This window comes from Jaculus jaculus, chromosome 7 (genome assembly GCF_020740685.1).
Source record: "Jaculus jaculus isolate mJacJac1 chromosome 7, mJacJac1.mat.Y.cur, whole genome shotgun sequence".
Taxonomy (NCBI): Eukaryota; Metazoa; Chordata; class Mammalia; order Rodentia; family Dipodidae; genus Jaculus; species Jaculus jaculus.
In genome coordinates this window covers 23,621,559-23,765,737 of record NC_059108.1, presented here as the reverse complement: position 1 = coordinate 23,765,737, position 144,179 = coordinate 23,621,559, and the positions used below count along the sequence as shown (strand labels likewise).

General features: G+C 42.4%; 1 protein-coding gene and 1 non-coding gene across 5 annotated transcripts; both read left to right on the top strand.

Annotated features, from left to right (window-relative positions):
• The first annotated feature begins 59,816 nt into the window (after positions 1 to 59,816).
• Rnaseh2b (ribonuclease H2 subunit B) lies at positions 59,817 to 139,659 on the top strand. 4 transcript variants are annotated; one of them, XM_045155294.1, is made up of 12 exons: positions 83,741 to 83,885; positions 84,009 to 84,062; positions 85,832 to 85,903; positions 87,912 to 88,019; positions 91,835 to 91,911; positions 96,098 to 96,212; positions 110,561 to 110,625; positions 112,535 to 112,640; positions 115,762 to 115,843; positions 117,470 to 117,512; positions 123,766 to 123,846; positions 126,159 to 127,490. In XM_045155294.1, exons 3-12 carry the CDS (start codon positions 85,858 to 85,860, stop codon positions 126,279 to 126,281), a joined length of 846 nt encoding a protein of 281 aa, XP_045011229.1. In that variant the 5' UTR covers positions 83,741 to 83,885; positions 84,009 to 84,062; positions 85,832 to 85,857; the 3' UTR covers positions 126,282 to 127,490. The 4 variants fall into 4 exon arrangements, with proteins under 4 accessions (XP_045011228.1, XP_045011231.1, XP_045011229.1 ...); XM_045155293.1 differs by lacking the exons at positions 83,741 to 83,885; positions 84,009 to 84,062 and adding an exon at positions 59,817 to 59,883; XM_045155296.1 differs by lacking the exons at positions 83,741 to 83,885; positions 84,009 to 84,062; positions 123,766 to 123,846; positions 126,159 to 127,490 and adding exons at positions 59,817 to 59,883; positions 139,067 to 139,659.
• LOC123462487 lies at positions 94,208 to 94,314 on the top strand. The gene has a single exon (XR_006638306.1). It is a non-coding gene; the product is annotated as a U6 spliceosomal RNA (small nuclear RNA).
• Positions 139,660 to 144,179: the final 4,520 nt, after the last annotated feature.

Below are 144,179 nucleotides of genomic sequence, written 5' to 3'. Positions count from 1 at the left end.
CTGCACATCAAGCAACCTTAAATTTCACAAATGATCCATATTTTGATTGCACATAGACAAAAACATCTAGATGAAATAAGGTTCAACAAACACATGAAAAGACACTTAATCTCACTTGTAATCAGGAAAATGCAAATGAAATCAACATGTAACATGACCCTCCTCCAACCCAAATCCTCCCTGGCAGAATTGAAAGTTGGTTAAAAGACAGTTTGCCAACAATGTGGGATGGAGGCTGGGGTCATATGTCATTGGGGATTCACAGATTTGGTCTTTGGGGAAGATAATTTTGGTCCTACAGAAATACCACCCCATGAGCACAGCTGTTTGCACAATATTGTAAATTTTAAAGCCGGCATGGTAGGGGAGTGCAGACAACTGAAATCGCTGCCTGCAAAGTGAAGGGGTGGATGGATAGAACTGTGGATCCCCAGAAACACGTGCTCCTCAAACAGCAAAGGCTTTTACCAAGAACAGGTAAGACAATACCTGCCACTATGGAAGGAAGCAAGTCACAAAACACACGACTCCGTGACAAGTGTTAATACAAACTTGGCCTTTTCCCTGGCCAGGCAAGGTGCCAGGGGACAAAGTCACAGAAATAAGTGAAACCACTAATGTTCCCTCATGAAGCTTACATTCTCCTATAGGGGCCATGACAAACATAGCAAATAAATGTAACCCTTGGTGTGTGATAAATGCCACTAAGGAATGTGAAGCTTAGGGTTGGAGAGATGGCTCAGCGGTTAAGGTGCTTGCCTGCAAAACCTAAAGACCCAGGTTCAATTCCCCAGTACCCATGGAAAGCCAGATGCACAGTGGCACCTGCATGCATCTGGAGTTTGCAGTGGTGGAGACCCTCATGTGCCCATTCTCTCCCTCTCCCTCTCCTCATTCTCTCCCTCTCCCTACCTCTCTCTCTCTCTCTTTCTCTCTCTCTCTCTCTCTCTCTCTGTGTGTGTGTGTGTGTGTGTGTGTCTTCACTCCTATCTCTATGGGTTTGCAAATAAATAAATAAAAATATTTTAGGGGGCTGGAGAGATTGCTTAGTGGTTAAGGCACATTCCTGTGAAGCGTAAGGACCCAGGTTCAATTTTCCAGGTCCCATGTGAGCCAGAGTCACATGTGGCGCATGCATCTGGAGTTTGTTTGCAGTGGCTAGAGGCCCCCGTGTGCCCATTCTTTCTCTCTCTCTCTCTCTAATAAATCAATAAATAAAAATAAAAAAATTTAAAACTATTTTTTTAAAAAAGAAACGTAGGGTCTGGAGAGATGGTTTAGAAGTTAAGGCACTTTTCTGTGAAGCCTAAGGATCCAGGTTCAATTTCCCAGTACCTACATAAGCCAGATGCATATAGTGTTACATAAGTCTGGAGTTTATTTTCAGTGGCTAGATACTCTTGCATGCCCATATCCACCACCCACTCTCCCTTTCTCATAATAAAAAAATAAGTAATAAAAATGTAAAATTTTAAAAGGAAATATAAAACTTAGAGTGTCATTTTTACTTATTTATATTTATTTATTTGACAAAGAGAAAGAAGCAGGGGAGGGGGGATGGGAGAGAATGGGCATGCCAAGGTCTCCAGCCACTGAAAATGAACTCCATCCACCTTCTACATCTGGCTTACAAGGGTCCTGGGGGGGTTGAATCTCGGTCCTTTGGCTTTGCAGGCAAGGTCTTAACTGCTAAGCCATCCCTTCAGCCCTACTTATTTATTTTAAAACTGCATTCACTATAGGCACCAGCAATGAGACAGTAACTTTTAAATAAGGGGATATTTTACATTGAAACCACGTTCTTCCCCTATCCTCATTAAGCTCCATAGCCATCTCATGGCGCAAAATGTATTCAGTCCAACCTCAGAAGTCCCCATAGTCTTTAATAGTGCCAACATCCTTCAAAAGTCCAAAGTGTATTCTGGGACTGAAGCCAATCTCTTAACTGGGACCCTCTATAAAATGAAAACACAAATTACATACTTCCAACATATAATGGCACAATGTAAATATTCCTATTCCAAAACAGAGAAAGAGAAAAACAGCAAGAAAAAAAAAAAAAAAAAAAAAAAACTGGGCCAAAGCAAGAGCAAGGCCTGTCAAGACAAATACCAAATTCTAAAGCTCTATTTCTGGTATCTGGTACTCCTGATGAAATCATCTGGCCTCTAAGGGGCTTGGGTAGTGGGCCCCTCCAGCTACGCTGCCTGTAGTACATACAGCCTCTCTCATTGGCTGACTCCACTCTGAGCCTTCTCTCATTGGTTGGCTCCACTCCGAGCCTGCTCTCATTGGCTGAGTCCACTCTAAGCCTTCTCTCATTGGTTGGCTCCACTCAGCCTTCACGTTCCCTTCCAAGAACGCCACATTGTCTTAGCTTCTCCCAACATCCTGGGGGCTATGGTGCAACTTAGGGTTCACCTTCAAGCTTCACACAGTGACCTCTCAGGGTTTCCTTGCATACATTGCTTGGTCTCAGTGGCTCTCTGAAACAATGATGAAATACTGCAGCTGGGCATTTTTCATGTCTGTAAAACCAGTGTCATATGGACAATACTGCCAAGTTTTAGTACCAGTTTGGGATGGAGTCTGGCGGCCTTTTTGGGCCTCAGCTGTTAGTGGCCTTTATAGGCCTTGGTTGATGAATTTGTGAAAATACTTTTCTAGGGAGCTGTTTTTGAGGAAAATAGAATGTGTTCAACATTTTTCTCCATATCTTTTCTTTCAAAAGAATTTGCATTTTCACTAGCTAAAGCCTTTAATGAGTGGGGTCTTATCCTCACGACATCTTTCCTATAGTCCTAGAGCAGAGAAGTTGGCTTGTTTTTAATGGTGGTAATCTCCTACACTATTGGAGCCCTTGTATCTAGAAATTTAAATTTGCTCACATTTCTTTCCTTACCAAACTTCACATTTTTCACATCATTCTGCTCTGCATTTTGCTCGCCTTCACTGTAGACCTGAGTAAAAGCAATCAATAGAAAACAAAGCTCAGACTCATCATTTAGCCTTGAAACTTCATCTACCAAACACATCAATCCATTACTTTAAAATCATTCTTTAGTCGCTTCTCAGGACATGGACAAAATGCAGCCCAATTGTTTGCCAAATATCATAAGAATTGCCACCAGCCCAGCTCGTGATAGAGTCCCTGTTTCCTCTGAAATCCCATGAGCCATGTCTCCACAGCCCACATTTCTTTCATCCTTCTGGTCTCCTACCAGAATGGCTCTTTAAACTTTACTTACCGCATTATAAAGCTTCTCGCCACCAAAGTTCCAAACTCTTCCACATTCCTCCCACAAACCAATTCCAAAGCCTGTGAAACATACAGTCACATTTTATTGCAGCAACAGCCCCACTTCTGGTGTCAATTTTCTGTTTTAATTACTTTCTCGTTACTTGTGAGAATACCCGTCACCAGAAGTAACTTAATGAAGGAAAGGATTTATTTTGGGGTTACAGTTTTAAGGGGAAGTTTGATAGCAGGGAAGGCGTAGCAAGCCAATCGATCACATTTCAGTCGGGATCAGAGAAAGTAAAGGAAGTGAGCCTAGGCTATAAAACCGTAAGTCTGCTCCTAGAAGCTCACTTCTCCCTCCTAAAGGTCCCACCATCTTCCCAAACGATGCCACCAATTGGGGACCAAGTTCTAACACATAAGCCTGTGGGGACATTTTATCTATTTGATAGAAAGATAAAGATATCATGACCCTTGGCCCCTAAAGGATTTTTACAGTTCCCTCAAAGACTTCTGAGTTAAACACTTCATCCCAAGGTAATGGTGTAATGGAGAGGTAGTGATACCTTTGGGAGAAAGAGCCTTAGAAGGAGGTAGTTAGGTTTCTAGAAGTGAGCTCTCAAAGAACCTCAAAGAAACACTCTCTCTCTCTCTCTCTCTCTCTCTCTCTCTCTCTCTCTCTCTTTCTCTCTGCCACAATGAGATCAACAGCTTTATTCTATCACACACTTTCCACCATGACATTCTACCCCACTCCAGGCCCAGAAATTATAAAACCAACTAACCAGAAACTAAAATCTCTTGAAGCCATGACTCAAAGTAAGTCTCTATTGTTTTTTCTAATTATTTTGTTTGTTTATTTTTATTTATTTATTTGAGAGCAACAGAGAGAGAGGCAGATAGACAGAGAAAGAATGGGTGTGCCAGGGCCTCCAGCCACGGCAAACAAACTCCAGATGTTTGAGCCCCCTTGTGCATCTGGCTTATGTGGAGCCTGGGGAATCAAGCCTCAAACTGGGGTCTCTAGGCTTCACAGACAAGTGCTTAACCTCTAAGCCACCTATCTCTCCAGCCCCTAAGTCTCTATTTTTTTTTTTTTTTTTTCGTTTTCTGAGGTAGGGTCTCACTCTAGCCCAGGCTGACCTGTAATTCACTAAGGAATCTCAGGGTGGCCTTGAACTCATGGCAATCCTCCTACCTCTGCCTCCCGAGTGCTAGGATTAAATGCATGTGCCACCATGCCCGGTTTAAGTCTCTATTCTTTTAAATTGTTTTTCTTAGGTATTTTGTCACAGCAACAGAAAGCTGACTAGCACAGTCATGTTTACAATTTTATAATGTTGTATTTATCACACTCATTAAACAGAACATTGACAAAATATTATCAAACCTATTCAATTTTCAATCCAATTCAGTATCACCCCAATAATCTTATTCAGAGATTCTTCTCCCACTTCTCTCCCCATTTTTTTTCTGAACCAAGATGTAAGCCTGCATTGAACATTACAGTTAACTGTCACATGTCCTTGGTCTTCTTTTCTTTTATAGCCAATGTTTACATTCCAAAGAATGCATTTTGTTTCAAGCTTTAAAAAATATTTTATTTATTTATTTTAGAAAGAGGTAGAAAGAGAGAGGAAGGGGAAGATAGATAGAGAGAGAATGGGTGCATCAGGGTCTCTCCCCTCTGCAAATGAACTCCAGACACATGTGCCGGCTTTTGCATCTGGTTTTATGTGGGTTCTGGAGAATAGAACCCAGGTCCTCAGGCTTTGCAGGCAAGCACCTTAACCACTGAGCAATCTCTCCAACCCTCCTTAATCTTCTCTAAGGTAGGGCTGTTCCTCAGCCGTTTTCATTTTTCATAGTAATAGTTTTTAAGAGTGTAGTGTGTTGCTGGTTGCTGGTTTGTTTGCTTGTTTTGTACTGGTTAGCTTTTCCTCTGTATGAGTTCACATAAAATTTCCCTAAGGTTAAATTCAGTGCATTGGTGGTAATAATATGACACAGATCATGAGGCCTCAGGATAACAGAGGCCAGTGTGTCTCATGGTTGGTAGTGTCAGCTTTTGATCACTCATTTGAGATCCCCTATGTACAGTGTCTTTTCGTCTTTGTAATCAGAAAATCATTTACAGAAAGAGATTTTGAGAATGTGTCATATTTCTCCCCCCAAAACTGCGATTCAGTGATTCCAAGGACCTTGGCTTTTCAATGATGAGATGCCTGTGGAAGGTACCAGTGTAATTCTAATATTTAAAAAACAATAATTCCACATCTGGGAGGATTGAACCAAATGACTAACAGTGGACTTCCACACTGCTGAGATATTTTACAAGAAAAGCATGACCTTGAATTTCCCTTGTAACTTCTGAAAACCATTTTTAAAACACACAAACAAGGTCTGAGTCAGACTAGTCCCACAGCCTCTATTACTAGCAATGAAAATTGAACAGTTGTTCAGTCTATTAGAAGTTCAAGTTTCTTTTCTGTAAATTGGGGATAAAAATCAGTATTTTATAAAATAAACAAGAAAATACTCATTAAGAATTCAGCACACAAAGCAATCACTTAATCTTTTTTAATTTCAAGTTTTTTCTTCTCTTAAGTTTCTAGCTGCACTCTTTATACTGGCTTCTTTCCATCAAAAATGTTTGTTATTTTTCGCAGCTAAAAAGTTCTATTTAAGCCAGGTGTGGTGGTGGGTGCCTTTAATCCCAGCACTTGGGAGGCAGAGGTAAGAGGATTGCCATGAGTTCAAGGCTACCCTGAGACTATATAGTGAATTCCAGGTCAGCCTGGAATCAAGCAAAACCCTATCTCAAAAAAACAAAACAAAACAAAACAAAAAAATTTTCCATTAAAAAACACTTTAATTAATTCTACTTTTCCTCAATCCAGCTTTCATCTTTTTTCCTCTGCTCAAGTCGAATGCTCAAAAGACTTGCCTCACTTCTAATTTCACTCTTGCCTCAATCTCTCTTCTACTCCAGGAGTGGATCTTCTCAGTATCCAGTCAACCACTTGTGAAGCCAGTGGCCACTTGCCAGCCTTATCCACTCCTTCTCGTGGCTTCTGCCACCTTTGTTTATGGTCTGGCTCTTCCTCGGTGGGGTCCTTTTTCTCTCTGAATGTCCTACATCAACCTTCTTCAGATTCCAAGACAGCACTAAAAAGAAGATTGCATTTAACATTTATGTGTCAGTGGAATTTTAGATAAATGGGTATTAAGAACTAAGAGGCACTATTAAGAACAGCAGACATCTAGATAATCTTGGAATCTGGAAAATGGACATCCTGAAGATTCATTGTACTACCCTCACTTGTTTTTGAATACATTTTAAAAAGTGAAAATTTTAAAAATTAAAAATGAATTGTTAACTATGTGGTATATCTGGAAGGAAAAAAACATTAAGTATTACATATAAAGTGAAGTTTGAGGTTCAGTAGAACTGAAGTTGACTTTATCAGCTGCCCAGATGCGTGTCTCCTATTCTCATGAGGGAAACAGTGTACGAAGGACTATTGGAGGAGGGTCTGCAAAAATCCGAAGGACATTCATGAAGGGTTATTGTAAACAATGAATGAGATAAGGTAGGAATCTGAAAACAATTCTTATCTCATAAGCAATTCTCATTAAGTGATAGGAATCATTATGACTTCAAAATTATCATTAGATTAACTAGTTTTATTTTTACACTCTTGTTTTTACATCAACTCCAAGATTAGCATTGTAGAACCAAATGCACAACCTGAGAGACGGAAGAAAGTATTTGCAATTTATATCTTATAAGAAGTTCATATAAAAAAATATACATTTTAAACACAGCAACTTAACAACAAAAAATAAAATACCCTTACTACCAAATAGGTAAAAGATTTGAAAAGACATCATTTTTCCATGAATTATAAACAAGTTTGAAGCCAAGCTGGGTTACATAATGAGATGAGACAAACAGAAACACAGAAGGAAGGAAAGAAGGAAAGAAGGAAGGAAGGAAAGGCAGGACAGAGGGAGGAGGGAAAAGGGAGAGAGGGAAGTAAGGAGGGAAAGAGGAAGGCAGGAAGGAAAGAAAGAAGGAAGAAAAAGAGATAGAGAAACTGAACCTTCTGCACTATGGGTAGGATTATAATAAAATGGCACACTGCTATCGAAATCAGGAAAACAGTTCCTAAAAATATTAAAAATAGAATTATGTAATCCAACAGCCACAACGGATGTTTTATGAGTGTCATAGTTCTCTAGACAGACAGAACTAACAGAATGAATTGTATTAAAAAGGGTATTTCTTAGCTTAGCTTATGGCTGACCAACAATGGCTATCTAAAGGCTGAGAGTCAAGGAACCTGGTAGCTTCTCAGTCCAAGAGGCGGGGTGCCTCAGCGGTCCCAACCTGGCAGTGAAGGACTGGAGGCTCCCCGGAGAGCCGTGGTCTTCAGTCCATGCTGGAAGGCTGAGAAAGCTTGGCTCCAATGCCAGTGACGAAACCGTGCCGAAGCACCCACGGGTGAATAGTGGACAAAGCCCTGTAAAGACACCAGCGAGCAGCACAGGCAGCCAATCAAAAAGGCTCTGTAGGGCTGGAGAGATGGCTTAGCGGTTAAATGCTCGCCTGTGAAGCCTAAGGACCCCGGTTCGAAGCTCGGTTCCCCAGGTCCCACGTTAGCCAGATGCACAAGGGGGCGCACGCGTCTGGAGTTCGTTTGCAGAGGCTGGAAGCCCTGGCGCGCCCATTCTCTCTCTCTCCCTCTATCTGTCCTTCTCTCTGTGTCTGTCACTCTCAAATAAATAAATAAATAAAATAATTTAAAAAAAAATGTTAAAAAAAAAAAAGGCTCTGTATTCTCGCAGATTCTTTTTTTGGTTTCTCGAGGTAGGGTCTCACTCTGGCCCAGGCTGACCTGGAATTAACTATGTAGTCTCTGGGTGGCCTCGAACTCACGGCAATCCTCCTACCTCTGCCTCCCGAGTGCTGGGATTAAAGGCGTGCGCCACCACGCCCGGCACAGATTCTTTATATAGCCTACCACAGGAGGCCTTACCCTCTCCCTCACTCCAAAGACTCCCTCTGAAGAAAGGACTTCCTCTTTCAGTTAATCCTTTCTGGAAGCAACCTTAATAGACCCAGGCAAGAGGAATGTCTCTTGATTCCTATTCTAATCAAGTTGACAACAGTACTTAACCATCATAGATATATATCTAAAAGATTTGAAATCAGTTTGTCAAAGAGATTTGTACTTCTATGTTCCCAGCAGCCAAAGTTTCTACAGCCAAAAGACAGAACCAACTCGAATGTTTATCAGCAGATGAATGGACAAACAAATGTAGAGAAAGTATTTAGCTTACAAAGGAAAGAAATTGTGCCACAAACTACCATGTGGATGAATCTTGAGGTAAATTAAGCCAAGAGCAAGCATTATATATTGCATAACTCCATGTACATGAGGTATTTAAGGTAGATTCATAGAGACAGGAAGTAGAATGTTGGTTTTCAGGGAGGATGGACAAGGAAAAAATAAGAGAGCTTAACCTACTCAATAAGCATGGAGTTTAACTTTTACCAGAAAAAAAAATTCTGAGAATATGTTTCACAGAAATGTAAATATATTTGGCACCAACTAAACTGCACACCTAAAATGGTTAAGATGATAGATTTCTTGTTTGTGTTTTTATTTTGTACAATCAAAAAATACCCTTGAGGTGGTTTGAATGTAAAATGGCCCCCTTTGTCTCATGTATTTGTGATCAAGTCTTATACTGATTCCTAGTTGGTGGGGCCTGTGGGAAGTGGGGCCTTATTGGAGGAGGTGTGGGGGGGTGGGTCTTGGGGTGTTGTCGCCCCTCCTGCCTCACCCAGCTCACTCTCTCTGACACCCACTGTCTGCTCCTGCCATACTTTCCCCTAGCAACTGTTAGCCAGAAATAAAGCCTTGCCTTCCATAGCTGCTTCTGCTGGGTGTTTTGTCCTAGCAACGAGAAGGTAACTGTGCTAACACCCAAAAGAAAATAGCATGAAAAGAAACAATTTATTTGAATCAAATTATATACCATACATGACATCTAAAAAGACAGTCAGTTGATGGGCTGGAAAGATGTCTCAGTGGTTAATGGCACTTGCTTGCAAAACCTGATGGCTCAGGCTCATTTCCTCACTATCCAGGTAAAGCCAGACCCACAAAGGGGTGCACGCATCTGGAGTTCATACTTGGCAGCAGCAAGAGGCCCTGGAATGCCCATTCTCTCCCTCTCCCTCTCTCCCTCTCTCTGTCTCTCTGTTTCATAAATAAATTAAAAATAAACATTTTGAACCAGGCAGGGTGGCGCACGCCTTTAATCCCAGCACTTGGGAGGCAGAAGTAGGAGGATCACCATGAGTTGGAGGCCACCCTGAGATTACATAATGAATTCCAGGTCAGCCTGGGCTACAGTGAGACCCTACCTCGAAAAACCAAAAATAAAAATAAAAAATAAACATTTTGTTAAAAGACAATAAGTTAAATATAAACTCATTTCCTTTGTGGAAATGGAGAAGGCTAACAAAGGGAGTGCCAGAGTAGGCAGTTTCCTGAACTAGGCAGACAGGACAGCCCTTAGGATGGTCCTACATCATCATCATGCCTCTCCAGGGGACCTTGTCTACCTCAGCGGGCTCCTGTCTGCCTCAGTCGGGGATTTAGCTCTGGCCCATCTCACCCAATCAGATCTCTTTTGAGCATGCGCCCTGCCCAGGTGTGGGTGGATTTCTCCTCTAAGCCCAGGCCGATTGGCTGGGACACCTGGTATAGGTGTGTCCTGTTGTGGTGGCGCAAATTCTCCCCGACCCACGGAGAGAGAGCCCCCACATTTCTCTCTCTCCCAAACTGTGGCAGCAACGTTCTTGGTACCTCTCATGGGTTAGATCTCTCTCCTACCCTGGTAACCATGTCAGGTGGGAATACACTTTTTACTTTTTATTACTGTCTTCATTTTTAATCCTTTTGGAAGTGCACATTTTTTAATTAAAAAAAAAAAACCTTTCAGGTTTTTAATTTTTTTTAAATTTTATTCATGTGAGAGAAAGGCAGATAGAGAATGGGCATGCCAGGGCCTTTAGGCACTGCAAATGAATGTATGTGCCCCCTTGCGCATCTGGCTTATGTAGGTCCTGGGGAATCGAACCTGGGTCCTTTGGCTTTGCAGGCAAGCAACTTAACAGCTAAGCTATCTTGCAAGCCCTGTTTTATGTTATCTAAGGTCCACAGGCTCCTGGGCTCCACAGTATCTCTTCTCCCCATTTTATCGTCCCTTCTGCACCCAGTTTTCTCCCTTCTCCACATCTTTGTAAGATCTTTGTAAGATCAGAATAAAATATGGTATCTTAAAAATCATTTTCTTGAATCTGAAATTGCCAACTCTTCAGTTATTTTGCAGATATGAACTCAGGGCTTGGGAGTTCCAGGGGGCACCCTAGAAAACCAAACCCCACCCCACTCCCACCTCATTACAGAACGTTTGCCCTTGGAGTTGTGTTAATGCTGGAGGTGACAATTTACAAATATCCTAGAGACCTACCATGAACTTCAGAAACTACCAGCTACAGGACTTTTAGCACCCTCAGATCATGCAAATGCTGTGACAGCCCAGCACAAATGTGAATGCCAAGGGCATTGCTCCTGTGTGCAGGTTATGGAGAGATAGGAGGTGCTTTAAGCTATAAAATTTTAGCTACAGCTTGAAATTTTCATAGTTTTTTTTTTTTTTTTTGATGGTTCTGAAATGAGGGTAGGCATTTTGCTTAAGACAGGATGTTGGTCATTCTAAAGCTTAAAAAGGTGTCAATCACCTCTTTAAGCGATAACATCCAGTGGAAAGACAGGAATGTGGGGAGGGTTCATCAGAAATGAGGAACAAAGAAATGGCCAGCGCCCACCTCTCGCTTAGGAACAGCCCTAGGCAAAGCAAGAAGTCCTGAAGAAGCAGTCAGTTCAAGCACAAAGAAGCCTATCTTCCTGATGGCAAGTATACTTTTCACATATAAATGCCAGATATGGCTACCTTCATGGATATTATATGTGTTTCATTGGTATATATTTGTGAAAATGCCCCAACATTGTATAAGGCTTCGGTAAGCTTTGTTTGGTTGGTTTGTCTCCATTTGTATATGTGGTGGGCATGTGGCGGGTGTGTGCATATGGGAATACATGCAAAGACTACAGATTGAAATTTGGCGTCTTTCTTCACCACTGTTCACTTTATCTGTTGAGACAAGTAAGCCACCATGCCTGACTGGTATTTACAGGAGTATTAGTATTGTTCCTTGTGCTTGTCAGGTAAGCACTTTTTACAAACTGAGCATTCTCAACAGCCCATTTTTTGGTTTTTGAAAAGGGAACCAAGGAAGGTCTTGAATTCATGATCCTTCTGCCTCTACCCTCCAAGACCACCATCATGTTCAGCTGATAATTTGAGTTAAGGCTATTTTCCTCCTCAGCCTCATCTATATAATTAGCACAATGGATTAAAAATAAGAAATTGTTCTGAAATCATTAAAACAAAGAACGCGAGTACTAACTCAGAAATATAGCCAAGGCATATTGTATTTCTTTTCCAAATCAGAGAACTTGTATACAATGATGCCAACTAGGTATTTTAAACTGCATGAGAAGATAGGTATCAATTGCTACTTCTAGTAGTGGCAGAGGAGTGAACTGGCCATATAAACCCTCCCTTGAAACAGCATTAATAAAGCTGGAAATGCGAATAAAATAGTTTAAGACAGAGCGTCTGTCTGAAGCTGAAGAAACTTTAGCTCAAAAAGCTGCAAATATGAATAAGAATCATGAGTTTGCGGCTTTCTGGCCCAAGGGCACTGCCCAGTCCCTGTGGCTGTGAGGATGGAAAGTCGCAGAAGAAACCACATGTTTATTAGTTCAAAGTGCCAGAGATAAGAGTTGAACGATGGAAAAGCAGCCGGAAATTTAAAGTGAAAATCTTGTCAGCGACAGAATATGAGCAAAAGGAAAACACAGATTCTGCCCAAACCTCTGATTAACAGCTAAAACTCCAAAGATACTGAGAAAACACAAGGGCTCAAACAAATAATCATGCCGAGGGAAACCTGCTCTTGAAGATAGAGTCTCGTGAAACCAGATATATGAGTTTTGGAGTCATCTTTTAAAAGACACAAGGGCTGGAGACATGGTTTGGTGACTTTATTAAAGGTGCTTGCTTACAAAACCTGGTAGCTTGGGTTCAGTTCTCCAGTTCCCACGTAAAAGTAGATCCACAAAGTGGTGCCTGCCTCTGGAGTTCCTTTACAGTGACAGGGTGTGCCCATTCTCTCTCTCTCCCTCTCTCTCTCTCCTTACAAGTAAATAAATAAAACTGAAAAAAATAACACAAACAAGCCTCTGGGCATGTTAGTACACACATGAGAGCCCAGCCCTTGGGAGGCAGAGGCAGGAAGAACAGAAGGGGAGGGGGGAACATAACAAGTCCAAGGCCAGTCTCCGCTATATGAGACAGTCTTAAAAAAATAAATAAATAAACCACCAAAGTATGTTCCCAATCATGCGACAAAGTTGGCCACAGAGATATGAAGATTTATAGGCCTGATATATGAAGAAAATAACCTATGATAAACCGGATAGTTGGGGGGTGTGCTCCCCAGAAACAAACCACTGAGGTGATGAACCCCCTCTGTGCCCATAGACTGACTCTGGACACAAAAGAGACCAAGTTACCAGGTTAGGAGATAGTTGTGGGGAAATATCAGAATGGAGCAAGACCTCCATTGCTGATTCCCTAAGGGGAAAGTTTGCAGTCACCCTCAGAAACCCTGCTGAACCCAGAATCTGGAAGGTCCACAAAGTATTGACAGAAACAGAAATGCATGATTATGTTGAAGAGATTTAAGTCATCCGTACGATGTGACTGCAAGTGGGTTCAGATAGTCAATTTGGCCAAGACTATAAACAGCTCTTATAAATGAATTAGAATTTTAAAGAACAAAATGATATCAGTGGATAATAGAATAGGGTATTCTTACAAAGAATTTTTTTTAAAAAAAACACTAAAATTCCTACAAATGAAAAGCACAAAATTGCAATCTATGTTTTTCACGTTTTATTAACAACTCCACGCACATACACAATATACCATGATCATAATCCCCTCCCATCACCTGCTCCCTCCCATATGTATCCTCCACTGAATCCCTCTTCTTTTCAACCAGTCCATGTTTTCTTTTGATATCTCTTTTTTTCCAGCACTGTATTTATTTATTTATTTATTTATTTTTCTCAATTTTTATTAACATTTTCCATGATTATAAAAAGTATCCCATGGTAATACACTCCCTCCCCCCAACTTTCCCCTTTGAAACTCCATTCTTCATCTTATCCCCTCCCCCTCTCAATCAGCCTCTCTTTTATTTTGATGTCATGATATTTACCTCCTTTTATGATGGTCTTGTGTAGGTAGTGTCAGGCACTATGAGGTCATGGATATCCAGGCCATTTTGTGTCTGGGGGGAGCACGTTGTAAGGAGTCCCACCCTTCCTTTGACTCTTACATTCTTTCTGCCACCTCTTCCGCATTAGGCCCTGAACCTTGGAAAGTGTGATTGATCGAAATGTAACTCAGCACTCCAGTCACTTCTTTCCAGCACTATGATACCTTCTGAGTCATCCCAAGGTCACTGCCATCTGAAAAGAGAAGATTCTCTACCCAAAGTAACAGTAGCGTTAATATAAGAGTGTAAATATTAAGAGAAGTGCTTACTGGGCAGTTTGATAAGCATAGTATATAGATTTTTCCAGACATCATCAGATGTTACACCCCTAGGGCTCATGACTACCACTGTTTTAAGTTTTCAGTATCAGGGATGTGTTTCCCCCCATGGAGCGGGCCTCCAGTCCAATTAGAGGGTAGTTGGTTTCCACCATGACAGACGTGCCACTATTGCAACTGTTGGCTCATTTGGCCTGGCTGGCCAATTATAAGGCTTGCAGGGTGCACTGTTGAGTATCTTCACTGGTGGTATCTCTTTCTCCCATTGAACTACATGTAGAATGGCTTCTTCCAGCTTTCTGTCCGCCGATATCTCTATCTTCCTTCTATTATGCAAGTCTTCTGTAGGTCAGCCCCTGTGAGGTCATGAATGTCACAGCCACTTCCTTGTGTCTGGAAGACAATACTATAAAGCGCTCCCCTCCCCCTCCTCCCTTTGGCTCTTACATTCTTCTGCCACCTCTTCCTCAGTGGTTTCTGAGTCTCGGGGGGTGTGGTAGAGATGTCTCCCTTAGTGCTGAACACCCCACAGTTACTTCTTAGCACTGTGATGCATGCAAAACAGATTAAAATCACTATATGAGCTCAAAAGCAGGCTGGAAGTTTTAGGAAAGAGCTAGATAAATAGAAATTACCCAAGTCAAAATACTGACGAAATGTGAGCAGAACTGTAGAGACATGTATGACAATATCAAGCAGCGTAACATATGCACACTGAATCTTAGGAGACAGATAAAGAGGCAGCAAAAGCTACTTCCGGAAATAATGTCTGAAAAGTTCCCAAGTTTGGTGGAAAATATGAATTCACAGATCTAAGAAGCTGAATTATTCCTAAAGAGAATAAATTTAAGAAAATCACTCCCACATACATAAGAATCAAATAACTAAAACATGAAAAGCGAGAAGTTGTGAAAACCAAATGCTTAAAAAGGCAGATGAAAGACTGTCTGACTTTGCCAGTGGAAGCTGGAAGATTATGACGGGCCAAAGGGAAAAATGTCAATTAATAATTCCATGTCTTGGAAAAGTATTCTTCAAGAAAGAAGAAGCAATAGTTTTAGAGAAGTAAACACAGAAAATCTGTCACATGTAGCCTGCATTATAGTAAAAACAATGAAAGAGAGAGATCTTTATGCTTAAAGAAAGCAGCAACCAAAATATACTAGAAAGATGTTAAAATATCAAAATGGAAATATGTCAACAACTAAAAATTACTGTACATAGTTCAATTTCTTTAAAGACATAATTCCATTTAAAGCAAAAATAGGAATGTATTGGTAGTTAAAACATATAAAGATGTCATCCATATCAGTAAATTAGTCCAAATATTAGAGGAATGGGATATGAAACGATTGTAAGATTCCTGTATTATACCTGGAATAAGTAAATACAAACAGTAAGTAAACAGAGCTGTGTTAAATATTGCAATACATTCAGGTAAAATGATAATAATAAGACAAAGAGATAGTTATAAAACCAAGAAGAATAAAAACTGAACTAACAATCCGTCTTAATTTGCAAATGAAAGAGAACAGAGGAATAAGGAAACAAAAGCATAGATGAGAAATAACACAGGAAGCAAAATGACAGGCCTAAATACACCCATTTCAGCGGTATCTGAAGATTCTACAAGAATCTTCATTGAGTGGATAATAAAACATTATTACAAATAACTTCACACTTATAATTCCAGTAATTTAAGCAATTAATCAATTCCTTGAAAGGTACAATCTGCCAAAGCTTGCCAAAGAACAAATTGATAACTGAATTAGACAAAATATTATAGACATTAATCTGTATGTATTGGAGAAAATTAATGTGACAGAATGACTGGTATAATCCACTGAACAATTAAGGAAGAGGCAACATCACTGCCATACAAATTCTTCCAGAAATCAAAAGCGACAGCACAATTTCCCAATGTCGGAAGCAAACAACATTCAAATCCTAAAACCTGTAAAAAGATAATACAACTAGATTTATGCCCCCCATAGCCCAAAACCTTACAATAAAAAGTTAGCAATTATAACTAGCAATAAATACAAAGCATTCTGCATCATGACCAATTGAGGTTTATCTAATATCTAATATTATATTTGAAAGGTTTAATATTTGAAAATTCTCCAATAAAAAACTAGCAACATTTCTGTTAATATTCTTTTGTTGTTGTTGTTGTTTTCGAAGTAGGGTCTCATTCTAGCTCAGGTTGACCTAGAATTCACTATGTAGTCTCAGGGTGGCCTCAAACACACAGAGATCCTCCTACCTCTGCCTCTGAGTGCTGGGATTAAAGGCATGCACCACCACACCTGTCCTCTGTTAATATTCTTTCAAGAAATTCTAGACAATGTAATAAGTAAAGAAAAATAAATGAAAGATAACCATGTTGGAAAGGAAGAAGTAAAACTATCTTTATATGCATAAAACATGATTATCCACATGGAAAGTTCAGTAATAACATAACAGAAATTCACTAGGACTAGCTAATAAAGAACTATATAATATTTGCAAAATAAAGGTAGATGTTCAAAAATCAATTTTATCCCACTACATTAACAGCAAAAATTGAAAACAGATTTTATTTATTTATTTATTTTTGAGGCAAACCCAAAAGACTGGCCCTATTTTATGTGAGAGAGCAAGAGAGAGAGAGGGAGAGTTGGCACATGAGGGCCTCAAGTCACTGTAATTAAACTCCAGATGAACATGCCACCTGTGCGCATGTGCAACCTTGCACACCTGTATCACCTTATGCATCTGGCTTACATGGGATCTAAAGAGTCAAACATGGGTCCTTTGGCTTCACAGGCAGGTGCTTTAACCTCTAAGCCATCTATCCAGCCCCAAAACAGATATTTAAAAAGAAGTACCATTTATGATACATCAAAAAGTAAGCAATAATTAGAGTAGGCAAAATATATCCAAACTTGTACCTTGTCCATGACACAATATACTATGATCAAAGGAAAATTTTGTTAAGATGTCAGCTCTTTCTAACTGGTTATATGCATTCAAGAAATCACATTCACAGCATCGCCAAGTCCTTTGTATATATTATATACAAAGTAACAAAATTGACGTGGAAATGTAAGGAACCTAAAAGATGTGGTGGCTTTGTAGAAGAGGGTTGTTGATTTCAAGACTTTATAAGCCACAGTAATCAACACAAGTTAAAGTTGAATGAGCTAGACAGTCAACAAAACAAAACAGAGTCCAGAAACTGCCACACATAATGTCATATGCAATTAAATGGAAAAGAAAATCTTTTCAAACGTAGCCCTATAAAAGATTGGGTAGTAAGGCTAGGGAGATGGCTCAGTGGTTAAATGTGCTTCCTCTGCAAGGTCACCTACCAGCATTTCCATCCTCCACGTTCATGTAAAGCCAGATACAAAGGTGGCACATATTCCTGTAATCCCAACATCTCTACAGCAGTGGAGGTGGAGGCAAGAAAGTCCCAAAGTTCCCTCGGGCCAGGCATTCTGGCTTTCCCAGAAACAAAGATATGAACGATCCTGTCTCAAACAAGGGGGAAGGAGAGCACCAACATACTGAGGTTGTCCTCTGACCCATGCATACACGCATGTACACATGTGCACACCTAGCTACACACTGAGCTTGTCCTCTGACCCGTACATACATGCACGTACACACGTGCACACATAACTACACACTGAGGTTGTCCTCTGACCTGTTCATACATGCATGTACACACGTACATACATAACTACACACTTTTTTTTCTTTTTTGGTTTTTAGAGACAGGGTTTTACTCTAGCCCAGGCTGGAATTCATGTGTAGCCTCAGGGTGGCCTCAAACTCATGGTGATCCTCCTAAGTCTGCCTCTAAAGTGCTAGGATTAAAGGTGTGTGCCACCACACCTGGCACAAATAAATTTTTAAAAAGATTTAATTCTAGTCAGGACTATTCTGTATAAGTGCCACATGGTAACCAATTGTGCCACGGGAGCTCTGTTCTGGAACTATTCTGAGAACAAGAAGGAAGCTACAGCATATATGTTACATATTATATATTCAATTCTTGAAAAATGGACCAAACCAATTCAAAGTGGAAAAAAATTCTCTTTAATAAATGATGCTAGAAATTCTTCAACTCTTTCAGGATTTCTCTATCAGAAATGTAAAATAATAATAAATGGTCCTAGTAAAACTAGATGTTCCTATTAAAAATAAACTTTAAGCCCTATAACGTTCTATAGCGAGAAATTGCTTTCAGATGTATCAAAGATTTAAATGTAAGCTATACAGTCTCCCTACTAACATAAGTTAAATCATCTTAGCTATAACCCCAAAAAACACAATCTATAATAGTAAAAGAAATGACATATTATGCTCCATGAAAAGTAAGTTTGCTATTCAAGAGCCATCATTGCAAAATAGGTAGGTAACTCACAGCTAGGGGAAATTTCATAAGATATGTTTGATAAGGGCATTGTATCCTGAGATGTACAAATTAATCATTTAAAATTCCAGTTTTCCAAATGAGCAAAAAATGAACATAAAAGAACATCTTCAATCATGTGTAAAAAATAATAATTTGACGTAATTTCACAACCCCTGGAATGGTAAGGAAGAAAAAGAAGAGGAATGGGGAGGAAGAGGTGGAGAAGAAAGAAGAGGAGGAAGAAGGAAACAAAGAGGAAGAATCACAAACTGGGGAGGACACAGAGCAGGTGAACCTCACATTATTACTGGTAGGAGTGCAAAAAATGGAGTAAGCAATTTGGAGAAACATTTGGAAGTTTCTTATACAATTAAACATGTCTTCCCTTTGACAGAATAGTTACATTCCTATGTATTTACTAAGAGAAATGCAAACACTTGTTACCAAAAGACTTGTAAAAAAGCATTCATACAATTCTTATTCACAATAGACCAAACTATAAAAACGCACGCCAGTCAGTCCACAAGAAAGTGTATAAACAAATCTATGTTCACAGAATAAATATTTCCCAAGGGGAAAAAAAAAAGTTTAAAACTACTGATAATTGCAAACATTTACTTGAATCTGATAGTAGCCAATGAACAAAACAGAGCCCTGACTGTAGGTTTCCAATCTGGTCCCCTGTGATTGTTGCTCCGTTGTAATGAATGTGAATGCTTCAAAGGGACTTTGTGAATCTGACAAAGGTTATCTACCCATCTACCGTAAAACGGGAGATTCTTCAGAATTATCTTGTAGACCCAATTAATCTCAGGACTTCTTAAAGTCAGGCTGGAGGGGAAATCTCACGGACTCAAAGGTTAGGAATGATTGAGGCTAGTGTGAGGATGGAGATGTCCAAGTGCAAAGCGCAAGACAAAGTGTTCTGTCAACAACTAGCCTTGAAAGAAAACTCTAACCCTTAGTGAGCACCTCATCTTGGCCAGCACCTTGATTTTGGCCTTGTGAGACCCCGAGCAGAGAATTCACCTCTACTTGGTCAGGTTTCTGTCACACAGAAAATATGAGATAGGGGCTGTTGTTATAAGCCATGACGTTTGTGCAAGTGGCTAGGCAGAAATAGGTAAGTAACACACTGTATGATTCCATCTGGTTGAATTACTGGAGAACAGGCAAAATTCCATGGTGATCTAAGTCAGAAAGTAGTTGCCTCTCAAAGGAGAGAGCTAACTACCAGAGGCTTAGGGGAAATTTCTGAGGTAATAGAAAAGCTCTATATGTTGTTTTGCATGGTGACCATCTGTTTTTATAAAATCCTTACAACCCCTTAAATGTTATATCTCTGTTACAGTGCGTACCACATTGACACAAAGCAATACCATACCATGGCCCCTAAGGTGCCTGAAAATTTTTAAATGAGAAAGCAAGTATCTTAAGAAAGTAACAAGAGTATTTACTCAGTCATCATTTACAGTCACTGATACAGTCAATTGCCATGGGCTTAACTCTTGCTTGGGTCTTAAACAGAAAGACCATATGGGTTTGGAAGTTTCTGCCCTGTTATTCTAGCAAATGTGTTTCAAACCAATCATGTTGGTCTCTTTCTTTATGATAAATTTCATCATCTCCAATAACGCATTATTATGCTGATAGTGGAAAATTACAACTTAAAAATACACCTGAAATATTTGCATTTCCAACAACTATGTTAGGAAACTAAGTTATTTTTACAGAAACTGGAAAATTGTGTGCCTAAGAAATGGTTTCACTTAGAATACATTGTCCACCTAACTTTCTGGGTTTGAAAGATCTGAGTCGAACTGAAGAAAGATATTGGATCCATTTACTTTGTATCTTTCACTTACTGTACTTTAATGTTTTCTGTCCTTTGTTTCCTTTTGTGTATGGAAACAATTTCACTCTGTAGCTCAGGCTGGCTACAATGCTGGGCTTAACCTCATGGTGATCTTTCTGTCTCTGTCTCCTGAGTAATGGGATTCAGGAGTGAGCCTCCAATCTCACCTTGCTTATTTCTATTCTGGCAACATTTTTCTACTGTGGACCCTCGCTAATATCATCCAATATTTGTTCTAAAAATTATATTGTGCTTATTCTAAAGATTTGAAAGTTTTATGGGAAGCAGAGGGATTGTTAAAGAGATATGAAGCTTATTTTACAATTCCCTTTGCCTGTGCTAAACATTTGCTTCAGAACTTACATCAGTTCACAAAGAGAGAAATACCAATGACCAATAAGCATATGATAGAAGTTTAGTCATTCTAATAATAAAAGGAAAGTCAATTAAAAATTGTGGTAATGTGAATGAGATGTCCCCCATGGCCTCATGTGTCTTGAATACTTGGTTCACAGCTAGTGGCAAGTTGGGAGGTGGAGCCGGGGTCAGGTTATTGAGTGTCGTTCAGGCCCTCTTTGCTAGAATGCAGGTCACTTTTTTTTTTTTTTGAACTTTTGTTGATTGACAACTTTCATAATGATAATTCCCTTCCCCACTACCTTCCCTTTCACAAATCCATTCTCCATCATATTCCTTCCCTCTCTCGATTAATCTCTTTTATTTTGATGGGTACATTTTGCATCATGAGATGGCCAAATACCTATGGGGGCCAGGGGAGGAGCATGATGCTCTGGTTGTAGAATACCCGTATGGTACTATGCATTTGAATGCTGGAGCCCCAGTGAGTGCACTGTTTGGGAACTTTGTAGAACCTTTCAGAGGTGGGCCCCTGCTGCAAGAGGCATTTCACTAAAGTGAGGTGGGCATCAAGGTCTTAGAGTTTAGCCCTGCTTGGGGCTTGTGGGTACTTTCTACTTCCTCTGTGCTGAGGTGATGATGGGAACCAACTTCCAGCTTCGGACATGCTTTCCTGACTAAGACAAACCTTCTTAGACCTGTAAACAAAATAAACCCCGCTAAACCCTTAAGGTGCTTCTAGCTGGGTATCTTGTCCCATTAATGAGAAAATAGCTGGTAGACTTGGTGTGTACCGGAGGATATTTCTCAAGCCTCTTATTCTATACTGAGTGGTTGTATATTCCTACCGTGCATTCAGTTGAGGCTGGGTGAGTACAAGCTAGCTCTGTCATTGCAGCCCTTGTGATTGCCATCTGTTAGCCTAGCTCACATACAGTCATTTGAAATTTGTCCAAATGTAACCTGATTTCTTCTGCCCTTTCCCTAGTGACCCACCTACATGTCACTAGGGATAAAAGTGATTGTGGGATTCTTCTCTTCCAGGAAGAGTTTGATCCTCTGTGAACTGTAACATATAGGGCTTCCCCAACAATTTGGACTCCAGGTTTGTCTCATGGATGTGAAAGAAGAAACAAAGCACAGTGACAAGTAAAGCAATTATTGTTCAGTGTCTGTGACCTGTTCTATTATCAGAGAAAGGGTGGTAGACTTTTGCAACTTCCTGCCTCTTCTACTGAAGTGATGTCTTGTCCCTTCAGGTTTTGTGCACTGTCCTCAAATTATAGGTTGTGTTACCTTAGTAATAAGGACACAAACACACACCTTTTCAAAAATGGCTAAATAAGGCTTCAAAGACTCTTTATAAAATTATTTGCTTAGTTGCAAGCAGAGAGAAATACAGAGAAGAGAGATGGACAGAGAGAATGGGCATGCCAGGGCCTCTAGCTACTGCAAACAAACTCCAGAAGCATGTGCCCCCTTGTGCATCTGGCTTATGTGGGTACTGGGGAATCTAAACCAAGCCCTTGGGCTTTGCAGGCAAGCACTTTAACCACTGAGCAATCTCTCCAGCCCCAAAGACTCTTTTTTTTAAAAAAAAATTTATTTATTTGAGAGTGACAGACACAGAGAGAAAGACAGATAGAGGGAGAGAGAGAGAATGGGTGCGCCAGGGCTTCCAGCCTCTGCAAACGAACTCCAGACGAGTGCGCCCCCTTGTGCATCTGGCTAACGTGGGACCTGGGGAACCGAGCCTCGAACCGTGGTCCTTAGGCTTCACAGGCAAGCGCTTAACCGCTAAGCCATCTCTCCAGCCCGCAAAGACTCTTTTAATAGCCGTACTAAATGTGAAGGAACTTAAACTTTCTCTGGTGTTCAGTCCCCACCTCCCCAAAGATTCTTCATATTTGTGATGGAATTCACATGCTGTTTTGGGGGTTTTCTTTTTCTGAGGTAGGGTCTTTCTCTAGCCCAGGCTAACCTGGAATTCACTGTGTAGTGTCAGGCTGGCCTTGAACTCACGGCAATCCTCTTGCCTCAGCCTCCCAAGTGCTGGGATGAAAATCATGCACCACCACGCCCGACCCACATAAGTTTATTCAACAAGTATGAGGAGCTACTATAGCAGTTACCTTCTCATGGCTGGGACAAAACATCTGACCAGAAGCAGCATATGGAAAGAAAGGTTTTATTTCAGCTCTCAGTTTCAGGGGGGACTTCATCATGGCGGGTAAATGAGCAGGACGTCTGAGGCACATTTCCCTATCAGTGAGAAGAACTTAGTCTGACTGAGCTAGCTCTGAACACCTGGTGGGCTGGACTAATAAACCTCAAATTCGGGCCACAGTGGCACACCTCCTCTAGCAAGGCTCCATTTCCCAAAGGCCCTACAACCTTTCCAAACAGTCACCACCCAGGGACCAAGTATGCAGCTTAGTTGCAAGCACTTGAAGCTATGGGGTACACTCCATATTTAAGTTACCACACTTACTGTGTGTAAGGAAGGGCTTACCTCACATACAAGGCTACATAGTCTGGCATTTTTTTTTAAATTTTTATTTATTTATTTATTTATTTATTTGAGAGAGACAGACACAGAGAGAAAGACAGATAGAGGGGGAGAGAGAGAATGGGCATGCCAGGGCCTCCAGCCTCTGCAAACGAACTCCAGACGTGTGCGCCCCCTTGTGCATCTGGCCAATGTGGGACCTGGGGAACTGAGCCTCGAACCGGAGTCCTTAGGCTTCACAGGCAAGCGCTTAACCACTAAGCCATCTCTCCAGCCCTAGTCTAACATTTGAAACAGTCATTTCAGGAGCCAAAGTTTAAGGACAATTTATTCCAGATCTCTGTTGAAACAAATGATGCATCTGAGCTCTGTACACATGCACAGCCATCAGGGAGTTGCCCAACTCCATTGGTTTCTAGGTGTCTTTCAGCAAAATGAGAGGTCTTCACGGGAAAACCAAGAATTGAAGTCTCCTGTGCATATTTAGGCATGCCCTAGGGCCTTAGCTAATAAGGGGATTGCGCTCTTCTGTGCATGTAAGTTTCTAATTCTCCCTTAGGAAACAATCCAATAGAATTTAACAGAAACTACTAACTTAAATTAAAATGAGTCTTCATCTGAAATTTTAAGAGGGTCATGCGTATGCCAGAGGAAAACAGTGGGCCAAGAGCTGTCTTAAAGGCAGTGCATGCTAAAGGATAATAGAACACACTTCCTTCACTAAACCTACTGAACCTATGAAAAAGTGGTAAAATGTTTTCCTTCAGAATAATATTAAGAGTTAAAACTAAAGGATGATACTGCTTACCTAACATAAGACGTAAAATCATGTTTACTTACATAGTTTTAGCTTATCAACTACAGCAGAAGCCAGAAATTTTTCCCCTGGTGGGTGGGTGTCCAGGTTATAGTTTAGGCTTCTCTTTCTGTGATAATTACTTGGCTTTGCTGTGGTAGAATGAAAGAAGCTACAGAAATAGGTAAATACAAGAATAGAACTATGGTTCAATAAAACTTTATTTGTAAAAAATGTCAGCATACTACATTGAGCCTGTGAGCCAATTTGTTAACCCTCATAAGAGAGTTAGAAGCAGGATGGAGAGATAGATTAGCAGTCAAGCCCTTGCCTGTGAAGCCTAAGGACCCTGGTTTGAAGCTCGATTCCCCAGAACCCATGTTAGGCCAGATGTACAAGGGGGCACACACATCTGGAGTTTGTTTGCAGTGGCTGGAGACCCTGGCATGTCCATTCTCTCTCTCTATCTGCCTCTTTCTCTCTCTGTTGCTCTCAAATAAGTAAGTAAAAGTAAATAAGAAAAATTTTTTAGAAAGAGAAGCATTAGAATTGGAATTAGACGCTCAGAAAAAAATAGAGATCATGCACATAGGAAGTCTCTTTAGGGATGTTTACAGATGGGATTATTGTCTGCCTATTTGTTGTGTGCAAAATATGACCCTACTGCGAAAATCTTTTTTAGAAGTAGATGATGGAATTTATGAATAGGCATCACATCAATGCTTTACAACCCTGTACCTATGTGTGGTTTAGGAGATAAAGTGTCAATAAACTGCTATAGCAGCAAAGTCTTGACTGGGTGGGGAAGAACTGATTATACTAAGATCACTATACCTATCGATACTTTCTTTTGAAAAAAAAAAGGTATATATTGGGTTGGAGAGATGGCTCAGTGGTTAATTGTCTTGCCCATAAAGTGTAACAACCCAAGTTCAATTTATCAGTACCCATGTAAAGCCAGACGCACAGTGGCACATGTGTCTAGAGTTCATTTGCAGTGGCTGAAGGCCCTGGTATGCCCATTCTGTCTCTCTTTGCCAGACATTGGTGGTGCACACCTTTAATCCCAGCACTTGGGAGTCTGAGGTGGGAGGATCACTATAAATGTAAAGCCAGCCTGAGTCTAATTCCAGGTCAGCCTTGGCTACAGCAAGACCCTACCTCATAAAACAACAAAAAAATTACTTATTTATTTACATGTATGTTGGGTGGGAGAGGGTACCAGGGCATCTTGCCACTGCAAACAAACAATAGACGCTTACACTACTTCTTGTATCCAGCTTACATGGGTGGCTCAGAAATTGAACCCAGGCCAGGGTATTACAAGCAAGTGTCTTTAACCACTAATCCCAAAATCTATAGGTACTTTCAATACTATCTTCCCAGCCTCAAAATGTATATATACCTTTAATGCTATTCATGAATTCAGCCAGGATTAATGTTGTGCATTTTACACTGGAGCTTGGGATACAAAGATGAAGAGAAAATAATACCTACTTTAGTAACAGGAACAGATCAGAAATAAATATTAGAGGTATTCAATAAATTCCATAAACAATACACCCTGGTATAGGAACAAGGAAGCTCTCAACTTTGCTGACATTATTAAGAAAGACGTTGTGACGTTTTCATTGAGTTGGTCTTAAAAGACTGCTTGCCAGCCTCCACCCCCATTTATACAAAGGACTGGGGGAATAATTTTAGGAAAACAGGCTTCATTGATTTGATTTCCTTCACAGTGTTTACCTTATTACAAATTTTACACTAACCATTAACTGTTTTTCAGGCTGCCAACACAGAATGCTGGTGACATTGTGGGAAAAAGAAAAACATTTAAGGACTGATGAGATGGCTTAGGGGTTAAGGTGCCTGTCTGTGAAGCCTAAGGACCCATGTTCAATTCCCCAGTACCCACATAAGCTAGATGCATATGGTAGTGCAAATGTCTGGCTTATAGTGGCTAGAGTCCCTGGCGTACCCATTTTCTCTCTCTCTCATCAATAAAAATATTTTTTTAGAAAGAAAAGCACTTAAAAGTCATTGGTTAAAGAGCATGTTGATATATCCACCTTGGAAAACAATTTAGTACTAAACAGTGGTGCCCGTAACCTGAAGTGGGGGCTGTTCCACTTCTCAGTGTGGATCCAAGAGATGCTCTCCGCTACACCAAAGATCCATCATGTGTCAGATGGATATAGTCACGGGCACTCACCATCACATTTTTGTCACTCCATCCTGAAGGGACTGGCCATTTCACTTGATCTGTAAAGAGCCAGGCAAAGTATAATATACAATAGCTAGAAGACAATGTGGCAGTTAGCATAAATGGTGGAACAGGCCTCCCATGCTAGCATTCAGGAGGCCGAGGATGGAGGGTTGTGAGTTCAAAGCTAGCCCAGGTTATTGTGAGAGCCTATCTCATAAATTAAAAAAATAGAATAAAATGGATGCATGTAACCAATGTGAATAACATTTTAGAATGTGGCACATGTTAAAAGCAAATGATATGGCTGGGAAGAGGACTCGGTGGGTAAGACACTTCCCATACAAGTAGAAGCATCTGAGTTTGGATCCCTAGAAACCACATAATACCAGACACTACTCTGCTCTCCGTAAACCCAATATGCCATGGCAGGATGGGAGGCAGAGACAGGCGAATCCCCGTGGAAGCTCTGGACAAGGTGTTGGGTAAATTCAGTGGTGGCAATAAGAAACCCTGTTTCAAATACATTAAATTATGGTCAGCACCTGACCTCCACACATGTGCTATGGCACACATGTGATCACATATGACTCAGATTCCCGGGGAAAGAGACCCTGGCATTCTGATGCACACAGAATACAGAACGCTTGTTAGGGAGTGCCACCAGGATGGATGCCTATAAGGAATGAGGGCATGAGATTGAGAGTAGAAGAAGCAGAATCCTAAGGTAGTTCATGCTGGGACCCCGGCTGGTCTTGAGCAGCTCCACGGCACGGAGGTGAGCTGTCCTGAGCTGTGGCAGGAAGGCCAGGTCTTCGTGCTGGCTCCCTGACTCAGCCAGCGGCCAGCGGGTGCTGCCAATGAAGAGAGGAACAAATTGTTAGACCTGCAGGTTCAATGAGGATGCAATCATTAGTGTAAAAAAAGATCAGAAAGTGTTTTTTTTTTTAAATTATTTATTTTATTTGAGAGTGACAGACACAGAGAGAAAGACAGATAGAGGGAGAGAGAGAGAATGGGCGCGCCAGGGCTTCCAGCCTCTGCAAACGAACTCCAGACGCGTGCGCCCCCTTGTGCATCTGGCTAACGTGGGACCTGGGGAACCGAGCCTCGAACCGGGGTCCTTAGGCTTCACAGGCAAGCGCTTAACCGCTAAGCCATCTCTCCAGTCCCAGAAAGTGTTTTTTAAGACACATTTCAACCAAGTGCAGTATGTACACAGGATTCTATGGATCCATAAAAAATGTAAAATATATTTTGGAACGTCAGAGAAAGTTGAACAGTGAATGAATAATATGTAAAATTACAGAGTTAATATTAATTTTAGCTATGATAATAGGATCCTGGATGTATGCTTTTAAAAGAACTCTATCTGCTTTATTTACATATATACAAACATATAAATACACACACATACACACACACACACACACACACACACACACACACACATATGCCAAAGTAATTTTTGGTAAAACTATAATATGACAAAGAGAGGTAATACTGAAACAAGATTTACAAGTGGGGGATTGTTCTTGGTGGGTCCTGAGTGCCCCTTATTAATTTCCCAAAAATTCCTTTTACACATGTACAAATGCTTATAGTCAGTTATTTTTCTATTTTTCTGTTTTTTAAGTATTTTATGTATTTATTTGAAAGAGAGAGAGAGGAAATGAGGCAGATAGCGGAGAGAAAAATGGGTGCTCCAAGGCCTCTAGCCACCATAAACAAACTCCAGACAGATGCACCACCTAGTGCATCTGACTTTACGTGGGTGCTAGGGAATTGAGAGAGGGAGAGAATGAGAATGAGAATGGGTGAGCCAGGGCATCTTACTGCTGCAAATGCACTACAGACCCATGTACCACATTGTACTTCTGCCTTCATGTGAGTACCCAGGCCAGCGGGCTTTGCAAACAAGCACCTTTAACTGCTGAGCCATCTCCTCAGCCCTGAGAAAAGCAATTCTTGTCCATCACAAAGTTCAGGGATGAAATGCGTACAGCAAAGGGCAGATTAACAGTAGACAAACAAAGCAAGAGGATTGCCATGAGTTTCAAGGGCAGCCTGGGATACATAGCGAGTTCCAGACCAGCCTAGACTGTAGAGTGAGACTCTGTCTCAAAATAAAAACAAACAACAACAATTAAAAAAAAAATAGAGAAAGCTAACAAAGTTATTTAATATAAGTTCTATTTAATATAAGTTCTACATGATACATGAGGCTTCGGAAGTAAAGATCCAAGGAAGTGTGTGCTTCTGTGCAGAAGACTGATGGGATGGCAACGGGCTCATCTGAGGGGAACCTGGCAAGGCCAGAGGGTCAGATTCTGCGCTGGGTCCTTGTATCCCCTAAGATGGGAACATTGCTTTCCTAGCATGCAGGAAGACTACCTCTCCAACGACTGTCTCACGGCCTACGTTAGAAGGTCAGAAATTCTTTCATGCCTGCTTCAGAGAAGGCCAAGAGAAGGTTCCAAAGTGACTTTCTTCTGCTGTTTGTTCTCTTACATGTCCAGGGGCCACATTCTGGAGCGGCATCTCCTGAGTCCCATCGCACCTCAGGGCAGAACACCCAACACCCTGGTGGCAGCTGAGACAAAGCCGTTAGGACTCAGCGGAGTCTATACAGCTTCTGGTCATCCCTTATGGTAAGCTTCCTTATTTATAAAGTGAGGGGAATAAAATTGAGACCTACTCTAGTCTGCTTTGCCTGAATATTCTAGAGAAGATCCAAGTACTGAGTGAAAGGAAATAGCAAACAGCCTGTAACAGCACAGCGCCTCTTACTAGGGGCTGTGGCTGGACAGCTGGGACTAGAGAGAGGTTTGAAGATTACCATATGAAAGAAGCCAGTTGGCCGAGGTTTGGAAACCCTTCCTTACCTGGGTTACATATAACAATACAGCATTCATGAGAAAGAAATGTAAGACTGCAGGAGAAGGTGGATAGTATATCAGTGTCCAGAATAAGGATCAGAACTCACCTGGCATGTGGCGCATTTTTAGTCTTGGGGCCTATCCCAGCTTGCTAGCCCCAGTTTCATTTTCAGGAGTGCCTTTCTCTTTCTAGACACACACACACACACACAATGTCTCTATTTCCTGGGACACAAAAAAAAAACCTGGAAATCTCAGTAGATGCATTTTTCCACACTCCCACCTCAACCTGCAACAGGGCCATGGGACCGTCTCAATGACAAAGTCTCTTCTACATTTTCCAACCATATGCCAGGCCTAGCTGAACCTTCCTGTCTCCTCTGGCCTGGCATGCCTGTTTCACTGCCATCTGTGTGGTGAACCCTAAGCGCCCGAAGTTTCCCTCCTCTGCTAGTCTCCTCTGCAGAGTTCGTGGATCACTGTCGCACAACGCTTTGGGTCTCTCTCTCTCAAGCCAGGAGCACTTGTCACAAAAGCAATGCGCCCACAGCAGGTAAATGCTTGTGAGGAGGCCTAGTAATTCCTGAACTGGCTAGCAGCATGTGACTTCTCAACTTGGGGTTCAGCCATGTCATGTTGACAGGTTGAAATTGGCAACGCTTGGAGTATTTGGAGCACAGAAATGGTCAGAAGTCCCAGCCTTGCCCCCGCTCCAGGACAGCGATTAGTATTCACCAGCATACGATGTACCAAGAGAAGTAAACACCGTTCTCACAGTGAGCGTCCCAGCTGGTACGGCTCCTTGCAGGAGAGTGCACGAGACTGTCTATTTCCAAATCCGGTCTCCACAGTCTAATTGAATAGGAAAAGGTGGGCAGACCTGTTTTATTCTAATCTCAGTGAACTCATATTTTCAACAACAGTATTCAAGCATCATAGAAACCAGGTGTGGCAGGTTCACCTTTAATGGCAACATTTGAGAGGCCAAAGCTCAAAAACATCTTGAGTTCAAGGCCATCCTGGGCTATGTAACAGGCTTTGAGGATAAAGACAAAAAAGAAGGTAAACATGGGAGAGAAAGGAGACAGAAATTGGCGAGAGAGCCCAGGTAACAGAATCCCAAAATGAATGTGTGTGTGTGTGTGTGTGTGTGTGTGTGTGTGTGTGTGTTTTCCTTGATTAAAAGCAGGAAGTATCATTAAACCTGGATTTTTTTCCCCCTTATCTCTTTCTTCCCTGGAAAGTTATACCCTTCAGGAAAGATTTCCAGAATAAGCTTGTATCCTTCCTAGATGACAGAAACTCTGATACCTAGCTAACTATGAAATCTGGCTTTTGTCACGTAGTAACTTGTAAATTTGGTCCTTGGCACATAGCAATCTATACCACTCGCCGTAAAAATCGACAACTTGAGCCTCGAGGTGGGCTTCTCAAACCTCCTCTTGCCTTGCTGGGCAAGAGCTCCACCTTACTTCCTTCTCTTATGTTCTGGGCTTAAGCCCCCTTCTTATTGGCCCTTGGAAAGCTTTAAGCTATAACAAAATCTGTCTGACCCTTATGCTCTAGTCTGTAGGTTTTGTTCTTTGAATTTTTTTTTTTAATATTTTTATTTGAGAGTGACAGACAGATAGGCAGGCAGAGAGAGAGAGAGAGAGAATGGGCGCGCCAGGGCCTCCAGCCACTGCAAACGAACTCCAGACGCGTGCGCCGCCTTGTGCATCTGGCTAACGTGGGTCCTGGGGAACCGAGCCTCGAACCGGGGTCCTTAGGCTTCACAGGCAAACGCTTAACCGCTAAGCCATCTCTCCAGGCCCTGTTCTTTGAATTTTAAAACAAGGATCTGAGTGCTGGGCATGGTGGCGCACACCTTTAATCCCAGCACTTGGGAGGCAGAGGTAGGAGGATCACCGTGAGGCAACCCTGAGACTCTATAGTGAATCCAAGGTCAGCCTGGACCAGAGTGAGACCCTACACCCTACCTCGAAAAACCAAAAAAAAAAAAAAAAAAAAAAATGAAAGAAAAAAAAAAAACCAAGGATCTGAAACCCACCAAAATATGAGTGTGTTGGCATACAAGGAACCCCAAAATTCCTGTATCAGCAGAAGTGCACGAAGCCTGTGTGTGTCATCGTTGCCAGGAGCGTAGTTCAAAACTCACCTGAAATAAATAAGTAAATAAACTAAGGTTAGGGGGTGGCAGTTGTAAAGACCACACCACACAAGCATGAGGACCTGAGTTTGCATCCCCAGCATCCATGTAAAAGCTCAGGGTGGCAGCCTGCCCCTTTAATCCCAGAGCCTAGAGTTGGGAAGGTGGGTGGTGGGGGAATCTCTGTGACTTGGGGGTTTGCTAGTCTAGCTGAATCCATGAGCTTCAGGTTCAGTGAGAGGCTGTCTCAAAGAATACAATGGAACGAGGCTGGAGAGAAGGTTCGGTGGCTGAAGTTACTTGCTTGCAAAGCCTGACAGCCTGGTTTTGATTCCCTAGTACCCACATAAAAGCCAGATGCACAAAGTGGAAAGTGATTGAGGAAGACGCTCAATGCCATCCTCTGGCATCCACGTGCTCATACACTGCTGTTGTTACCTTCTCGTTGCTGGGACGAAGCACCCGACCAAAAGTAGCTGATGGGAGGAAAGTTTTTATTTTGGCTTATGGTCTCAAGGGAAAGCTTCATGATGGTAGGGGAAAGCATGGCATGAGCAGAGGCTGGACATCACCTCTGCCACAGCAAGCAGAAAATAGCAGCAAGAAAGTGAGCCAATCTCTGGCAAAGGGGGAGCTGGCTATAACACGCCAAAGCCTGCCCCCAACAGCATACCTCCTCCATCAAGTCTCCACCTCTCAAAGTGATACCAGTTGGGGACCAAGCATTTAGAACACATGAGTTTATGGGGGATCTCTGATTCAAACCACCACACATACACACAAGTGTGCTATGTGTGTGGTAGTTGGAAAGCCCCCCCCCCCATTGCCTTATGTGTTTGTGATTAATGCTTAGTACCTGGCTGGTGAAGTCTTGCTGTGTTAGAGGAGGTCTGTTACTGGGGAAAGGCTTTGAGGTTTATGAATCCAGTCCCAGTGGGTGTTCAGGCATTAATTCTTGCTGCTCTCTCTTGTTTGATACCCAGCTATCTGTTCTTGACATGTTTTTCTGCCATAATGAAACTTCCCCTTGAGACCTTAAGCCAAAATAAAACATTTGCTTCCATTATCTGCATCTGGTCAGATGTTTGGTCCCAGCAACAAGAAGGTAACTGCTATAGTGCCCATGTACCTCCACATACAAGGACATGCTCCTATTATCATATGAAATGCATGCAATTAAAAAAACAAAGTACATTTGAGGGAAATATAAAGACTTAGTAGAACTTTCAGATTACATCATTAGTTATGGAAGAGAGGTTATTTGGGGATCTTCATGGGTGAGTGTCAGTATCATGTCATTGAATATTTTCCTGAGCATTAGTATAAAAGAGATCTGGTTTTGATAGAGGAAAGCTGATATAGTACCATAGTACAAATGGCAGAGTAGAGGAAAGTGGGTTGGGAGGTGTAATCTACTACTTTTCCATTTCCTTCATATCAATTATTCATCACACAAAGGACTATGAAATTAGTTCTTCTGAATTAATTATACTTTCTAAATTAATAATAATTTTCTAAATTAAAGATTACTCTTATGTCCCACTTATATGACTAAAATACACTTTAATGATTTTCAAAATCCTTGCCTATGATCTCTTAGCATGTTTGCCGTGAGCACCCATGAGCCACCATGAAGTCGTCACTATTGCCCGGCTCAGAAGCATGAAGAGAGGACAATACTGTTCCTCTGTGTTCTCAATCTTCCCTCTGTGGTTGGATACTTAGCTGGAGTCTTATCAGAGAAACCAGTAACTGTGTAAACAAAATGAGAGCAAGGAGAAGGACAAGAAATCAAGAAAGGTAGAGGAGACATGAAAGAGAAGGGCAAGAAGAGGAAGAGAACCTAGGTGTGGTGGTTTGATTCAGGTGTCCCCCATAAACTTAGGTGTTCTGAATGCTAGGTTCCCAGCTGATGGAGATTTGAGAATTAATGCCCCCCCCCCCCGGAGGCAGTGTATTGTTGGGGGTGGACTTATGAGTATTATCGCCAGTGTCCCCTTGCCAGTGTTTGGAACATTCTCGTGTTGCTGTTGTCCACCTGATGTTGTCCACAAGGTGATGTTCACCCTCTGCTTGTGGCATTATTTTTCCCTGCCATCATGGAGCTTTCCCTTGAGCCTGTAAGCCAAAATAAATCCTTTTACCCACGAGCTCCTCTTGGTTGGGTGATTTTTGCCAGCAATGTAAACCTGACTGCAACACTGAGCATTAGGAAAACAAAACAAAACAAAAAGCGAAAAACAGAATGAAGGAGTAGCAGCTTTAACAGCCATGAAATGAGCTGTGCATGGTGCACACACTTACGGTCACTCTCAGGAGCTGAGGCAGGAGGTTTGCAAGTTCTAGGCCAGGCTGGGCAACTATCTCAAAATAAAATAAAAAAAAAATTATGAAATACTGAAGTACTGACACCGGTAAAATCTTAGGTCTGAAAAAAAGTGGGGTTTCTAATAAATGACTGAAGAGCAAATGAAGAAGTCTTGATTATACCAAAAGGACCTGGCCTGAGTGGCCACACAAACACAGTCATTGGCATCTGTGAGATAAGTGTGGCAGCTGTCAGTTTTGAGTCAGTGAACAATAACTTGGCAGGAGGAATGGAAGTGTGAGCTTGATCTAACACTGGCCAGGATAAATTCAGTTCATCCGCTTCATTAGTATGCTCCACAAGCTGCTTCAATTCTAAGAGTCCATCCGAATTTCCAGCCCTGCTCTGGAGTCTCTCTCACTTGCTAGTATTGGCACTCTGTGTGGAGAAATCAGTGATGGCAAGAAAGCAATCAATGCAAGAAAAGTTCCAAAGAGAGCAGTAACAAAATGAGGAGCATACTGAAGATATGAAAAGTAAAGACGATTATAACAAGATGCAAGAACTTGGAGTGTTTGCTTTGATGTGACAGATGTTTTGAAGCAAAGCTCAACATTGGCAGTTAGGGTGCACTTCTGACTTGAATTGGGTTCTAGCCCCTTTTCATGTTGATGTCTACTCATAACATCTGCCACAGCTCTGTAACCTGAATTTGACAAGGGAAAGTGAACAGCCCACTTTTGGAGGGCTTCCATGTAGACCACGTAACAGACTGTTAACAAAACTCTTAAATAGCTGTCCAAATCATCAACAGCAATCTTACACAAATTAAACGAGACTCAAAGGGCCCGATTAACTTTAAAATGCCTTACAGGCGTGTAATATAAATTCAACTCCCCCCCCCACCCCACCATTTGGAGTAGAAATGAGTTGTTCAGTGTGAGTCATATGCACAGTTAAAAAACAAAAGGTTAACATGCACATTAGACTCCTAATGGCCCATGGTGACAGGGTTTCATTTCTTTATCAGGAAACCACACTTATATGCATTGAAATTCAGTTAAGTTCCCTGTTAGCATGCGAAGTGGATGCTCTGAGGGAGGCTGGGATTTCACCAATGGTCCAGTCCTAACCTGCTCAAACAGGTTACATTACTAAAGAAAGGAGCTGCATGGAAACTTGCATTAACGTTAAAATAGCATCACAGGGAGGGAAAAGTTGACCTAGAATTTCTGCAATTCAAAGCCACCTAATAAGTAATAGCTTAGATGCATGATTTATTTATATTTTTATTTTAGAGAGAGCAAGAAAGAGAGTTGGTTCTCCAGGGCTCAGCTGTTCCACTCGCCCTCCAGATGTTGGTACCACTTAGTGTACATATGTGACCTTGCACTTCCCTCATCTGTGAGCATCTGGCTTACATGGGATCTGGGGAGTTGAATATGGGTCCTTAGACTTTGCAAGCAAGCACCTTAACCACTAAGCAACCTCTCCAGCCAAAATAGATTCAAATTAAGTTATAAACTAAAGGTGACAGAAAGGCACTATTTAAAATGTTAGCCATTCTTTATTTTAGGCTGGTATCTAAAGGGCTATCTGAGGGCTGGAGAGATGGCTTAGCGGTTAAGCACTGGCCTGTGAAGCCTAAGGACCCCGGTTCGAGGCTCAGTTCCCCAGGTCCCACGTTAGCCAGATGCACAAGGGGGCGCACACATCTGGAGTTCGTTTGCAGAGGCTGGAAGCCCTGGCGCGCCCATTCTCGCTCTCTCCCTCTTATCTGTCTTTCTCTCTGTGTCTGTCGCTCTCAAATAAATAAATAAATAATGAACAAAAAAATTAAAAATAAAATAAAATAAAGGGCTATCTGAAAATATTTCTTGAACTTTTATTCATCTCAAATCCTAGCTAGCAGGTTCACCATTTGTATCCTGTTACATGGCTTTAAGTGTTTATCAGCTCTAACGGTTTGCTGGTAGAGTCTTTAGGGTCCTTTATGTATAGAATCATATCATCTGCAAATAATGATAACTAGCTCTCTTGCTTTCCAATTTGTTCCTTTTATGTGTGTCTCTTGCCTTATTGCTATGGCTAAGATTTCCAGTACTATATTAAATAAAAGTGGGGACAGTGAATACCCTTGTCTTGTTCCTGATTTTAGTGAAAAAGCTTCAAATTTTTCTCTATTTAGTATTAAGTTCATAGTAGGTTTGTCATAAGTAGCCTTTATTATGTCGGGATATGTTCCTTCTATTCCCAGTTTCTGTAGTACTTTTATCATGAAGGGATGTTGGATTTCTTTTTCAAATTCTTTTTTCTGCATCTAATGAGATGATTATGTGATTTTTGTCCTTCAGTCCATTTATATAATGTATTATATTTATGGTCTTGTATATGTTGAACCATCCCCGAGTCTCTGGGATAAGCCTATTTGGTCAGGGTGAATGATCTTTCTGATATATTCTTGTATTCTGTTTGCCAATATTTTGTTGAGAATTTTTGCACCTATGTTCATGAGGGAAATTGGTCTGTAATTTTCTTTTTTTGTTCTATCTTTGTCTGGTTTTGGTATCAGGGTGATGCTGACTTCATAGAAGGAGTTTGGTAGGGATTCCTTTATTTTCTATTTTATGGAAAAGTTTAAGAAGCATTGGTGTTATTCTTCCATGAAGGTCTGGTAAAATTCACCAGTGAATCCATCTGGGCCTGGAGTTTTTTTAGTTGGGAAATTTTTTTATAACTTTTTGGATCTCCATACTTGTTCTACATCTACTTAAGTGGTTGATCTCATCTTGATTTAATTTAGATAGGTCATATAAATCAAGGAAATCATCCATTTCTTTCAGATTTTCAAACTTAGTGGAATATATGTTCTTATAGTATGTCCCTATGATTTTATTTTAATTTCTCTAGCATCTGTTGTGATGATGACTTTTTAATCTCTAATTTCATTCTTGATTTCTACATTGACCCATTCATCATTTAGTAGTGTATTGTTTAGTTTCCATGATTTTGTGTATGCTCTATAGCTTTTCTTGCTATTGATTTATAGTTTGATTCCATTGTAGTCAGATAGAATGCAAGGAATTATTTCAATTTTCCTGTATTTGTTAAGATTTGCTTTGCATCCTAATATATAGGTGATTTTAGAGAATGTTCCATATGCATCTGAAAACAATGTGTGTTCTGGAACATTTGGATGAAATATCCTGGCCCTGTTAGGTCCATTTGTTCTATGACTTCATTTAATCCAGTTGCATCTCTGTTTATTTTTTGCCAAAATGACCTGTCAACTGATGACAGTGGGGTGTTGAAGTCACCCACTACAACTGTGTTTGGTGTTATATGTGACTTCAGTTCTAATAGTGTTTGTTTGATGAAATTGGGAGCCCCCATGTTAGATGTATATATGTTTAGGATTATAATGTTCTCCTGATGGAGTGTGCCCTTAATCAATATAAAGTGACCTTCCTAATCTTTCCTAACTAATGTTGGACTGAAGTCTATCCTGTCAGATATTAGGATAGCAACTCCTGCTTGTTTCCTAGGCTCATTTGCTTGAAACACTGTTTTCCAACTTTTCACCCTAAGATAGTGTCCATCCTTTGTAGAAAGATGAGTTTCTTGGAGGCAACAAATTGAAGGATCCTTCTTTTTAACCCAATCTGCAAACCTGTGTCTTGGATAGGGCATTGATGCCATTGCTATTGAGTTATTATTGAAAGGTGTATATTTATTTTTGCCATTTTTCTTGTTTTGTAGTTCTTCGGGTTTTACCTTTGCTCTCTTGTATTAACTAGTATTTGAGTATGGTTTGCTTTTCAAGGTTCTTGATATGTGTGCCTATCTTTCTTTTCAGCATATAGGATCCTTTCAGGGGTTTTCTGTAGAGCTGGTTTTGTCTTTGAATATTCCTTTAGGTGGCTTTTATTGTGGAATGTTCTTATTATGGAATGCTTTGGAGGATAAAGTAACCTTGGTTAACAGTTGTTATCTTTCAGAACTTGGAGTATTTCATTCCAAGACAATCTGGCTTTTAAAGTTTGTGTTGAGTAATCTGCTGTGATCCTGATGGGCTTGCCTTTGTATGTGACTTGATTTTTCTCACTAACTGCTTTCAACAAATTTTCTTTGGTTTGTGCATTTGGTAGTTTAATTATAATATGGTGAGGAGAAGCTTTTTCCAGGTTTTGTCTAGTTGGTGCTCTAAAGACTTCCAAGTATCTGCACTGGCATCTCTTTCCCAATTTGGGGGAGATTTCTTCTATGATTTTGCTGAAAATATGTACTATGACTTTGGAGTGAAATTCTTCTCATTGTACTATACCCTGAATTCTTACGTTTGATCTTTTCATAGTGTCCCAAATATCCTGAAATTCCCATTCATACCTTCCTATTAGTTTGTCTTTCTTTTTGTTGGGCTGTATTAGGTCTGCCACCTGGTCTTCTAGTTTAGATATTCTGTTCTCTCCTTTATCCATTCTATTAGTGAGATTTTTCTATAGAGTTTTTTTTTTTAATGTGACTTCTATGTCTTTCATTGCTAGTATTTCTAACTGTTTTTTCTTTATTATTTTTATTTCCTTATTCATATCTTGTACTGGCCTCCTTATTTCATAAAATTGGACCTGATGCCGCTGCTGCTGGAGCCACTTCTGACTGCTTCTGTGGTCTCTAGGCACTCTGGATCTCTCCTACTTCTCTGCTGTGGTTAATAATTTATTATACACCTTCAGTTTTTAGTAGAAGAGTGTATTTTGCTGAGTTTTTTTTTTCTCCCCTAGGCTACTTTGGCATGGTTCCTACGCCACCATCTTAGCCAGAAGCCCAGATTATTATCTCATGAGTTCAATGAAGAAATCCATGAAAAGCCGGGCGTGGTGGCGCACGCCTTTAATCCCAGCACTTGGGAGGCAGAGGTAGGAGGATTGCCATGAGTTCAAGGCCACCCTGAGATGACAGAGTTAATTTCAGGTCAGCCTGGACCAGAGTGAGACCCTACCTCGAAAAACCAAAAAAAAAAAAAAAAAAAAAAAAGAAATCCATGAACCAGGGCTGGAGGGATGGCTTAGCAGTTAAGGTATTTGCCTTCAAAGCCAAAAGACTCAGGTTCTATTCCCCAGGACCCATGTTAGCCAGATGCACAAGGTGGCGCATGCATCTGGAGTTCATTTGTAGTGGCTGGAGGCCCTGGTGTGCCCATTTCCCCCTGCTCTCTCTCTCTCTCTCAAATAAATTAAAATAAAAAGAAAGAAATCCATGAACCATAGAGGGTGAGGTTTAATAAAGATTTTATAATAGCCCTTAAGACAAGACTAGAAGTCAGATCTCCTATATATGGTGGGGGGGGAATGTCTGTAGAAGTGGGATACCATTGAACATTACTGCCTTGGACCCTATAAGGCTTTACTGGATGAAGGATGAGCTGATCAGACCAGTTCCAATGCCAGATGTCCAGGTGCCTTGTGGTTTTAGTCACATCCTTGTGTCTGGTTTCTAGGAAAGCAGAATGTCTTATAAGAAAAAACTCAACCCTTCTTTTGGCATTTCTAGCCTCCACCTTGCTAGAGTCTGCTGGGGACTCCTTAATAATAAAAGAGATAAGGATTACAATGATTGTAATGGGGAGGTAATATGATGGAGAATGGAATTTCAAATGGGAAAGTGTGGGGGTGGGAAGGGAGGGAATTACCATGGGATATATTTTATAATCATGGAAAATGTTAATAAAAATTAAAAAAAAAAAAGAAAGCAACTACTGGGCTGGAAGGATGGCTTAGCAGTTAAGGTGTTTGCCTGCAAAGCCAAAGGACTTAGGTTCAATTCCCCAGGACCCACGTTGGCCAGATGCACAAGGGGGTGCATTCATCTGGAGTTCGTTTGCAGTGGCTGAAGGCCCTGACGTGCCCATTCTCTCTGCCTCTTTCTCTCTCAAATAAATAAAGAAATAAATAAAATATTAAAAAAAAAGAGATAAGGAGAAACCAGATCCCCTTTCAAGGCTCAAGGACATTTCCTCCTTTTAGCAGGCAAAAGTTGTTCACTTTAGGGACCCTGCTACCCTAAACTGCTGAACAATTTCTGCTTTTTAAATTTTTTTTGTTTACTTTTATTTATTTATTTGAGAGTGACAGACACACACACACAGAGAGAGAAGGGGGGGGGGAGGGAGGGAGAGAATGGGCATGCCAGGGTCTCCAGCCACTGCAAACAAACTCCAGATGTGTGTACCCCCTTGTGCATCTGGCCAACGTGGGTCCTGGGGAATCGAGCCTTGAACTGTGGTCCTTGGGCTTCACAGGCAACTGCTTAACCACTAAGCCATCTCTCAAGCCCCTGCATAACAATTTCTATCCCCTGTTCTTTATCAGTGTGGTTGAATGATGGAAAAATTATAAAGTTGCTGGGAAAGTAGGCTTAAGGCTTCTATGGCAACCCCTTTTCCTGCCCAAGGACATGAGACAGGCCAATCCTGCCTGCTAAAGATAAGAGCTGCACATACTTGGTTTTGTAATTTCTACCTTATACACATCTTCCCCATCTCTTTGGGTGAATCCCACATCTCTTTGGGTGAATTGCAGCCACTCACTGCCAGGTATGTCTTCCTGAAACACCCTCTCGCTTGCTAGCTTACCTTTGCTTATCACTGAAACTATAACTTGGAAGAACATACAGTGCTAAGGGGCCAGGGATTTTCAGGAGCTATACTGACTCCAGAGTGTGTGAATAAATCTCCTCTTTTCAACGCAGTTTGGTGTCAAGGTTGATTTCTGGAGGGGCTATATCTCCATATCATTTTAGAGGACCTAGTGAGACCCCTTTGACAAAATATCCATTGGTCCAGGGCCGTTGCTCCCAACCTCCACAGCCTGCAGGATGGAAGTCCTTGGAACCAGAAGTGTGCACCTCTGAGAGTATTCCAGGGTCTCTTTCCAGGCAGCCCAGGCGGGCTGTAACACCCTGGATCAGAGCCTCCCCTGGAGTGGAAGAAGATGGGATCAGGGCAGACATTCAGACAAGCTAAACCCCTCCTAGCTCCTCCCTGCCACCAACTAGAAATTGGGAGCTGGTGAAGGCTTGACCATCCTGCTAGAGTCTGCATCCAAAGCCTTGAAACTGTACTGAGGTGGCACTGATCTCCATAAAGGGATTAGGTTGAAAGTTTTGAAGCTGTGCCAAGGTCAGGTTAGAACAGGAATTTAAAATGGAAATGTGTAACTTCTGAGTGAATGGTGGATGAATATGTGAATGGTTGTGATGGTTCCATGGCCCTGCAGCCACTGAATCTAACTGGGCTCTGACCTATGGTTCTGCTGGACACTGCTTTACTTCAGTGGGCACTCACTCCTCCATAACAGAGGGTTTGACCAGACATGGGGTTTATATGCATAGTCCTATGATAAGGCATCCTTGAGTCCACTCAGGGGTGCTGGGCAGGTGGGCATTTGCTCAAGGGAGGGACATGTCTTCTCCACCCCACTCTATGCACCACGTGGGGCTAGGCACATGTAAAGTCCCCATTAGGAAATCCTTGTTTCATCTCACCATGTGATCGACACACTCCCAGTGTCAATACCTCCCCCCATCAGGTTGGTTCTATCAAGACCATGCTTGATAATTTCAAGTGAGGTTTTCTGGCAACTATCGGATCAAGACAAAACCTTATAAATTGAGCAACTTTGGACTTTGCCCTCATCAGCAGGGTCTGCGAAATTTGTAGGGGAAAGCCAGGTCATCCAGACCATTGCCCATACATTGACTCACGGTATATGTTGACCAGGAACGCTCCCCCCCCCCAACTCCAGGCTCCTTGCCTCAAGCTATCTTGGCTGCAATAAGTGCCAAACCTGAATCTATGGCATCAAAGTCAGCACCCCTCCAGGCTGCGACAGAGGAGAACACAGCTCCACCTCCCCACCAGCTCCCAGAGGCGTGTGTGGAACAGCTGCCTCTGACAATGAGCCGACCGAGGACCTCCTTCTGCCACTAGCACTGGTAGCTACATGGAGCTGCTCCCTGGCCTCTGGCCAACCAAGATCCAGGGAAGAACCTGTGCCTCTCTGCCAACTGTGCGGTATGTCAGGCCCTCCCCTTCTGGGAGATGACTGCACATCTATCACCAGGCCAGTGACCCTTGTCTATCAGCCCTTCACCACTACTAACCTCCTGAACTGGAGGCAGCACAACCTACCCTACCGCAAACAGCCCCCGGCCATATTTGACTAACGACTTCCATTATGGAATCCATTAGGCCAGCCTGGGAGGACTGGTGCAAGCTACTCACCGCATGTTTTAACTCTGAAGAGAGGCGGAGAGTCCTCCAGGCAGTGAGCACGTGACTAGCTATTCAGGCTCCAGCTGGGACAATGAATCCCGAGGGCTTTGCAAATGATGCCCTGCCTAAAGTCTGGCCAAATCGGGATCCCAATACAGATACGGGACCCAGTCTCTCAACCAGATGAGACACGCTGTTTTTGGAGGGGCCAAAGAAGGAGCACAGAGCTCTGCCAACCTGGGGCAAGTGAGTGGAGTGATCCAGGGAGAATGAGAGCTCCCTAGCCAGCTTGATGAGGGACTTTGTGATGATGCCACAGGTAACGACACCCTGTTTGATCCAGAGGCTCCTGAAAACTGGTCCATGGTGAACACAACCTTCGTAACTCCATCAGCCTATGAGGGGAGATGCAAGTTGCAGAGCCTGGAAGGGTTTGTGGGAAAGAACCTAAGTGAATTGCTTGAAATCACTTCCAAGGTAGTCGTCAATGAAGACAGCAGCTGCTAGGAAGGAAAAGGACAGGTGTGATGAAGGAGAGCTCAAATGCTCACAGTTGCCATGACATCTGAGACCGAAACAAGGAGGGGAAGGGGATACACACCCTTAGGCAAATATCAATGCACCCACTGTACGAAGAGAGGCCATTCATTGGAAGAACAAATGCCCAGAATAGGAAGAAGGAGTGAGCATGCCCAGGAAAAGACCCCAGGAGAAGGATGCATTCAAACCTGCAGGAGTCGGAGCTTCCAAGCAGGCACGGGCCCCTAACACTGAAAGCCCTAGTTGGGACTCTACATCAGACTGAGGACAACCAGTGTCACTTGCAATTGGCCCCACAGGAGCCCATGGTCAGAATTGACCTAGGGGGCTAAACTAGGGACTTCATTTGGGACAGTGGCACAGCCAACTTCACTGTGACCACTTCCACTGGAAGACTCACCAAAGATTCCATCATCATCATAGAAGCTATGGGGACCACCAAGAAATAGCAGTTCTGTGAACCATGAGAGTACTCAGTAGGAGGCCACCAGGTCCATCATCGATTCCTGTATGTGCCTGAGGCCCTTGGACTTCTACTAGGGAGACACTTACTATCTAAACTAGGCACTACAGTGACCATGGACTTGGGTCCAGTGACCAGCCCTAGCCCCCTGCCTGTACTGATGTTGGATATCCCTTCAGAAAAGGAATGGAGGCTTTGCGAAGAGAGAAAGAAAAAGAGTCAGGATACTACAAATATTAACTAGTACCTGAAGCAGTTTCCCCAGGTCTGGGACATATGAGGATGGATTGGCCTTGCCAAAGTGCCACCCACCAGTGATAGTGGCACAAAAACCAGGTACCTCCCCAGTGAGGCAGAAACAATATCCGATTTCCCTGGAAGCCCACCTTGGAATAGACCCGGTGGTGGTTTGTTTCAGGTGTCCCCCATAAACTTAAGTGTTCTGAATGCTAGGTTCTCAGCTGATGAAGATTTAGAAATTAACGCCTGCTGGAGAAAGTGTATTGTTGGGGGCGGGCTTATGGGTGTTATGGCCAGTTTTCCCCTGCCGGCAATTGGCACACTCTCCTGTTGCTATTGTCCACCTTATGTTGGCCAGGGGGTGATGTCCATCCTCTGCTCATGCCATTGTTTTCCCCGGCCATCATGGAACTTCCCTCTCGAGCCTGTAAACCAAAATAAACCTCTTTTTTCCCACATGGTGCTCTTGGTTGGGTGATTTCTACCAGCAATGCTAACCTGACTGCAACAGGCCCTCACATCAAAAGACTCAAGGATGAGAGAGTTCTACAAGAAATCTAGTCTCCGGTGAAATACCCCTTGCTCCTGGTGAAGAACCCAGGGACCAAAGATTATCAGCCAATCCAAGACCTCCACAGAGTCAATGATGGCACTGAGACCCGGCACCCTGTGGTCTCCAGCCCTTATACCGTGATGAGTCTGATATCGACATGTGCCTGGACTTAAAGGATGGTTTCTTCTACCTGAAGTTAGCAAAACTTAGCCAGCGCCTATTCACCTTTGAGTGAGAAGACCCAGAGACAGGTTCAAAGGGGTAACTGATATGAACTCACCTGCCACAGGTTTCCAAAACTCCCCTATCCTTTTTGGGGAGGCACTGGCAAAGGACTTAGAAAACTGCAGACCCCATGGTGTGCAGCATCTTGCAGTGCACTGATCATTTGCTGCTGGCAGCTGCCGCAAGAAAAATCTGTGGGAAGGGCACTGAAGAGTTGCTGTGTGATAGGGAAGGGCTCCTGCCCTTGTTGTTAGGATTTGCCCTGGTAGGAACTGTAGCCACCAGTGCCGCTTTGATAGGCCTCCCATAACTACAGCATAGTCAACTTCCTAGCTGGATTCAAGAGAATCTGACCATTGTCAAACAGAGCAGAGTCACCCTCCAGAACCAAGTACACACGCTGGCAGTGGTGGTTCTGCAGAACTGGAGAGGACTAGATTTGATTACTGCAGAGAAAGGGGAAATATGTGTGTTCCTGGGTGAAACATGTCACCTTTATGCCACTCAACTGGGGTCAGTAAGAGAAAATTCTAGGCAATTATTAGAAAGAATTAAAGCTAGGAGCAAAAAGGAAGGTACACAATGGGAAGCTGTTTGGATAACATGGGGACCTTGACTTGTGCCCCCAGCAGGCCCCCAGCCATGATTCTAGTGGGCCTGCTGCTTGGGCCCTGCATTACTAACTTTCTATCTAGGTTTGTCAAGAATTGGATAAAAACAGTAAAATTGCAGATGTTATGTCAGGAATACCAACAAAGTCCCATAAGATAAGGTAAAAGACATAAGGTGAATGTGGTAGAATGATGGGTAATTACAAACTTGCTGGGAAAGAAGGCCTAAGGCTGCTATGGCAACCCCTTTCCCATCCAAGGACTTGAGATGGTCCAATCCTGATTGCTAAAGACAAGAACTGCACATACTTGGTTTTGGGATTTCTCCCTTGTACACCCCTCCCTATCTCTTTGTGTGAACTGTAGCCACTAACTCCAACATATCTGCTCCTGAAATGCCCACTTCCTTGCTAGCTTGCCTCTGCTTATCACTGAAACTATCAGTAGGAGGGCCTGAGACTTTCAGGAGCTATTCTGACTCTGGACAACATGTGACTGAATCTCCTCTTTACCACCCAATTTGGCGTCGGGTCAATTTCTGGAGGGGCATCTCCCACATCATCAGTCCTACAGGTAACTTCCATGTCAATGATTGGCCTAATGCTCTGGGGCACTCACATAAGTTTCTTCATCAGTTTGCAGATGCCTGCTGGCTTCTCTTACCAGCCCAGATGCTACAGAGGAGTCACGGAAAGTGCCCATTGCCTAAAACGCATTCATCGGTATCTCAAGGAACCGAAATGCTTTGCAGAATACTATTCTGTTTCCCATATCTTGGGAAGAGTTTGCTCCACTGAACACAGAACCTTGAGCTCTGTTCAATCTCTATCTCTAGTCTCTTGTTTCCTTGGCCAAGTCACTGCCCTTCTCTAGGTTTCTCCTAGAAAGAGAAGGGTTAAGTTGTAAAAGCTTAAAAACAAACTTCATACGAAAGTATATTTTCTTTGTATATAAACTATTCTGGCATTCTATGGCATAATTCTTGTCCTATGTGGCAAGTGTGTAAGTGGTGTTTGCCTGAGGCTGAAGGTTCACTTTCAATTCCCCAGGACTCACATTTGACAGAGACAGAGTAGGGGAGAGAGAGAGAGATGGAGAGAGACAGACATATGCACCACCTTCTGCAGCTGGCTTAAGCGGGTACTGGGGAATTGAACCTGGGTCCTTAGGCTTTACAGGTTAGCACCTTAACCACTAAGCAATCTCTTCAGCCCTCCTTATCTATTTTATCCTAAAAGAGTTCACAATCCAATCTTTGGAGCATGAGTTTTTTTCCTTGCTGAACCTCAGGGAATACACTGGTTCCTTTCCCCTCCTCCCTCAAGTCTAGACCTCTGTGACTGATTTCAAAGCCTTCTGTGACCACACACCACCAGTCATTCAACTGTTTCACTCCATCACTTTCCTTCCTTCTCGGACATCTGCACTAAAGTCTCAGATATTCATGGATATCCCTCCCTCAGTGCTTCCACCACACCTGGTCTACATCTGCAAGACCTCTCATGTCCATCCTTGATGTTCATCCTACAAGCTCCTTATATGCCCTTCCACTTTCACTGTGTGCCCAGCCCTTCATTACCATCAGCAGAGTTCTCACTGCTGTGTTCTGTTCTGTTTGTTTTTTCTAATGATTTCATCTGTGTGGATCTTTCCACATATGATTTTACAACAATAAGCAATAATGTCATTTTTATATTCACTCCACAGACCTTCCTGCACACCATAGAATTTGAAAGCTTGCCTGCAAATGCTAATAAATTGACAAAGAGAAATCAATAGAGGGCAGGGCCTCTCCTGCATCCCTGACTTTCTGAGCCTTTGTGATGGACCTGTTGGGTACCAGCTGCTTCTCATAGTAGGACAAACTCTTGGAGACCAAGCTCCAGGCTTTCTTGTTCTAGTCCATGCTAACTTTTCTGCCTTGAAATAGTTTTTGAGTAGAACAGCTAAGCCCTTCATATCTCTAGAGTGTGCAGACAGAATCTGAAACTTCAAAGGACATCTAAGACATCCATAATCTCTTATACTTCTGAGTTGGAGATGAGCTAAGCTGTTTTCAAACAGTTTTTGTTCTCTAAATCCCCTGGCAGTCTAGGGTCTTGCAGACACATGAAGTTATTTCTAATGTCTGATCTAAATGTCTCTGGCTGCCACTCAAGTCTATTTGCCTTATCTCATCTCTTGGTGAAAACAAGAACTAGGGCATCTGCTAAAAACTGTGTCCACATCATATAACCACTATTATTTTTTAATATTTATATGTTTATGAGAGAGAGAGAGAGAGAGAGAGAGAGAGCTCACCAGAGCCTCTTGCCATTACAAACAAACTCCAAATGCATGTACCACTCTGTGCATCTGGCCTTACATGATGTGGTGGTTTGATTCAGGTGCCCACCACAAACTTAGTTGTTCTGAATGCTAGGTTCCCAGCTGATTGAGATTTGGGAATTAACACCTTCTGGAGGCAGTGCATTATTGGGGGTGGGCTTATGGGTGTTATAGCCAGTTTCCCCTTACCAGTGTTTGGCACACTCTCTTGTTGCTATTGTCTACCTTATGTTGGCCAGGGGGTGATGTCCACCCTCTGCTCATGCCATTGTTTTCCCCTGCCATCGTGGAGCTTCCTCTCGAGCCTGTAAGCCAAAATAAACCTCTTTTTCCCAGAAGCTGCTCTTAGTCGGGTGATTTCTACCAGCAATGCGAACCTGACTGCAAGAGTAAAGTGGTACCGAGGAGTGGGGTTTCTGCTAGATACCTGACTGTGTGGCTTTGGCCCCTGAGAGCTGATTTTCAAGAGGAACTTAGAAGGATTTGAAACCTTGGCCTAAGAGATGCCTTGCAGTGCTGTAAGTGTAGCTTGATGGACTATTCTGGTCAGAGTTGAAAGACCTGAATGCAGTAAGAACTATGGACTGTGAGGTTTTACTAATGAGGGTGAGAAAGAGCTTTGCTTGGACTGGGCTAGCAGTTTGTGTGAGAAGCTTGCTGTTATGCCTGTGTCCTGAGAAGTTGTGCAGGGTTGCTTTGCGTAGAAGTGAACTGGTGTGTGCAGAGGAATATGCCACGGACAAAGTGAAATCTTTGGACCTAAAAGGCTGCCCATTCACCTGCAAATTATTTAAGAGATTACAACCTTTGAGACTGGGCTAGCTGACCTGCACTGGGGCAACAGGAAGAAAGTAGACTCTTTTGAAGGGGCCTGAGTGTTCAAGGAGTGTCCTGTTCTTCAAAGTCTGCTTTATTACACCCTGGATTAACAAATTGGCACCCTACCTGGTATTGTGGAGTATGAAAAATGCAGGAAAGAAAAGGTCATTGAGTTTGCAACACGGTTTTGTGTTTTGGAATTGGCCATGGGCAGTGTGAAGCAGGTTTGCTGGATACCTGCATGGAGACCCATGGGGTCACGAAGATGAACTGTGGATAGCAGTGGAGACCCAGTGGAGATGCCGGGACCATGAGATGGCTGCCGAGGAGCTGCCAGCCCCGATGAAGTTTCCCAGGACTGTGAGTAGCCTAGCTGGAGAGGCGGAATTGGAACGCCAGAGGCTTGTTGCTGGTTAGAATTATCAGACTTGGAGATTTGTCACTGGCTAGAATTGTTGGACTTAAAGCTACAGTTTGATGTTTTACCTGGTTGTTTCAAATCTTGTATTGGTTGAATATTTCTTTGCTATGCCCAATGCCATCTTTTGCAGTGTGAATGTTTATTCTGTGCCATTATGGGGTTTTTGGGAATATCTTTTGGTATCATGGCTCAATTAAAAGATCTTGGACTATGGGGATGTATGAACATTGGAATTGATAAAAACTATGGAGACTCTTAAAGTCATGCTGAATACATTGTATTTTATATCATGTATGGATATCAGTTTATGGAGGTCAGGGGCGGAATGTGGTGGTTTGATTCAGGTGTCACCCATAAACATAGGTGTTCTGAATGCTGGGTTCCCAGCTGATGGAGATTTGGGAATTAACACCTCCTGGAGGCAGTGTATTGTTGGGGGTGGGCTTATGGGTGTTATAGGCAGTTTCTCCTTGCCAATGGTTGGCACACTCTCCTGTTGCTATTGTCCACCTTATGTGGGCCAGGGGGTGATGTCCCTCCTCTGCTCATGCCATTGTTTTCCCCTGCCATTGTGGAGCTTCCCCCCAAGCCTGTAAGCCAAAATAAACCTCTTTTTTTTCCCAGAATCTGCTCTTGGTTAGATGATTTCTACCAGCAGTGCTGAACCTGACTGCAACACATGAATACTAAGGAATCAAACCCAGGTTAGCAGGCTTTGCAAGTAAATGCATTTAACCACTGGGATATCTCTCCAATCCACTCTATAACTGTTTTTGTTTTGTTTTGTTTTGTTTTTTTGCTTTAAATGCTTTAACCAGCCTGTCTTCTTTACAAGTTAAGGGTGGGCTGAAGGGATGGCTTATCAGTTAAGGCTTTTGCCTACAAAGCCAAAGGACCCAGGTTCGATTTCCCAGGACCCACATTAGCCAGCTGCACAAGGGGGCGCATGTGTCTGGAGTTCATTTGCAGTGGCTGGAGGCTCTGGTGTGCCCATTCTCTCCCTCTCTCTCTCTCTCTCTCCCTCTCCCTCTCCCTCTTCCTCTTTCTTAGCTAAATAAATAAATATTAAAAGTTAAGGATATGGTGTTGTGTTTTATATCTGGTTGGAAAAATAAATGACCATCTGCAGTACTATATCTAAAAAGGCAAGCCTGTTAAATCTTTAAACATACAGAGAGTACAGAGAAATTTTGCGACATGTTTTTAATTTATTTTTAAAAATTAAGATATCATAAATATGGATATCTTCTTTATAATGTTGATTGTTTCCCTACTGAAGAATAATGACTTCTCAGAATCTAAGTATATATTCACATATTCTTGCTGGCCAGTTTGAAAGTCTATGCATACATATGGAAACATATGAAATGTACATGTAATATACATGTCTATTATGGAATATATATATTTGATATAGAATACATACTTTTTAAAAACTGTTTTATTAACAATTTTCATTCATGTGCATAGTGTTTATTATCCACCTGTGTGTATGTGTGTGTGTGTGTGTGTGTGTGTGTGTGTGTGTCTTGAGGTAGTCTCACTCCAACCCAGGTTGACCTGGAACTCACTCTGTAGTCCCAAGCTGGCCTCAAACTCATAGTGATCCTCCTACCTCTGCCTCCTGAGTTCTGGGAATAAAGGTGTGTGTCACCTGTCTAGTCTATAATCTATTTTTTTTTTTTTTTTTTTTAGCTCTTTGTCTGGAGTTTCCTCTGGGTAGGTAGCTCTCATGGGAGTCCTCTGTTATGGGATTGGAATTTCTTTGGAGGAGACATACTGACTTGATTTTTTGTGTTATAGTGAGACTTGCACGTCTGGAGATAGTGGCCAGGGCTTTTCTGGAATAGAAATTTCTGGACCTGTGTAAAGTCAGTACTTGGAAACACGCTTTATATTTCTTTGTGTTCACTGGTCTCTTCTCTGCTTTGTGGTGCTTGGAATTCTGTCTTGGAGGTACTTGTTGCTGCTTCATGGGTTGGCCAGGTAAGGTGGTTTCAATTCAATTTCAGCTGTATTTCAACTTGTTTGGTTCCACACCCAAGTGGGAGATCATTTCCAACCTCCAGCCCCGACCTAGGTGTTTGCCAAGATGATTGCTGGAAGAAATCTGGGTGGGTGCTGAAACTCAGTACACACGTGGGATGAAGGGAAAAGGATTCAAGCAGATCCTGATCCTGTCCCCAGTCACACTGGTGGGTATTAAGTGTGTGGATTGAGGGCAGAGTATTCATGCCAGTCAATCCCGATCCCTGCCCAATCACAATGGCAGGTGACATGGGCAGGGACCGGGTATCAAGGTAGAGGGAAAAGGTGTCATGCTGTCCCCAAACTTGTCTGTGGATTACAATGGCAGGTGGTTTGGGTACCCACAGGATGGAGGGGTGCAGGGGAGACAGATGAGTACATAATGTATTGTGATCATAAATCTCCATCATTCCCTTCTTTTATCCTCCCTCCTTATCCCCCTTTCTCTGAATCCCTTCTTTCCAACTAGTCCATCTACTATTTTGATATTTAGTGTTTTTTTTTTCCAATGGTTGTCATTTTGTTGTTGTTTCTCTGTCATCCATGATGACATGCTGATGGGCCCAGTATTGTGCAGGTAACAGCAGCAGCTGTGAGGTCATGAATTCAGCAGTCACTTTTGCTTCTAGAAGACAATGTTGCAGAGCACTCCTCCTCATCCTTTGGCTCTTACATTCTTTCTGCAATTTCTTCTGCAATGTTCCCTGAGCCCAGGGAGGTGTGATAGAGATGTTTCATTAAGTGCTAAGTATTCACCTATCATTCTTTTCAGTAATTTGATGAGTCTCAGGTCTCCCCTGTGGTAACTGCAATCTGAAAAAAGAAGCTTCTCTGACCAAAAATGAGAGCAACACTAATATATGGACACAAACATAAATATTTAGAGGGTGATTTGATGGGCACCACATGTTCACGCAGTCAAATAACAGCAATAGCTCCCCACTCGGGCCTCTGCCATTCCCAGCCAAAGCATTTTGACTAGGCTTTCAAAACAGGCATGAATTCCCTCCCAAGGACCGGTCTTCAAATCCAAGCAGAGAGCAGCTGGTTCCCCCCATAACTGACATATCACTGTCTCACTAGTGGGCACACCTTGCTTGGCTAGCCAGTTGCGTAGCTCACAGGGTCCACTGCTGGTTAAGGCTGCTGATGACTTTTCTTAGCAGCTGGACAGCATCTCTCAGTCCTGTCACAGCTAGCGAGCAGGGAGGAGACTTCCAGCTTGATTTCTCAGTATCCTATATGTGGTGCCTTCAGCAGTAGATCTTACCATTTGGTACTGGTGGACACCCAAGAATATTGGCAATAGCTTGTATTGTTTTGGGGTTCTCTGGGTCTCCTTGACCAACAGTTCCTTGGCAATGGGATTTTCCTATGACAACCTATGGCTTCAGGGCCCAGCATTACACATAACAGCAAGGAACTTCTGCTCTCTTTAAAACAATTATATATTGTTAATAAACTAAAGAAGTAGGTTTCCGTATGGTTTATTCATAACAGCTTCAGTTTTGGTTAACCTTCCTCCTGCTCCTCCTCTCCTCCATTGCCCATTTCTGACCCCGCTGAACTTTCCACCCCCTGTATTCTGCCCCCTCTACTTACATATGGTCTAGCTCCTCCCCTCAAGCCCTTCCGGCTCCTCCCCCTTCATGGCCCCTTTCTAGCTTCCCCGCCCCTGCTGAGTCTCACTAGAACTTACAGAGAAATCTAAAATTTGGAAGCTAGGATCTGCATATGAGAGAGATCATGCACTATGTGTTTTTCGGAGTCCAAGTCACCTCATTTAATATTTTCCAGCTCCATCTAGTTTCCTGTCCACTTCATAATTTCATTTTTCTTTCCCTTTCTCTTTCTTTATTTCTCTCTCCTTCCCTTCCTTCTTTCCTTCCTCTCTCCCTCCCTCTCTTTCTTTCTTTTTTTTTTTTTTGGTTTTTCAAGGTAGGGTCCAGGTAGCACAGGCTGGCCTCCAACTCACGGTGATCCTTCTATCTCCTGAGTGCTGGGATTAAAGTTGTGTGCCTCCATGCCCAGCTCCATGCCCATTTCAACTTTTCCAAAGTCACATGAGGCTAGTGGCTACCTCCAGAGACCACACACATACGTGGCATTTCACTCGCTGCAGAAGGACTCAGTAGATAACCGTCTTGGAAACAGTGGGAACTGCTATGTGGAAAGCGGGCTGGAGGAGGTAGTGCTGGTGTATTATAACACCTGAACCCATCCAGTGGTAAATCTAAGAATTTGTTTGCAATAGAAAAAGGAAAGACATTTAAAACTGGAGTCTATTTGAAAATGTATGTTGAGTTCTGAAAAGTCAAGTTAATAGTTTAGAAAAGTATTAGTATTTGGATACTTGTAAAACCATGTTGCTCTGAAACATTTTAAAAATTCTCAAAAACATTTGGAAATACAGTTCCAAATTTTGCACTGCTTTCTAAAAACAAATATATCTAAAGATCAGTCTGAGATAATGAAGAAAAATCTATTAGCAAATTTACCAATTTGGGACATGTCTATGCTTTCATGGAAACATTCAATGTGTTTATTTGAAGTAAAATCTCTTAAGCCAACTACCATAAATACTGGCTGCCTGTCAGAAATGATGTACCCAAATTTCACATGTTTTACATTTCCTAGTGGCAGCCCAGCACACACAATATTTTTATATAATGACAGCTGTCAAGAAAGGAGAAGATCTTGTATATACATTGGACGTTGATTAGCAAGGTAATGGGGGTTACTTGTTTAAAGTCATTAGTCCCAATATGGTTTTCAGCCAAAGCCTGCTCTGAGTTGACAATGATGATGATGTTATCCATGTGTCAGGGTGTAACCAAGTGATCCTGGCGCCTATGACAATACTTTTGCAGTGAAGGTCACAACCCATTACTAAGTTGTGAAATCAATTTGGTGCATTTTATTAGTGTGAAATAAAGAAGAGAAATCTAAGTGATTGGAATAACTTCAAAAACAGCTCCCTGACGACAATGTATAGGTGCTGGTAAGATCTTTATTTTAATTGTTCATGTGTGTGTATCTTGTATTACTTTTTAGCCTTGTTGTAAGATATATTTCTGATTGTGGATTACAGTGAAAAATATTTCAAGGAGCACTTCTTCTTTCAAGATTTTAGTTGAAACTAAAATTGTTTGATTATTCTTGTCCACATAGTTATCAAAGTAGCTTTCAGAGGCATTGTGGCCCCCCACCCCCACAATGACTGACTGCTGCCGTCACAACTCATAACCCACAACCCACGGTGAACATGAGCAATCCCACTGAGGAAGGTCCTCAGTGGAAGGGGGGAAGTGGGAAATGGTACCAATACGCGATATATTCATACAAAGGATGTGTCCATACAAATTTCCACTTAATGAAAAGTGCACTGGGGCTGGAGAGATGGCTTTGTGGTTAAGGTGCTTGCCTGTGAAGCCTAAGGACCCATGTTTGACTTTCCCGATCCCATATTAGCCACTCGCACAAAGGTGGTACAAGCATCTAGAGTTCGACTGCAGGAACTTAGGCCCTAGCACGCCAATTCTCTCTCTTGCTCTAATTCAAATTTATGTAAGAAGCTGATATTCACTGTAGATGATTCCCTATCATTCATGAAAACCTCCCCTGCGTTAAAGCAGCTATTCTAGCTTACAGTATCTTCTTCTAGGGCCCATCCATCAGCTGGGTCTACCACACTGGAGCACGTGTTGCTGCTAACTCCCACGAGTCCATCCTGGAGGAATATACCAAAGTTGAAAAATCAGCCTCTCGTTACAGTTTATAGATACATGCTAGCCAACCCAGGCAAAATCAGTAGAGCATGTGCTTCTGCCAAACTTACTCATTCAACATGGAAAAGAAAATAGCAAAGGAAGTCCAAAGATCGATCTTGGGCTGGGCTGGTTTATAACATAAAATCAAGGGAAGGAAGTATTGGGCCTGATCTCGTTTTCCCCAGAGCTACCCAGGTTGGGACATAGTAAACTATGGAGCTGGCTGTGCTGTCTGAGGCAGGAGGCTGTGTGATTCGGGCATCCCATTTGTTTTCTGCCTGAAACATGCCAGTATGGATAGAAAGAAGCTGGATTTTATGCTTCATGAGGTCTACAAAAGCCTCTGTGTGCCTACAAAAGATAGCTTGAGCAAGTATTATATATGAAGCAGTTACTGCTTTTTTGGAGAATTAATTATCAGCATATAAGTTATTTCTGGAGAAAATATTATAACTCATTTTTACTCACTTTCATATTGTTACATATGGTTACTATAAGGATGCCATTTGTATGATGGGCAATAGAATACACATCTGATGTTGAAAATAGTAAAAAAAAAAATGCAACTTTAAATAGATTGATACCATACAAATAAATAAAAAATTCACAAAACTTCAAGAAACTCATGTATTGCTGGGCGTGGTGGCACATGCCTTTAATACCAGCACTCAGGAGGCAGAGGTAGGAGGATTGCTGTGAGTTTGCGGCCACCCTGAGACTATATAGTGAGAATTCCAGGTCAGCCTGAGCTAGACTGAGACCCTACCTCAAAAACAAAAAAACAAAAAACAAAAAAAAAGAAAGAAAGAAAAATAGAAATCCAAGTAGTAAAGTAGTCAAGTACTGATATACTAAAAAAAATTCTTCTTTTTTAATTAAAATTTTATTTAGTTATTAGTGTGTATACATGGAGGATGGCGTGGTATCAAGGTCTCTTGCCACTGCAAACAAATACCATATGCATGTGTCACTTTTGTGTCTGTCTTTACAGGGAATTGAACCTGGACTGGCAGGCTTTGAAAGCAAGCACCTTTAACCATTAAATTCTCTCTCTAGCCCCAAGATTTGACTTCTTTTACTGTTGCTTAACCTGTTTTTATTTATTTACTTTGCTAGAATTATATGAAAAACTGAACTATTGTTTCTTTGATTTCAATTTCATACCTCCTTTTTCTAGTCTGTACTTACTGGCTAAATAATTGTTCATAAATTCAACTATAAAGCTCCTTTTAGCTCAGTGTTTAACTCTGGACCCAGAAACATTGAACCATAGTTTTCTTATACTTTTTTAAAATTTTGTTTTGTTTTGTTTTTATTTTTATTTATTTATTTGCAAGTGACAGAGAGAGAAAGAGACAGAGAGAGAGAGAGAGAGAATGGGCACACCAGGGCCTCCAGCCACTGCAAATGAACTCCAGATGCGTGTGCCCCCCCTTGTGCATCTGGCTAACGTGGGTCCTGGGGAATTGAGCCTCGAACCGGGATCCTTACGCTTCATAGGCAAGCACTTAACTGCTAAGCCATCTCTCCAGCCCTACTTTTTTTTTAATTGAGACTTAAAAAAAAAATTTTATTTGCAGTGAGAGAGAATTGGCACATCAGGGTCTCTTGCCACTGCAAATGAGCTATGTGCCACTTTGTTCCTCAGGCTTTATGTGGGGACTGGGGAATCGAACGTCAGGCGTAGCAGGCAAGTGCCTTAACTGCTAGCCGTCTCTCTAGTCCCTATTGAAACACTTATTTTTTTAAATTTTATTCATTTATTTATTTGAGATGGGGGGAGATACAGACAGAGAATGGATGCACTAGAGGCTCCAGTCACTGAAAACAACTTCAGATGCATGTGCCACCTTATGTATCTGACTTACATGGGTACTGGGGAATCGAACCTGAGTCATTTGGCTTTGCCGGCAAGGCCTTAACCATTAAACCATTTCTCTAGCCCTATTGAGACACTGTTAAAGTAGACAGAAACATAACTGTGGAGTTCCACAAACAAGGTAAGAAGGGGCACAGTGACCTTGCTTTTGTTTGTTCAACAACATTATGAAACAACCCTACTTGGTATTATTTCTTCATTCAGGGTAGTCTCGTGGAAGGTAAGTATTCTGAAATGGTTCATGTCTGAGGGGAGACTCTGGGTTTGTCTTGAGATCGAGGCAAGCTTTTGACGTTATGGGCTGTTCATTGTCCTTTCTCAAAAGCTTGTTCAGTCATCCCACTATTATTTATAAGTGTCAGACTTCCCAAGTTTATATGTGTCTCTGTGGCACACTGCTCGCTTTGGCAACAAATGCAGTTCAACTCTGGATCGGGTTGGATGAGAGAAAATAAACGAGCAAATTCTCCTCAGGAAGAACAATTCAGTACTGGCTAGTCCCCTTGCTCATCAGCCCGTGGCGAGCTAACTCTTCATCTCATGCTTGAGGAACCGTGATTCCTTTCCTGTGGTCACAAGAGCACCAGGGAACAAAAACAACATGATGACCAATGTTATGATATGGATGCAAAATGTCCCCCACGGGCTCATGTGTTTGAACACTTGGTCCCCAGCTGTTTTGGAACTGCTGGGAGGTAGGTCCTAGCTGGATGAAATGGGTCACTGGGGCAACCTATTATTTATTTGAAAGAGGGGGGGGTGGAGGGAGAGGATTGGCACACCAGGGCCTCTGAGTGATGCAAGTGAACTCCAGATGCATGCACCACTTTGTGCATCTGGCTTTATGTGGGTCCTGGGGAACTGAACTCAGGTCGTTAGGCTCTGCAGGCAAGTGGCTTAACTGCTAAACCATCTCCCCAGGCCCCCCCCTTTTTTTTTTAGCTTTTCATTGAATACTACCGTACATGCAGAAGATATACCATGATCAGAATCCTCTCTCACAATGTCCACTTCCACCTCCCCAACCTGCCTCCGCTGAACCACATTTTTTCTAATTACACTCTTTTTTTCCCCCCTCCTTATGCTGGTCTTGTGCAGGTCATGTTAACCACTGCGAGGTCATGAGTATTGAGGCCGCTTTGTGATTGGAAGACAGTATTGTGAGCAGCCAACCCCTTCCTTTGGCTACTACATTCTTTCCACTATGCTGCCACTTCTGCAGTGGACCCTGAGCCTTGGAGGGTATGATAGACATGTCTCACTGAGTGCTGAACACCCCACTATCATTTATTTTTTTTAGCACTTTGGTGAGTTTTGAGTCTCCCTAGTGGTCACCATCATCTGAAAAAAGAAGCTTCTCTAACCAAAAATGAGTGTATCATAGGCACACGGGCATAAACCTAAGTGTTTAGAGTTTGGTGAGCATAAAATATGCATTTAGCCAGACAACAGTAGCAGCTTCATCCCCAGGGCTTATGACCTCTGCCAGAGGCTTTTTAAAAATTATTATTTATTTGAGAGCAACAGAGAGACAGAAGGGGGGAGAGAGAGAGAGAGAGAGAGAGAGAGAGAGAGAGAGAGAGAGATATGGAGGGAGAGAATGGGTGTGCCAGGGCTTCCAGCCACTGCAAACGAACTCCAGATGTGTGCACCCCTTATGCATCTGGCTAACATGGATCCTGGGGAATCAAGCCTCGAACCGGGGTCCTTAGGCTTCACAGGCAAGCGCTTAACTGCTAAGCCACCTCTCCAGCCCTGCCACAGGCTTTTGACTAGGTTTTTAGTACCAGGCATGAATCCTCTCCCTCTATGGAGCCAGCCTCCAGTAAAACCCAATACAAGAGCTATTGGATTTCCCCATCACCATTGCCACCAGTTGGCACATTTGGCCTGGTTGGTCAGCTATAAGGCTTGCAGGGTTCAGTGCTGGTTAATACTGTTGATGGCTTCTCTCCCCCAAACTGCTGCATTCTGCGTAGCTCTTTCTAGCATCTTGACAACGAGTCAACAGGGATGAGGCTTCCAGCTCAGTTCCAATTTGATTGTGAGTTGCAGCCCAAGCATGTGGTGTCTTCAGCAATAGGGTCTTACCATCCAGTTCTGGAGGGCAACCAAGGACCTTGTCAATAGCCCGTAAAGCTCTGAGGGCATCATAGGTCTCCCTGGCCAACAACCACTGGAAGCTATCCCACTCTTGGCACTGAAATTTTTCTCATATATGGCTTCCATGAACAGCAGTATCTGCCCACAGCGTACCTCTGTCCTCACTCTCTCTTATTTTAACCAAAACTGTTTTTACAGTAAGAACAACTGCATAAAAATACATGTCTTATATACATTTACCCTAATGTATGACAAAGCAAGGGAACTGTGGCTAACATTTCTCCTGTAGCTGTCAGTAACCACCACTGTGTGTCTGTGGAGCTGGGCTGCACACTGTAGCTTTTCTTACAGCATAGCACTGCAGGAGGGGAATGCCAGAGCAATACCAATCTACTACCAGCCCCAGTTGGCAACAAGGAGCCTCTCCCCATGAAAAAGGCCTCTTTCCCATCCCAGTGAGCTGTAGTCAATTTCTGTGAGACTTCTCACACCATGGGAAGCAGGCTTGAAATCAATCTATTCACAAAGCTGAGACAGAGCTGCTGAATTCAACCGTCTTTAGGATTGAACAACAACAACAACAAAAAAAAAACACGTGTGGTGGTGTAGACCTTTATTCACAGCACTCAGGAAGCACAGGTAGGAGGATCACAAGTTCAAGGCCATCCTGAGACTACATAGTGAATTCCAGCTCAGCCTGGGCTACAGCAAGACCCTACCTCAAACAAACAAACAAACAAACAAACACCAACCAAACAAACAAAAAAGATTACACAATAACAAAATCAAACTGCTTAAGAGTTATGTATATTATTCCCCCCCCCAATACATTTTTCCTGAAAAAGATAAGACATATCAACTTGTATTTGCAAGTGAAACTTCTGGAAATGCAGGTAAGAAATGTTATCAGTAACTGCCCTTGGGGACTAGGGATCTAAGTTAGAGAGAGAACATACTATTCTTTAAAAGAAGTATCTTAAACTGGGTGTGGCTCATTCCTTTAATCCTAACACAAGGGAGGCTGAGGTCGGAGGTCTGAAGTAAATCAGAAACCAACCTGGACTACAGATTGAGTTTCAGGTCCTGCTTGGCTAGAGTGAGCCCTTGACTCAGGGGAAGAAGAAGAAGAAGAGGGAAAAAAAAAGTATCTTTTGTTTCAAAAACCATGTACCGAGCATTAATTTTTCAATTCAATTTTAGCTTTAAATTAAAAAAAATATTTTATTTATGAGAGAGAGGGACAGAGCGCCTCTTCTCACTGCAAATGAATTCCGGGTACACGTGCCACTCTGTGTAGCTGGCACCCCAACTAGTGGGGCTTTATAAGCCAACGGGTGGCTTTTAACCGCTAAGCCATCTCTTCAACCCTGGTTCTAAAAATCTGAAACCCCCAAGTTCCATTATCTCAACGTATAAGACATCACCGTCCAGCGTCATCTTAAGCCCAGCGTGGTGGCTGGCGGACCCCTAAGACTCTCCACCCCGTGACAAGTTCCCATCCAGAGTGGCAGTGTCATGTTGGGCTACGTAGTGAGATCCTGTGCAAAAACAAAACAAAACAAAACAAACAAACACGTCTTGTAAACTCACTGCAAAAAGTGAGTGGAAATAACAAGTTCATGCGCTTGAGGCCCGCTGAACCGGCATTGGGAGCCACCCACGGGAATTCCGGGGCAGAAGATGGCAACAACTGCTCGCCAACTTGCAGGGAGCAGGCCTCAGACTGGGAGAGGGATGTGAACGCTGTTCGCTAACAAGCCCTCCTTCCCTGCCGGGGGGTCCTCGGGGTGCAAAAGCGGGCATCCTCCTCCATCCGCGGGGCGCCCCGCCCGCCGCCCCGCGCGCGCGCGCACACCTCCCCGGGCCCGGGAGCGCGGGCGCGCGCCGACCCTGCCCCCGCCGCGGACGCCCGCGCGCCCGCAGACCCGACCCCGGCAGCCCGGCGCTAAATTTAAAACCGTCCCCCCACCGTCGACTAGCAGCCGGGTCCCGGAAACCGAGCCGAGCGAGCTCGAGCCTCCGCGCCGCCGCCGGAACAGCCTCCATTTCCGGCGGCCCGGGCCTGCAGGCTCCCCGCGCTTCTGACCCGGAGGCGGCGCGCGACATGGCCGCGGCCGTGGACGCCGCCGGCGCCCCGCAGCACGTGTTCCTGCTCCCAGGTAACTTGTCCGCGCCGGCGCCCGGCGGCCCCCCGGCCCGCCCGCGCCCCGCCGGCTCGCGCTCCCCGCCCCGGGGCTGCTCGCGCCGCAAACGTCCGGCTGCGCCTCTCGCTGGCACGCCGCAGCCTGCAGCAGCAGCAGCAGCAGCAGCAGCAGCAGCAGCAGCAGCAGCGGCTGCGACCTCAAGGCCAAAAGGGTCCCAACCGGATCCCACGGGGATCCATGTAGCCGGCTGAGCCCACCGGCCTGCGGCGGGGTCCCCTTGGTGTTTCTCTCCAGTGCGCTCTAGTGCACTGCTCTTGGGGGTCACTTGGTCTCTCTCTCGACTAGGCAGCTGTCCCGACATCTGGAATCATACTAGGAACCAGAGGTGGCTGTGGTGCCTGGCCTTGAACAAGGCTCCCGACCGGGATTAGGCCCTGCATGGCCAGGCTTCAGTGAGGAAGCTGGAGGGGTGGTGCTTGGCATTTGGGGCAGATACTGACCGACAGGAAGGTGACCTCTGTTCAGGGCACTAGGAGGGATCTATTAAGTGGCACATTAGAATAAACCCGGATTAGGGAGTGCAATAAAAAAAATTGGCTGTTTTTTATGTATTTGAGAGAGATAAAAGAAGCAGAGGGAGAAAGAGCTACGTCCCAGGGCCTCCAGCCACTGCTAACAGAAGTCCAGAAACATGCACCATCTTGTGCATCTGGCTGGCTAACGTGGGTCCTGGGGAACTGAATCTGGGTCCTTAGGTTTCACAGCAAGTGCCTTAGCCGCTAAGCCATTTCTCCAGTCCTTGACTGATTTTTAGATGATATATTTGACGGTATAACGTTGGAGAAGAAGAAGTACTCTGTGCACCTTAATTTTGAGTTTTAGTTCAGCAAGCCTTTTATTTTTTTTTACAATAAATATACTCTGATAGGATATAGTTGCCCAGTAATCTGGATTTTTATATAAATATTGAAAGTCTCCTTGCAGAACAGTCAGTGAAGTACATGTTGGCACTTATAACTTCCCTCTCGTAATTAGTTATACATCTTATACATGCAGCAAGTACACAGAATTTAAGCATACAACTCTTCCAACTCTTTATATGTCATGTGCCAGGTCCAGTAGAAATTCCTCAGCAGCTCCTCATAGATATTTCTAGGTTATCTCTGCTTCCCTCTGTTACCAGATTTCATTTTGGTTCTTTGGACTGCTCTAACCCTTTTCTGTCTGGCTTCTTTCTCTCAGCATAAGCATGCCTGTCAGATTTGTCCATGCTATATGTAGCATCGTTTGGTTGGTTGGTTTGTTCATTGTTGCTGTTTCCTTTCCTGAGGATGGCATGTTCCCAGTTTGCAGCTCTCAAATTACACATGGGACAACATTCTTGGGACCTTTTCTTTAAAGTTGTCAATTTGATTTATTTATTTAAGAGAGAGAAAGAAAGAGGCAGATAGAGGCAGAGATAGAATGAGCACACCAGGGCCTCTAGCCAATTGCCAACAGATGTCAGATGCGTGCACTGCCTTCGCATTTGACTTATTTGGGGACTGGGGAATTGAACCTTGGGTCCTTAGGCTTTGCAGGCAAGCGCCTTAACCACTAAGCTATCTCTCCAGCCCATTCTTGGGGCTTTTGATGGGCATTGATCTTTATTGTTGTAGGGTGTCTGTACTCTAGAGTAGAGTAACTGGTCCCAAATGCTTGTGTATTTAGCTGCAAAATGGTTTTCCAAAGTGGTTGCACCAGTTTGCCCTCCAACCAGCAGTGTATGAGTGTTCCTGTTGTTCTACAGCCAAACGATAAAGGTGCTTGAATGTAAAGCAGATAATGCAAAATTCGGGGTTTTGATAGTCTATCCAAGGGCCAGCTGTAGAAAAAAAAATCCACTTCTCTCATATCACTACAATTGGATTTCCAGAGTAAGAACTCTAATCACTATTTAGGTATATAACAGGGGATGATAATTTGAGTTTCTCATTGAGAAAGGTTCAACCACGTCTTCGTTTCTCTTTCTTTTTTCTAAATCTTTCTGTGTGTTCCTGTGTGTGAGTGGGTATGTGCCTGTGGAGGTAGGGGACAACCTCAGGAGTCTGTCCTCCCCTACCGTGTTTGAAACAGCATCTTGTCTTTCACTGCTGTGTACGTCAAGCTCCCTGGACTGTGAGCTTCAGGGCTTCTCCTGCCTCTGCCTCCCACGTCAGCGTCACCGTCAGCGTGCTGGGATTACAGAGGCATACAACCACGTCCAGCGTTTTTGTGGGAACTGGGGAGCTGAATTCAGGTTGTCATGCTTGTGCACCAAGTGTTTTTACACACGGAGAACACTTCTCAACTCCCAAGTTCTCCAAAGTGTGTCATAATTGCATGAAATATAGAGCCTCTAGTATTGAGTGCATCCCTGAAAATGAGAGGTTTGTTGTATCTGCAGGGTGATGAGAAGAACTTCAGCCTAGTTCCTATTCAAAACAGAGTTGCATGATCACATTTTAACTCCCCCGGGGAGGCTGAATGGCTGTTAAGAACTGATCGAACTGTGTGGTCAGTGTTCTGTGACAGTTAAAACTTGAGCTTCCTGCCTTCTTCTGTTTTTCCAGCTGGCCTTTAGTGCCACCTGCAGGCTCTAAGGGTGCAAGGCTGGTTTGATAGCTGCTAGGTGTGTCTCTGCTCAAACAGTAACCCAGGACATGGGAACAGGATTCCAACCATAGAGGTTGTAATTCGGTAGGTCCTGGGCCGGGGTCCAAGAAGGTATAAGAAAGTACATTTCTGACAAGTTCCTATTCAATGCTGCTGCTAATGGCTGGAATGAGGACCAGGCCTTAGGGACTAGGTCAGGGTGTGAGAACTCCGGCCTCAGTTTTGACGCTCTGTGATAAGCTAGCGTTGACATAGTCAGATGAGTATGAGGCCTGTTTCCACAGTATCTGTTGTTTCTTCTAGCAGGTGGGAAGTCTTCCCAGTTAGTTATGCACAGTGAGCACTTCATAGCAAGGTTGAGCCCTTCATAAAGAAAATGAGGATTATAAAAAAAACATTGCCAAGAGTATGTGGTGAGGTGGTTTTTTACTAAGGTTTAGAAAACTGAGAGCGCCGAGCTGAAAAGGGAGCGAATTATCTGGCAGGTCAAAGAACTCACGAGAAAGGAGGGATCTTGTGAAGTGTGCAGCCACCTACCCTGTGATGGCGCGTTTCCCCAGCATTTGTGTTACGTATCGGGTTGTTTGTAGCAGTGCCGAGTTACATCATGGAGGATGGATCTAAGCTGATTGCAGGTCACTTTTCCTTCAGTTACACTTTTGAGAATCTGAGCATCCCAGATAAAAAGAACTTGGAATTTAGAGGACATGCTGTGAGGAACTCAGACTCCGACCCAGACTCGGTTTTCATATAGGCAGGCGAAGACAGAACTGCTTCCTTGTGCAGTATCATAGACCTTGTTTTCATTTGTGATGAGCTTGACTGTTTCTCTGAAAAGGCCTGGAAACGCTAGTGTTTGTTGTTGTAGTTACACTAAGTGGCCACTAACATCTCTACTTTTTAGAACATGCTAGGAGAATCCACCCCTCTTTGCTGCCAAAAAAAAAAAAAAAAAAAAAAAAGTAAATGTTGAGCCATATTTTTCATAGTTTTCCGTGGTCGAGTGTGTGTTCTTTTGTCAGTTCTACTAAGCCTTGGGTGGGTGTGAGATCAGCTAGGAACACGTGAGCCAGGTGTGGAGTAGGGTGTGGCCATTGCTGATAAGGACATCACTCACGTCCTGGGAATGGCTCAAACGTCGGGAAACCCTAGTGCTATATGAAGGGAAGAATGGAGATATTCCAAAATAAAACGGATGAACAGAAAAATAAAAAAAATAACAACACCCAAATAATGACCCCAAACCAACCAAGCACCCCAAGCTCCTTTGGATCCACTTAGCTCAACAAAATATCCCTAATTAGCTTCCCGAGTGAAAAAGTCCCCAGACCACACTGGGGACATTCAGATCAAATCAGATCTTCAGTTATAGACAAGTTTTGTAATAATGTTATTCCCGTTTTTTGAAAGTACATGCTAAGAGATATTAAAATGCATGCTAAAGGACAGATGATATTTGTTACTTATTTCCCCACAGGTAGCACAAGTGCTGATCAGTATTTTAGGGGTATGTTTTGGGAGATAAGAAACCCAGGCCTGCCACATTAGATATTTCAAGTATAACAACAGCTTTCTGGCTGGGGTGTCATGATAATCTAACATCAGAATTGCCCGTCCAAACGCAAAGCAAAAATAAAAGTGAAAGCATTGTAGAACAGGGTTCTCATTAAAAGATTAAAAAGAAATCATATTTAAAAGAAAGTTAATTTTCCTATTTAGTTAATATTTACATGGTTTTTATTTTATTTTATTTCTCCCTCCCTGCATAGGCTAGGAAGGGGTGCTTCCTTTCTTTCTTTTTTTTCCAATTTTTACTTATTTATTAGAGATAGAACGCGTGAGAGAAAGAGAGTGAGAATGGGTGTGCCAGGCCCTCTAGCCACTGCAAATGAACTCCAGACACATGCGCCAACCAACATGTTCATCTGGCTTATGTGGGATATGGAGAACCAAACCGGGGTCCTTAAGCTTCGCAAGCCTGTGCCTTAACCACTAAGCCGTCTCTCCAGCCCTACATGGTTATTTTTGATTATAGCCTTATAACTTTTTTTTTTGTTTGTTTGTTTGTTTTTTTGTTTTTTTTTTTAATTTTTATTAACATTTTCCATGATTATAAAATATATCCCATGGTAATTCCCTCCCTCCCCACCCCCACACTTTCCCATTTGAAATTCCATTCTCCATCATATTACCTCCCCATTACAATCATTGTAATTACATCTTATAACTTTTTATAAGCCCAGAATAAACACATCTTTGGGATGGCGGGACAAGAAAGAAAGTAAAAGTATAAAGTATATGACAAAGGAAAAACTACTATAAACCTCACTGACTTTTCAGTGTTCCTAAAAGAAAAAAGAAAATCCACTTTTCCTCTTTAACCTAAGAGTGAGCATATGGTTAATCTTAGAAGGAAAATGGAAGCAGGTTTTTTTGTTTTGCCCTTTGTCAAAACACTTTGCATATGTGTAGTGTGTGTGTGTGTGTGTGTGTGTGTGTGTGTGTGTGTGTTTTATGCCTTGAGGGGTGAAAGCCACCCTTCCCTTGGCAGGTGATAGCACCTGGCCCGTCCAACTGTGGACCTGAGATGGCCTCTGAATAACTCCGCTTGACTTCTTGGAAGACACCCCACCCCGTTTGCTTGGTAGGCTCCTGCAGGCAGTTTCTGTGTTGTCCAGCGCGGAGCGTGTTTAACATTTTCCACACGAATCTGGCTTTGTTTTTACACAACATTTTTTGGTGGGGCCCAGCTGACCTTTCTCAGATGGCCACTGGATCTGATCCCCTGGCTATTGAGCACGTTCTGAATTGATGGGCTGCGTCAGTTGCCAGTTGGTAATCTGGCTGTGGGTGTAATCTTGTCCTCTTAGTAATTGTTCCAAAAGACCTGGAACAAGTAAGAACTCATGGCTCCCACAGATTTATCCCCCAGGGCAGAAAAAATATCATAAAGGAAAGTAAGCAGTGGTCATAATTTTTTATTTGCATAGCAGGCTAGAGACTTCAAGGGTTGCCACATCTTCTAGCCTTAACTATGATGTTAGAAAACAAACAGCTCTACCAACGCTGCTTAAAGCCCAGCTGTAATAAAAGACACCTGGAAAGTAGGGCTTACCATTTATTAATTCTGTGTCTTCAGACAAATTGCTTCTGTATTGCAAAGCCTCTATTCTTCGTTTCTTTTTTTCATTTAAAAAAATTTATTAGAGAGAGAGAGAGAGAGAGAGAGAGAGAGAGATTATATGGGTATGCCAAGACCTCCTGACACTGTAAACAAACCCTGGATGCTTAACTCACTTTGTGTGTCTGACATTACACAGTTACTGGCAAATCGAACCCCAGCAGTCAGGTTTTGAAAGCAAGTGCCTTTAACCACTGAGCGATCCCTCCATCCCCCGTGTTCTGCATTCCTACAAGTAGGGAGAGCAAGACCAGTCTCTCAGTCTTGTTGGTGGGTTGGTGTTAACACCTACGCTCGCTTGCACCCCAAACTCTGAGCAGGCCTAGGACAGAGTAAGGTTTTTGATAAATATTTACTGTATTATCTTCCATTTCCTCCTCTGGTGACTTTGCTCATATTGTCCTTTATCTTTCCCTTGCCCTGTTTTCGGTTCTACTCATCCTTCAAGGGTAAAACTTTATTTTCCCCAAAGCCAAGCCGTATGCTCCTGTCCAACTTCTCTGTGAACCCCCGTGACTCTGTATATGCCTGGAGTCCTGGATCCACCTTCTCTGCCTGGAAAATTCCTGCCTCAATTCACCTCCATGAGGAAGCCTTCCCCACTGGGCCTCTTTGCCTGCTGGTGTTGAGGTTGATGGTCCCTGTGACGCTGCCTGCACATGTCACTGTCTCTTCTATAAACAGATGTGTGCCGAACACTTCATACATTCCAGGAGCTGGGGGGAATGTAGGCATGTCCTCCCTCGGTAGCTGTTAGCCTGTCAGAGATGGCCATGAGCTTTGGAGCCCAGCCTTTCCGGGCCCTTCTGAGAAGTGGACCATGCCACTTAAGACTTCCTTCAGCTCTTCCCTTGTGGCTCCTCGGGGAGGGGGAGGCTGTTTGCTAAAGTGGAATGGCAGCTTGGTGAAAGGGCATGTAGGGAGTCAGGTCTGCATGCTTAATGCTTGTTTCATTATGTGCTCTGAAACCAGTTAAGTGAGTAGCTTGGCCGTGGTCCCTCTTGCCAGAGCAGACTCTTACGAGCGTGCTGCGGGATCAGGCCACTTAACTTCGTTGCTGCGGATGCATTTATTTATTCACGTCCATTGGTGGGGTGCGGGCAGCGAGACAGACTCTCATATTGTAGCCCAGACTGGCCTGGAACTCACTGCGTAGCTCAAGCTGGCCTCTTAATGCATGATAGTCCTCCTACCTCATCTTCGCCAGTGAACTTTGTTGTTCTGTTAATCTCAGGTTTTGGCCCAGTAACTCTTTATTCATACAACTTTTATCCTAGTGTTTTTAAAAATAACTTAGAAAAATCAGAATAATAGTGCATACCCAGTATAGACATTTTAGTACTGTAAAGAAAAACCAAAATGCCTTGTCTATCACCTTGTTATCCAGGAATAAGTTTGGAGACATTTCCTTCCAGTCCCTTTGTGCTGTATGTATCACAAAGTGAATTCCAATGTTCTGAATCTTTCCTGTTTTTCTATTTCTGCCTTTATTTCCTACTTTAATCCTTTGCAGTGTATTAAAACATACATGGATACTGAGGAATTCATTTCCACACCAGATTAGAGAAAGGCAGTTCAAATGATTTCACAGAGTTGGGGGCTGGTATAATTTTTTTAAATTTATTTTTATATTTTATTTATTTGTTTGTTTATTTCTGGGATGGGGGAGAGAATGGATATGCCAGGACTTGTAGCCACTTCCAACAAACTCCAGGTGCATGCGCCACCTTGTGCATCTGGCTTACGTGGGTACTGAGGAATCAAACCTGAGTCCTTAGGCCTTTCAGGCAAGCACTTTAACCACTAAGCCATCCCTCTTAATTTTGATAAAAACCCAGTGATATCAACAAAGAAAGCAAGCATATTTATTTTTTGTTGTTGTTATTTGTTTGTTTTTGAGGTAGGGTCTCACTCTAGCTCAGGCTGACCTGGAATTCACTATGTAGTCTCAGGCTAGCCTCTAACTCACGGTGATCCTCCCACCTCTGCCTCCTGAGTGCTGGGATTAAAGGCATGTGCCACCACACCCGGCTGGCAAACACATTTTGAATACATACTTTGAATGATGAAGAGGAGGCATGAGTTTATGCCACAACAAACAAGTTTTGCTTCACGTGGAAAATACTGTACATTTGGGATGGGTTATCTTTAGAATGGATAGATTGAACAAACAGATGGCCACAGGAAGGTGAAGGTCAATTGACAGAGCTGTAGTGGATATGATTGCAAGCAAGGATGTTTTGAAAGCCAGCAAAACATGTTGATTTTTTGAGGACAAACCCCTGCACACTTCTCTTGTGCTCTCGGCATAAACAGGATCTAGACTGAATGTTTCCTGAGTGTGCTTCGGTATGGAAACGGGTTTTCCTCTGTGGTGGCAAAGGCTCTGGGGGTGGTGTGCTGCAAAGCCTGAACTTCTGTATTCAGAAGTAGCTTCACGTGTTCCTAGCAAGGGCCTGTTGTGCGTTGGAGCAGGGCGGTGGAGTGAGTCCGCCTTAAGGACATGGAAACGTGGTGGAGTGTAACACTGGATGCCCACAGTTTCTGCTGAGTGTTCACTTCCTCTTCTCAGACCAACTTCCTTCCCCTGGCGAGAAAGGGCCGTACCCTGAACCTATACTTCAGATCCACTGGGGGAGGCCCAGGGTTCCACTCCGAGTTTCTAAAGCAGCCTTCCTACTGGGGCCACCTGTGGACTCCCCACATATGTGGGCACAAGGTAGGAGAGGTGGAGACCAAAGGGAGATTTTTAAGGGTGAGGAGTTCTTTCTTGGAAGAAAGGAAGGGTACAGTGCAGACAGGAAGCACCTGCCGCTGTCACTAACCTGTAGGACTCTGAGCTAGAGCAAGAAGCCTTGCCTCTCCGTCCTCCATCCTCCATGCCCCAGCCTGCGACGTGTGTCTGTTATGGGCGGTCTCTGCTTTGTGCATAGAAGCCAGGATTCCTTTGTGTGGAGAATCAGGTTGTGACAGTGACTCAGTCATCCCTCAAAATTCATGAAGGATTGTTGTTTCCAGAAACGCCATGGATACCAAAGTCCATGGATACGCAAGCCCTGTGTATCAAATGGTATTTATTTAGCGCATACAGTCCTCTCACATGCTTTTCATAATACCTTGATTAATTATAATACGCAACACAATATGGACGCTCCATACAGGTGCAGGCTTTTCTACCTGAATCTCTTTGATTTGAGATGAGTTGAATCTACATGTGCAGAATGTGGGGCTATAGAGATGTGAAGATTATGTAATTTTTAGAAAACCCATCTCCGGTCTTTGGATCTAGTAGCTTCTGTGACTCTACAGAAGACTGTCGTGTGTATTATCGTATCCGACCCTCCCAGTGAGTGTTGTGCAGCATTCAGGCAAATGTTAGCATTGTTTCACACACCAGGAGACCAAGGCTCAGAAGTCAGTCCATCTGCCCAACAGGGACCAGGATTTCAGCAGTACAGATTTCTCACCTCTCCCAGGCTCTTCTGTAGGATCTTTGGTCTTCCCCAAAGTCCTTCCTGCTGCCTGCATGGAGGCCTTGAAGCCCCACAGGAGAGGCACGGGGAGCCGGAAGGGCTGGGCTTTCCCTGTCTCTCAGGTTGCTGACAAGGACTAGGCAGGCCTGCTGGAGCCTGCTGGAGCCATGATTAGGTACCTATCAGGTCGGTCATCCAGCTCCAGAATTTTCCTGCTTCCTAGATATTTCAAGAGCTTTCTCTATATGTTGCTGGTCTTTGGCTCTGAGACAACTGTAAACCTGATTTTTTTTTTTTTTTAAGCCAGGTTCTTCTCCAGTGACAGGGCATTCCTAGAAACATGGATGTTCATAGCAACCGCCATGAAAGATTGGAGCCTTTGTTTTCCATGTCCTTGGTGAAGGCCAATTTTTTTTTTTTTTAGCTTTTTTTCATTCATTTTTTTTTGTTTATTTTTATTTATTTTATTTGAGAGTGACAGAGAGAAAGAGGCAGATAGAGAATGAGAGAGAGAGAATGGGCACGCCAGGGCCTTCAGCCACTGCAAGTGAACTCCAGATGTGTGCACCCCTTTGTGTGTCTGACTAACATGGGTCTTGGGGAATAGAGCCTTGAACCAGGGACCTTAGGCTTCATAGGCAAGCGCTTAACTGCTAAGCCATCTCTCCAGCCCAATTTTAGTATTTTTTAAAAAAATATTTATTTATTTATTTATTTATCTGAGAGAGAGAGGAAGAGACAGAGAGAAAGAGAATGGGCACGCCAGGGCCTCCAGCCACTGCAAACGAATTCCAGATGCATGTACCCCCTTGTGCATCTGGCTTACATGGGTCCCGGAGAATTGAACCGGGGTCCTTAGGCTTCACAGGCAAATGCCTTAACTGCTAGGCCATTTCCCCAGCTCCCAGTTTTTACTTTTATCTCTAAAATTCCAAAGAAAATTCACTTAGAGAAACCCATCACTTGGGAAGCATCTTCCTAGTATGCACTGCCCTTGCCTTGATGTGCCGCCTGTAGCCTTTGAGGAAACAGAGAACTTCAAAGCCAGGAAGATGATCCAGATCTCTTTGGCAATGTTAGAATCTTGGGAAAGGGAAGCATATAGTTATTATTGAAATTAGCATTCCTGGAAACTGCAAGGAACTTGAAAATTATGCTGATTTGTCTTGCATGTATTGTATTTGTGTCCCAGCAAAGTGTTTCCAAGGAGGTCTTTTTGGCTACAGGCAAGGAGAGAGCCAGTTGTTCTGAATATATTCCAGTGGCTGAGTCGAAGGAAAATGAACTGAACTCTGTTTAGGACACAGTATTACATGAGCGTGGGAATGATAATCTCATTTCTCTCTCTCTCTCTCTTTCTATTGAATCTTCTTAAGAAACCTGACTAGACTTGACACAGTATCTAAAAATAGAGTGAATGGTGCTTTGATAAGTCTGTCCTTTCTTTTCCATTGTGATATGGTCGTATGCTTCTCGACTTATTATTTCTATGTGCCAAAATCAAGCAGGGTCCTGAACAAATGATCATCACTTCCAAGTCATAAGAACACTTGGCAAGAGGGTGACTCTCTCTCTCTCTCCTGTCCCATGTCTTTGAACCTTAAATAATAGGAAGAACTTGTCTTAACCAATAGAGGGATAAGGAAGAACTGCCAAGTTTAAAGAATGGTTTAATAAAGAGTTTCATATCAGTTTTGCAGATGAAAACTGCTATTGTAGTTTGCGTAGTACTTCACTGCTAACTTTTCAGATTCCAGAGTGGATAAATTGTGCATTAGTGCCTGAATGTTTACCTTAAGCTTTAAGCATTAAAGTGTCACTGTTGAGCCCACTTGGGCATGTACTATTATAATTCATAACAGAAAGATAAGTTTTCTTGCTATCAAACTTGACTTTTTTTTTTAATTTTATTTATTTATTTTATTTTGAGAGCGACAGACACAGAGAGAAAGACAGATAGAGGGAGAGAGAGAGCATGGGCGCGCCAGGGCTTCCAGCCTCTGCAAACGAACTCCAGATGCATGCGCCCCCCTTGTGCATCTGGCTAAGGTGGGACCTGGGGAACCGAGCCTCGAACCGGGGTCCTTAGGCTTCACAGGCAATCACTTAACCGCTAAGCCATCTCTCCAGCCCTCAAACTTGACTTTTTGATGTCTTTAACCTCCCACAGCAAACCTCTGTCATTCCTCCTTAAAAAAATATATACATACATACATACATACATACATACATACATACATATATATATACATACACACACACACACACACACACACACGTATTTGCAAGCAGAGAGAGAGAGAGAGAGAGAGATTGAAGAGAAGAGACAGACAGATAGAATGGGTGCACCAGGACCTCCAGCCACTGCAAATGAACTCCAGATGTATGTGCCACTTTGTGCATCTGGCTTTATGTGAGTACTGGGGAATCAAACTCAGGTCGTTAGGCTCTGCAGGCAAGCGCCTTTACTTCAGCTCTGCCATTCCTCTTTTTTGTAGTTTCCAATTCTTCCTGCTGCTGCTCCCTGACACTGGTCTACTGGCTGGCTTGGTAGGACAGCTGATTGGTTGTCAGACATCTGGGGATGGCAAGACAAGAGGAGGAAAAGCAGTTTGAGACCTTTATGTCACAGGCAAAAGTCATTTGGAGATAATTATTGCTTTGGAACTGCAGCGTGGGTTTCTTTCTTTTCTTTTCTTTTTTTGTTAAGAAGGAGGGAGGGAACTTAACATGAAGACATTCTGTAGATTGTCATATTGCTCTGCAATAATGCTTACCTGAATTTATATCCTGGCTCTACGTTTGACTAGCACGGTGACTTTTGGCAAGTTTTCCATCCAAAAGTGGGATTTAAGAGTACCTCCTCCATAGACCTATCATGGGAATAACACCGTGAGCTGACACAGTGCCTGCTAGACAGTAAACGACCATTATATACCAGCATTTATTTTATTTTTTTAAATTTGAAATCCACTGGTTACAGCTGTCTCTGTGTCAGTGGTATGTGTCCTTTAACGTTCAGATGCCAGAGAAGTAACAGTTTCCTTTGCGCGTCATGGTAAGTTGAGGATGGTAATCTGCCAGATTTGCTGCCAAGGTTCATGGTGTCCATGGGGCATACAGCTGCATCTTCCCAGAGGCTGAGTAAACTGCTCCGGACCCAGCGCCATCAACTGGGTCATGGGAAAGCTTAGCGTATTATGCTGAATCTGAAGTGACCGGGAGAGCTGATAGCTGCTTCTGGTTTGCCTGATTTTGTTTTGTTTTTGTAAAACTGCCACGTTAGCCAGCAAGGATTGCGTTACCTTCTGTATAAGAGAAGAGTCCGACGTAGGGAGGGTAAAGCTTGGTCTTCAGCAATGAAGGATGAGCTCTTGTTTTTTGGCTACATGAGTCATTTTTAAGTATCAAAAGTTGCTTTTGTCATTTCTTACTGAGTTTCTAAAATTAAAGAATATATGTTACATTTTTTGAGTATATTCCATGTGCAAGAAACTGCTGGATACTTTAAATCACCTTGAATTTTATATCAAATACACAAGGTGTTTTAAAAATATTTTATTTTTAGGTCTGGAGAGATGGCTTAGCGGTTAGGCGCTTGCCTGTGAAGCCTAAGGACCCTGGTTCAAGGCTCGATTCCCCAGGACCCACATTAGCCAGATGCACAAGGGGGCATACGCGTCTGGAGTTCATTTGCAGTGGCTGGAGGCCCTGGAGTGCCCATTCTCTCTTTCCTCCTCCTCCTCTCTGTCTGTCACTCTCAAATTAAAAAAAAAAAATTATATATATATATATATATAATATATATATATATATATAATTTTTTTAATTTATTTTATTTGAGAGCGACAGACACAGAGAGAAAGACAGATAGAGGGAGAGAGAGAATGGGCGCGCCAGGGCTTCCAGCCTCTGCAAACGAAGTCCAGACGCATGCACCCCCTTGTGCATCTGGCTAACATGGGACCTGGGGAACCGAGCCTCGAACGGGGGTCCTTAGGCTTCACAGGCAAGCGCTTAACCGCTAAGCCATCTCTCCAGCCCTATATATATAATTTTTATTTTTATTTTATGAGATTGGGGGGAGGATGGGCATGCCAGGGCTTCCAGCCACTACAAATGAACTCCAGAAGCATGTGCCACCATGTGCGTCTGGCTTTACGTGGGTTCTGGGGAATCAAACCTGGGTCCTTAGGCTTCGCAGGCAAGCACCTTAACCACTAAGCCATTTCTCCAGCCCCACAGGTCTTTTAATACAAGATTTACCAGTACTAATTTAATCTTTTCTAGAAATGCTAATTGTTAGGTCTTTATGGAATTTGTGACTTTTATATTTTGATTTTTTCTCCCTGCATATTCTTGACTTTACCATGTAGTTAATGGGAGGGGAACTAATTTATAATATATTTTCAAGGTACTTTCAACACATTTCATTTTGGTGTTCTAACAAAAAAAATTTATAAACTGATTATCATGCCCATTTTATAGCTGAAGTAACAGAGGCACGAAGGTCAGGTATCCTGCCCACGGTCATACTGCTCAGTAAGGGGAGAAGACCTGGGATTTGAAATGGGCCTGCCTGGGTCTAGATCTAGTGTCTCTTCTATGCTGACTTCATTGGGGAAGTAGCCCTCCATACTTCTCTGATTCTTTGTCATTACTCTAAAAGTAATTCACTGCTCCACATGCACACTTTTATGCTTTCCTAATTAATTTATATGTTTTGAACCTATGCTAAATTCAGGGAAAAGACAAGTAAAAAAATAAAATAAAATAAAAAAGGAGCTTCCAAGTATGGTAAGTGAGGAACGAGCCTGTGAGATGATCTCGGGTTTGACAAATGTAAATGACAATTAACTTTGATAGGGCCGGTAACCTATAGTCACAAGTAATTTTGTGTGCAGAGTACCCTGCACAGACTGAGGAGTTTGTTCAGGGGTGTTATAGCAGTACCACTCTTTTTTTTTAATATACTAACCCTTCAAATTATAGCAAGAGGAAAACATACCATACCCCTCCATAAAAGCAATAATACCAAAACAAACAAAGCCACTGGCAAAGATAGGCAAAAATCAACTTTTTCAGGACTCTTGAAATTAGCCAAAGCTTCCAACCGTCTAGAGCGTGTTTATTCAAGAAAAGCTGCTGAATCTCATTAGGAGCTGCAGGGTTTGTGGTTATGTAACTTGACCTCTTCCTATCTCTCTCCGCTGGGTTCTGCAGGAGCCTTGAAATCTAGTAGGCTTGAAAACAATGCTTGTGAAAACTAGCAGCCTTGTAACTGCTGGACAGAACAGACCTGTTTTGAAGCTTAAAAAAAAAAAAAGATTTCCAAAGCATTGTCCCTATTTGACCTGTCTCACAGGTTCCTGAGAAAGTCCCCGTGCAGGGCACTGTGGTTACTTGCCCAGACTCGGAACTCAGAGCTTGCTTGCTCCTTGGGAAAAGTTCTATTCCCCGGGGGCATTTGTCAAAAACAAAGGCAATTGTTTAACTCTGTCGCTTATGAGAGAACAATACCAATTTGGCAAATATAATAACCTGGCCAGAAATTTAAAGGCAAGTTATAGGAAACAAGGTGTCTGAGGAGTGAGGAGGCTGCCCACATGCAGACTGGCATCCTAGGGACGAGTCTGAGAGGGCCCCAGTCTCTTACCTTCAACTAACCTTGAGGCCCTGGGCAAGTAGTACATCAAGCTAAGGCAGACATCTCCATGTCTGGGTGTCGAAGGCGTGCCTGGGCATGCAGATGCAAGTTGGGAGACACATTTGGTCAGGGCATCAGTGTCTGCGCACCTTGGAAAATAATTAACAGAATCAGTTCAGGCAGTCACTAGACAAGCTAACACCAACAGCTAAACTGACAGCAAAAAGTAGCAGCCAATGATGGGGAGTTGATAGACAGGAATCTCATTTCCAGAATTGCCGCATTTATTATATTATCTCAGTTGTTCGGTTGTATTTATTTACTTGACAGAGAGAGAGAATGAGAATGGGTGTGCCAGGGCCTCCAGCCACTGAAAACTCCAGACGCATGCACCCACTTGTGCATTTGGCTAACGTGGGTCCTGGGGAATCAAATCTGGGTCCTTTTGCTTTGCAGGCAAACGCCTTAACCTCTAAGCCATCCCTCTAGCCCTCAGTTGTTCAGTTAAAAAAAAAAAGAGAGAGACATGACCAAACAGGAAAGTGTGGCCCATACTGGTCAAGAAAAGTAGTTGAAGGTTGTTCTTGAGGGGACAGAGATGTTGAACTTTTTCTACAAAGGTTTTACTGATATATTCTAAATATATTCAGAGAATTCAAGCAAACTGTCTAATGAAAGAAAAATATAACTGAAATCTCACCAAGTAGGGAATAACAATGGATAGAAATTATAAATTATGTATTATAAAAATTATATCACACTTACTTTCACTAGAAGCTAAAATATCTAAGAAGATCGCCAAAGAAACAGAAAATTTAATAACGCTGTACAGTTAGACCTAACAGCTGCTTCACTCAGCAATGGAATAGACATTTTTCTTAAGAGCACATAGAATGTTCTCCAGAGAGAGAGAGACCATAAAGCACATCTCAACACATTTAAAAGTATCAAAAATATGTTCTCCAAAAACAAGGAAGTGAATGTGGAAGGAATTTAGGGAATTCAAAATGTGTGGAAATTAAACAACACAGGCCTAAATAACCAATGAATCACAGAAAACAATTAAGAGAAGCTAGGAAATAGCTTTGAAATGAATGAATAAAACCCAGCTTATCAAGACGAATGAGATGCAGGTGACAATGTTGAGAGCAAAATATAGAGGCTATGCTAATAAAAGGGAAGGGTTCAGGTCGGTCACCTCATCTTCTACCGTAACACACGAGAAAAAGAGGAGCAGACTAACTCCAAAGCAATGCAGAAGGGGAAATCAAAATTAGAGGGGGAAAAATAAAGTAACAAGTAGGCAAACAACAAAGCCAAATTTGGTCTTGATGAAAACATGAACACATTTGACAGATTTTTTTTTTTTTTTTTTTTTTGGTTTTTAAGGTAGGGTTTCACTCTAGTCCAGGCTGGCCTGGCCTGGAATTCACTATGGAGTCTCAGGGTAGCCTCAAATTCATGGTGATCCTCCTACCTCTGCCTCCCAAGTGCTGGGATTAAAGGTTTACGCCCAGTTTGACAGATCTTTTGTTAGTTAGATTAGCCAAAGGAAAAATGGAGACCCAAATTCCTAAAATCAGGAATGAAAGCGAACACCACGGCTGACCTTCCAGGGTTGTAAAAAGGGTTCTAAGGAAATACTGTGAACAACTGTATGCCACTGAAATAGATAGTAGAGACAAAATAGAAAAATTTCCAGAAAAACATAAACAACAAAATCTACTTAAGAAATAGAAATAATAGGCTGGAAGATGCCTTAGTAGTTAAAGGTGCTTGCTTGTAAAGCCTAATGGCCTAGGATTTGGCTCCCCAGTACCCATGTAAAGCCAGATACACAAAGTAACACATACATATTGGAGATAGTTTGCCGTGGCAGAAGGCCCTGGCATGCCTGTACTGTCTGTCTGTCTCTATTATATGTATATGGAGAATTAAGCCTGGGTCCTTTGGCTTTGCAGGCAAGTGCCTTAACCACTACGCCATATCTCCAGCCCTCTAATACAGTTTTTAAAAGAAGAAATAGAAATATGAATAGATAAGAAAAGTGATTAAATTAGTATATTTACTTCAGCAGTCCTTCACAGACTTTTCAAAGACTATAGAGTCTCAACTTATTCTGTACATTAATTGTACCTTGAAAATCAGACAAACACATTACATTGGCCCAGGTTTCCTTCTTTTTATATATTTGCACACAGAGAGGAGAGAGAGAGAATATGAGAATGGGTTTGCTAGGGCCTCAGCTACTGCAGACAAACTCCACATGCTTCTTTATGCATCTGGCTCTTCATGGGAACAGGGGAATTGAACCTGTGTAAATAGGCTCTGCAAGCAAGCTCCTTAACCACTGAGCAGTATCTCAAGCTCCAAAGAATAGTGTTTTTTTATTCTTTCAGTTATTTTAAGGTAGGGTCTCAAACTAGCCGGGGCTGACTTAGAACAAACTGTATATTTCCAGGCGGGTCTTGGACTCAGAGCAACCCTCCTACTTCTGCCTCCCAAATGCCTGGATTTCATGTGTGTCATCATGTCCAGCATGGCCCAAGCTTCTTATGAACATAGACACCAGAATTTTATATGCTGGTGTATCAACCCAAGAGTCTAAAGGATTAGGAGCCATCTGAAGCCCCTTGCAAAGTATAACAGCCATCATGATGGAAACAGTCTACAGTCAGGGATAGATAATTTGCTCCATCTGATAAAGGATGTCTGCACGACATGAAAGTAGAAACAGAGCTGTCTAGGGAACCAAAGAGGGCTATTGGGAGGGACGAAGGTTGAGATAGAGGCCGATAGCACACCAAGGTGGGGGTGGGATATTTTCAAAGACCATTGTATGAAACTGACCCTGTGTGGGAGGGAGAAATGGCTCAGTGGTTAAAAGCACTTGCTTGCAAAGCCTAATGGACTGGGTTCGATTCCTCAGTACCCACACAAAGCCAAATGCACAAAATGGTGCATGCATCTGGAGTTTGTTTGCAGTGGCAGGAGGCCCTGGTGGAACCATTCTCTCTCTTTTCCCTTCTCTCTCTCAAAATAAATAAATAAATGGCTTTATATAGTTCATAACACCAAATTTTTTTAAAAAAACTATGAAGAACCCACAGATAACATTGTTAATACATTTCATATGATATTTTTTATATTGAAATGAACTCTTGGATAGATTAAGTTAAACAAAATATTTTATTTTACTTATTTTTACGATGACGTCTAGAAATATTGAAGTTGTATGTATGGCTTATATTTATGGAATATATTTTATTTCTTTTGGATAATGTAATTCTATTTTTTTTGGTTTTTTTCGAGGTAGGGTCTCACTCTAGCCCAGGCTGACCTGGAACTCACTATGGAGTCTCAGGGTGGCCTCGAACTTATGGCAATCCTCCTACCTCTGCCTCCCGAGTGCTGGGATTAAAGGCGTGCGCCACCACGCCCGGCTGGATAATGTAATTCTAAATTAGGGCTGCCAGGTTGCAGCAGTTTGGAGTCCTCCACCCTGACCTGTATGATGGACAGGTGAGGGTAGACCAAGAGGACTAAGGTGCCAGGGTGAAGAATTAGACAAGGGAGGCTAACTGGATGGATTGGATACAGTCTCCTATGGGCAGAAACTTTGTGTAGCTCACAGTGATACTGCCAGTGCCTGGAATAGTGTAGAACTGGTAGCCTAAGATTGATAGCATAGGAAAAGTACAACAAGAAGGTAGGACTTAGGACTGAATCGGTATTTTTTTTTTCAACACTTCATATTAACCTGGTCCTGCTCTGGGTGCATAGAATCTATCAAAGAAGGTATTTTAGGGAGAACAACATGGCAGTTGACAAATGTCCCATCATGAGATGAGTGCACAAGATTCTAAATGGTAGCTACATGGAACTAGATTCTAATGGTTGTCATTTGTCAATCTATGCATAGTGACTATTTTTTTTTTTCATCCTTAGGGTACATATATTTGCTTTTGGAAACTCTTGTATATAGAGCTCCTTGATATTCATATCAAGAACATATCAAGTAAAGTCTTTAATTCTGTAGATTATCTCTTTATTGATTATTTCCTTTACTGAAATTAAACACACATATGTACACACATGACATATATTTGGCCACGCCAAAGTTCTATGTTTTATAATAATTTCATAGTTCCAAGTTTTAATCCATTTTGAATTGATTTATGTTTTGAAAGATTCAGTTGCAATAACAATTACTTTGTCTGTACGATGTGAGGAAAGATGATTCTCCCTCCATTCAATAGACATTTTTATATTGCCTACCTTTGTGTATCTGAAAGACTATTTCAAAGAACATTGGCATTTGTAGCATAACACATTAATGTCAGTATTTAGCTGTAGTTTGTAATTTCTAAAGTTCTTAGAGCTTGGCATTTTTAGGCTATTGAAAATCCTCTGGACTTAATGCTCTTCATGGAAAAATAAAAGCACTGCTTCCCTTGGAGAGTTTTTAGAAGTATATTTTTTAGACTTTGGCATTTCAAATTTGTAATTACTTTAGGTTATGGAGGAATGGGAAAGCTGAAGGGTAATGTGTAAAGATCACTACATCCAAAGTTTTTTCTTGGCAAAAGGAAATACTCAACAGTAATTTATCAAGTCAAAGATAAAGGGTTTACCATTGAAAAAGAAAGATGAAGTGAGACAATGTGTTCATAATATGAAGGTGTCATTGTTCCTATTCATTGACACACACACACACAAACACACACACACACACACACACACACACACATATGAGATAAATGTTGCTGGATAGATGAGAATCTCCAAGGGGTGGGTTAAGAAGGGAAAAGCAAAACTTATTTTAATGTTTTAAAAGCTTTGTTTGGTATTTGTGTGAGCACATATGTGTGTACATGCACAAACATGGTGGAGGTGACATGACAAGATGACAGTCTTGAGTGTTGTCCCTCAGGCTCTCTGTCTACCTCATTTGAGACAGGGTCTCTCATTGGCCTAGAGCTCACAATTAGACTAGACAGGCTGGCCAATGGGTTCCTCCAGTGGAATTATTGGTAGGTACTACAGCACCCAACATTTTACATGGGCTGGTTTTCAAATCAGATCTCCACGTTTGTAAAGCATGCATTTTACCTACTGAGCTGTTTCCCCCATTCTTGGTAATGCTTTTACCAGTGCTGAATGGAATAATTTACATTTTTTATCTAGATAGATGTTACAGAAAGAGTCTTAAAATCAAATCTGCACAATTCAATTTATGTAATTTTCTTAAAATGGTGAAATCATGGAGTTGGAGAACAGATCAGTCGTGGCCATGGCTGAGGAGTTGGCAGGGAGTCCTATCAGTCGTTTGCTTTATGTATTTTGTAGCTTCATGCCGGATAAAAATTCATATTGATTGTCAACTTGATAGAACCTAGAGTCACCTGCGAATGATTATGTAAATTAGGTTAACCTTTATGCATGTCTTTGAGGAATTATCTCCATGAGGTTAACTGAGGGAAGATCCTCCTTAATTGTGGATAGCACTATGTGGGCTGGGGCCTGGACTCTGAAGTAGGAGACAGCTGACCGAGCAGCAGAATTCTTCACTCTGCTCTGCTTCTGTGCTCTGAACTGAATGTAACCAGCTTTAAACTCCCTTCACAATGCCTTCTCAACCATGCTGAACTGAAACCTGGAGCTGTAAGCTGAAATAAACCCTTCCTTAAACGGATGTTTGTCAGGCACTTTGTCCAGCAATGAGAAAGTAACAAATACAGAAAATTAGGATTGAGAAGTGGGGCTGTTGCTGTGATAAAAGCTTTGCGGTTCTTAGTCTTTTGGAAGCAGTTTGTGGGGGAATGTGAACTAGAGAAGCCTTACAATGTTGTAAACTATGCTGAATGTGGGCCTTTCTGGTGGGAATATGAAAGAAGGCCAAGAGAAATAAGGACTGTGGAGGCTTGACTCAGGAGGTTCCAGAGGATGAAAAAGACTTTATTGGAACTGGGCTAGAGGCAGTTCCTATGATATTCTGGCAAAGAAACTGTCTGCATTCTGCCTATATCCTGAGATCTTGAATGAAGTTGAACTTAAAAGAAATGGAATAATTAATGTGTTTGGCAGAGGAAATTTCAAGGCAGAAAAGCCTTGAGTCTGTGGCATGGTTTCTCATCACCATCCTAATTTAGATCTACAGTGAAAGAGAGGAAAGTACAAAGCAGAGAAATATGAAAAATGTAATGCTTGTTAGGGCAAGAAATGTAAGTAAATTTAAAGTCTGAGGCCCCACCCCTCCCCCTGAAATTGTTAAAGAGATTACCACCATTAAAGATAAGCCAACTGCCTCTTTTACTGGGACAACAGAAAAGATGCTCTGAGGGCAAGACCCAAGCCATGGAAGGCTCAAGATAAGAATGTAAATTATTTGGAAAGGAAACTTCTGAAGGAAGACTGCCGAAGGAAGCCTCTGTGCCCTGATGCCAGCAGGCAGAGGCTGCTGCAGCTGCACGCCGTGGGCCCCGCACGTTGTTCTGACCGGGTGACAGAACTCAGCGGCGCTGCCCTTGCCTCCCTGGTTTTGGAAGGATGAAGGATACAAGACTGAGGAGGTCACGGGCGTATCGCGCCATGACTGCAGAGAGCCACGGAAGTTAAACAGTGTGGAGCAGGGTCAAAGTCCAGGCAAGCTGAGAAAAAGTGAACCCTAAGTTTCAGTGGAGTCCTCAGGATGTCAGAGATGCCAGGATGATACTTTCGTCAAGAAAAGCTGTGGACTCAGGGTAGACCTGGCCCACACGGCGCAGCTGGAGGTGTGGAGAGACCAAGCCTTTTGGCACTCAGATGATTTCGTTATCAGTCCCATAACAGACGTGCACCGTTACCTCAGTTGACACATTTTGCTTGGCTGGCTTGCAGTCCACTGCTGGGTAAGACCACTGATGACTTTGCTACCACAACAGGCCGCATAGCTCTTTTCAGCACTTAAGTAGTCAACAGGGAGGAGGTTTCTAGCTCAGTGCTAGCTTGAGTTCTCAGTGTCCTGCAGCCCAGGCATGTGGAGTCGTCAGCACTAGGGTCTTCCTGTCTAGCTCTGGTGGGCAACCAGGAGCCTTGGCAACATCCTGTAATGTTTTGGTATTTCAGCCTCCCTTGTCCACAACTCACTGAAACGCATCCCACCCATGGGACTGAAGTGACAATCTATGGTTTCTGGGCACAGCACTATTCACCCCATGGGTACTTTGCCCAAACTCTCTTTTTTTAACCATTCCTTTTTTAAAAATTTATTTGCATGAGAGAGAGAAAGAGATTGGGCGTGCCAGGGCCTTCAGCCACTGCAAATGAATTCCAGATGTATGCGCCACCTTGTGTATCTGGCTTACATAGGTTCTGGGGAATCGAACCTGGGTCCTTTGGCTTCACAGGCAAACACCTTAAGCACTAAGCCATCTCTCCGGCCCCCATACCTTTCTTTTTCTTCTTTAACCACATGAGCGTTTTTCATGATTCAGTTTTACCTCCTTTATTGTCTTATTAGTGATAGAATATTTTGGGGGGATTTGTAATTTTTGTGATGGCCATAGTTTATTGCACACAGAATTAAGTGGTCAAGAATGCTTTCCAGTGCTGGTTCTCACTTTACTTATGGTGTATAAAACAGAAGTGTCCTCCCATTTCTTCTCTGTGCCTTGATGTCGTCTCATATGTTCTATATGCACATGTTATAATAGTTATACAAGGGCTGGAGAGGTGGCTTAGTGGTTAAGGCACATGCCTATGAAGCCAAAGGACCCAGGTTTGATTCTCCAGGTCCCACATAAGCCAGATGCACCTGGTGGCACTTGCATTTGGAGTTCGTTTGCACTGGATAGAGGCGCATGGCACCCCATTCTCACTCTTCCTCTCTCTGTCTCAAATAAATAAATGAAAATAAAATCTATTTTAAAAAATGTTACACAAAATTACCTTTACTTTTGTTTAAACAGTAAGTAATTTTTAAAGAGATTGAAATAATAAGAAAACTCATTGCTCCAGCTGTCACCATCACCCACCTTCCTTGTCCTTTGCTTAGGTTCACATTGTCATCTGGTATGACATCCCTGATGTCAGAAGTTTTTCTTTAGCATTCCTCATCATGTACACATGTTACTTGTCATTTCTTTCAGCTGTTGTATGTGTGAGGAACATTTATTGTCAAAGGTAGTTCCTTTTGTGTTGTGGTGTTTTCGCTTTCTAGATGCTTCTCCATTGTTTTCAGACACACACAAAATTGTTGGTATCCTTGGCTTTGGCCCCGAGCACATTGTGATTGTTTTGCCCTTCTGACTACTTGTAAGATTTTCATTTATTACCAGTTTTGAGTTATGTTCTTTAGTTTTCATTCTTTGGGGTCATTGAGCTTCTGGGGTATTGGTTTATAAGTCTCCCTCGCATTTGGAAACATTTCACACGTGCTGTTTTTGAAAGATATTTTTGTGCTCCTTTCTCCTCTCTTGAAAACTTCAATCACACATGTGTCTGTGTGTGTGTGTGTGTGTGTGTGTGTGTGTGTGTGTGTGTGTATTAGGGTGCTCAAAGGCTTTTGTTTCATAGTCACTAATACTCTTCTTTTTAATTTTTTCTCAGTGTTTTTACTTCAGTGGGTTTACACTGTGTCTTCAAGTTTATTAATCCTTTTTCTGACATTAATTCCATATGGTTGATTTTTCTTTCTAATAATTCTGTTTGGATGGTTTTAAAAACATCTTCTGTATAACATTTTCTGCATGAGGTTTGCTGTTTTCCACCCCTCTTTCCTTAATTCTAATATTTCACGTGTAATGCCAATCTCTCTTTCAGTAAGTGACACTTCTCCCCCTTCCTCATGGGCCATATTTCTCCACATCTTTGAATGTCTTTTAGTGTGTAATTAAACACCAGACATTTTGAATTTTGCCTTGTTTTTTGTTTGGTTTTTCAATGAAGGGTCTCACTCTAGTCCAGGATGACCCAGATTCACTACATAGTCTCAGGGTGACTTCAAAATTACTGCGATCCTCCTGCCTCTGCCTCCCGAGTGCTGGGATTTAAGATGTGTTCCACCACGCCAGCTTTACCGTCTTAAGAAGACTTCAAGAATGTGAGTTGAGAAGAAGATGTTGCAGTTGTTTTTCAGATTAGTTTGGTGGGACCAGAGCAGTCTGTGGTCCATGATTAGTTGCTGCCACATATTGAAACAGTTCCCCTTGGGGTTCTCTCTCAGTGCCCTCGGAGCCAGGAGGAATGGGGTAGACAGAGTCCAGGGCACCAAGTACGGGTGAGTGTTGTCTCCTCTCATTTTTTTTTCATGGCTAATTTCTTCCATGCATGTACTAATCAGTTAAACATTCAAGAGGAGCCTGGTATACATTCCCGGGATTTCGTTTCTTTTTAGCATTCTTCGTAGCTGTAAGCAATTAGGTGAATTCTGTTCTTACTGTTGGTTTTGGAACTCTCAGCTCCATTGCTTCAACTCGGCAAGTCTGCCCGGCCTCGCGGAGCTTCTCTGCACCGTGGCCTGGAAACCATCCCAAGCAATAAGCTGGGGCAGCCCCTGGGCTCACCTCCTCTGCTTCTTCTCTCGCAGGGATCACTGTCCGGCATGACGTGGTGTTCTATGACTTGAGAATGGTGATCTTATGTTTTGCCCGTGGCTTTTGTTATTTGTAACATTTAATTTCAGGTGGGAGAGTAAATTGAATTCCCATTACTCTATCAATTGAAAGTAGAAATCTCAAAAATAGGTTTTCTTTCCCCTTACATATTTCTCCTCTATATTTAGTATTAGCATTAGTTTAAGAAAAAATGCTGCATTTTCTCACCTGCTCACTGTATCTATGTATATATAATCTGAGGCAGTGTGGAGGAGAAGAGACTATAGAAAAGTAAAAGGATACGCTCACTTGATTCTCCTGATCATTCTGTTCTGCTCTTGGATCGTTGCTGTAATCCCTCAGTGGTCAGGGCCCCCTTTGTTCCTTTGGACAAGGACTCTGAAAGAGTTTTATGAATATGCCATATGGAGATGTTGTCTTGGTCTTCATATTTCAGCCTACGTGATTCAAACTTGACAGTCATATTTTAAAGGAAACATTGAGGGAACGTGCCTAAATACATACTAAAATCAAATCTGTAGTGATTAAAATATTGGGGTACTGCCTCTTAGATTAGTGAATCAAAGTAGAATACAAATAGATCCCAAAGTGTATTTAAAATACTTAGCATAAAGATATTCTGTGATGAACTTATTCAGCCATATTAGTATAGTCATTAAAAAAAAAGAAAAACAAGTTAGATTTTTTTCCTCATATCTTATAGCAGGTATATTTAAGATAGGTTAATGTTTGTTCATAGGAAATAAGGAGATCCACATACTGTTAAGGAAGATTATTTTTTAAGCAAGACACAAAGGATTAAAAACATAATAAAAAGTACATAAGATTGTATAAGTTTATGTCTTTAATATGACAAAAAGATAGCTATAAATAGAACTAATAATAGTTAATATTCTTATTATATAAAGACTCCTCATAATTAAAAATTTTGTTTAAAGAAGAGAGACGAATAGCCCACTAGAAAAAATGGGCAAAGAACCTAATTAAATAATCACAGTCAGTAATAAAAAAGTGTAGTAAATGTTTATTTAAATTTTTTCCTTCATAAAATAATAATTATTATCATAGCAGCTATAGTTTATTTTGCATTTCTGTTTAACTATGTTAAGTGCTTTCAAATGAATGGTTTACTTCTTTAAAAAACAAGAAAACTAGTATCATCATCTAATAAAGATAAATAAGTAAAGACAAGAGAGTAGGTTCTTGCCCAGGGTGACAAGGTTCTCCCATTGTGAGAGCTTGCTCTTCATCCGTTATCACAGAGTAAATTGAAACTCCCTGAAATCCTGCTGCAGCTTACAGAGAAGCTGGTTGTTTACTGAAGATCACACATTCATAATAAAGTTTTAAGTAGAAGAAAAGAAAGTAGTGTAAAGCAAGGTGGGCAACACAGAAAATGACCTAATTTTAGAAATGCACCATTTCTTTTCAGAATATTTAAAAGATGCTTCAGAGAAGATGAAAGGTGGCCTTATGTTTGTAAAATTGGCTAACCCCTGTTCAGGTAAGTCTTCTCCCCTTCCCTCCTATCTCCTCCTCTTGACATTGTGATTTAGTGTGCATAGAATTTATTTGTCCATGTGTCATCTACTTGAATCACTTTGAAAACTCAGATGGCATCATGAGTTGATAAAAATCAAACTGATAACATTATTAGTCTTCCCAGATACTCATTTGAACTAAACATGAAAAATAATGTCTTTTTTTCCTTTTTACAATTTTAGCACACAGAATTTTTCAGTCATTAGAAACATTGGTAAAGCCACACCAAATAAAATTATGTTTTAGTTCTCTGAAAACATACTAATTTTTTTGGCTTTTTAAGCCAACTTGTCTTAGAGAAGTTACGCAACATTAACTTCCATTTCTATTTATTTTATGTAATAAAGAAGAAAAAGCTAAAACGACCAGAGTAAAAAGGCAGGAGGCTTTTCCTTGACACGCCAAGAATTTGATTAGTTTCACTTTTAGCTGTTCTTTCTCTAATTCTGACCAAAAAAGAAGTACAGTTTGTTTTTTTTTTTTTTTCCTTGTCAGGGGATACTTTTTTATTTAAAGCACTATACATTGAATAGATTCATATTTTATCAGAAAACAATTTTATCTTAACTTTATATGCCATACATTTTTTCAGCCTTATCTTCTAATTGTGGAGGCAAAATATATTAGAACACACTCAAGGATGTGGTGCTATTTCATTTTCTTTATCTCCGTGTGGAATTGTTCTTTCATTAATTTGTAAGGGTTTGATGCTTAGCAGGTTACAGCTTTTTCCTAGTGACTATGCAACTGAGTTGCGAGGGAAAGCTAACGCAGTGCTTGTTGGAATGATACGTGATAGAAACAAGAGAGCAAAAATAAACTGTGACTCTCTCCAGTGCCCTTTTCCTCAAAATGAAATTAAATGCAAGTGGTCGGCCATATTATTATTGAGGAAAGAAATTATTTCTTAAAGAGAAGTTTTAGGTAGTAGTGAAGGTTCTAAGCATAACAAAAATATAGGGACAAACTAAAGCTAGCTTTCTTCTAAAAGTTCCATTTTATCTAAGTATGCACATACAACGCCGCACATTAGCAGTGGATCCACCAGGCATTAGCTGAGCACTGATTATGCACCAGGTAATGTTTTAGGAAATTTACACGCATTTTTCTTTCCAGTTCTTATAAATTCCCTCAGAGGTGGGTTTGATATTGCTCACCATCTACACAGATGTGGAAGCAGGGGCCCAAAACTGCTTATGTGACTTCTTCAAGGGTACGTGTCCAGTATGTGCTAGAGACGGGTTCAAACTCCAAGTCTGTGACTCCGGAGACGGTGCCGTGGTTGGAAAATAAATCCCATGTGTTGAAGGCATAAGTCATTAGCTATACACAGATTACAACCCTTCGAGCCTCTCCCCACCGTTATTGCCAAGAATTGATCACAGGACCTTGCACACGTTAGGCAAGTGCTCTACCTCTGATGAAGCTGGGGCCTCAGCCCCGCCCCTCCCTTTTTAAAAGGATAAAATGGAAAAATCCATCCAGTTGACTGAGGCTTTACTCACTCCCTGTGGCTTGGAGAGCGCCCTCGCCTTTCTCATTAACTTGTCCTGTGGAGTCTGGGAGCTTGGTCGTTGTCTCAGCCCCTGGGCACCAAGAGCCGCATGCTGGCCTAGAGACGGGGTCCGTGCGCCAGCTCAGACCATCTGTCCGAACCCTTAGGGCTTGGGGGTTTAAGACTGCCCCCCCCCCAATCTGATGGCAAATTCACTGAGAGGCTTTATAGCAGTTAAGATAAATGACTTGCCCTTTTCACTTTTATGGTTTAAGTTCAGCAAGGATTACAGAGCTGGAAAATAAGTGTCTCTACATAATGCCCGTGAGCTTTCCTTGGAGTCAGTTTGTATAAAGCAGGTCTACGTATGTTTATGTCCCGATTAGGAACATTCCTTGGGACTATTGGACAGGCTTTTGATGTATATGTCTATGTATGAGAAAACTTGCAAATAAAAAACAGATTTGTATTTCAGGAGAAGGAGCCATTTACTTGTTCAATATGAATCTGCAGCAGCTGTTCGAAATCAAAGTTTTCAAAGAAAAATACCATTCTTGGTTTATCAATCAATCAGTTCAGTCGGGTGAGTGACTAATGATGTGTCCCCATTAACTAAGCTTTTCCATTCTTACATGGGCTGTGGACCCATCCACCTGCTTGGGAGAGTGGTTGGTGGCATAACCTTTCTGGGTATCAGATTTTAGTCAAAGAGAAAGGAAAGATCATTTGAGACTAAATCATTTCATCACTCTGTGTCTCAGAAAATTTAAACTAACAACTTTAACTCCTAAAGCGCTAACAACATACGCTCTGGCAGAAGTTATACTACCTTTGTACCATGGGGTGCACATTGAATTGATAGGAAACTTTCTTTCCAGAATCTCTACATTTTTAACCTAACCATATTCTTGAGCGTACTGCTATCGCTTCTAAAATACAGTAGAGTATAGCGAGCTTTTAAAAATGCTTTGTCAGGCCGGGCGTGTTGGCACACGCCTTTAATCTCAGCACATTGGAGGCAGAGGTAGGAGGATTGCCATGAGTTCGAGGCCACCCTGAGACCACATAGTGAATTCCAGGTCAGCCTGAGCTAGACTGAAACCTTACCTCAAAAAAGAAAAAAAAAGAAAAAAGCTTTGTCACATGTTACTTTTCCCTCTGTGTTAGTTGGCTTTTGTTACTCTAATATTATACCAAGAAAGTCAGCTCACCAAGAGAAAAGGGCTGCTTAGGGTTTACAGTTTTGGAAATTTCAGTTCATGAGTAGTTGGCCCCATTGTTCTCCGGCCAATGGCAAAACCACTTACCCCATAGCCAGGAACCAAAGGAAGAGAGGAGAGACCAGGGTCTGACAATTGCTTGAGGGCACTTCTCCAAGTGACCCCAAGCCACCCACTAGGCCCCACCTCCTAAATATTCTACAGCTTTCTAATGGCACTGCTGTGTGGAACAAAGCATTTATAATGCAGGCCTTTAGGGAACATTAAAGATTGAAACCGTGGCATTCCTTAGCCCCTGCCCACATACACGTACACATACACATATCCACCACCACCGAAGTTGTTCACCTGGGGGAAAAGTGTACCGTGTGTTCTGATGTATATCGGGGGTTGGTTGGGGGACAGTTGGTGGATGTGTGAGGGAGGCAAGTTCTGCGTTGTCATTGCCCATTCTCTGCCCTCCGATTTCTGTTAGTTGTGTGTGCCGCTTATTGCTAAGGCAGAAAGGCCACTTTGCTTGCCTTTTAAGACATTCCAGAAAAGGGATTTTTGCTTATGATAACATTAATATACCTGTGAGCTCAGGTGATAAATTTGAAGAGGTTTTTAGCTGCAAAAAATGCAATGGTAGTTTGTTTAGCCTGAAGACAGAAAGTAGAAATTCCCTTCATTGCTGTTGCTCTGCTTATTCGTTTGGCAACACCTGAGAGTTTCAGCTTCTGATGTGACACACTCGCTGTTGGGCTTAGCTAATCGGTACAGAAACATCCAGATGGAACCTGGAAAAATTGGGAGGTAGTGGTTGTGTTGGTCTGTCTGTCTTTCTGTTTTGTTTGTTTCGCTTTACTTCCCTGCCCCCATAAACACATATACACTTTTTTTTTTTTTTTTTAGAGCCATTTTAGGTTCACACCAAATGTACCATTGTTGGGGTTGGGGAAATGGCTAAAAAATGGATAAAGCACTTGCTATGCAACTGTGGGTACTGGAGCTGGGATCCCCGATCACTCTTAGAAGCAGGAAGCTGTGGTGGGCTTTGGTAGACTCAGTGTGCCTACTATAAGAAGGAAGGCAAAGATAGGAGAATTTTCCAGAAGTTATAGAGCAGCTAGCCCAGCAAACACAGCAGTAAATAAAAGGTAAACTCTGACCTAAACGTTGTCCTCTAACCTCCCCTCATCTCCCCACATTTGCAATGACATTTACACACACACACACCGACACACTTGTTTTTTTTTTAATTTTGTTCATTTTGATTTATTTATTTGAGAGTGACAGAGAGAGAAAGAAGCAGATATGGAGAGAGAGAGAATGGGCGTGCCAGGGCCTCCAGTCACTGCAAATGAACTCCAGACCTCCTTATGCATCTGGCTAACGTGGGACCTGAGGAGTCGAGCCTTGAACCAGGGTCCTTAGGCTTCACAGGCAAGCACTTAACAGCTGAGCCATCTCTCCAGCCCCCGACTCACTTTTTAAAACACATTTTTTTTGTTTATTTGAGAGAGAGAAAGAGGTGCGGGGGTGGGGTGGGGGAATGGCCATGCCAGGACCTCCAGCCACTGCAAGCAAACTCCAGATACATGCGACCCTTGTGTACCTGGCTTATGTGGGTCATGGAGAGTTGAACCTGGATCCTTTGGCTTTGCTGGCAAATGCCTTAACCGCTAAGCCATTTCTCATGCACACACACACACACACCCACACACACACACACACACACACGTATATTTTTTAATTGACAACTTCTATACTTATAGACAATAAACCTTGGTACTCCTCCCCTCCCCCCACTTTCCCCTCATAACTCTGCTCTCCATCATATCCCCTCCCTCTCTACTTTAGTCTGTCTTTAAATTTGATGTCATCATCTTTTTCTCCTATTATGAGGGTCTTGCTCTGTACTGCAAGGACATGGATATCAAGGCCAATCTGTGTCCGGACAGTTGTACGTAAGGAGTGGTACCCTTCCTTTGGCTCTTACATTTCTTTCTGCCGCCTCTTCCACAATGGACCCTGAGCCTTGGAGGGTGTGATAGAGATGTTTCAGTGCTGCCAGTGGATATTCTTATTGGATAGAAACCTGGTCCTAATTTCTGCATATAGTGGAACAGCATGTAAAATGAACTTATAGAGCAGCTAGCCCAGCAAACACAGCAGTAAATAAAAGGTAAACTCTGCTTCTGATAGGCTATTTCTGTGAACATCTACTTTTCAAAGGTGTCAAATGGTATCATAATATAAAATTGCTTCCTTAGTCCATATACATATATACACATGGACATGCATGTACATGAAATTTAAGGTACTTTGCCTATATAGGTGGGTTGCTCTGTGAGAATTAAAAGGAAGTATTTGTCGTTCCTAAAACCAAAATGTAAAGGTCGAGTGGAGGCAAAAGAACTGTTTGTTGTTTCCTTAGTGAGCGTGTCTCTCTCCTGGTTTAAGTCTGTGGAAGGAGCAGGGGTCTGGGGAACTTGGAGGGGGATTGATAGAGGGGTCCTTTTTCCTCTTCTGTCTAGAGGACAGTTTTCTCTGCTTGCATTTTTGCTTCCAACTTGCTTTTTTCTCCCAGAGCAGGGTGTGGGGTGAGGTATCATCTGGGCTAGTGAGCAACATTGTTGTTTTTTATGCCATTAGATTGATCTTGAAAGGCAAAGGAAGTTGTTTTCGGGCAGCTTTATACCTAGGAGACTGGTAGAGGCTTCCTGGCTCACTCTTCTCTATGCTTCCCCATGCTCCCATTCTAACAGGGCTTTAGAAAGACTGATTCCAAAAAGAAATAGAAAGTTGCAAGTGGGTTTCGGTCTCTTCATGCTCTTTCTTATAGGGATTTGAAGCTCTTTGCAGTAAAAGTCTCAAGGAGTTCATTCTGTTTTTTTAGAAGATACTGCTTGATTATGAGGGAATCTAGATCTAAGAAGGAAATCTAAAGACCTGAGGGATCTGGTTTGAAGGAAAATGAGAACATGCCAGTCAAGGCATTCCTTGCCCCTTATTAACCTAGTGGAAAGTGTGGTAACCGCCACACCTGCTACCACATGAACAGATTTCTAGGGCTCACGTAAGAAGAGCTTCTGAATTTGGGGTTTTATGTATATTTTTCAGTGATGGCTCTCACACTGAGATAAAGATGAAATAAGCATTGTTTCCTTCTAAGGCATGTTCTTTTTAACTGCAGGGGGGCTTCTCCACTTTGCCACACCCATGGACCCTCTGTTTCTGCTCCTCCACTACCTCATAAAGGCTGGCAAAGAGGTAAGTTTCCCATTTGGGGTGTTTAAGTGAGGGAACACTGCTTTACTTGATCTCTCGTCTCTTTTTCATGAGTCCCTGCAGTTCAGACTTAATCTGGTTATCATAGAAAATGTGCACGGCGTGAGCTAGTGTCCCTGGGAAACACGACTTGCACCATCATCCGCTTTGACACTAGCTTGCGGTGACCTCTTAGCAGCCCGGTTCTCCAAGCCATGTGCTTATTATGTGTGGACAAGCTGAAGAGTGGAAACTTATCATGAAGAACTCAGAATCTGGGCTAGAGACATGGCTTAGCAGTTAAAGTGTTTGCTTATGAAGCCAAAGGACTTCAGTTCCCTTCCTCAGGACCCACGTAAGGCAGATGCACAAGGTGGCATATGCATCTGGAATTTGCAGGAGCTGGAGGCTCTTAAATGCCTATTCTCTCTCTCTGCTTTTCTCTGTCTCCCTCCCTCTCTCTCAAATAAATAAAATAAATTAAAAAATATTTTCAAAAACAAGAACTCAGATACAAATGCTAAAAAATTGACCATAGGCTTGACAAAAAGATGGCTCTTTTGTGAAAGATTGACCTGTGAAATAGGTAAACTGGGGCATATCTAATAAAAGCTCTCCAATGGGGAAGCTTTGCTCGGGTCTTGAACGGCTTCCCAGATAGGTCGGACTTACCTTAGTAAAATAATGACTGAGCATATTTATATTAATAGTTTCAGCCAGAAGTTCTGAAACTATTTATTTCAATATGTGATTAAAATGATTGCGGGTTCTAAAGCAGTTATGTTTCTATGGATTCTAACTATCAATAGATGTACTGTGCAAGGAAATAAAACTGAAAAATAATAAGCCTATTGCATGTTTATATAAACTATATTTTAATGAAACAACAAAATTGAATGAAGAATATGACATTGTTTTAATTTTTTTGTTGTTGTTGTGCTTGCTGATTTTTCTAGGCAGGGTCTTGCTCTAGCCCAGCCTGACCTAGAATTCACTATGTAGTTTCGGACTGGCCTCGAACGCACATCGTACCTCCTACCTCAGCCTCCCAAGTGCTGGGAATAAGGTGTGTGCCACCATGCTTGGCCTGTTTCATATTTTTCAAAATCTCTCTAATGTCTGATTTGGCTTACTCAAGATTCTTCAGTCAGTTTGAAAACCTTTGAGTTGACTTTAAAGAATATATTTTGCTTGAACTGCATAAAAGACTCTCACGTTTGCATGTAGATTAAATCCTTATAGATTCATTTTATTTCTCCCTTAAGCCAAATTCTTACAGCTTCTACTTTTATAAATAAATAATTTTAAGTTGTTATAAATACTGAAAATAAAAAACTTACCTTAAGATGTATAAAAAATATTTTATTTATTTATTTGCAAGCGGGGGGTGGGGAGAACATAGACACACCAAGGCCTCTAGCTACTGCAACAAACTCCAGATACATTTGCCACTTTGTGCAGCTGGGTTTATGTGGGTACTGAGGAATTGGATCTGGGTCATTAGCCTTTGCTCTCTCTTTGCTATCTTTAAGCCATCTCTCTTGCCCCCCCCCAAAGCCATCACTTTTATTATTTATTTATAAGCAAAGAGAGAAGGCATGAGAGAGAGAATGCGCAGTCTAGAGCCTCAGCCATGCAAATGAACTCCAGATGCATGTGCCACTTTGTGCACCTGGCTTCATGTGGGAACCAGGGGATCAAACCTGGGCCATACAAGCTGGCCTTTTAACTGCTGAGCCATCTCCCCATTCCTACCTTAAGCTTCGATTCCCACTTCCTCTCGCTGTACTTTTCTTCTTCTGCCCTTTACAGTATATTAGTGAAATTCTGTCCCTCGGCACCATCACATTTCCCCTCGTCCTGGGGTCACCATGAAAGCCAATGCATTTAGGGCACACAGTAATTGAGGCTGCCAAGCTGGCTGCCTGGTTGCTATGTGGGAGCCATGGGAGAATTGAGGGAGAAATGTGAAAACTTCATTTGGCTCCCATGTGTGTTTTTTAGGGCAGGTTAACAGGAAGTAAGACACCTCAGCTTCCCGTCTCCCTTTACGACCCAGGCCCAGTGGGTTCATCCTCAGCCTGGCCCTCTAGGACCTTCTAGGACACTGTGACAAGTCCAAGTTTCCAGATGCAGAATGAAGCAGGACTGCTTGCTCAGCGTGGCACCTAGCTTTCGTCTTGAGCATCACGGTTTTTCCTCCCAAGCTCTAGGAATGTAGTGGATGAGGTGCTCAGATCTTTGATTATTCTGTTTGAGTCACAGTACTTATTTTAACACCAATAAAAACAAGTCTTCAGTTCTTGCTTCGGCAGCACATATACTAAAATTGGAACAATACAGAGAAGATTAGCTTGGCCCCTGGGAAAGGATGACAGGCAAATTCGTGAAGTGTTCCATATAAAGAATTAAAAAAAAAAAAAAAAGCTCTTTGGTCATTTCAGCTATTGTTGACTTTACATTTAAAGCAAATTGCTTGCTGCATTTCTTTTTTATGTATATATGGCAAAGAAAATAAGAAGGAAGCGGTAATTATGAAACTTTTCTAAGTATCTTCTTAGAGTAGTTAAATATTAAAACACTAGTTGAGCAAGAAAGACAAAGATTTAAGATGGGCTATAACTGGCATGTGAGGAATCTGATGGAAAATCAGAACAGTTCAATCAGGGCACTTTGTACCATTTGTCAACCTACTGGAAAGTTTAGCAAGATATCACATGTGCTGCCACATGAGTGAGAAAGTTTCACCCTTGAAACCACAGAAAGCCACATTTGCAGAGAGAATCCACCAGACACTTTCTTTGTCTTTCGAATTTGGTCACGAAAACAGAAAAGCAGAAGCAGGACCTGGACACAGTTAGCCCTGTTCCAAAGCTTGCCGCCCTAAATCAGGGTACAAGGCAGACATTTAGACAAGCTTCGCTGAGAAGAACAAATGTTAACTGAGAAAAATAAGATTCTGAATTCTTAACATCTGCACCACTTGCTTTCTGGTGACCAGGCTTCCTCCATGTGTCTAGTTGAGCCTGGCTTGGCCTGTCTGTACTTTCTTCGAACTACCCTCTGGCTGTCTTTTCTTTTGTTCTGGTCTAAAGGTGGAAGCATCATGACAGCTCTCAGAGTAGATTCGTTTGGGTCATTTTTCTTTTTGTGGTGAGGTTTTCTTTCTTTCTTTCTTTCTTTTTTTTTTTTTTCTTCTTCAGCCCTGGGATGAGAACAGGGAGGCAGATGTATATTCTGGATCTGATCTGGGCCTTTTCCCAGCCAGCATGGCAGTCAGAGCTCCTGCTCTGTGGCCTCCCTCAGTTGGCTTTTTCACATGGAATGGTTGAGCCACCCCTAGGCAATCGCTTCCATCTTTTCTAGTTCAATGACTCCCTGTGCTTTCCTAGAATTTTGTTCTATTTTATGTGGTGACTACTATCGAGGGAGGTTGCATGCTCCTTGGACCATCCTTGCGCACATGAACTTCCTAAAGGCAGTCCATCCCAGCTTAGAGGCTTCTTAGATGGAACACTGGCTCAGAACTAAGTTTAAAGGCTTAGGCATGAGACCATGCATCTTTTTCTTATCTTTTCATGTGTTAATTTATTGCCTGGAGCACTTGCATTTTTTTATTATTTATTTGAGAGAGAGAGAGAGAGGGGCAGAGAGATAGAGAAAAAGAATGGGGGTGCCAGGGCCTTCAGCTGTTGCCGATGAACTCCAGGTGTGTGTGCCCCCTTGTCGCACATGTGCGACATTGCACGCTCGCATCACTGTGTGTCCAGCTTACGTGGGACCGGGAGATTCAAACATGAGTCCTTAGGCTTAACCACTAAGCCATCTCTCCAGCCCCGCTCGCATTTTTGTAATAAAGCTGCCGGTGCGTGCGTGTGTACGTGTGTACGTGTGTGCACATGTAGTGGAAGAGGAAGACATCAAGTGTCCACTATTGCTACTCTGCCTTATTTCTTAGATAAAGCTGCTCTATGAAGCTGGAGCTCACACCTCTTTTCTGTCAGCCTGGCTGACAGGGAGCCCCGTAGTCCTAGCAACACCCTCAGCACTGAGGTCACAGGCAGTCATGCATGCCCACCTTTCTATGGGAACCGGGGTCCTCCTGCTTGTACAGCAAGTACTGTTAATTGCTGAGCCACTACCCCAGCCACATACTTGGCATTTTGACTTACCAGAGGTTTCTCCTCAGGGAAAGTATCAGCCCTTAGATCAAGTTGTGGTGGACGACGTATTTCCCAATTGCATTTTGTTGCTGAAACTTCCTGACCTGGAGAAGTTACTTCACCACGTGACAGAAGAAAAAGGTACGGTATGTGGGCCCTTCAAATCAGGCTGTGGCTGGGACAAAAGTTGGGCCTTTTGCTTGACAGTTTGGCAGACTACAGGCTCGCTGACTGAATGTTAGCCTGTGTCCATGGTAGAGAAAGTGTCACACTAGGTGACTGCCATGTGTCATATTGGATCTGCTTATCTTTGGAGCACTCGGGGTAATCTACTGGCCCATCTCCCACAGGACAGGAATCAGAAAGTGTAACATTAGTCTCAGCCCTTCTCTCAACTAGTTCTGTGACTTTAAGCAAATCACTTCACTGCTGTCTTTTTTAGTCTACTCCCTTAGATACATGTATTGAGTACCTACTGAGGAGCATATGCTAAAACTGATGCTAAGCTTTATGAACAAATAAGACATAGTCCATTAAATCACTTTGCTTTGAGTCTGTTGAGGGGAAGTGACGAGTAGGACAGGACAGGACAGTGTAAGGGACATGAACTTGTTTCCTGGAGATGCACAGTGGGCCTGGGTCATGAGGGGTGCCGACAGATTGGTATTACATGGCTTTCCAGGGGAAATGACCTGGAGTAGATTATAGAAGAATGAGTCCGAACAGCAGGGCAACAAAGATGCATGGACATGTGGGAAAAGCTGGACATAAGTGGGAAGTTCCAAAGAGTTCAGTATAACTGTAGCATAGAGTGTGAGGGATTTAGGCTGTAAGAAATAGGGTAGGAGCTCAGGGCAAGAGTCTGTCTATGTTGAGAGGCCGTATGTGCACCCGGACTGGACCCAACAGTAGTGGCAGGTCTGTGACGTTTTCATAAAAGCCGTGCTATGGTATGGAGAGCCAAGGCCAAGTCCACAGGGCTATCGCAGTGATCTAGACAGGGGGCTGCTCTTAGAAAATGGGACTAGAGAGAAGCAGTAGTTTAGACACGGAAGCAGTCACATTTGGTGATGGAATGCTGGTCAGGAAATAGCAGGACTCAAGGTTTGTGCCTCAACCCAGGAGTTACGTAATAATGCCTTCCAGAAGACAAAATATGGACCAGCAGTGCAGGTTGGGGAATAAAACACTGGGTTATATCACTTGAATTTTGTGAGGAGGAAATGAAGTTCTGTGTGGGGATAGTCTCCTTCCCCGCCCTGTTACTATATATTCACTGTATCTTCATAAAGACGTTTTCATTCAAGTATATCAGGTATTTTCAACATACTCACTCCCATATACTCTCTCCTTTTTCCCACTGGTCCCGTCCCTTTTCCCAAATAATCCCACTTTTATTTTCATGTCGTAGATTGACAGATGGTGTGTGTGTGTGTGTGTGTGTGTGTGTGTGTGTGTGTGTGTGTGTGAAGCCACATGAGAGAAAATATACAATATTTGTCTTTCTGAGTCTGGATTATTTCACTTACTATGATGATTTCCAATACTAGCCATTCTCTAGCAAATGACATAATTTTTTTTCTTTTTCATGATTGAATAAAGTTCCATTGTATATATTAACCACATTTTCATTATCCATTTATCTGTTGGTAAATGACTAGCTCATGATAATATTTGGCTATTTTGAGTAGTGCTGCTATGAACATCAATGAGCAAGTATCTCTGTGGTATGCTGACTTCAATTTCTTTGGATATATATAACCAGGAATTAAATATAGCTGACTGTATGGTAGTTCTGTGTTTAGTTTTTGAGGGTCTTGCCTACTGACTTCCATGGTGGCAATATCAGTTTACGTTACCACCAGCAGTGTATAAGGGTTTCTTGCTCTTGTATCCTCACCAGCATTGGATGTTATTTGTTGTGCTAATGATAGATATTCTCACCGGGGTGAAGTGAAATCTCAGTTTAATTTTGATGTACATTTTTCTAATGACTAAGGATGTTGAACATTTTTCTATTACCTTGCTGGCCATTTGTACTTTCTTTTTTGGGAAGTTTTCATTTCATTTGCCCATTTATTGCTTAAACATTTTGGCATTTAATTTTTTAATTATTTAAATATTATAGATATTAACTTCCTTTTGGGAGTATGGTTAACAAAAATTTGCTTGCATTCTATTTTTTATATTATTATTTATTTATTTTTTATAAAATATTTTATTTTAATTATTTATTTGACACAGAGAGAGGGGAGGGAGAAAATGGGCACGCCAGGGCCTCCAGCCACTGCAAACAAACTCCAGATGCGGGCACCCCCTTGTGGATCTGGCTAACGTGGGTCCTGGGGAATCAAACCTGTGTCCTTTATCTTTGCAGGCAGATGCCTTAGTTGCTAAGCCATCCCTCCAGCCCTATTTGTTTATTTATTTGCAAGCAGAGAGAGAAGAGACATAGACAGAGAGAATGGGCATGCCAGGGCCTCCAGCTCCTGCAAACAAACTCCAGATGAATGCCCCTTTCTGTGCATTTGGCTTTACATGGTACTGGGGAATTGAACTTGGGTCATTAGGCTTTGTAGGCAAGTGCCTTAACTATTGATACATCTTTACAGAACTGATTTTCTTCCATTCTATAGGTTCTTTCCTCACTTGATTACTTCCTTTGCTATGCATACCAAGCTTTTAAATTTTATGTAATCCTACTTTTCAGTTCTTGCTATTATTTCCTGAAATACTAGAGTCCTCTTTAGAAACTCATTACCTATGCCTGTATCTTGAAGTATTTTCCTTTAGCAGTGTCGGGTCTTACATTAAAGTCTTTGATCTATTTTAGGTTGATTTTTATGGAAGGTGAGAGATAAGGGTCTAGTTTCACTCGTGTGGCTATTCCGTGTTACCAGTACTATTTATTGGAAAGCCTGTCCTTTCTCTTTGTATCTTTGGCTCTTTTGTCAAATATCAAGTAGGTGGAATTGCAGAGTTTATTTCTGGGTCATCTATTATACCCTGTGGGTATATGTGTCTGTTTCTGTGCCAGTATCATGGTGTTTTTGTTACCATGGCTCTATACTGTAATTTAACACCAGGTATTATGATACTTTTAGTATTGCTCTTTTTTCTTAGAATCACTTTGTCTTTTGGGGGGGTGTTTGTACTTCTGTATGACTTTTAGGATTTTTTTTTTTCCTATAAGGAATACTATTGAAATTTTGATGAGGTTACATTCAATTCAATTTTAGTTGTTTAGTAATTTTCATGATTTTAATTCTGACAATTCATGAGCATGGTGTTGTTTTTTTGCATCTCTAGTGTTTTCTTAGATTTCTTCAATATTTTAAAGTTTTCACTGTAGAGGTCTTATATTCCATGGTTCATGTGGTGGTTTGAATGAAATGTCCCCAATAGGCTCATGTGTTTTGAGTACTTGGTCCCCAGCTGAAGGCAGTTTGGGATGGTTGTAGGGCCTGGAGAAGATGCATTGCTGGAGGCAGGCTTTGGAGTAATATAGATCAGCTCCAAGCCCAGTACTCAGACCGCTTTCTCCCTGCTGTTCTGGAGATGCGAGGCCTGGCTTTCTGTCTGATCATGCCATGCTTTTCCTGGCCGTGATGAAATTTTCCCACAAGAGTATAAACCAAAATAAATCCAGCCCTTCCACATGCTGCTTCTTGTTTGGTGTTTTGCACCATCAATAAGAAGGTAACCTCAGCAGTTGAGTTGGGTTTATTCCTAGGTTTGGTTTGTTTGTTTGTAGGCTATTGTGAATGTGATTGTTTTCCTAATTTCTTTTTGTAAAAAAAAATATATTTATTTATTTATTGGAGGGTGTGCACGTAGAAGAGAGAATGGGTGTGCCAAGGCCTCTAGCCACTGCAAACAAACTCCAGACACATGCACCACCTGTGCACCTTGCTCATGTGGGTCCTGAGGAATTGAACCTGGGTACTTAGGCTTTAAAGATGAGTGCCCTAACAGGATGTCATATATGGCTTTTATTATGTTGAAGTATATTTCTTTTATTTTTACCTTCTTCAGGGCTTTTATCATGACAGGATGTTGCGTTTTGTCAGAGGTCTTTTCTGAATCTGTTGGGATGATCATGCAATTTCTCTCCTTCAGTCTGTGCCATTATTACATTTATTGACTTGCATATGTTCATTAATATTATTTATTTCTTTGAGAGACAGAAAGAGGCAGAGAGAGGGAGAGGGAAAGAGAAGAAGGGAAAGAGAAAATGGGCACGCCAGGGCCTCCAGCCACTGCAAACAAACTCTAGACACATGTGCCACATTATGCATCTGGCTTATCAAACCTGGGTCCTTTGGCTTTGCAAGCAAGTACCTTAACTGCTAAGCCATCTCTCCAGCCCCAGATTTGCATATGTTGAACAAACCCTGTATCCCTGAAATGAAGCCAGCTTGCTCATAATGAGTGATATTTTTAATGCATGGTTAGATTTGGTTTACAAATATTTTATTGAGAATTTTTGTATTTATTTACCTCAAGGATATTGTCCTCTAATTTTCTTTTTGTCCTTATCCAATTTATTTTCAGGATACTGGCTTTATAAAGTAAGTGCTAGTACCCTTCCCTTTCTATTGTGTGGAAATCATTGAGGGCATTGGTATTAATTCTTTAACAATTAGGTAGAATTCAGCAATGAATTCATCCAGTCTGGGGTGTTTTAAAAAATATATTTTATTTATTTAGTTATGAGAGAGAAAGAGGAAGAGGAGGAGAGAGAGAGAAAGGGTACACCATAGCCTCCAGCTACTGCAAGCGAACTCCAGACAGTTTATTATAATAAAGTTTTGAAGTATGCCCTAATGATCCTTTGAATTTCATTGCTATCTGTGTGCTAACTCCCTTTATTAATTTGAGTCTTTTTTCTTTTATTAGTTTTGCTAAGTGTTTGTTAATCTTCAAAGAACCAACTTTTTGTATTTTTTTTTGTATTTTGTATTGTATTTTTTTATTTTTTTTTGTGTTGTTCTTTTGTGTTCAATTAATTTCTTGCCTAATCTTTGTTATTTTGTTCTGAGTTTGGCTTGTTCTTGCTTTCGCTAAGGCCTTGAGGTATATTAATTTAAGATCTCTGTGGACTGTTTAGGATAGGTATTTATAGCTATAAATGTCCCACTTAGAACTGCTTTAATTGTATCCCGGAGGTTCTAGTATGTTGTGTTTTCATTTTCCTTTTTTTGTGTTTTGACAGGTTAGAAACTGCATGAGCTTAGCACCAAAATCTCTAAAAACAAAATATCCAAATCATTTCAAAGTCTGGAAACATAGTGTGGGAACCAAAATAAGCCAATAAGTTATGGCTGTGTGGGGTCACTGATGGCCTGGCCAACTATGACTGTTCTTCTGGGACCAAGCAAGTAATGATTCCAAAAGTGTAAGCTTACAGTGGGAAAGGGGAGGACCTCACTGGTTGTACTTATCAGTTGAGTGGTCTGCTAATTCTTACTTGGCCACGCTTATGTCTCCATTTTGGATCTAAGGAGTGCGTGAAGCCAAGATATTTATCGGTATCGTCTCCTGAAAGACATTCCCAATGTAAAGTGTGGGAGGAGACAGCAATCCTTTTGTGGGTGACAAATGAATAACCATAACATTTTTGAAAGTTAAAGTATTCATGAAGTAGTTATTTTAGTTTCTGTCAATTTAACATGAGTTGAAATTCAATTACATTTTATTTAGAATCTTGCCATTAGCTATACTACAATAAGGCATCTTAAAGAAAAATTCAGAAACCTATATTTTGAAAAGAACTGGTATTTCCATTTGTGCACTTGAAGCCTGTCTTAGAGCAGGGAGCTCCCCTTCCCCTTCCTCTCTATTCACAATTTTCCCTGGCCAGTCAGTTGTGACGTCATTCGGTGGACTTCTGACCCAGTCTCCTGTACTTCTCACCGATTCTCCTTCTACTTTTGGACTATTTGCTTGCATTTCCTTTTCCAAAGTTGCTATATTATCAGCCTTCATATATGTGTGTGTGTGTATACATACATATATTCATATTTATATTTATATATTTTTTCAGGTTTCTAAAACCCCAGGCCTCAGTTATTTCTTTCCTTGGGTTTAAAGAAGACTAAGGCAAAGCAAAGAAACTCATATTAAATGTCACAGAGCAAAATATAATATTCTGTACCTTAGTGATTTGGCAGTTTCTTCACAATCAAATTCTTCCTTCAATGAACTACATATATCCAGTAAATTTGAAATAATAGAAAGTTCAAAACCAACAAAAAGTAAAAAAAAAAAATTAAAACCAGGGAGCTAAAAGGGAAATGAGAAGACCTCTTTCTGCTTATCCTCTAAAAGGTTCCTTCACATAACTGTACATTACTTTTTAAAAAACTTTCATTGACAACCTCCGTAAATGTAAACAATATAATGTAAACAATGTAAACAATAAAATGTAAACAATGATCATGACCCCCTCCTGTTGCAGTCAGCTCCTTGTTGCAGTCACAAACGTCCAACCAGACACAGCTTATGGGAGGAAGGGGCTTTATTTCAGGCTTACAGAGTCCAGGGGAGCACCGTCAGTGGAGGCAGAAGCCGGCTCCCTTTTATACATCCAAGCACAGTCATCACCAGAGCCCAGCTGCTCTCTCTGCATCTTTGGGTTGGAATTCGGATCTGCCCCAGACATACCTCAGGGCTGTACCTAGTGACAAGCCCCCAGTAGCAGGAATCTGCCTGCTAAGGGCTAACGTTGGAAGTATCATATTATTAAAACACCTGAGTTGGGCTGGAGAGATGGCTTAGCGGTTAAGCGCTTGCCTGTGAAGCCTAAGGACCCCGGTTCGAGGCTTGGTTCCCCAGGTCCCACGTTAGCCAGATGCACAAGGGGGCGCACGCGTCTGGAGTTCGTTTGCAGAGGCCGGAAGCCCTGGCGCACCCATTCTCTCTCTCTCCCTCTATCTGTCTTTCTCTCTGTGTCTGTCACTCTCAAATAAATAAAAAATAAAAAAAATTAAAAAAAAAACACCTGAGTCTATGGGACCATATGTTCAAACTACTACAGACTACCACACCTTGTACCATCCTCCTTTTTCCCCTCCCAAGTCCCCCCTCCACTGAATCCTTTCTTTCCAATTAGTTCTACATTGCTTGCTTCACCCCTGGACCCCAAACAGAAATAGGTGGACTGCTTTCCTTTATGGAAGGTGAGTGCACAAGGATAGTGTATTATGATAGGCTGTGTTTCCATGACGTTTGCAGGCATTCTGAAGTTTATACCTGCCTATGAGAGCAGGTTAAGAATAAGTATAGGACATACATTTAGATACAGCAAAATGTCTTTTTGCATAGTTGCTTTATAAATGTTATTACTTAATTCTTGCACTCCTTCACACTCATTGTTATTATAGCCTGCATCTTTATGAATAAGGAAGCTGAGGCGCAAAACGTTTAAGTAACTTGACTGATCCCTGACAGCATGAAGTAGAAGCCGGACTGAACTCTAGAGCCCGCGTGGTAGTGGCTCATGCCCTTCCTTCGTACAGCTGTATAATACACCAGGATACTCGGCTAGAGGATTTAGGGGGTGTTCCCCTCTTTATAATGCCTTATGTGTAGCAAAAGAGGGTGGCAGACAGTTGGGGTAGCTTCAGGAACTGACACCTCACCCTGCAGAGAACTCTCTAGAGTTAAGGCAGGCATCTGTTAGTGATTGTCTTGGGTACAGGCTGTTTATTTAAGTTTGGATTATTGTCCATTTATAAATTAGCAGTTGGCTCCATTCTCTGACATTTATTTCTAGATTTTTTTTTTTTTTTAAGGAAGACAGAAAGACTACTAGAGAGGCCAGGTATAATACACAGGACTAGGAGCAAAAGTAAAGACAGGGCTGGAGAGATGGCTTAGCGGTTAAGCGCTTGCCTGTGAAACCTAAGGACCCTGGTTCGAGGCTCGGTTCCCCAGTCCCACGTTAGCCAGATGCACAAGGGGGCGCACGCGTCTGGAGTTCGTTTGCAGAGGCTGGAAGCCCTGGCGTGCCCATTTTCTCTCTCTCCCTCTATCTGTCTTTCTCTCTGTGTCTGTCGCTCTCAAATAAATAAAAATTTAAAAAAAAATTTTTTTTAAAAAAAGTAAAGACAAAGCTGATTTTTGTTTGTTTGTTTCCTTTTTGTTTTTTTGAGGTAGGGTCTCACTTTAGCCCAGGCTGACCTGGAATTCACTATGTAGTCTCAGGGTGGCCTCAAACTCAGGGCGATCTTCCTACCTCTGCCTCCTGAGTGCTGGGATTAAAGGTGTGCGCCACCACGCCTGGCTCAAAGTTGATTTTTTTTTTATACCAATCTTTCCACAGCCACTTGCCCAGATAGAGTACACTCAAAACTCCCCCCAGCTATTTGAGTATTAGTAGCAGATGCAGCTTGGAACATGTGTGAGGACCTTCTTCTCTTCTTTCTCCTGGTGAATAAGCCTAGCCACTGTCATTGGTACCCTGAAGGAAGATGGCCATGACCTTTGCCCTGACTGCTTTATTAGGGAGGGAACGCCGGGGTCTGTGTTCACTTGCTTCGGGAATAAGAGCCTGTTTTTGACCAAAGAAGCTCACATCAGTGGAGAGAGGCCACGGGAAAGGACTGAGGAAGGGTTGCAAACTTTGCCCTGACTTTGTATTGCAAGCCAGAGCTATTCTGCACTGGCGGATGCAGTAAACTTCCCGAGCCAGGGAAACTTACCTGCTTAACACTCCCCAAGTACGCTTGTCAAGACCCTATCCCCGGGAGGCAGGGGATAAGGGGCCACATGAGATTCTCAGTTATGGAAAACACTGAAAAAGTAGAAGTGAAAGTATGCTCTGGGCAGTTTGTTCATCGGTACATTGGGGAAATTTGTGTTTGTGAACTGATTACTCAATTGCTGAGCATGTTATTCCATTGTGGACACACTTTTACTCCATCTGTGTTTTGTCAACCCAATCATTCCAAATGCTTGAGGCCATTTTTAGAGGTACCAGATACATTTGGGGGTAGGACATTCTACCACATGTACATTTTATCTGACTCTCACAAGTATTAAGTTTAGGACACACACGAACTTACTATAGTAATTTTCATAATTATTGGTAGTTTGTGACCTACATTTCAGAATATTTTAAACTTTCTTGTTTTCCAAAATTTATAAATTTTAAAACTAAGCTATAACTTACATATTGGGTCTTGTGTAACATTCTGGGCAATAGTGGTCATCTTGTTCATAGAATGTTTAATTTAGAAATAAATTTAAAATATAGACGTTTACTAGATAGAAAACTCTAGGCTCAGGTGGCTTCACTGGTAAAAAAAAAAATGATACTCAGAGCAAGAATAGTTGTTCAAACTTTTGCAACAAATGGTTGAAGAAGGAACTTTATGAAACTATTTTTTAATTACTTATTTACATATTTAAGAGAGAGAGAGAGAGAATGGGCATGCCAGGACCTCCAGCCACTGCAGACGAACTCCAAATTCATGTGTCACCTTGTGCATCTGGCTTACCTGGGTCCTGGGGAATTGAACCTAGGTCCCTAGGCTTCACAGGCAAATACCTTAACCACTTAGCCATCTCTCCAGCCCCTAATTTTTTTGTGTGTATGTACTTATGTGTAGTGTGTGTGTGTGTGTGTGTGTGTGTGTATGTGTGTGTGTCTTGGTATAAGTGTGGGTGGTATGTATGTTTGTGTATCTTTGTATACATGTGGTGCATGTGTGTATGGAGATGTATATGTATGTATTTAGGCATACTTGTGTAGGTCAATATCAGGTGTGTCTTCTTCAGTTCTCCTTTTTTTTTTTTTTTTTCGAGGTAGGGTCTCTAACCCAGGCTGACTTGAAATTCACTGTGTAGTCTCAGGCTGGCCTCGAACTCACAGCGGTCCTCCTACTTACTCCTCCCTGAGTGCTGGGATTCGAGTGTGCCACCACACCTGGCCACCTTTCTTCTTTTTTGAGACAGTTTCTTGCTCAACTAAGAATTTGTCAGCTCTGGGCTGGGAAGATGGTTCAGGTTGCTCAAGACTGAGTACCTGAATTTAGATCCCAGTCCTCAGACAATGCCCAGAAGCCATGGTAGGTTTCTGTAATCCAGTGCTCCTTCAGCAAGATGGGAGTTAGAAGCAGAATGTCCCAGAAGCTCTCCAGGGACAAGGCAGCCCTCAAACATACAGCAAAAAACAAAAAGTTCAATAATATTGAGTTTGAGGACAGCCTGGGTCTATAGAGTGAGTTCCAGGTCAGTCCTGCCTAGAATGAGACTGCCTCAGGAAAAAAAAAAAAAAAAACTAAATAAAAAGAATTTTTCAGCGAAGCATAGTGGTACACACATTTAATCCCAACACTTGGGAGGCCAAGATAGGAGGATCAAGCTGAGTGAGAGGCCCCCCTGAGAATACAGAGTGAATCCCAGGTCAGCTTGGACGATAGTGAGACCCTACCTTGGAAAAAGAAAAAAAAAAAAGGAAAGAAAGAAAGACATTTTCAGCTCAAGTCCAAACTTAGGAGACCACCATCATTTGTGAGGTATGTTGTTGACTGAAAATGACCCTTAGCAGTGAAGAATTAGAATAAAAAATACCATTTATATTATCATACAAAATCATGCAAAATCTGGATGTAAACTTAGCATAATATGTGTAAGACTAGCATAATGAGCCTTACAAAATATTGTTAAGAGAAATTAAAGAAAAATTACATAACTATACCATGTTCATAGATTGGGACAATCAATATTGTTAAGATGTCTATTCTCTACATTCAGTTCTATGGATTCACTGTAATGCTTAGCAAGCTATTATTCTTGTTTTGGGTTTGGGATTTTTTTTTTTTTAATGTATGTATGTGGTTTTGGTGGGAGGAGTAGAAAATGATAAACTGTCCCTAGAATTCCTAACTGTAAGGACCTCCAGTAGCCCAAATACTTTGGTAAAACAAAAAATTTAGAGAACTTATACAAACTAAAGACTTACTGTAAAGCTACAACAAATAAAACAGAATAAAGAATCTACACATGCAAGCCAGTTGGGCAGCACACACCTTTAATCACAGCGCTGGGGAAACCAAGGTAGGATCACTGGGAGGTCCTGGGCTAGAGTGAGATTCTACCTCCGAAATAAAAGGAAAAGAGAGGAGACGAAGAAAAAGAATTTTATCTGCAGTAGTGTGCGAATGGCTTGTTGACCCCTTTTGTACTGAGGTTTTGACTGGTGAGCCAAGTCATCTGGGCTTACTCAGAGAATGAGAGTGAAGCAAGAACCTAAAATTGGGGTAGGGAGGAGGCTCAGTGGCTAAAGGCACCTTGTTGGCAAAGCCTGCTGGCCTGGTTTCAAGTCCCCAGTACCCATGTGGTCCATGTGTCTGGAATTTGTTTTCAGTGGCAAAAGGGCCTGGCACATCCATTCCCCCCTCTCATAACAAGTAAATATATTAATTTTAAAAAAAAGAATCTAAAAATGGATCCACACTGATGGGGTTAATTCGTTATTTTTCAAAGGTGTCAAGGTGACTCAGTACAAAAAGGATAATGTTTTCAACTGACATCTATGAAAACAGATATCTATGTGAAAATAATATATATTAGTCCTTACATTGCTAGGGAAGAATGGAAGAATTATACAAATTCAAGAAGTTTCCTGGGGAGGATTATTACATAACTGTATGGATTTCTTAAACTCCTCCAACTATACACTTAAAACGATTACATACATTCATTACACGAACATTTTATCTATGCAATACTGACTTTAGAAATGAAGGGGTTTCTGCTCCTGCACTAGAATTTAGGACTCCTGCTTTCCGGCCGTCCTGATATTGTCTTCATGTCTCTCCACACTCACGTCTCCCATGGGATCAAGTGACGCAACATGGGAGGCAGGCCCACGATTCAAGCCCCTGGTGACCAGGAACATGGTTACAGGATTTTGCTGTAGCAATATTGAACCTCAGTCTGTTGTCCAACTTGTTGAGCAAGGACCAGGTCACCCCAGGAACAAGGTGCAAGTGGCCTTGGAGTAGAGGATAACAGAGCTGGGGAGTCATCAGAGACAGAAAGCCAAAAGGACGTGTTTTGATGGATGCGATGCCAGAGAGCCTTTCCCCACAAAGAACAGGGTGGGCAGAACACAGTGTCTACCCAAGAGGGGGTCGCCCTTCTCGCTCTTGGATTCACTGGTGGAAACTCAGTGGGTGTGGGAATGCTGCTGCAATTGTTGGCTGCTGCTCCCAAGTGACTTTGGACAAGTCACATCAAGTCACACAGTCTTCTTAAACAGGGTTTCTAAAGTGGTCTCACCCGAGATAAGTCTGACAGGCAAGGAGGAAGGATATGTAGAGCTCAAAGAACTATTCGTTTCCGATGCTGATATTAACAAATACCAAGGTCAAGCCAGGCGTGGTGGCACACGCCTTTAATCCCAGCACTTGGGAGGCCGAGGTAGGAGGTTCGCTGTGAGTTCAAGGCCACCCTGAGGCTCCATAGTGAATTCCAGGTCAGCCTGGGCTAGAGTGAGACCCTACCTCAAAAAAACAAAAAATAAAAATAAGTAAATAAATAAATACCAAGGTCATTATTTTTCCCAGCTAACATTAAGTTTCTTCCATATGATGGGCATGGTGCTGAGGATTTGCATGGATTGTCTATCCTGTGTCATGACCATATTCACCCTCTAAAGAAAGCCCTCCCTTCTCAGGGCCTAAGGGTGCTGTGGCTTCCCAGGGCGATGGCACATACTGGGGTAGGTATGAGCCCAGGCAGGTGGCAATCTTTTCTTCTCTGCTTCTTCAGAGAGTATTTCAGAGGAGGATGCAGGGTGAGGGAGCAAGGATAGGAAAAGCACACTCAAAAAGCTCAGGAAATAGGAATTCTTTCAGGAAACTTACAGGCAAGAACCAAAGAGAGATGAAGAGCAGAAGCTGAGTCTCTCAGGAGAGAGTTAAATACTATCTCAAGTGATGAAGAGACCCCGTAACGCCACGGAGCATAGCATGCATGTGTTGGATGACTAAGGGCCCTCTTAAAACTCCTGACTTGGGACTGGGTGAGATGCTTTCTCCGGAGAAATGCGTTCAGGCCGATGGGCCTCGACTGTGCGGTGGCTCTTTGCCCAAGCAGCCATGGCTCCGGGAAAGCAGTTCTCGGACTTCTGACAGAATGCCACGTGCACCTGTCCCTGATAGTCCAGTAACACATCTTCAGAGACTTACTCTTCCTGGCACCTCTGGCCCACCGTGTTGTCAGCCACATGTTGCAGTAGGGAAGAAATGCATTGAAACTAAGGCCAGGGACCCCCGCCCCTCTTGCTTACAAACCCTTTAACCCAGTGCATAAAGCTTCTGAATAAGCAATTTCCGCTTCCCATGGCGTGGAGCAAAGGAAGGGAAAGTCGTTCTGGGGGGCTCCCAGGTGAGTCTGCATTGTCTGTAGGCTTTTCCGGTGGTCACAAAGATGACTTCTGCAGGACTGCGTAGAAGGAAGAAGAAAGCCCATGAATGAAGTGTTAAAAGAGGAAATCCTTGCTTAACGACCTGCTATGTAAAGCTAGGTGGATTGTGAGGAGAAGTGTAATTTATAAGAGGTGAGACCTTTATCCCCATAAAGGACCAGGCTGAGCTCATCAGAAATCTAAATGCCCCTGAAATAGTGATTATTATATTGGTAAGACATTAAGAGATAGATACTGCTGTTCTTTGAGACTTCACTAATCTTGCCAGTGCAGCCCCGAGGCATTAACAACTTTTTCCTTGACTATGTGTAGTAAGTTTCCCAGGCACCTGTTTTTACTGTCAGCCCCCCACCCCCACCTTGGGATTTTCATTTTTATTTTAGAAAGGAAGCATTTCATTGAAAATACTGAGGTGAGCTTAAAGTTGTTCAGAAAATTTAAGATTACTTGAAATAGCAAGTTAATTAACAATATTAAAAAAATTATTAAAAATTATCTAGGTCCTGGTAAGGTTGCTCGGTGGGGACATGTGCTTGCTAGGCAGGCATAGGATCTGTATTCCTGGAACCATGTAAAAAGCTGGGCATGACCACACATGCCGTACCCCCAGTGAAGAGGAGGGCAGATGTAGGAAGATCACTGGGGATCACTGGTCAGTCAGTCTAACTGAAAAGTGATGAGAGCTCCAAGTTCAGTGACTTTGTCTCAAGGAAATAAAGCAAAAAAACAAAGTCATAGAGGAGGACAGGAGGACCCCTTACATCCTCCTGGCTTCCACAAACGTATGTACTAGACACATCCCTCTGCATGCGTGTGTATGAATATAACTCACAAGTGTGCCACAGAATTTATACATTAAAAAAAATTTAACCCTTCTGTAGTTGTTTGTGTAATGTGTTCTCAGGATTATAATTTGAGTTTTCCAAAAATAAAAACTGCTATGACATATTTTTAAATTGTTAATTTGCATATGCTGTAACCTTATGAGCTTATATTCTTTAGTTTTACTCACTGTGCTGAGCCTTTTTTTTCTTTTGATTAAATCCAGAAATAAACAACAAGAAATATTACCGATACAGCAGAGAGAAGACATTAAGGTGGCTGGAGAAAAAGGTATGGTGCCTTATGGCTGCAAAAAGAAATGCAAAGTCCTCTTTTTTACTTCAGGTTGGGCAGTAAAACTGTCTAGTAATTACCCTAAATATCCATTGCAAAAAGGAGAACTGTAGAGAGCCAAGACTGGGTAGAAACTCGGTTTTCTATTGATTACATCTTTCTCTAGGGCCCTACCCTGAATGCCACGAACTTTTAGTATTGCCCAGAGCTGTTGGCTATTTGGAGTCTTTCAGGCCAACCACGGCTTGGTGATCTTCCTGTGTTAGTCCCAGTTGTCTCCAGGATGGTGTCGTCACACAGCCAGGAGAGGGGGCGAGGTGGTGAGAGAGTCTGCTTCAAGAGTTAGATACTGGGGAATGGTAATCTCCCTGACAAACTCTACCTTAGAGATTCTGAGAACGGGACCGCGTATGAAATCTGGGCTGTTTTCAAATCAGTTTTGTAAGTGACAATCAGTATTTCTCTTGTAATGGATTGGGGTAGACTAGGTTAGTATAGAAGAAACTCAAACATAGCATAGTGTAAAGATAAGTAATTAGAATAACTCTATAAAGACACATATTTACATATGTGTATTACTGTATGTTTTTAACTACGGATTGTGTTGAACAAAATCCTTGAAATGCACTGTTCTAAGGATATCGTACATTTTCCCACTGATTAAGAACCTTACTAGGTTGGAGAGATTGCTTAGTGGTTAAGGCACTTGCCTGTGAAGGACCCAGGTTCCATTCCCCAGTAACCATGTAAGCCAGACGCACAAGATGGCACATGTGCCTGGAGTTCTTTTGCAGTGGCTGGAGACCCTGGCATACCCATTCTCTTCCCCACACCCCCCACACCTCTGTCTCACTCTCTACCTACCCATTCTTCTTTCTCCCCTCCCTCTCTCTCAAATAAATAGAATAAATAAATAAATAATTTTTTAAAAAACCTTACTTAAAGGGCTGGAGAGATGGCTTAGTAGTTAAGGTATTCGCCAACAAGCCAAAGCCCCCAGTAAAATTCCCCAGTACCCCTGTAAAGCCAGATGCACCAGGTGGTGTATGCATCTGGAGTTCATTTGCAACCCCATTCTATCTTCCTCTATCTGCTCTTTCCCTCTCTCTCAAATAAATAAATAACTTAGAAAATTATAAAAAGAGAATCTCACTAAGCCTGATCAATCAGTGACAACGTTTTTGCAAGGCTAGCGGGGCAGTAGTAAGTACTTCTACTCCTGCTTGCTGAGGTGCATGTGACAGCCGTGTAATTTGCCACCGCGTGGTGATGAGCAGCCGCCATGAGCACTCGGGGAGTTTGGAGGCAGAAATAAAACCCGGGCAGTGCAGCGGGCTCCTGATAGACACGGTGGTGAGGAGATTAAAAAAGTGCTCCTGCGTCCTGCCTGTGATGTGCTGTATGGAGCAGTGTTTTGTGTAGGTGAAAATACAGAGAAAATCTCAGTCCTCAGCTTTTTACTCTTAGCAAATGGCAATGACATGATAGCAAAGTAAAAATTCTAGTTTGTATGTTTCATAGGACGTGGGAAATTCTCATTTTGTTTGGAAATTCTTACATATGAATTTTATTCCTAGGTTCACTCTAAGAGCCTTGCATACTTTAACTCATTCAGTTCTCAAAGTAGTCTTGGGAATGAAATGCTGTCCATGCCTATGTCACTGGTAGGGGCAGAGAGGATGGGAACCTGGCCTGGGCTCACAGAAGCAGCTCAGGCATCCCGATTCCAAAATCATCTCTCCGAGCCACCACAGCGTGCGGCTGCCTCGGGAGTCCGTGCCCAGAGGGCATTCAGCCACGCTGCTGCCAGCTCGACCTCTCCCGGGGACTGAGGGCCATCTGGGCAGTCATCGCATTCTAAAGTTAAGTTGAAAATAGCCCGATTATACCCTTCGTTCCTTCCTAGGTTAATCAAACTGTGGTGTCGTTAAAAGCTAACAATGTCATTGTTGGAGCCCGAGTGCAGTCAGCCACGTTTTTCTCTGGTGACCAGGCTTCCAGTGACAAAGAAGGTAAGCAGTTCATTGCCTCAGAAACGATCTCTGCTTGCCACCCAAGGGTTTATAAACCTTAAGGTTGCAGAAGCCTTACATCCTCGCCCCCGTGCTCACAGAGGCTGGGGCAGGTGTGCCTCAGATCTCAGACTACATCCTGTCCCCGCCACCGGTCACATCTGCCATTAATTGACACCTGAATCAATTGCTTGGCAAATAGTATTTTACACTAATGGTGCTAGTAACCCTAAAGACCCTGGATGTCATTTATGCAGTTATGTAATGTGCTGGGCCCTATGTTAAGTTGCAAGTATATCAAATATGTCATCTGACCCTCCCAAGTCTCATGGGAGCCAAGGCTGTGTTCTGCGTTTCTAGCTAGGAAATGAGAGCCAACCTCTTAACAAAGCTTTCTCACTCAAGCCTGCTCGCTCAAGCCCTTCGGCTGGATGGTCCCCCAACCAGGTGGCCCCCATCTCTTCATAATTCATTTTCCATGTGTATTTCCTGGGAGAGCTGTCTGTTCTGACTATCAGTGCTTCACTTGGCAAAGTTACTCCCTCCTTCTTTCACCCCCTATTCCCCTCACCCTTTCTTCTTTTCCTCCCTTTCTACCTTCCTGCATATCCTGGAAATTGAACCCAGGGCCTCATACGTTGCTAGGCATGCACTCTGCCACCGAGTTACCTCCCAAGCCCTCGTTTTCCTTTTGCTTTTGAGACAGGGCCTCCTAAGGGCATTTTTTTTTTCTTTGAGGTTATGCAAATATATTATTTTTTTCCAGTTTAGTACCCTCTTGTTTTCAATGTGTAGTTTTCCTCGTTCTGCATATCCAGTTCCCAGTATCTGATTTCAGCCATTACAAAATGAATGCATAGGTTGGGGATGTGGCTCAGAGGTCAGATGTTGCCTGACATGAATGAGGCACCAGGATCAAATCCCAATCTGTGGGAAGGGAGGGAGGGAGGGAGGGAGGGAGGGAGGGAGGGAGGGAGGGAGGGAAGAAAAATGTTAGGAAGGAATAAATAAGCCAACACATACCCCAAACAACCACAAGGAACAGTGATCTGTTTGTGAGTGATACTCACCTATGCAGCCTTTGATTTATAGAAATCTATTTTACCACGCCTTACTTGTAGCCATAGCTGGCTCCTGGGAATGGCGGATAACACAGCTCCTGAACTGAGTTCAGCAGCACTTTTAATGTCTGCTGAACTTCTCTGGTTTTAACAAAAGAAGTGAAAGTATTAAGTCAGATTGAAGGGTGGACCAACCAACCAATCAGAAAAAAATATAAATAATTTTGAAGTAGGAAGAGGCATGTTTGAGATCATTTAGACCTATTTTCTTATTTGAAAAATGGAAAACTGTGGTCTTCGGTGGACAGGCTGATGAGCACGGGCATCAGCTCTGGTCTGGTGCTTTCTGCAGGACATTGCACCACAGATCCTGGGCTGGGCTAGATTTCCATTTGGCATCCCAGCCATAAGGTGAGTTTGCACACTTTTTCTCTTCATCTTTGAGGTCTTTATATGGCCTGTGTATTCGTTACATCAGCATTCTTATGACCAGAAACAACTTAAGGATGGAAAGATTTATTTTGGCTCACAGTCTCAGGGGAATTTCAGTCCTTCACTAAAGGCATGGAGGCAGGAGTGGTACAGTCCATGACAGGGGGAATTTATGCCAGTGGCCGTTCTCTCGGTGGCGGACAGGAAGCAAACAGTGTAGGCAGGAGCCACAGCCAGCCAGGTCCCATCTCTGACAGGCGCCACAGCCTTCAAAACAGTGCTACTCAGCCACGCATTGTGGAGTACACATTTTAATCCTGGCACATGAGGGACCAAGAGGAGAACTGCCATGAGTTCAAGCCCGGCCTGGCCTAAGAGAGAGTTTCAGGTCAACCTGGACTAAAGTGAGACCATGCCTCGAAAAATAAATAAATAAATATATAAAATCGTGTTACTCCAGAAACAAACACCCAAAACATGAGCCTGTGGGGCCATGTCAGAATCAAAATGTACCACTGCGCTACTGGAATAGTAAATGAACTGTACAGTGGCTTTCTTAAAATAGTATTCTGTAACTTATAGTATAAGTTAAATATACATATATATGTATGTTTATATATGTTATAAGTTATAGTATTTATAACTCACTGAATTGTCACTAGTCATAACCATGAGCACATTCCAAGAAGGGTCCAGTGAGAACTTTCAGATCTGTGTTGACAGTACAGGTCTCCTGCTCTCAGACCTTTGGAAATCAGGGAATCATTGTCCAAATAATGCTGAAGCTCATGCCGACTTAGCTTAAAGGCAGAAGGGGAAGGGATGAAAGGAAGCCAGTGCACATCTTGGCAGCAAACCTTGGATCTGCTTTTGATACTCCATGTCCTCTTGTGGTTTTTCAATCCCAGAATAGGTTCAGCATTCTTCCAGTGTTCTGTATACCGTACTGATGCGGGAATGGCATTTGGAAACAGCTGTTTGTCTATTTGACGCCTAAGCTGCATTTTAGTACTGGAGGACAGGCATTCTAAATTAACGATGGTACATTCGGCTGTACACATTGTTTTCCAATTTGAAAAGCATTTTCATAGTTCGGGAGTATAATGTTTGAGGTTCTTTAAAAGCAAATGCCTAGTAGAGACAAATCGCATACATGATTTTTGTGTATTATTTTCTATCTTTAAGGGATTACTGCTTAATGAATAGATTTATTTTATATAAAGGCAGATTTAGGAAACAGTTGCAAATAGCTCATATTGCTATAGTTGGTATATATGTAGGCAGGGACTTAACAAAGAAGGCGGCGCTGAGTTCCTTTCAGTGGGCATCAGCGTGTTGTGTTATCCGATCACAGCTTTGGCTCAGCCTAAGCCATACTTCATCCGTCTTCTCTCCCCTGTCCCTGCGCTCCTGTCCTCCGCGCCTCGTCCGGCGTCTCTCTTCTTGTGCTCTGGTAGGTGTTAGTTCCCTGCTTTACCAGTGGGGAAGCTGACATGAGAGTTTAAGTGATTTCCAAAGCCAGGTAGAGCAAGAATTTGAGCTCAGGCCAAGTTTACTATAAAACCACCATAATTGTTACTGATTTGTTTCCTTCATTTCCCCATTCTGTTTTTTTTTTTTTTTTTCAGAAGATTATGTTCGCTATGCCCATGGCCTGATCTCTGATTACATTCCTAAAGAATTAAGTGATGAGTTATCTACATATTTAAAGTAAGTGCCGTATGTCTTCCGTCTTTGTGAACAAATACCTTTGCACACCTCAGTTTTGCTGACAGTGCTCTTCTCTGTATCCTGCCATGTCGCTGTCTGCCATGAGATGTTATTTCTGAACTCTCTCATACACTGTATGGATTGGAGGTTATTTTAATGGATATTATTTGGAATGAACTGGTTTGCTGGAAACTGATTATAGCAACTTAAGTGAGTTTAGGTTTGAAATTATTGTTTTATATAATTTTAGAGAATAAAGTGGGTTAAGAATCTTATCCCAATGACCCAAAAGGCAACATGCTGAGGAGAAGGGATGGAGGAGTGTCCAGCACTGAAGCATCTCTGTCACACCCACCAAGGCTCAGGGTCCATTGCGGAAGAGGTGGCAGATAGAATATAAGAGCCAAAGGAAGGTGACCATTCCTTACAATGCAACTAACTGTCCAGACAGAAATTGGCCTCAATATCCATGACCTTGTAGTGCCTAGCAGTACCTACATAAGACCCTTGTAATAAGAGACAAAGATGATGACATCAAATTAAGACAGACTAATGGAGAGAGGGAAGGGATATGATGGAGAGCAGAGTTATGAAGGGGAAAGTGGGGGAGGGGAGGAAATATCATGGTTTATGGTCTGTAAGTATAGAAGTTGTCAAAAAGAAAAAATACAAACTAAAAAAAAAAGAGAATCTTATCCCAAGAAGAAAATAAAAATAAGACAACAACAACAACAAAAAATTATCCGAAGTAAATACTTGAAACTCATACTTTAAACAAACATGTAAAAAAGCATGTGTGCTTGGGAGATAGAATGATTTCAAGAGTGACTTGATTTGTATTCCTTCCTTTACAGAGATCTTCAGTGCTGCATGAAGACATTGCTCTTGTTGATTTTTGCAATTGCGCAGCTTTTCTGTGTGTGATGAGTTAATAGCTTTCCTGATCCTAACTCAATCCTTTTTCTTCATTAATCAATAGATAATAATGTAGTTGTTGCTATTAGAAAATTCTGTAGGGCCTACTTTTAAAAAAGACAGTGGGAACAGGTTTCTGTGTGCAATAGAAAGTGTAATGAAAAGTGGCTTTCGGTCAGAAGCCATCTTTCTCTTTAATCCCTGAGTTTCTGAATTGCTTGTCTTAGTAGAGATCTATTTATACTTCATTATTTGTTTAGATCCTTTTCTTTCCTCTGAAGTTTTTAAGTTTGGGTTAATAAAACAAATCAAACTTCTTCTTTTATGAGGGAAAAAGCAATTGATGCTCATGTATCTTTTTCTCAGTGGTTACAGTAATTTTTCACTTTCAAATAAATGCCAGTGTCATCATTTGTGAAGAAAAAAATTCCAATGCCAAAATGCAATTTTGGTGCTGAAAAAAAAGTAACTGCTGAAAGAAAAGTTGGCTTCTAATTTTTTAGTTTTTAGTTTAGACAACATAAGGAATTAAATACAAAATAAGGATTCATTCATTTAATTAAATTACCTTCGCTCTGAGATGAAGAGAAAGATACATGGAAGTAAAGCTATCTGACAAGCAAAACTCACTCACTGTCTTAAATTGACCCAGCCTCTGTTTGCTTATCTTTGAAATACCGTGACTATGATCCTTATTTTTAACTTCTTTAGGATTCCAGAACCTTCAGCGCCATTGCCAAATCCTCCATCAAAGGTAAGAAGCTGTAGCCAAGCTATCTTTGGGGACTTGGAGAAATATTGCACTTTTACCACTTTTAGCCTGTTCTGGGATATTTTAAAGCATACAGGATCCATCTTGCGTGGTGTGTTATATTGTGGACCATGGATTGCATTGGTTCTATGCCAGTGAGCTTTCTCCTTTTGCACATTTTACCTGAATGGTGATAGTTGAGTTTGTTTTTGTGATAATACCTTTGTAAAAATACTATAGGTGTATAACTAAGCCATTCCATTGGGACAGGGCCTCAAACTCATAATCCTTTTGTCTCAGCGTCTAAAGCACTGGAAGTACAGGTGTGTGCCTCCATGCTAGCTGAAATTTTCTTGAGTTAATATAGAACTTAATTTCATTAGTGACCCAGAACACTGTACATATAACTGAAACTCATTTTGCCAAAACAGATTGTCATTGGCACAAAAGTACATAAATTATAATTTTTCTAACACAAGGAATCCTTTGAGAAAGGATAATTGTAATTTCCTGAATTTGAAACGTTAAATGAGTTTGTGTGTAACCATCATCTGTTAGTAGGAATCCTTTTTCTCTTCCAGGCAGTTTCACAAGTGCCAGCCAGGACTGCAGAGATAGCCCAGTCAGCCAAGTCTTTGCTCTACAAGCATTGACCCCCTCCAGACCCACATTTAAAAAAAGATAAACAGGCATGATTGTGTGTACTTGTAATTCCAGTGCTGGGGAGGTAGAAACAGGTGCATCTTTGGGGCTCACTGGCCAGGTAATCTAGCCTGCTTGGTTCCAGGCATTGAGATAACCCTGTCCCAGAATAAATGGCTAGCACCTGAGGAACCATACTTCAGGTCGTCTTCTGGCCTCCCCACACCTACACACCTGAGCACACACTTTCAGAAGCAAGCTATGAAGGAACCATGGCTGACAGGCGTTTTTGTTGTTGTTGTTTGGTTTTGTTTTAAGAAACACCTGTCTCCCATGGTTTCGTCATAACTCATTTCTTTCCCAGGTGCAGGCCACACATGATCCCAAATAGTATTTATCATCAGTTTGGATATGCCCAGTTGGAGCCACAGCCCTGGAATTAGAGAGACTAACCCTTGGGATTTTTTTTTTAATTTTTTTTTTGTTCATTTTTATTTATTTATTTGAGAATGACAGAGAGAGAGAGAGAATGGGTGCACCAGGGTTTCCAGCCACTGCAAATGAACTCCAGGCACATTTGCCCCCTTGTGCATCTGGCTAACGTGGGTCCTTGGGAATCAAGCTTTGAACCAAGGTCCTTAGGCTTCACAGGCAAGAACTTAACCACTAAACCATCTCTCCAGCCCCACATTGGGATTTTTACTGCACAGCCAAAACACAGTATTACGTGTACAAGTTGAACATTGTATGGACAAAGGACCAGGAACTTCTGACTTTGGGCGATCCTTAAATGTTTGTTAAAGGAAGCGGTGTAGGGGTAAGAGCTGCTGGGCTCTCCTCGTCCAGAAAACACACACACACACAGCTCACCAATGTGATCACCTTATGGCCACCTGTTGACTTCAACAGATCTGTGGCGGTTGTGTGGCAGTTCACGGACCGCATTGTCCACAGTGCCATAACCAGCACGTCTCAGGCATGCACACTTGTTCTGGGTCCAAAGTCCAACCAGGCCACTGAAGAAATTGGGCAGTGAACCCAGCTTCAGATCAGTCTGTAAATGTCCCTTGCCAGTATTAGTCCTCTTTGCAGTCCAGGCCAAAGGTACACCAAAGCTGAGTAAACCTAGTCATGTTGCCTTAAGCAGGGGGATTACACAGTTGTAAGGTAGCTTCAGGGCAAGTTGCAAGTCAGGAATTTAGCAGAAAAGCATCTCACAGCAGTATTCTCAGATAAGTCATTTATAAGGACCCTAAGAAATATCCCCACAGTTCTTTCCCATAGCTCATCCCATATTTCATTTTTTTTTCAAAAAGAATATTTTTATTTATTTGTTTGTGAAAGAAGGGAAAGAGAGAGAGGGAATGGGTGTGCCAGGGCCTCTTGCTGCTACAAATGGACTTCAGATGCATACACCACTTTGTGCATCTGGTTTTGTGTGAGTGCTAGGATCGAGCCTGGGCAGGTGGGCTTTGCAAGCAAGCCGTCTCCTCAGCACTCACATCTCATTCTTACAGTTCATTCCCACGCTGATCTGAGATCCATAGGCGCTGCTGAGAGCCCTGAATGAGCGTGCATCTTCTTGTCAGAGTGCTCTCTAGCCAGCTAAGCCAGGCACACTTTGAGAACGTATAGGGTATTTGTTGTGGATGTTAAACAACTTTCCCGCTACATTCATTTCTTGGCCTTTGAGTGGCCAACAGGGCCAAGCACTCTCGTGTCATGCCCTGTTTGACTGAGGTGGTGGCATCTTCAGAAATGAAATGTGTTTCACTTTGAGAAGATCGAAAGCGCATCGGTGTTAGATTTGGGTCACGTTGAGCAGGTCATCCGTGAATGTACGTCTTCTATTCTCTCTAAGGTCTAAAGAAGACCGTTCTAAATCAGACATGCTTCTTCTAGTCTAATCGTTAGCCTCTAGCAGTGGAGAGAAATAACTGCCTTACTATAACTATGAGGAATGCTCTCAAAATAATTCATTTCTTGTTTCTCTCCTTCAAAAAAAATTATTTTCCTCTCCCATAGGTATCTTCCTTAGTAACTTAGATCATCCTATATTAACCTAAACTCAGTCTTGAAAGTTTTCACGGCCTTTAATAGTCTGTTGGAGTAGAGTGTGTATGTGTGGGTGCACGCATGTGCACATATGTGTGTGTGATGTGTGGTATGTGTGGTGTGTATGTGGTATATCTGTGTGTACAGATAGATGATGCATATGCCTCAGGTGTGTATATGCAGAGACCAGAGGAGAGCACTGGGCATATTCTGTCATTCTTTTTTTTAAAATTATTTTTATTTATTTGAGAGCGACAGAGAGAGAAAGAGGCAGAGAGAGAGAATGGGTGTCCCAGGGCCCCCAGCACTGCAAATGAATTCCAGATGCACGCGTGCCCATGTGCATCTGGCTCACGTAGGTCCTGGTGAATCGGGTCTTGAACTGGGGTTCTTAGGCTTAACCGCTAAGCCATCTCCTCAGCCCCACGTTCTATCATTCTCCTATTTTATTTCCTTGAGAAGTAAGTCTCTCACTGAACCTAGAGCTGTCACATTTTTTCCAATTAGACTGGCTGACCAGCAGGCCCCAGCAAGCTCTGTCTGCCTCCCTCAGTGCCGGTATTACGGGAATGCATCTCCACAAGAGGCTTTTTATGTAGGTGCTGGGGATTGAACTGAGATCCCCAGCAGGGACTCTTACCTTCTGGGCTCCTTCCTCGGTCCTTGTATTTCTTAAGTTTATTTACTATTCCAGTTTTCTGTTTTCTTATTTTAATTTCTAAACTATCAGCCACTTGTATGTTTGTGATTTAGATCCAAGGTCAGCAATCTTTCTATAATAACTGACTGATAGTGTTTAAGGCTCCCTGAAGAAGATAGTCTCTGACATGCCGATTCAACTATGTCACAGTGAGAAACAGCTACAGAGAACATGTACGTGAATTAGCTAGGCTGTGTTCCAACAGAATTTTTTTTCGTAAAATCCAGCCAGCTGGATTTCACCCATGGGCCTCACTCTACCAAGGTGGCTTAGATCCCAGCATCTTCTTGCTCCTGAATGCCCACCTCAGCCCCTCATTCTGTTCGTGGCTTTTTGCTGCCTTCTTCTATACATCTTCCTGTACTTCCAGTGAACAAATCCACATTGTACCCATGGTGTGTCATAGCTTAAGTAAGCGTAAACTGAGTCTGCTAGCTTTCCCGCCTGTGCCCAGGATTTGGTTGGCTTTCATAGCAATCCACATGATTATTTTCACATTTCTCTGCATCAAGTTTGTACAAGATTGTGTGGAACCTGCCAGACTTACTGTGTGACATCTTTTCCCCTTACAGCTCCATATCTGCCTGAGCTGAAGCTTAGCTTCCCACCAGCACCCATTTGGGTGACATGCAGAAGATACCGCAGTCCTTTACTTTTTATTTTTATTTTGTTGTTGTTGGGGTTTTTCGAGGTAGGATTTCACTGTAGCCCAGGATGACCTGGAATTCACTATGTAGTATCTGGGTGGCCTTGAACTCACAGCGATTCTTCTACCTCAGACTCTTTTTTTTTTTTTAATAAAACAAAGTATTTTTGTTATACTTTGTTTTTATTTTATTTATTTATTTGAGAGCAACAGACAGAGAGAGAAAGAGACAGAGAGAGAGAGGGAGAGAAAGGAGAGTGAGTGCACCAGGGCTTCTAGCCACTGCAAACGAATTCCAGATGTGTGTGCCCCCTTGTGCATCTGGCTAACGTGGGTCCTGGGGAATCAAGCCTTGAACCAGGGTCCTTAGGCTTCACAGGCAAGCGCTTAACAGCTAAGCCATCTCTCCAGCCCCTACCTCAGACTCTTGAGTGCTGGGATTAAAAGCATGTTCCAGCACGCCCAAGTAGCCCTTTCCTTTTTAGATAAGCACTTGTAACTGGTATCTTATTTGGATGTGAGCTTTTACAATGCCTGACCCAGTCATTCTGCCTACTAGACATTTCATATTTATATAGCGGTACCTTTGTCTTACACTCGAGCTATGAATTTCCAGTGGCGTGAAGAATGTCCTATCTGTTTTATGATGTCATCTATGTAAGAAATGCTTTGCCATGGAGAAGGAACACAGATATCCCCATGACTTCATGCTCTTCAAGTTTTGAAATTATTACCGCCTTTGGCATTATGAGCTGTAAATCCCATTCTACTTGTTGAAGGCGCCTTTCTTATTTTTTTTTAATTTTTATTTATTTATTTGAGAGGGAGAGAAAGAGGCAGAGAGAGGGAGAGAGAGAACGGGTGCACCAGGGCCTCCAGCCACTGCGAACAAACTCCAGACACATGCGCCCCCTTGTGCATCTGGCTAACGTGGGTCCTGAGGAGTCATACTGGAGTCCTTTGGCTTTGCAGACAAACACCTTAACCAGTAAGCCAGCCCTCCAGTCCCTGAAGGCGCCTTTCTGGGCTATCTTCCTTTTTGTTTTCTTAGACAGGATCTCACTCTGTAGCTCGGGCTTGCCTGGAACTTACTATTAGCCTAGACTGGCCTCAAACACACATGAATCCCAAGTGCTGCCATGACAGGTGTAAGCCACCGCACCTGACCTAATATGTACCCTTGAGGAAACTGCACACGTCCGTCCACTCCGTGCTGCTCGGTCATTCATCTGTGGTTTGCTTTGACAGTTTATTTTCTAGAGTTACCTGAATGGCCAAAAGAATCCCTAGGGTCTGTGTATTTTAGAGAAAAGAAAACTTTAAACCCATGTGGTTTTGTGGATGTCACGGGTCCGTGGCTATCTTAGCACCAATTCTGTCTGTTCTTTGTTGAGCGAATGCAAGAGGGTGAAGGGGAAAGCTGAGGACAAGTCCGGGTGGCCTAGGGGGACCGTGCCGGCTCTTGTGCACCTAGCCTTCCCACGGAAAGCTTAAGCATCTGTCCTCCGTGTCCTCCGGCCCGGCTCTACCTTTTCCACAAAGACTGAGGCCTGATTGATTCTACGCTCTAATTATTCAGGGCACAGTCCAGCTCTTAGGGATCCTTGCATGCCTTGGTGCTAAAAATCTTCTGTGAAAGGTGCAAATTTTCAGCAAAGGTCTGACTTAGCTGCCCCAGGCCTCATTGAAAGACCAGGATGTGGAGTGAGACCCCTCCCCTCGTCCTCTGCCACCGCATTACTGTTTGTTCGCTTTCCTGTCCTGCCTGCTCTTGTGTGGATGAGATGAGGCAGCTGCATGGAAAGGAGAAAGGTGGGAACAGAATAAAGCTGCCCTGCATTCGTTAGTGACATTTTAGAACAGGCCAGGAGTGAATGAAGTAGAGTTACAGGTGGACGGTGGGTCCCTGTGCCCTAAACGTCCTGGAAGTCTGTACCACCTAGTGCCCAGTACATACAAAATGGGCCTAGGTGGCTGAGTCCTCCGGCTGCCCAGCGTGCCTCCTCATCACCGCGGCTGTTTCTTAGAGGTCACGTGTGGCTTTAGTGCCCTAAATCGTCATCAGAATGTAAAAGAATCTGCGAGAAGTGAACCCGTTGCCAGGTCTGTGCCCTGACCACGCTCCAGATTGCACCCTTGCCCGTTTGTCTTTAAGGGATTTGTGGAAGTGGCAGGGAGATGTTTGACAATGCTTCACTGCTCTGACATTGCAGAAACTAAAATTATCAGATGTGCCTGTGGAAGCAAAAGAAGATTACACTAAGTTTAACACTAAAGATCTGAAGACTGCGAAGGTACGTGTGTGCACGTGGGCCCGTGGACAGTTGCACCCTACATGGCCACTGTACTTGCACCAGAAAAAATCACTAACTCATGTTTCTGACTTAATAATTCATTCCAAATTGTTCATGATAGTGAAAATATGAAGCCATTAAGCATTTCTACAAATCAAAGAAAAGCAGCGTGCTTCAAGAGCATGCCTGAGCTTTGCCATGTGTTCATAGTGATGGCTGAGAAGGGAAGTAAGTAGCCTCTAGAGGTATATTTCTCAACCCTACTGTCCATTATATAGTTTTTTAAAAATATTAAAAGATAATAGCACCACCATTCAGTATTCACCCTGCAGATTTTAATTCAGCAACATTTCTCGCTGAGTTTTTAATGTATGCATTGTCAGTAATTGTAGTTTTAAAAAAAATGTTTTTATTCATTCATTTATTTATTTATTTATTTGAGAGTGACAGAGAGAGAGAGATTGAGAACGGGCACGCCAGGGCTTCTAGCCACTGCAAACGAACTCCAGATGTGTGTGCCCCCTTGTGCATCTGGCTAACGTGGGTCCTGGGGAACTGAGCCTCGAACCGGGGTCCTTAGGCTTCACAGGCAAGCACTTAACCGCTAAGCCATCTCTCCAGCCCCAGTAATTGTAGTTTTTTTTTTTTAAACTGGCATTAAATACATAGCATTATATTCTGCAAATGTTCACATGCCATTAATTATTCTTGGGTCCTCATTTCCTGATATCCATTCATATATATTATCATTTCATCATATGGAATATAATTTATTTACTCGGTCCCTATTTTGGGGCATATAATGGAAAGATTTAATGAAAGGATGGTCTTGAATGAGCATTCCTTTTACCTTGTATCTTGGACTCTTTCATTAGAACAGTTCATAACTAAGCGCTTAGAGAACATGAGCTTTTTTGTGATTGCTTGCTGAAATATAGGTAAAATGCTTTCCAAAAATGTAATAGAAATTCGTACTACCAAGCATTATTGCCTGTGAGTACTTGTCTGGCTTCTTGCTGACACTGAGTATCACTTTTATTCTTGAAAGTCCTTGCCTGTCAGAATAAGCTAACTTTCTTGAACTAGGTAACTGCGTTCTTCCTGTTGCTCGTCTGCATCCTCCCTGACTGCCCGTGTGTCTCTTGCCCGCTTTTATGTTGAAGTGTTGCTTCTCTGCTGATTTGTAAGAACATACTCCAGAGTAAGACTACTAACACTTGCCATGGCACATCAAGGGCGTAAGACATTTTCCAGCATGTTTTTAGCTTGGAAACTTGATTTTATTTTATTTTTCAAATTTTATCCTTTGGGCCTTTTGGTAATTGAGCAAAATCCAATTTGAGTTGTCCCTAAATAACTCATTCTCACAGTGCCCTGTGTGCACAGGGACCTTTTGAATTTTTGTAGAAGAAATCTCTCTGCCCCATGTTCAGTAGAAATTACACCTCCCAGTATATCCACCAGCCCATGGCACTGGGGAGAGAAGAGAGTTGGGCAAGGGTGACAGTTAAATGCATGGGATGACTTGTCTGAAACTCGAGACTGTCACTTGTCACCATTTATTCAAAAACTAAGCCTGTCAAAGTTCCAAGGGGCAGAATGTGAGGAGCAAGACTGCAGTCAAACTAACCCCTTAAAAGTCACCTGGGCAGCGAACGTGTCCCACGGCGCCCGGGTAGGCGGACGCTTTCCTGTCTTTGCTGGTTTTCACAGTTGTGGTGCCAGGGAGGAGACGCGGCGCCGTTCGTTCTCGTCTCCCAGTGCACCTGAGAGGGCCCGGCACACTCGGCGGCCAGAGAGAGAGAAATTCAGAGGGCAGAGTCAGCTTTTTGGAGATCGTCTCCTTTTGAGGGGGAGGCCACAATGGGACAACCACCTGTGGGACAGTACAGGCCATCTTTTGAATATGACAGAGCTGTCCTTGGTTTTCCATCGAGTGCATGAATAAAATCAGATGGAGAATCGGTGTGAATTATTCATCATGTGGTAATGCAAGGCTGTAATTCCTCCTCTGACAGTGGCTGCCTGTGTCACTACCATTGTCAGTGCCATTACACTTAAATGCACCCTCCAGGACTGCCTCCCCCACGCTTGCTTCTTAGGAGGTGGCCGGTTTTTCCCATAGCATGCTCTTCCCTGGTCTGATGTCTAAGTAGAATACGAGGGATGTTTTTGACTCCCTTGTGAAGCATGTTAGTAGCAGCTGCTAACCCTTGACCAGGCTGGGAGGTATGCAGCCCTGTCTGATCTGCATGCATGATTCACAAATGTTACATTTGGAACAAATTTTCTCTTTTCGTTTTCATTAACAGAAAAATAGCAAAATGACTGCAGCGCAGAAGGCTTTGGCTAAAGTTGACAAGAGTGGAATGAAAAGTATCGATGCCTTTTTTGGTGCAAAAAGTAGAAAAACTGGGAAAGATTTGAAACTTTGAAAATAAAGTCTGATAAAGCAAAAGAAGGAGTCTCCTTTTCCCCTCGGTCCGTTTTCTTCCTGCTGCCGCGCTCTTCCTGACCCGACCCTGACCCCGCATGAAACAGGCGAGGCGCTGTTCGGAGGCCTGCAACGCTTTGGATTTGATTTTGTGTTTCTGAGCAAAATATGGAAAAGCAATGGTGTATATTCATGGGTGGGGACTTTAGAATCTGTGCCATGACACAGCCGTCCGGTGACGAGAATCAGCAGGTAGCGTCCCAGGTGCCTCCACAAACAGACCTGTGGCATATTTGACAGCATTGCTCTGCCATGCAGCCCTGCTATGGGAAGCTCTAGAAGCATGGTCTTCAATATACTAAAAGAAACTGGATAGCAAAACTGTACATTTTGATAAAAGTCAATAATTAATCATATTTTTCTGTTGTTAAGAGCTCACGTTCTTTGTAGAAAAGAATAAAACAAAAATTGCATTTGATCACCCAAAGATAATCTGGTGCTTTTTCTTATAACAAAAATACTTTAAAGAATTGTAATTGCAGTTCCATTGCCTTTTTTACAATGTCATTTTGAGTGTGTTCTCTGAGCCTACAAGGTATTCTTCACACGCGTGGTTTTGTGCAACTACTGAGCCATTTTGCAGCTCCACACACATGGTTTTTCTGAGGGCTGGAGACACAGCTCTACGATAGAGCGCCTGTGTGTCATGCACAGGGTCTTAGTCAGCTCCTGGTACTGCCAAAAACAATGCATCAATTCTTCTTAGTGACAATATAAGACTTAGTTATTTGGTTACTTGATTGTTTAATATCTATGCCCCTGTTTCACTGTTTAGATTACTTGTAAATGTTCAGTACTTGAAAAATCTATTACTGGTTTTTTTTAGACTAGATTTCTAGATGTGGGCTTACTGGTCCAAACATTAGTTTTTCATGTTTTACTTGTGAATACTTTTCACCAAAAGATTACAGAAGTTTATACTCTTAACATATGACAGGCATTTGTGGCTTCTTATATATAATGAAAAGCATCTTATTATGGATTTAATATTGTCTTGATTGACAACAGTGTTGATCATTTTTCATGCCATTGATCAATTGTCCTCTTACAGAGATTTATTTACCTTGTTAAATTATTAGGGTGCCAGCACCTTTCTTCTTGACTAAATAAAACTCTTCAGGAACTAAAAGTTCACTAATTTGCACACAAATTTTGTTCGCTGTGTTCATTATAAACTTTTCTTGACTTGTACATTGTCTTTGATTTATGTTTACAATTTATTGACATACAGGTGTTTTTTGGTTTTATAGATATGTTACTGTGCATGCATATATACATATTTGTGTGCATATAGATATATGTGTATATATACACATTTGTAAAATTTTATCCTTTATACATTTGCTTAGAAAGAAGTCCCCTTTATAGAAATTTTAACTACTTTTATTTTCTTCTCATTTATAAGAGATTTTATTGTTTTGTATTTATGTGCTTTAAATCATCTAGATAATTTATGTATACATAGGATGTGAGATAAAACCTTGGTCATTTTCTTACTGGTTTTTGACTTCCCTTTAATCTGTAGGCTCGTTTTGTTATGTTCTTCTAATACAAGAAGCTACACCTACTTTGTTCCAATGGCATTTTTATTAAGATTGCATTAGACTCAAGTTATTTTATGGAAAACAAACATCTTTATAGAACTCAGCATGCTCAGAAATACAGTAGTCTTCTGTATTTACTCAAATTCTAGCCATACTTTCATTAACATATATGGCTGTTCATCATCTCATAGGATTTAGATTTTTCTTTTTAGCAATATGTTTAGGGAGTTCTGTTATTAATGGAAACTTTCCAGTTGATTTATTAGCTGGTCATTTTATAGAAAACTTACATTATTGTGGAATATATCTTAACCAGGTAATTAAATTCTATCTAAAAATTCCTTTTAATTTATCTTGGGTATTCAGGTTATAAGAAAGTACACAATTTCACAGTGATGTATGGAATTCTTCCTAATTATTACACCTTGTACATAAATGTATGTAAGGTAGATATTTTCTTTACTTGCCTACTTGTTTTTCAAGGCAGATTCTCATGTATCCCAGGTTGGCCTCAAAATCATGATCCTCTTGCCTCCACTTCCTACGTGCTGAGATTATAGACATATGCCACCATATCTGGCTTTTTCTTTTATATCTTTGATATTATAATACATGTGCTAGAGTATTGAGAAGAGATCTAAGGTGTAAGAGAAATAATCTTTGCTTTTTAAAAATTTTACTGGTGTTTACCACTAACGTTGGAAACCAGGAACTGTTGATGCAGTCAAGAATATCCATCATCAGTGTTGCCTTAACGTTTACATGAATAATCAGTGTTGGTTGTTAACTAATTATCTTTAGGGCCTCATGACTTTGGCTCCTAGTAAGTTATTGAATAGTGGTAAAACTACAGACTCTTTACTGTTACTGAGTCATGTTTGAGGTCCTGTGATGAGCCCTACTTGGCTCTAGTAATGGAGAAGGTGGCGAATACATCCAGTCTGGTTGACATTTGCCACATCTGCTTTGCAGTTAGGTTCTTCAGGGTTTTCGACTCTGTGTTTAAATGCCATGTTGCTGTTCGGTCTTAAGCTTTCCATCTTTTCCCAGTGTTCTAAGAAGGATTAATTTTGTACAGGAATATTCTGTTTCTGGGAAACGAAGGTTATTAGAGGCACACTTTCTGGCTCTGAAGATTGGTTGTTGCTGTACACTTCCCTCATTGGAAAGAGGCTTTCCCCGTCATCTGCCTTGCTTGACACTGTTGGACAGCATAGGCCACCTATTTGGCAAGTGTTGTTCTCTCTTTGGGTTTGTCTAACCTTACTCATTTGTTTTGTTTGTTTATTTTTATTTATTAAGTTTTTTGCTCATTTATATTTATTTATTTGATAGTAACAGAGAGAGAAAGAGGCAGATACAAAGAGAAAGAGAATGGGCGCGCCAGGGCTTCCAGCCACTGCAAACGAACTCCAGGTGCGTGCACCCCCTTGTGCATCTGGCTAACATGGGTCCTGGGGAATCGAGCCTCAAACTGGGGTCCTTAGGCTTCACAGGCAAGTGCTTAACCTCTAAGCCATCTCTCCAGCCTATTTTTATTTATTTATTTGAGAGTGACAGAGAGAGAGAGAATGGGCACATCAGGGCCTCCAACCACTGCAAGCGAACTCCAGATGCATGTGCCACCTAGGTGCATCTGGCTTATGTGGGTACTGGGGAATCAAGCCTCAAACTGGGGTCCGTAGGTTTCACAGGCAAGCACCTTAACTGCTAAGCCATCTCTCCAGCCCCTAACATTACTCTTGATTGAATCTAACACAGAAAAAAAAAAAAAAAATGATGTTCCTTTCATAATGCACCATGCTGGGAGTTAACAGGTTATTTTCCCAGTGCCAATGGTGTTAACTTTAATTGCTCAGGGTGATAACCACAAACTTTCCACTAAGAATTATTTTCAACTCATGTAATTAATAAGAACAATTACTGGCATGAGTTTGAGGCTATTCTGGGCTACAGTGAGTACCTGCCTGGAAAAAAAAAAAAAAACAGCATTCAGTCTGAATTGATATCAAAATGGATCTGTAGATTGTTGAACGGTGAGTTGTGTGACTAATTTTGGTGCCTGTATGGTTGCAGAGTCAGTAGGAGACCCTTCGGTCTTGCTCTTATATCTTTTCACTGTTTCCATCACTGTTCCTTCCTTCTACAGCGTTTTCCATATTATTTTTATACTTTCCCTTCCCTACTCTAAATTGGGAATGTTCCTTTTGGAAACCACAATCTAGGCAGTAAGTGTGCTCATTGCTACAGATATGTCATTGCTCAGGGTCCAAAGCTAGGAAGGTATGTGTGTGTATGTGTGTGTATGGCAGTGTTACAACATATAAATATATACACATCAGAATTTCTAAGTTGATTATATCTATCTGTCTATCTATGTAGGATTTTGTAAATTCCTTTGTTAGACTGAGAAATTTTTTAATACATTGAGAGTTGTCATATTGAATTTTGTCAAATAATTTTTGTATCAAGATGGTCATAGGATTTCTTTAACAAAGGAATTAAGTTTTTTTTTTTTTAATCAGTGTTACAATGATTGAATCATGTTAAACTAACCTTACATTCTTGGAAGAAGCCCTGTATTAATCATTGTGTGTTATTCTTTTCATATATAGTACTGGATTTTAATTTTACATACTATAAAGTTTTATTTCACTATTCATAAAGGATATTGTTCTATAGCTTGCTTGTAATAGTTTTGTCTGATTTTTGCATAAGACTAAAACTGGCCTTACAAAAAGAGTTAGGAGCCAGGCATGGTGGCACATGCCTTTAATCCCTAGCACTAGGGAGGCAGAGGTAGGAGGATCACCTTGAGTTGGAGGCCACACTGAGACTACATAGTGAATTCCAGGTCAGCCTGGACTACATGAGGCCCTACCTCAAAACAAACAAACAAAAAAAAAGTAAAAGAGTTAGAAAATACCTAAATTAATAATTTTACATACTATGATTTTTTTTTTTTTTTTTTTTTTTTTTTTTTGGTTTTTCAAGGTAGGGTCTCGCTCTAGCCCAGGCTGACCTGGAATTCACTATGCAGTCTCAGTGTGGCCTTGAACTCATGGCGATCCTCCTACCTCTGCCTCCCAAGTGCTGGGATTAAAAGCGTGTGCCACCATGCCCGGCCATACTATGAATTTTTATTTCACTGTTCATGAAGGTTATTGTTCTATACTTTGCTTGTAATAGTTTGTCTGATTTTTGCATCAGATTAAAACTGGCCTTCCAAAAAGAGTTGGGAAATACTTAAATTAACAATTTGTCTTCTGAGGGAATTTTGTGAGATTAGTTTTGTTTCTTCCTTACATATTAGAACTCACAAGTGAACTATTGGGTCAGGAATTTTCTTTGTGTAAAAGTTTTTAATTATATTTTCAATATTTATAGTATTATTCCCAATTTACTTGTTAAATAAATTTGTCTATTTTATCTAGGTTGCCAAAATTTTAGGCATAAGTTGCTCATATCTGTATCACCCTCGTACTGTTTATGCCCTGTTAGAATGCTCTCCTGTCCCCACCAGGCACTGGTCCATGTGCCTTCTGTGTTCTTTACCTGCCAGGTTAGTTTGTGAAGTCCTTTTCTCATTCCCATGAGACCTCTGTGGTGATTCACCTTGGTCTTCTCCCTGGACTTCAGCTTTACTTCCTCAGCAGATTGATGGCTGATGTTTCCTTTGTGTTGATCTTGTCTGAGGGTTGATTAAGCTTCTTGGATTTTGAGCTCATTTTTCATCAAATTTTGAGAACTTTTGACCAACAGTTTTTAAAATATGTTTCCTGTTCTTTTCTTTCTCCTCCTACCCCCTCTTCTCTTTAGTCTGTGGAGCTCCACTTTCTCAGAGAAAGCTGTTCTTTTTCTTCTCCATGTTTAATTTTCAACATTTTTTACTTATTTTGAAATGTATATCTTTTCATTTTTCTACTCACTATATTCATTAAAATGCCTGCTTAGGGCTGGAGAGATGGCGTAGCGGTTAAGCGCTTGCCTGTGAAGCCTAAGGACCCTGGTTCGAGGCTCGGTTCCCCAGGTCCCACGTTAGCCAGATGCACAAGGGGGCGCACGCGTCTGGAGTTCATTTGCAGAGGCTGGAAGCCCTGGCACGCCCATTCTCTCTCTCTCTCCCTCTACCTGTCTTTCTCTCTGTGTCTGTCGCTCTCAAATAAAGAAATAAAAAAAATAAATAAATAAAATAAAATAAATTTAAAATGCCTGCTTAAATATCTTTGTTTTCTAGTTCCATCTCTTTCTCTCTCTCTCTCTTTCTTTCTCCTTTCTATGCAGGAGACTGATCCTTAAGCCTTTAACATGCAAGGCAAGTACTCTTATCACAGAACTCCATCTCCAGTCCTGTTATTTAAATTTTGAAATGATTTTATGCATATATGGAAAGATAAGAAAAAACAGTACAGAATGTTTATATATACCCTTCAGCTAGTTTTTCCCAATATTAATCCTCTGTATAAGAATACAATGTTCAAACCAAGAAATTTATAATATGATTCTATTAGCTAATCCGTGACCTTATGGAGGTTTCACTTTTCACTAAGACTATTTTTTTTTTCTGTTCTAGAATCCAGCTCATGATCTTGCATTCCATTTTGTTGTGCTATCTAATCTATGTTTTCTATTTTTTGAAGATTCCCTCAATATTTCTTTATTTTTCAAGGTCCTTGGTACTTTGGGAAATAAGATATTTTGAAAAATGCTCATTGGCTTTTGAGATACTTAGGAACTATGCTAGTATCCTGTTTTTCTTGTGGTCATTTCATATTACTATTAAAATTAGTAATAAACACTGCGTATCATTTATGTACTTGGTACTGGACAAAGATTTTGATATGTAGTCACTCATTTAATCCCAGTATCAAGTAGAGTTACAGAACATGTGTCATAGAGGCCACAAGTCTTGGTAGTGCAGCCTGAAGAGTTATTTCTAGAGACCTCTCCTCAGGCAGAGCTGGGATCTTATGCTAGAAAAAAAAAATTGCAGAACAAGTCAGTATGTTTAAGGAAGAGACAGTACATGCTTCCACTGTTCAGGGAAACAGCAGCAGCCAGTCTGTGATTTTGTGGCTTTTGAAGGAACATTGTTCAAAGGATGTAATCTATATCCAAGTTCAAAAGATAAAATGTTTCCGCGTATTTAGTTTTCTCTAAAGAATTTTCCTTGGGGAGTGGAATGATCTTATACAGTAGTTTATAAGGTATATGGTTCAGGTTTACAGACAAAGGGTGCTGGTAAGATCAAAGCATGGTTCAAGGAATCAAGGGAATTCTTAACTGTGTAAAGGTCACAAAGAGGTGAAAATATGTTTAGACTGTAATCATGGTTCATAACTTGTTGGTGAAACTTCTCAGAAAAAGTACAGCTTTGCCTGTGTGATCAGAGTGCTGACAAGGTTGAACTCAAAGACCGTATGCATGTTGGCCTGAATCACAGTTCGTTAATACTCGTGTATTAGAGATCTCTCGGTAAAGGGAATATTGTCTCTATGTAAACAACCTTTAGTCTTTTATTTCTTGGCTCTCAGCCTGCAAGAGACTTAAACTAGATCCAGGGCAGTGAGGTGCTCTTTTCCTGTCTTGTGTCTTTAAATTTTCCCCGTCTTTCTAACCTGCCTCAGTGACACACAACCTAGAAATCAAAGAAGGACCAGAGGAGAGGCTACGTAAGCGCTCCACTTTCCCCACTCGAGGCCGGCTCCCTAGCACCCTGGCATTAGGAACTCTGCCACCTGTTTTGTTCCTTCGGTCTCAACAGAGTTAACACAGGGCTGGGCAGAGCACGCACGTGCATCTGGGTTGAGCACATGATAGGCAGACGACTTATATCTCGTAACCTGTATCCTCACTAGTTGAGACTTAGCTGAGTTCTCTAAGAACAAAACCCTTATCTATCTTGACCATTCAAGAATCTGGACTGGGCTGGAGAGATGTCTCAGCAGTTAAGCGCTTGCCTGTGAAGCCTAAGGACCCCGGTTCGAGGCTCGGTTCCCCAGGTCCCACGTTAGCCAGATGCACAAGGGGGCGCACGCGTCTGGAGTTCGTTTGCAGAGGCTGGAAGCCCTGGCGCACCCATTCTCTCTCTCTCCCTCTATCTGTCTTTCTCTCCGTGTCTGTCGCTCTCAAATAAATAAATAAAATTTAAAAAAAGAATCTGAACTGGTTTGGGGCCTTGAATTTGCCAGGCTCTCCCCGCAGGGGTACTTTGGTATACTGGTATGTCTCTAACCCCCTTCCACTAACTCTTCAGGTGTCTGGTTTCACCTGGTCAGTGTCACTTGCCTTAAGATACCGTTTCTTTCTAGAGACCTCTGCCTGCCTCCACCCGGCTCCTGCTCCTATCCTCCAGCCCATTTGCTTGCTTAGTCTCTCCGTGGGATCTCAGTAGTCTGATCCACGGGTGCATTCTACTGCAGGAGCTCCGGGCAGTGCAGACAGGAATTAACCAATCCCTCTGTGTGTGGTTAATGCTCAGACAGAGCTCTCTAGCACAGTTCTGTGGTACTGACCAGTCTCATAGCTGAACCTCGGACTTCAAGATTCATTCTGAGAATGGGCTTTCTCTGGCATAAAGGACTATTTATAAACTCATTTGTGCTTTCATGGGTCTTAAGCTTGTAAATAAGAGACTTTAATCACTGAGCCATCTCCTCAGCCTTGGGCCCAACTTGTATGTGAATGATTCTGGTAATGAAGTCGTCTTTAATCTCTCTGGATAAGGACTGTGGATTTTCTTCTGTCACTTGAACTGTGTTGGCTGTGGTCTTTTTATCCATGCATCATAAGATCTACAGCCAAATACATTATGTCTGTACATGTGGCTTTGCTAAACCGACAAATTTGCTTTACATGACATCTAGAGATTATTAATATCATGTCCACAACCAACTTTACTGAAGTTTGAGAACTGTGTGATTTTTTTATGGAAAAAAACTTGTCTAGTCAGGAGATTTAAATATGAATTCATATTATGATTTAGCCCCCAATTGAATAGAAATTTGGGAACTGGACACTTATTTTCTTTTTTAAAAAATATGTTATCTGTTTGCAAGAGGAGAGAGAGATTGACTGAGAATGGCTGCACCAGGGTTTAGTGCTTCTCAACACCAGACACATGCACTACTGTGTGCATCTGGCTTCACGTGGGTACTAGGGAATCAGACTCGGGCCTTCAGGCTTTGCAATCAAGTGTCTAACTGCTGAGCCATCTCCCTGGCCCCGGATACTTGTTTTCTTGCATATTGACTTCAATATCAAGGTGGAGCTCCTGATGGCAGTTGCAATCCACAACATTAACCGAGAGTTGGATGATAATTGAGAAATGCGAATGAAAACGTGTTCCACCCACAAAATGCTATTGGGTGAATAATAATTAGAGACAATCAACGTGGGCTTATATGTGCACGCACACATGCATACACATCCTGCTCCTTAAACTCAGAAGTAATTGCACACACAAGCCATTCCGGACTTTATTCTGCCATCGCTCAGAATAGTTTAGCTTTCTCAGATCCTTTGGTCCTCCCCTTACATCATTTTCCTTTTTGGTTAATGCTGGCGGGGTGGGGGGTGTTGTTTTTGTTTTGAGGTTGTTTGGTTTTTTTATTTGTTTTGTTTTGTTTTTTTAACTGCGTTTGGGTTTTGGTCAATGCTGAGTTTGTAGACAAAAATTCTGCAGTCTCTTCAACCAGGCAGCTGCACACATACATGTCTCTCTGCCTTCTCATTAAAACTCATGCATTTCCAAAAAACGGGAACCCAAATTACCAACATTCTTCTTTCTTTTTATGTGCCTAATTTACCTTCAGTTCACATTTTCATTATACCCTCAATCCTTTGTCTTTTTTGATTGTTTGTTTGTTTGAAGCTGGGTCTCATGGAGCCAGGGTAGCCTTGAACTGTCCTTCTTGTAGCCTCCTGAGTGCTTGGGTTACAGGCAGATGCCACCACAGTGAGCACTCTCATTCATATCTTGAGGCTGGTGCTTTGAACTCCAAGGAGCGTCTCCTCTGTGGGTTTAAGACGTCCAGGGAAATTGTCCCTTCAGGTCTGTGGAGCGGGGTGTGCAGTGCATTCCTAGAATCTTCTTCCCCCCAGGCCTTCCTGAGACACGGACAATCTGGAAGTGAGAAACTCATGCTCCTGTCCACTTACTAAGCCGTCGTTCTGGCTGCTCATTTGTCTGCACACTATGACAGATTATAAGTGTAATCAGAATGAAAAAGGCAGTAGAAAGACAGAAGTTGCAGACGTGCTCCTGATTGGAGTTCCCGTCTCTCTGCCTTAACTGCAAGCTTTAGACAAGTCCCTGGCACTGCTGGTCCACTACTGCCTGTCCTTTGAGGGCTAGATCGTGGAGGCACCTTACGGCCTTTCTTCTGGCTGCTGGTCGTTGCAGGTGCGTTACGTTCATGAGCTTCCGCCAGGCTCCCCTCCGAGCTCTACAATGGAGATAATCACCTGCTGTGTTAGAAGAAAGGCAGAAAGGATTTACATCCAAAGCCCATACTGGTCATTGTCTGGTACATGTGCGCATGTGTTTTCTTTTCCTCATTTTCCAAAACGTATATGACTTTGCAGTGCAAACAGCACAATTATCACCAAGTCATAACAATTGGCAAAGTGCTTAGAACTTTTAAAGCACCTTTCAACGAAATACATGTGTGGAATCTTTCAGGAAGCATCCGCAACCAGCAGTGCCTCCATTTTGCAGTTGAAAGAGGCCAGGCCAACTTACTTGCCCAAGGCCATGCGGCTGATAACTGATGCACGCCCTCCACTTCACCAAACTATTTCTCCCCGTGTGGCTGGGTCCCAGGACACCTCACCCAAAGCAAGCAAAAGACAACTTCTTCCTAGAGCTCGGGACTTGACCTATTCTGACCTCTAGTCGTAAAGATGGTCCAGTTGGCCTAACCATCTTGTATTACACACTTCCTCCCAAACACCTCTTTCCTCAGTGCTAACCCCAAACTGGGCTATCCCAGGAGTTAGTGCATTGTTCTGAAAAGCCTTTTCCTGGAAGCAGAACCCACATCCAGGGAGGCTAGTAGAAAGGCGTTCTCTCAGCACTTGGAAGATGTCCACCAGCTTTGACTTTGAATGACTGGAAGAAAGGATTTGACGTTCATACCTCTTTACAAGGTATGATTTACACACTCCAGCTTTATGCACACTTGGGGGCCATCAGACTGACCCAGAGGTTTCCCTAGCTAAGTTTAATAGGACTCTACAGTTTTTACAATAATCACCTATCATTGTTTAAATTAATCTTTACAAGCCTCCAAGGAAGATCAAAGAGAGGTAGTATCCCTGTTTTATAGAAGATAGTTTTATATTTCCGAAGTGTGGCTGTACAGAGTTGGTAGCAGAGCCCAGGTGTCCGCCATCTCCTCTAAACACAAGCCCAGACTTCCCCAAGCTGGTTCTTCCACCATTGTGTAAACGCAGCCATTTATCCTAAAGTGGTTTCAGTGATAAATTTCATTATGAGAAAGAAACACTGGACATATTCTACTGCATCTCTTGCTTTATTTATTTTTTTATTTTTGGTTTTTCAAGGTAGGATCTCACTGGGCTGACCTGGAATTCACTACAGAGTCTCAGGGTGCCCTCGAACTCATGGCAATCCTCTTCCCTCTGCCTCCCGAGTGCTGGGATTAAAGGCATGCACCACCACGCCCAGCTTCTTGCTTTATTCTTAATGACTCCTGTGGGTCAGTTTATCCTCAGCATGGCACACAAAGATGGTAAAGCTTCACATTTCAAATTGGACTCAACTGTCAGCTCTTCAGCATTTTACTGTACTTATGTTAGCAAATGTTATTCTGACGGCCTCCCACTAATCAAGCCAATTTGAGAGGGGAAGAGTACCAAATGGGATTTACAGAGAAATCGGAGCTCTTCAGAGACACCAAAGGAATTGTTATCTTACATGTGTACATATGATATTATAAAGTCATGTTGATTGTTCTTGCAAAAGAAGACAAGGAACCAAGGAAGATTCCTTGTACATTTAAAGACATGCTCTGAGCACATGTTCCATGCCCAGTGTTGTTCTAGATACTCTATGTGAAGTGGACAATGTGGCAGACAAGAATCTGTCCCCTTGAGAAGTTTCAACTCGAGGACAGGCAGACAAATGGCCTGTCGGGTAGTGTGAGGATAAAGCTGAACTGCATGGAGACTGAGTTTCTGGAGAAAAGTGTGGGAAGGCCTTGCCACTTTCACATCTTCCAGCTTATGGCATAGAAATACAGAAATCTGATTTCCAGGATAGAGAGATGGCTTAGCAGTTAAGGTGATTGCCTGTGAAGCCTAAGGACCCAGGTTCAATTCCCCAGCACCCACAAAAGCCAGGTGCACGCATCTGGAGTTCATTTGCAGTGGCTACAGGCCCGGGCCCACCCATTCTCATTCTCTCTCCCTGCCCCTCTCTTTAAAATAAATAAATAAATAAAATTTAAAAATTTTAAAAATCTGATTTCTGCTGGGGGAGGTGGCGCACGCCTTTAATCCCAGCACTCAGGAGGCAGAGGTAGAAAGGATCACCATGAGTTCGAGGGCAGCCTGAGACTACATACTGAATTCCAGGTCAGTCTGGACTAGAGTGAAACCCTACCTAGAAAAAAAAAAATCTGATTTCCATCAACATGTTTTTGTAATGTAGCTCGAGGCTAAATTATTTTTAACCTCACACTCAACTTGGTAAGAAGCCGACTTGTAGTAATTACACTTACATTCTTGGGAGGGACATTAGGGGACTATTACTTCTCCCTATAAGACTGCTTATTTATCCTGCTACACTTTTGAGTGTGCATAAGGTTTCATGCCCTTAAAGGCAGGATCTGCCTTGGGGAGGAACCAAAATGGGGAGGGAAAAAAATAAGCAAAGAAAGAAGTAGCTTAAGAATTATTTCTTGTGGTTTTGTTTTGTGTTTTTATTGTTGTTCTGTAGTGAACATTGGGACAAAAAAAAAAAAATGTGCTTCTTGGGCGACCATCCAGGAGACAGCCAGGCTGCCTCAGTGAAACCTGGGAAGCCACTGAATGCTGCTCTTGAGACAAACCTCACAGCCGCCCCTGTCGGGGCGGAGGCAGCCAGCCTTGCTTTTCTAGTTCTAGAAACTTTTAAGTGGCACTTGGGCCATCAGGTGACTCTTCCTTTCCTCTCTAGATGGCAGCACAAAGACGGAGAAGGGGCAAGTGACACAGCTCCACAGCGAGGCTTACTGTGCCCTTCAGACTCTGCAAAGGGCATTTTCTTCTGCACTTTCAAGAAAGCCGCCAACTGCCAAGAGGTCTGTGTCAAATAACCCACGACGCACGCTGCGTTTCTTTAGCCATCTGCTGCGAAGCGCTCACCAAGAAGGTTCTCTCCTGGAGCTCGAAGCCACCCCAAAAGGGTGGATCTGACGTTCCAACCCCCTCATCTTCTCCCCCAACCCAGCCACTATAAAAGTGTGCATCTTTCTCATCTACTGCCTCAGACTTCAAACATCCTGACGAGAAGGCGTCTTGTGAAATTGGAGTCATTTCTCCATCCTGGTCATGCATGCTTTTTGCTGAGGTAAGAGGCATGTTCAGGTACTTACAGGCATGAGCACGTGAATTCACACCCAAGACTGTGGTGGCCCAAGTTCTAACCCTTACTTTAATACCCTGCTTTAGACTCCCTGACTACTTGGCAGCTTGTAATGTAACTGCGCCTAAACATGCGCATTTTATAATCTCTTGGATTTTCAAACACGGATTCATTTTTAAAAGATTTGTCCACTGTATGTTTGTTGTTATTTATTAGAGCCGGGGCATAGGATATGAAGGAAATGGCAAAAAGCAATGCGCTAGAGAATTCCGGCAGATGCTTCGGGAATGTCTGAAGGCTCTTCTACTACACATGCAGGAGGAATGGGGCGGCTGCTGCTCAGTTAACCTTCTTGTGTTCCTATAGGACTCTCAAATTCTGCAGGAAATAATGCTGCTTCTCTGACTCTACCCAATAAGTTGAACCCAGTACTTCAAGGACTCATAAGTTGTCTACTCTCGTCATAGGTAGACATTTTTTGTTTTGTTAACCTCACAAGACTATGCATTCCCTGTGCCAATAATTAGGAAGCTAGCTTGCCTCTCCAAATCCAGCTCTACATCAGGGTGCGAGCCCAGAAGTCTCACCTGTCTCCAGGAGGGGGCACTCCAGAGGAATGACCTGTGGGAAACCAAGGTCATCTGGGTGATAACCAGGTTCCAAGCATAGAAGAGGGTTTCAAATGTGACCTTTTCTGCCTTGTACCGTCTTAAGCATGGTGGTTGGTGGTCTGGGTATATTTTGGCCCAGAGCACCTGCCAACAACACTGGAGTACTGCTTCAGTCAGCTTGACTTCCTTGAGCTAATCGTTTAGCCCCTCGGGACCTGTCTCAGGCTAGAGACCCTGCTGGTGTGCAAGATGCAAGCAGTACCCTACCCCTTCCCTCTCGCCTAGAGAGACTTACATCAGGGAGACCTTTGGATGACCCAAGGTCATACGAGCACAAGGCTGCCTAGCCCAGCTTGTCTTCTGCCCTCTGCTTCTCTAGCTTCTTCCTCTCTCCCTCTCTCTCTCTTATCTTTCTGTCTCTCTCACACATACCACTAAATGCTATAATATCCAAGTTGTCCTGAAAAATCCTGCCATCTTACTTATGCCCCAAATTCAAATTCAGTGGCCTCAGAACTTTGAAAAGTTACCTTTTGGCTCAACACACCTAAAAATTCACTTGATTTTGTTTTGTTTTGTTTTTATGCCAGGTCATGTGCATTCCCACAAAAAGTAAACGCAAAAAAAAAACAAAAAACAAAAAAAAAACCCAAAAACAATTCCTTCTGGCCAGCAGACCGCCTCAGTGACTTGTAATTTTTCACCCATGTGTAGGTCTTTTTCTTAGATACCAAGATCTAGTTTCTGTCCTTTCTAGCTAGCAGCCCGGCTGTCTGTGCCATTCACCCTATCTAAGAACCAAATCCTGCTGAGTCCTCCTCCAGAAATGCCTCACTGTAAAATTTAAATTAAAGTGATCATCGGCTATGAAGACAGAGAGTCTCAAGCCAGCCCTGTCCACGCCACGCCCACTGCTTCCCAGCTGGATTTTCAGCTCTCCCTAGTGCAGAAACCATATGGCTCAGGTCTCCAATAGAGACCGCCCCACGGTGCTGAGCATACATGCGGATCCCGCGTCAGAGCATGAGTCATCAATGGACAAATAAAATAAGGCTCCCCCTCTGCCTGCCAAATTGTCAAAGACTTTTAGAAAACAGTCGTGCTCAGAGCTACAGTGGAAGCGGGGAGCGGGCCCTGTGGTGAGAACACAAGAGTGTACATACAGCTTCTGGAAGCCTGGACACTGCATCCCCTCCGCTTCAGCCACTCTCACTGTCAGCAAAACTATCTTCTCTGGCCAGGCAGCTGACCCTGGCCAGAGCTGTGATTTCTCTTTTCTGTGTGGCACCCAGCATGGCTGCTTAGGGAACAGACTGGAAGCAACAAACACTAGCTGGTGAAGTAAAGCCTATTTCGAGCCTGGATGCCAGACCCAGGAGTTTGGCTTGAAAATGTAGAGACTTCCGTCCCACCACCCATCTGGGCTCTTTCAATTCTGGTCTATAAAAAAATCTCACAAAGCCAGATTCTTTGCTCCATTCCTATCACCATCATGTAAGTCCAAACCACTATATTCACCCAGAGCACTGCTGCGTCCCTGCTCCCATCTTGGCAGCATCCGTTCTTTCTGAGCAGTGCCCGTGATTATTGCCTCCTGACTCTATGGTTGTGATGGTTTTCCATTGTTCTTCCCATGGAGACTCCCGTCCACACGGTGTCGGGTGTGGGCACTAGACCAGGTGTCCCATGGTGGAACCACAACCCTTTCCAGACCTTCAGTATTGCTATACTGGTGCTGGTATTTGGGGTTGAATTGGAACTGTACCCTACAGGCTGGTATGCCTGAACACTTTGCCCCCAGCAGGGGATGTTCTTTTGGGAGGTTACAATGGCTTGACTGGCAGAGGTGGGAATGGAAATTTGAGGGTTACGGCATGGAGCCGCCCCCAGTCTCATCCTGTTTCCTGGTCCACCCACCTTGTGTGGAAGTCAACTCCGAGCTGCCACCACCACTGACAAGAGCCACAGCACTCAGCCTTCCCGTCACGGTAGACGGAAACCGTGACCCAAAAGAAACCCTCCCTTTTGTTTTTGGGACAGGGCCTCATGCGGTACCGGTTGGCCTTGCTCTCACAATGTAGTTGACAATCACTTTCAACTTGCTGCTTGTCTGTCCCCAGAGTCCTGGGGTTATAGGCATGTGCCACCACACCCACTTTTTGTGGTGCTGCAGTTCAGGATGCAGTATCCCAGGGCTTCCTGAAGACTGACAGACCTCTTCCCAACCAAGCTATCTTCCCCAGGCTTAAACCCTCCTCTTGAGTTCCTTCCGTCAGGAATTTTGATTGTAGCAATGAGAAAAGTGACTAATAAAGCCGGCCACATGGCGCTCAGGGAAGCATTTCTACTGCTCTCTGCCAACCCTTTTATTTCCTAAGTCCCTCGTTATCTGATCTCCTCATATGCCACAGGAAGCCTGGGGGTCTTAGAGAAGGAAGGTTTCTCTGACTTCAGAGCATATCTGTCTTCTAGCCATATCTGTCTCTGCCTTGACCTCTCCTTCCTGGAACGATCACAGAGACCTCGCCTTCTCTGAAGGCCTAAAAAATATGGCAGGCTTCATCTTCCCTATTACACTGAGCTTCAGGAAGACACTGGCCATTTGCCCATTATAATTATCCATCTGCACAGCAAGGATTAATGTAACCGGTGTAAGATGTTATCCCGACGAAAAGTGTCTGGGAACGTGACTGGTAAACTGCTCCATTAGGTTCAGAGTGACTCATTGGGTCTAGCCTGTTGGGAAACGTAATATGGCTTATGCTGAACACCTGTGTTCTGTCTGGGGCTCTGGAACTTTGGTAATCTCTAGCAAAGAGTGCCTACATGACCAGCCTTCTAAACACTTGTAGATATCAAGTTTCTAATGGTCTTCCCTGCACAGAATTATTACAGGCATGACACTGGAGTGTGGTTTCCTGGAGCAACTCTGCATGGAGGACAAGGAAGTTTGTACATGGATTTTCCCAAACTATGCCCAGGTCTTGTTCCCTTATGGTTGGAGTCTGCACCCTCAGCTCACTACTAGCATAAATCCAGATGCCAACTCTCATGAGTTCTTGTAACTACTGCTTTCTCTCTTTCTTTCTTTCCTTTCCTTTTCTTTATTTATTTTTTTTTTTTGACAGGGTCTTACTCCAGTCTAGGCTGACATAGAACTCACTCTATAGTCTAGACTGGCCTTAAACTCATAGTGGTCCTCCTACCTCAGTATCCTGAATGCTGGGATTATAGACATGAGGCACCACACCCAGCTTTTCCATGAGTCTTATAGCAAATATTCAATCATGTGAATATCTTGGGGACCCTCTACAACCCATTGTATCCTTAGAACATTTCTCATGGATGACATTTAATAAATGAAAGTCCAATGAGAACTTTAGAGAGCCGTGGGCTAAGTGTCCTGTGGAAATTCTCAAAAGAACTAAGAAACATTACAATTTACAATTAAATCCCCATGACCCAAATAGAGAGTGGATCCTTCTGAAAAATAAAAACTGTTCCCAGGAATTTGACAGCCCAAGACCATCAGAGGGACTTTCTCATGAAAACGGCTGTCTTGTATGTGAAGGGGCTATAGGGAGAGATGAGCAAGCAACTTGGATCCAAAGGCTGTTTGGCTAGCTTTCTGTCACCTCCCTCCCCACTGATATGTTTGCCTTGTTGGCCAGTTTGGTCACAGGGAGTGACAGCTCAGTATGAGGGGAAAGCAAGTGCTTCCACAATGGCCACATGTAGTAATGATCTAGAGCTTTAGAAAACCCCAGCACTGGCTCCTGTACCTAGCTATGCTGCTGTCGATACCGGAAGTGTGTTTTGGCTACCAAGACATTCATACATATTCCCTCCAAATATCTCCTTTTCCCTTCCTCCCCACGCCTGCTTTAAATTAAAAAAAAAAAAAAAAGTCTATTTTATTTACTTACTTAGAGAGAAAGAGCACCTTCCGCCACTGCAAGCAAACTCTAGACGCATGCACCACTTTGTGCATCTGGCTTTTGTGGGCACTGGGGAATCGAACATGGGGCAAAAGGTTCTGCAGGCAAGTGCCTTAACTGCTTGAGCCATCTCTTCAGCCCCCACATCTGCTTTCG

Coding starts and splice junctions, on each gene's coding strand:
- Rnaseh2b (XM_045155293.1), top strand. CDS start 59,829: ATGGCCGCGGCCGTGGACGCCGCCGGCGCCCCGCAGCACGTGTTCCTG. Junction 91,912..96,097: donor TCATAAAGGCTGGCAAAGAG/GTAAGTTTCCCA, acceptor GTTTCTCCTCAG/GGAAAGTATCAGCCCTTAGA. Junction 115,844..117,469: donor GAGTTATCTACATATTTAAA/GTAAGTGCCGTA, acceptor TAACTTCTTTAG/GATTCCAGAACCTTCAGCGC.